Source organism: Neopsephotus bourkii, unplaced genomic scaffold, assembly GCF_033783945.1.
Source record: "Neopsephotus bourkii isolate Nb327-2 ecotype Australia unplaced genomic scaffold, CSIRO-AGI_Nbou_v1 NB_1244, whole genome shotgun sequence".
Classification (NCBI taxonomy): Eukaryota; Metazoa; Chordata; class Aves; order Psittaciformes; family Psittacidae; genus Neopsephotus; species Neopsephotus bourkii.
Genome location: NW_026901729.1, coordinates 178,584 through 322,762, shown reverse-complemented (window position 1 = coordinate 322,762; position 144,179 = coordinate 178,584). Strand labels below are relative to the sequence as shown.

The 144,179-nt window shown below is 42.0% G+C and overlaps 2 protein-coding genes across 14 annotated transcripts; both read left to right on the top strand.

Moving 5' to 3' along the window:
- The first annotated feature begins 28,540 nt into the window (after window positions 1–28,540).
- On the top strand, window positions 28,541–90,928 carry CAST (calpastatin). 13 transcript variants are annotated; one of them, XM_061364624.1, is made up of 29 exons: window positions 28,542–28,658; window positions 33,881–33,946; window positions 43,308–43,379; window positions 59,480–59,539; window positions 64,447–64,497; window positions 64,799–64,855; window positions 65,183–65,287; window positions 66,875–66,970; window positions 67,461–67,562; window positions 72,161–72,241; window positions 72,333–72,386; window positions 72,967–73,059; window positions 73,205–73,300; window positions 74,310–74,405; window positions 75,587–75,670; window positions 77,245–77,292; window positions 78,829–78,933; window positions 79,226–79,327; window positions 80,019–80,120; window positions 81,156–81,239; window positions 82,014–82,061; window positions 82,224–82,319; window positions 82,887–82,985; window positions 84,062–84,163; window positions 85,873–85,965; window positions 86,440–86,493; window positions 86,953–87,042; window positions 88,817–88,890; window positions 89,964–90,129. In XM_061364624.1, the coding sequence occupies exons 1-29, from the start codon at window positions 28,617–28,619 to the stop codon at window positions 90,019–90,021; spliced, it is 2,310 nt and encodes a 769-aa protein (XP_061220608.1). In that variant the 5' UTR covers window positions 28,542–28,616; the 3' UTR covers window positions 90,022–90,129. The 13 variants fall into 13 exon arrangements, with proteins under 13 accessions (XP_061220611.1, XP_061220613.1, XP_061220608.1 ...); XM_061364625.1 differs by having other exon boundaries at window positions 28,543–28,658; window positions 88,822–88,890; window positions 89,964–90,128; XM_061364626.1 differs by lacking the exon at window positions 28,542–28,658 and adding an exon at window positions 28,902–28,987 and having other exon boundaries at window positions 89,964–90,928.
- A 3,028-nt stretch (window positions 90,929–93,956) lies between these two features.
- Window positions 93,957–116,127, top strand: MELK (maternal embryonic leucine zipper kinase). The gene is made up of 17 exons (XM_061364623.1): window positions 93,957–94,354; window positions 94,636–94,721; window positions 95,444–95,560; window positions 96,096–96,239; window positions 97,813–97,881; window positions 99,126–99,218; window positions 100,330–100,428; window positions 104,052–104,120; window positions 104,643–104,741; window positions 105,665–105,751; window positions 107,279–107,407; window positions 109,582–109,728; window positions 110,485–110,701; window positions 112,421–112,514; window positions 112,962–113,130; window positions 114,503–114,606; window positions 115,718–116,127. Exons 1-17 carry the CDS (start codon window positions 94,183–94,185, stop codon window positions 115,893–115,895), a joined length of 2,073 nt encoding a protein of 690 aa, XP_061220607.1. The 5' UTR covers window positions 93,957–94,182; the 3' UTR covers window positions 115,896–116,127.
- Window positions 116,128–144,179: the final 28,052 nt, after the last annotated feature.

Genomic DNA, 144,179 nt, shown 5'->3' with positions numbered 1-144,179 from the left:
TCTTCCCATGTTTCTGGATTATAGTCTTTATTTGCTAAAGATGTCTTAGAGTACAAAGGGGTTGTGCACCTATTGGAGACTACACCCTTCTTTGCCATTTTACATTATTCCTATGACTATAATCTGCTGCATTGTGGGTTTCCAGAATCTTTGGAAAAATGCTTCATCTGTCTGATAAAAAGCAGCAGCTCTCTCTGCCATCATGGCTAATAGATGGAACCTGTACTTTCCTTTTTGTATTATTTGTAAGGAATGGTCTTTTTTTCTAGTAACTTTTTTATTATTTTAATACAAACTACTAAGACTTTTACTACTTATGAGGTCTGATAGCATTAAAGACATTCTAAGAGTGCAATTAAGTTTTTTTCAACTATTTCAAAGCTGTTGTCCCCCCACCAAAAAAAAAAAAAAAAATGCTCAGAGGTCATTTTATTTCTTCCACTGTGCACCCTGGAGAAAAATTAAGAGTAAAAGGCAAGTTATGCTTTAACAAGGAGCATTTTTGCTATATGCACATTTCAAATTAATATCACGTTTTAGAGCAGTACTCATTTTTCTCTGCAGGTTAATTTCACCTTGCTACAAGATTTTATTAGAATATAACTAAATCTCTTCATTTTCTTGATGGACACAAATCCAGTAACACTTAACAAGCGTGAAGTTTTTTGATGAGCAAGAAATGAAATGAGCGAATTGATCTCATTACGTACACCCAGTAACTGACACAGCCAACTCTCTTTCACTGATCACTTCTATCAAAGTATATAACAGAATCAGACATTTTCCCAAAGCTGAATGCAATGAATGCAGATCACACGTCACATGACTTAGGAGGTACACTTAAAGAATTACATTTCTTTTAACTGTGCTCGAACTATGAGTCTGTATCTCCACAGACACATGAACAGGGGCGAGAGAGGTCACAGTCAATGTGGTAAGATGTTTTGTTACTGTGACTGTTCTTTGGGATCCTTGTGTGACCATCTAAATATGTCTGCTATGTGGTCCACCTTTAAGGCTGCTGCCCTCCCTGTCCAACCAGGAACCACTTTATACGAAGCTGATATTATCTTATTAAGGGCTCGGTTTGCCCTTGGTAAGAAGGCATTAGTTTCTCTTTTCCTATGATCTGAATGTAAGGATGTCAGAAGTCTAGCCACCAACTTTTGTCGCTGTTGACGTGTCTTGTATCTTATGCTTTTCAACTGATATGAGGGCAGATGCTCTATTTCAGCCTTTATTAACCAGATTATTCATGGTGCCATGCCTCAAGCATGGGGGCTCAGCAGAAAAGCCTTGTGTTGCAGTTGGCCATGCATGCCTACTAGGTATGTGTGAGAGTGAAGATAGGGGGAATGGGAGCAGGAAAAGTTGACTGCCAGTCCTAGTAAAAAAGGTATAATGAAAGATTTCAGAATGCCTACACTGACATATGCGTTCATTGTCATTAATATTAATATTAATAGAAGGAAAGGAAGGTACATGGTTACCTTCATTAATATTAATGGCAGAGAGGGCTAGGTGGAAATCCTTGCTCGCCTGTAAATATTAATTAGAGCAGGTTTTTAAACTCCCACGAAGATCCCATGTAAAATGCAGACACCAATACGCAGAAGGACACCAATACCATACTCAAACAAACGTAAAGGATAGTAACATTTTATCTTGCTAAGCATGTCTATTGCTTCCCTAGTATTACATCAATAAAATTCCCATTTGCGTGATGTAGAACATTCATTTCCTCATGGGTTGTTGCCAATTATGGGAAAGAACTGATCAATAAAGTAAAATGATGGGATTCATGAATGTTAAAAAGTCATGCATAATTTACAGACCATGTTTAATTCCAGCATGCTGGAAATGAGGCTGTGATAAAACAGCATAACCACCACACACTGTAGATGTTAGGAAAAACAAGTCAAATTACTGTGTTTAGTTAAGGTATAGAAAGTATTGTCCTGATATTTTTGAAGCAATCAGAAGATACCGACATGGGCAAAGATTTATGACTGTGATTATCTTTTTGCTTGCTGACGTAAATTAGCCTTCTGGGAAACCTAAGTTCTTTCTCAATATGCTCTTAATGGTCTGAGTCAGAACTGCGGATGATCTCTCTCCTACAAGGGATTTATAATGAAAAGGGAGGTGAAAGCTTCCGTTGCAAAGGACTATAGAAGCAGGGAGAGAAATATTTCATGGGTGTGAGCTCATCCTCCAGTGTGTCACAGGTGCTACTGCTCAGCAAACACGGCTGTAGCCATGAAAATGAAGTGTTTATTTTTCCAGCTGAAACAGGACGATGATTATTCCAGTCATTGACATTATCTCTGCAAAGAAGGAATTATGCCTCAGATGGGCAGTTCAGAGTTTTCAAGAAAATGAAAGCTGGTTTTATCTGAGATCACCCCTGTATCACCAACGCCATATCAAGGGGGTTGAACGATGGATGTACTCCTGCTATGTACTCCCGCATCTCTTGCTCTGATTAATACCCTTATTATCCCACCTCCACAGCTACTATCTGTCCCTGGTCTCACCTTGCATAGCCCTGCATTCCAGATGATGACTAATGCCAAGGTACCAACTTCAGCAGCCATGACAAAGCCAGGAAAAGAGGGAGCCATAAAGCCTGGGTAGTCCCATACTCTGCACAAGACCAAGAGGTTTCCCAAGAGCTTCTTCATGCTGTAACTAATCCATGTATAATTACGATAAGTACAGCTGCAGCTGTGACTGCACAAATGGGTTTGTAAGGCCATGTGTAAATGCACTGAATAAAGAGGAAAGCCCCTGGAAAGCATTTAGATATGCTCATCTTTTTACCACTGGGACATCTGCTCTCATGACAAACTTCCTGGATAGCTTGCGTAGTATATAGCCTCAGTGTAAAAAGGAATAACAAAAGTGATAATCAGATGCTGAAGCAGGATGATACCTGGGAACATGGGTAATTTGTATATGACCTCGGATGTTGCTGTAATTTTTCTTTATATAAATGGTGCCAGGGTACTTTTGCAAAGTGCTTTTCTGTTTTAAGGTCATAGATGGGCTAGAAAAGACAAATTAACTTCAGATTTTGTGTTTCAGGTTAAAACCAGACAATCTGGCAGACCAAGCCCTCACTCATTAGTGCAAGGGGACTGATTTGAGCTTTGGTGTGAGAGCTCCCCAAAGGTAACCAGTGCCAAGCACCTTCTCTTGTCTTCACAGGTGGCTCTCACAAGCCTTGGTGGAGCTGTGCTTCCTGCACACCAAGCACCCTGTGCACCACTGCTGGCATTTAGAGTGAACAGCCAGCGCGCACGCCATAAATGTTCACACTGATAGAGGTGCTCCTCAATAACAAGTAATTGTCTGTATTTGTAAGTATTGGGCTCTCAGATGAGCTGTCTGCTACTCATATCTTTTCTCCAAGTTCCTTCTGCTTGTTCCCTGCCTTGCAGAGCCTGAACTGCTAGCAGGGGCATGAAGGATCTTGGGTTGCCCACAGACACCGTACTTGCAGCAGTGCCCAAGGGCATGAAGGATCTTGGGTTGCCCACAGGCACTGTACTTGCAGTAGTGCCCAAGGGCAGAGGCATGCATGTGCTCAGGTTGAATTAACCAGTTCTCATTTATGCAATAACTTCATGAGATCTCTTCTGTAGCTTAACATGTTATTGAATCTACTTGCAGTTATTTTCCTGTGAAGAAGCCCTGTTTGGACCAGAAATACATTTGCTTGGACTCTAAATATGCTTTTATGTATATTTAGCAAGTTTTCATTAGGTCCAAGCAGAAAGAACTATGTGTTTTAAAAGCCTGCTCTGCAAGGAATGGTGATAAATTCAGCTCTCTATAATTTTTCATTTGATGAATTATTTATTTTCACTTATTTCTTAGGGGAAAAAATAATGGAAATTTGCTCTCCTCACCACCTACAGAGTGCCTTCAATCAGGGCTCCTCTTCCTCACTTCTTCTGCCTAACCTGCTGCAGAACAAAGCCACAGATCCATCCACCACCTGCCAGATGTTTTCCAGAATTGTCCACCTACCCTTCAAGAGGCTAATAGTGATTCTATCTCTTCCAGGTTACCCCAGCCTTTGTGCAATAAGCACAGTGCGTCCTGTAACGGATCTGGGTCCTGCTATGGTGCTGCCTGGGGCTAGGGCAGAAAATCAGCTCCAAAAATACAAATTCTTAAAATAAAATTTAAAAAATAAAACCCAACATCTTACTGGTTATACTAATTGCTTCTATTCTGGAATAATTTCTTCCTTTTCCTGTCTCATTTGTCCTTATCTGGTATAAATTATGCCTCCTCCTAATCCCCATAAAGCATGTGACAAAACTTTTCAGACTTTGATGGACTCAGAAATGGAGCAATTTTAAACACAGGAGTGGTAATTAACCCATTATTTCAATGAGGCAGGAATCCTTTCACTGTGGTTGGGAGCACAACAATACTCCTGAGTGCAGAATGCAGCTGGATTTACAGGACAGATGGAGGGGTTGGTGCAGAGGTGGGCAGCTGTTGTACAGCTCCTGAGAAGGTCTGGGGAAGAAAGGTGACTCTGACAGCTTGTCTGTGCTGCTGAGGCACAAACCGGGGAAATGAGTGACTCTAAACTAGTTTGATCCCTTACGGCTAGGTTCTCCAAAATGCTGCAGCACTATCTTCATAGACAGAGTGTACAGAAAATAAACCTCCTCATGTGGAAGAGGAACTTTACCAACCTAATTTTCTATAGACATTTTTATGAAATACCAAAAGATGTCTTTCAGCACCATTCCCCAGAGGCAATATAGAGAAAACATCAGCAAAAATGCAGCATTGATTCCTGTTGGGTACTCCTGGTCCCCCTAAAGGCAATGGGATGTGCATTATGGATTTTACAGAACAAGTTTTCTTTGAGGCTTACAACCCAGCCTTAAGCACTGAGCATCCTTCTCACGGCACAAGTGCAATTTGGCTCTACTCTGTAAGACTGTGTAGCTCTGTATGAAGTCTGGAAAGTATGGAAAAGGACACTGATGTTTTTGAGATGTTTGCAGCTTGACAGAAGAGAGAATAGGGCTGGAGAACATGGCTGCTGCTTTGAAAAGATCAGGGGAGATTTGAGGCAACATAACTGTAACAGGAATTGAAGGGATTATGAGATAGAATTACTGGGCAGAAACATTTTCTGCACAAATTGAAATGAACAAACCTTAAAAGAAACTAGGGTAAAAGGTGTATTAGCAGAAGAGCAGCAAAGACAAGAGGCAGTGCTCAAAAGTATCTCAGTGGTCAGAAAGATGATGTTAAAATCCTGCCTCATTAACTTCAGTCAGACCAAGACTCCCTTTTTGAATCAGGCTTACCAAGAAGAAAAACAGGGCTCGGTAAGGCATCCTCAGCATGGAGAAAGTGAATTTCATGATATCTTTATTATTAGGGTTGGATGAAGCCATAGCCAATGGGACTGCTTGGTGCTCATACTCACACCTACATGAAAGGCGGAAGGATCAAAACCTACATAACGGCACACTGGGCTTCTCCAGGTCATTCCATGGTGCAAGTGATCCCCACTGAAGCTTTGTAGCTCTGTCTGCTGATACCAGGACGACCCTTGTCCTTAGAGGCTGACCTCAAGTAGAGCTACTGCAAAATTACTGACCATCCCTGCCTGCTCCTGAAATTCTGCTGATCCATCTGATCTATTTTCATAAGTTTAACACCCAGTAAAAGAGGAGTGAAGCAGATGAAACAGCCTGTTTTAATAAAAAAGCTGTTTGCACATCATCGTGGCTGTATTCAAAGCTGCTGCAGTCTCTGTGAAAAGCCACATCCTTTGACTTGCACATAGCAGAGAAGTTCATCCTAAAACCTCCAGGACAGCCAGCCACTCTAATTAACAGCTCTCCCACCGTCCTGTGGGGAAAGGGCTGGGTCAGAAACTACCGTGGCAGCCTGGCAGCCTGCAGAGAGGCAGCCAGTGCTCTGCTAACAAGCCACAAATGTACCCACTGATTAAAAAAGAATGGTGACTAGAACAGATTTTTCTTGCTCCTGCTTAGTGAAGTGATTGTCTTTCCAGAGATACGTCAGCAGGGAGGTAACAGATTCAATCTTCCAAGATTACATCTTCTATAAAAAAAAAGACTAGTTTAAGGTGTATTTCCAGCAACAGTCCAGAGCATTTCCAAAGATCCAGGGCAGGATAAAGAAAAAAATTTACAGATTATCATCATCCACTCAAATTTGTAGTACTTATTAAGAGTGGAAAGGAAATATAACACAACATCAACTGGGATTGTTCAATAAAATATTTGATGCTGAAAGAGACAAATGTACCATTAACAGTGGGGAGCCCTGATGAAAGAAGTTCAGGATAAAATTTATTCTGCACTACTGTCGCAGTAGGCACAAAATGCAAATCACTTGAAGACCCAGTGGTGAAATTCCTTTACTGTCCAGTTGTGTTGCTTCTGTAAGATGCAGATGATCAATGAAGCTACACAATAAAACCAGCAATGGCTAATAATGCAAACCTGACAAAGAATGAAGGCACAGCGGTTATTTATACAGTCAGTATGAATGTCACATGATTCAGGAAAGCCTCTGTTTCTCAAGGGAAGGCATGATGAGAACTGATACCAGATTTCTCTCCCTGATCTGAACAAAACCTCTCAGAAATTAAGTTTATGCAAGGGAAGACGTTCCCATATACTTCTGCCCTTTTTCTGTCAGAAAGACCTCACATTTCTGCAAATGATAGAAATCAGGCAGCATCATTCAGCTGTAGCTCCAGGACAGAGATAATTCTTGTGGTGCTCTGAGAGATGAAGCTCTACTTCATCCTCATCCAGCAGCAGTAGCTCAAGGCTTTTTCTCAGCAACAGTGCTGGAAAGTAACATGGCTTCTTTTGTGGGGAGGCATACAGCATACTTTTAGGGTTAGGAGGTCTCTGCATTTCCAGATGTAACCCCAACACCTTTGGTCACAGAAGCCATACATACACCTGCTATTTTTAAAGACATGGGTTGTTCAGAGAAGGTGAAAATGCCAGTTTAAGCCTCCTCTAAAAGACAGCCAGTATCCAAAGCAACAGTGGAAACCAGCTGAATCTGACTGAAAGTCCAAGATGTTTTTTTCCTGGACTATTATCATCCTAAAGCAAATTCTATCTGGTGTTTTTAGCCTAATTTCCTAGGCCTAGCAAGCTTTGAATTCTGTGAAACCCTGTTCTGAGGTTTTTTTCCCTAGTTGTGCAAGAAGTACAACAGAGCCAGTGGCAGAAGACCATGTATAGACTGCCCATGCTAGGAATAATGCCTAGCTGATTTCAGCTGCTGTTAGAACTGGTATTAGTTGAAAGTGACACTTCCTTCACAGTTCATAATTTGCTGAGCACTAGAGAAGGCTCTGTTCAGTTTCTCTCCTAACTTCTTTTTGATGTTCAGAAAGACATTTTGGTATCTAAAAGGCTGAGGCCTCTCCAGATGTGTCTTACCTTCAGCATACACGTCCTTTAATACCTAGCATGGCATGGCCTTCTGCTGCAACCTCATTACAAGTCAATAGGAAAGAGTAAGTAGAAGGCACAAATTTATAGAGAATAAGGCACCTTCCATACCCAGCATCATGGAGCAACTTGTTTTATTGGATTTTGCATGGGAACATTTGTCTTAAATTTTAAAATTGCTTTTTCTGTTCCTTAAGAGAGGACACAGTCTTGCTACTATGAACAGAGCCTGTGCTTTATCTAACATGTTGTCTTCTCATTTGTGATACTTAGGTTGTCCCTGCTGACATGCTGACCCTGGGTAGTCACAGACACCAGGAGGAGGACATTCACCTGGACCTGAACCACACTGAAGGAAGCCCATCTGAAGTGGATTTGTAACTATCCTGACCAATGAGGAGATAACAGCCAAACAAAAAAGCTCCTGTACTTCTCCTAGGTTATCACAGAGTGTCACCCTTGCTCCATGTGTTACTCTGCTGGAGTGCAATTGTAAGGAGCTAGAAAGAGGTATGAACCAGTAGTTACCATGTTGGAACTTTACCTTCCTTATCTGGTTTGCTCTCGTTCAGCTGTTATCTTCTCCATCAGAAAATGCAAATACTGGCAAAGAGCTCAGAAGTCCTTTTGTATGTATAACCAACACTTCATTGTCCTCAAAGTATCTGAAGAGCTGCAATAAAAGCCTGTAGCATGTATTGAAGATTAAATATTACAGACTGCAAGAACGGGACAAACATTGCAAATATTGGCATATAACTATGACCCAATACAGCTGCTGTGTTTCTATGGAGTCCAAGTGTCTCAATAGGCAATAACATTGGTGTGTCCGGTACAAAAACAACACAACTAGGATGAAAGAATCAGTGTCATCATTGAACGTAGATTTTTCATGCAAATAGATGCAGATTTAGTTTCAATGTACTGACAAGCAGAATGAGGAGAACTGTGATGGTAGAGTTAAAACTACTCTGGGGAAACAGTGGTACAACCCTGTATTGGTATCACCTAGTATTGACCATATATGTGGCTGTACATCACTGCAACTGCTTCCTCTTTTGTTCACCAAGGAAAAATGCCTAAAAATTATCTCCTTTGAATTATTCTGAACTATTCATAAAAGAAATATTTTCTGAGATTTTGGTTTAAGTGGTAATTCTATTTTTATTTTAAGCACCAATGTTGATGGCATAGTTTTCATACTTACTGAGCTCAAATGCATCGGAGGAAAATGCCAGCTTTCACCTGATTTTTGAACACTGATCTGTGAAATGGACTCAATATATTCTCACTGGAAATATGCTTATGCTTTTCTTCCCATTGCCATTGTATAGCAGTGAGCAGATGCATCTCTTAACAATCATTCGGCTGAAGTAATGCTACAGAAAGTCTAGAAGCAAAAAGGAAATTGCTGGTAAAATATAACAAGGATCAAGCTCATTGATGATGTAAAAAGAAGTTATTTTACACTAAGCAGAAACTAAACTTAATTTGCTGTCATGATATGGTTACAAATGTTTCTATATTACTGCCCAGCTCTGATGACTACAGTCACAGATACATACGGGCATTGAAGAGGCAGATGAAATATTCTTCAGTCAGCTGAGAGAAGTCTTACCATCAGTAGCCCTTGTTATCATGGCAGACATCAACCTACCAGATGACTGCTGGAAATACAGCACAGCAAAAAGGAAACTAAAAGGTTCCTGGGGTGCGTGGAAGATAACTTCCCAACTAAGGCAGTGATGGCCCCCTTGTACTGGGCATCAGTAAGGCTGCACCTTACAACCTGTGTTCAGTTCTCATTTAAATCTAACTAAATCTGGAAATTTGCCCTTTTCCAGAGGTACCATTATATTAGAAACAGGCCTTGGAGTGAAACCGAGGGGCGAGTACTTGAGCACGCACAGAAACGACACCGCTGCAGATGATAACCAATGCAGATTTGAAGCTCCTGCACAGCCTTTTAGCTGGCTTTTGGAAAGCATTGCTCTGCAGGCACAGCATTGTCTCTCTCACCAAAGCAAGAACAGCTCCCAAGGCAGCAATGTGGAGACTTATGGAGCTGCAGCTCCTGATTGTATCAATGTTTTTGGGTAGCAGATGAACTGCGGGAGGTGTGTGGCAGGGTCAGGAGCCGTGCCTTACCCCAGGCTGCTGCTGTGCCGGCTTGGGTTAGGATGTGCCTGTTATTTCAACACATCTCCGCAGGCCTCCACGAGGAAGCTGCCCCCAGTTCCACTCTCAGCCCTAATAAGATGTTGGGAACAAGAGAGCGTGTGAGTTTGCTTTTCTCTTATGTTCTGTTTCCTCTCCTCTCAGGAGGAGAACAGCTTAAGGCAGGGAAAGGGTTTGCCCTGCCCATATAAATAGAGAAACCTACTAGAAATCTTAATTAAAGATTAAGAAATCTTCCTTAAGAAATTTTCACTAAGGAAGATAGTTGCCATAATAAAAAGGTATCTTAGAGGACAACCTGACTACTGCAGAGCATAACAAATGTCTGTAATAACAAACACTAGCAAAAACCCTAGGAGCAAAATCCCAGGCTGTGTGACTTCACCCCTTTTGCACCTTTAAGCTGCTGCTGGAGCAGGATCAAATCTCCTTTTCACTCCAGAATATACATCTTAAGAAGAGATTTTTTGAGAAAGAGAGAATGCTGTGTGGCACAGGGCTGTTTGTGACAGCAGCAGACCTAAATGCTGCTAACACCTCTTCTGAAGAGAACGGACCTGGTCCCTTGATCAGATTTAATGGGGAGTCTTGTCCCATATCTTTGGCTGCATGGCCCAGGTACAGGTGTGGGAGCAGCCCATGAGGGAATGCTCTGTCCCATGAATCATAGGATCAACTAAGCTGGAAAAGACTTATAAGATTATGAAGTCCAACTGTTGCCCCAGCCCTGTCAAGGCCACCACTAAACCATGTCACTAAGGGCCTCGTTTACACAGTTTGTAAACACTTCTAGCGATGATTATTCCACCAACTGCCCTGGGCAGCCTCTTCCAATGCCTGAGCACCCTTTCAATGAGTAATTGCTCTTAATCTCCAGTCTAAACCTCCCCTGATGCAGTTTGAGGCTGTTTCCTCTTGTCCTATTATGTGTTCCTTGTGAGAACAGCCACCTCCTGGCTCCATCCTCCATTCAGCTGTAGAGAGCAGTAAGTTCCCCGCTGACCCTTCTCTTCTCCAGACTAAACCGCCACCCCAGGTCCATCAGCTGTTCCCCATCACCCCTGTGCTCCAGGCCCTTCACCAGCTCCATTGCCCTTCTCTAGACCAGCTCCAGAGCCTCAATGTCTCTCTTGCAGTGAAGGCCCAGAACTGAACACAGGTTTCAAGGTGCAGCCTCACCAGTGCCCAGTACAGGAGGATCATCACTGCCCTGGCCCTGCTGCCACACTGGTACTGATATAGGCCAAGATGCCAGTGGCCTTCTTGGCTGTCTGTGCACAGGCTGGCTTATGTTCAGTATCCTTCGATCAGCACCCCCAGGTCCTTTTCCACCAAGCATCTGATTCTGTGGCATCAATGCATCCCATGAATGGATGCTGTGGCCCACAAAGGGATGCTGTAACTCACTGTGAGTGGGAAGCCACATCCAGAAGCACCAGCTCCAGGGCCTGCCTTCACCTGGCACAGAGTTGTCATGGCTACAAGGTGAGTTGCTCCAGATTTTGAAAAAGGAAAAGATGGACTCTTGTCAGGGCTGCCAGTCTGCAGCCTGCCCTGCCTGCAAGCTGGGGCTGCAGTGATACCTTGTGTGGGACAGACAAGGCAGGAGAAGCTCTGACCCCAGCTCCAAAGCTTTGATGTGGAAGGTGGATTTCTGCATGCAGAGGGAGCCCTAAAAAAAATTATAAATTAAAATCTGACTAATTAATTTCCTCATTCGTCACATGCACTCTTTAGCCTTTCAAAGTTAGTTAAAAATGGAGGTAGAAAGGCAATGGTGGCAAGGGGAGCCCATAGCATCCTCCTCAGAGCAAACACCAGAATTTGTGCTACAAATAGGGGAAAACAGCCCTGTGTCACAAAGCAGCAAAGCGCCTGCTCTGTCCCTATGCTGGGTATCCAAGCCTTGTATGTTGCTGACTCCTCAGTGATGCATACATTTGAGATTGTCATGCTGTATTTTTCTTCCTTCCACTCCCCAACTTTGCTCCTTCACAAGCCCCCCCATCTCACATTGAGCTCTTTTATCTATGGGGTTGATGCATGAGATCCCATTTCCCACCCCCCTGCACAAAGCAACACAAATTGTCCCAGGGCTCCTGGCAGAAATGTCAACACCCACACCCCTCACTGCAGGCAAGGGGCAGAAAGTAGAGGAATATGAAAAGACCTAGATCACAGTAGCAAGGACTAAAACTGTTTGAGGCAAGGGTTTCAAGATTACTGTCCATCAATCAGCAATAAAAAAGAGGTACAACTTCAGGAAACCTTTTCACCTGATAAAGGAAAATGCCATGAAACATTAAAAAGGTTATAATACTATAGCAGCTTTTCAATTATTTTATTTTCTTTTCCTCAATTTTCCTTATCAGTTCCTAACCAGGACCCTGGTTCTCCTAGAACATCCACCTCCTTTCACACTGGAAACAAAGATCTCTATTATGTGCACAAACACTTATTTTCATGCCCCGTTACTGGTCCTTCATGAGTGAGTGAAGAGGATGCTCTGACCTGTCCAGTAGATCTGCTGTCTTTAAACATTCTCTTTGTAAACACTGAGATTCCACCCTGAAAACCTCTCAGTCTTTCTTCAGCAAAGCCAGTGCCTCCCTGAACATTTCTTAAGGACTGAGATGGATTACTTCACATCACACAGGAATAAACCTCAGGTCTGTCGCTGTCTTACTCATACCTGATAGCATGAATTGCTAACAGGCTTATATTTGCATATTAGATTAATCAGATGTTGTCTTCCTGGCCTTGCCTGAAAAACTTTATGACGTGTCAAATTAAAGTCTACACAGATTTGTTTCACGCTTGAGATTTTTTGTAATGTGTGTTTAATTTTCATTTTACTGGAAATTAATTGCCACTGAGTACAGAGCAGGCAGGTGACAGACACACTGAAGCATGTGGAGGGAGGACGCTAAGTGACTCAAACCCCTCATTTCTCACCCAGATCCGCTGTTTCTGCAGGTTGTAAGGCTCACACCAGCTGGGTGGGCAGATGCCAGTATAGACATATTTGTGGCTGAAACCAGATCGGTGCTCAGCAGTACTCATGGGGCACTGCCTATGTCTGAGGAGAGAGGGTTGCTGCAGTTGAGCATCTCCAGCTACATTCTTACCTGTTTGCAGCTCTCTCCATGTGCTCTCCATATCTCTCCATGTAACTGACAGTAACTGACCCAAGGTAGACATTTCCTGCATACAAACAAACAGTAATAATGCCCAAAAGACAAAAGGCAGGAAAACCATGGAGGTCTGACACTAGGCTAAGTCAAGAGGACTTTTTTCTCCTTTTGTTCACAGTTTCTCTACTGTGAATTTCACATCACATAGACAGTCTTTGTTACCACTCCTCTAATGATGAGGTGGGAAAAGTTTTGGGAAAACCAGCCTGCTGCTTTTGACAAAACATTGCAACAAAACACTAATGCTCTGTATCATTCCCTGGTTTGGGCTTGCACTAGTAGACAGTTCAGCTAGCCATCTCTTGACTTGTTTGTTTCTGAAGGTCTTTTGGCCGTACCTTCACTGCAGGACAGCTTGTAGCTACTACTCTGCCCAGAATTCCTTCCTGGGGCGCAGGTCCTGGGCATGGCCAGTTTTCCACCAATCTATTGATCAAGAATGACAGCAAAACTGATTATTGCATGGCAAAGAGCCCTGAGGACTGTAACCCTGGAAGTTCTCCTGGCACACAGAGGGAGGAAGGGCAATGTAGTCAGAAGGTTCCAGTGCTGTTGGTCATGTTGGAAAAATGCTCAAAACAGGCTGCAAGTAGGATCAAAAGGCAATGAAAAAATATTTCCTATTGTCATACTGACCAGGGATTCACACATCTAAAGCATTTTATGATCTGTGTGTAGTTTTAAATGGATTGAAAATAAGCAATTCTTTTCCGAGTTTTAGGCTTTTAGTAATATCTTTACCTTTAAGTATATAGCATAAGCACAAACTCTTAAGAAAAAAACACACTCTGCCATGATGCTCAACTTGACACAAAATGTCAGCTGGTAATAAGCATCAGATATAACCTGTATTTCACAAAGTTTTATGTTCCTTAATTACATGGGGCAGATATTAGCAGATCCCATTACTCAACCACAGTCTGAAGCAGTGATTAGCTTAAAAACTCGATCAAGAGAGCCCCAAGAGTATAATGACACATTTCTAATATGGTAACTGAGAACTGTCAGGTCAGTATGAAAAGGTTTGTCCTGTAACTCAGTGATCCAAATTCACCCTCTTCCCAGAAGCCAGGACTAGCTTTTGATACATCTTAGCTGCCATTCTGAAGGAAATACAGATTATAATGGAAGTCCTCCTGAGCTATTACACAAGAGAGAAAGAACAGAGAACTTCTGTAAACTGCATTGTCTTTGGAGGGCTCTTGTCCTACAGCCATGGAGACAGGCTAGTCTGTGGCCAGCACCTGGCAATGAAGGAGCAGTGCCTGCCCCCAGGAATAAGCTAAATGTTCTGGGTACCACCTGAGCAGAAGCACAGCAAGGGTCCTCTTTTGCCCAAGCCAGAGCTGTCTCACTCCCCAGAACCGTTCTCTCACTCTGAAGTGCACCTGTGCATAAGCGCTTTTTCTTGGCTTGCTTCAGCAAGGGGCTGAAAGCATCAGGTTAGAGTTGAGAGGTGTGTGCACACAGCTGCATGTAGGAATCTCTTGGTCATGGATTAGGTTTTGGCCTTTTGCTCTGCCTCCAAAGGGAGAGGAAAAGAAGAAAAAAAAAAGGAAAAGGAAAAGGAAAAGGAAAAGGAAAAGGAAAAGGAAAAGGAAAAGGAAAAGGAAAAGGAAAAGAAAAAGGAAAAGGAAAATGAAAAAAAAGGGAAAAGGAAAAGAAAAAAAAGGAAAAAAGTAAGAGAGAAAAAAGCAAACTAAAAAAAAAAAAAAACTAAAAAGAAAGGGAAAAGCATACAAACCCCCTGACCTCACAAGATGGCACACATTTCACTGTTTCAAGGGAAAATGAGGAATGAACTAACAGACCTTGCCAAATATCTCTCTTCTGCCAGTTTGTCTCCTGCTTGTAATTAATAGTAAGTGCATAAAAACAAAATAAATGGGCTCTGCATTACTGGCGTTACAGCCGTGTCCTTTCATGTATACTGGGAGAACTGCCTCTCCTCATGCATCAGACTTTAACTGCAGTCAGTTGTGAAGTCGGAACCCTGCAGATAAATATGCTAGCACAAATATCCTGTCCAAGGAGCTTTCAACCTGGAGAACTACCCTCGGGTTTTGGTTCTTCAGATGTTATTCAGGTTGGTTTACCTCCAAGGCACCCTGCAATTCTGATTGATTTATTTTGACAATTCCTAAAGAAGTGAGGTGCCCATGTTGCAATTGGAACGTGTTAATTCTTCTAGGCAGCACAAAAGCACACAAATGCACACACACACTGAAGCACAGTATGTCAGTTCGCACTGCTTCAGCCCGTATCTGTGGTGGTTTTACCTATAGCAAAAACCCTTCACTGGTACAGCACCATGTTCTATGTGTTAAAACTGAACAGAAGAATGTGAAAATAGGATGTGTCTGATGTTTGTTGTTTCTTAAATACTGCCAATCTAGAGGACAGGTAGTTTCCAGATGTATCTCTCCTCCCACACAACCCAAGATCAGCCTAGACACTGACTTAGCAGACTGATTTCCATTTCTATACCCCTTCACAGTCCTACTGTGTCGTGCATTAGGCCCAACATGACAGCAGTACTTCACATCCCGCTGCAGAATGCATGAGCACATCTCTTTGAACATGGCAAGGTCTATTAACTTCTCACAGCAGCACAAAAACTCACTGACACATCACCAGTGGGCTATTCAAATAGATGAAAAAAAAATCTTATTTTCCCCTGCAGTGGTAGGAAGACAAATCCCAGATTTTGTTTACAGAGATTACATGATTTTAGGATTCCTGCCACTCAGTATTCTTGGCCTTCTGTCCTGAAAGTGATATAAATAATGGCACAATCTGTTTCTGAGTGACAGATGAAAATTAATCTAAGAAAGGCAAGAGACCCACTTGGAGCACTGTGTGAAGTTGTGTTGTCCTCAACATAAGAAGGATATGGAGCTGCTGGAACAAGTCAAGAGAAGGCCAAGAGGATGATACAGGGCTGGAGCACCTCCTGTATGAAGACAGGCAGAAGAAGTTGGGTCTCTTCAGCCTGGAGAAGAGGAGGTTGCATGGAGACCTCAAAACAGCCCTCTGATATCTGAAAGGGGGCCTACAAGGATACTGGAGAGTGACTTTTCATCCCTTTGTAGTTACTGAATAAAGGGTGATGGTTTTAAACTTAAAAAGGGGAAGTTCATGTTAGATATAGGGAAGAAGTTCTTTACTGTGAGGGTGGTGAGGCACTGGAACAGGTTGCCCAAGGAAGCAGAAAATGCTCCATCCCTGGCAGTGTCAAGGCCAGGTTGAACAGAGCCTTGGGCAACATGGTCTAGAGTAAGGCATCTCTGTCCATGGCAGGAGGGTTGGAACTTGGTGACCCTAAGGTCCTTTCCAACCCAAACCATTCTGTGATTCTATGATTCTATGAATTTTCATGCTTTCCATCCCTCATGGGATCTGTTTATTTGGCAAAGAAAGGATCAGGTATCTTGAGAAAAAAATAAAGACTGACTTTCTGGTGTAGTCGGCATGTTTGTGGGAAGGGTCTGGCACACAGAGCAGGGAATGTTCACCCCGATTTCCCTGACAGGTCACTTCCGGGAAGGTGCCTCCCACTGCAAGCACCCCGGCAGGCGGCACTGGCAGCCTGGTGATCTCTGCTTTCACTTTCAGCTTCCCATTTATACTGAAATTCTGAGACTAAAGTTTGTGGCTACGTTACTTCCCCAGTTATTATTGCTGGCACCTCTCTGCATGCCTGCGCAACAAGTAATAAAATGAGTTTAGAATGGCTCTATATGGAGAAAACCACACTTTCCCCCACCTTTCCTTATATATCAGCCAGCATATGGAGCCCCTCCAAGGTGTTACGGATGAGGCTCTCTGTGTGTCGCAGGAAAAAAAAGAGCAAGATTTCTGACAATGTGATAGTTTCACTGGGTTTTGTAACAAGTTTTGCTCCTGCCGAGGGGATGAGCAAGCTGTAGGCACACAGGATGAAATGAGCCATGCAAGGAAATGAGTCATGGCCCAAGGTGGGCACAGGGAGTTCCCCAGAGAATAGGCAGCAAAAATCTGGGGCATCCTGAAGAGAAGGAGATATAGGCTAGGTTAAATGTACCATGGGGCAGCAAGAAACCAGCCCTATCATGCAACTAATGTTAGGAGCCATTTTGAGCAGTAGAAAGGGCTGTGTAGGCTTTAGAGCTTAAATTCCTCAGATTCTGTCTTTCTGATACATCTTTCAATATTTCTTGGTACAGGGGTGGGCTTGAGACTCCTGGATGTCATCAGAGTATCAGGAAAAAAAAAAAAAAAAAGCTGAATAATGTTGTGTAACCAAACTTATTAATGATGCTTAGTGGATGCTGTTTTGATGCCTAATGGGAGGGGTTGAAACCAGGGCAACTTCACAGACCACTTCAGAAGGACACAGTGATGGAGGAGAAGCAAGACTGTGTACAGCAAACACTAACCCAGGTATGTGTCACCTTGGAAGAATCTGCACTGCTGAGAGGATATTTCTAAGCATGTGACAGTCCAAAAAGAGGGGAAAACACTGCAGTGAAATTCATCTTTCAAAATCTAGCCAGATCTTCACAGACAACACCAACTGTGAAAGTTGAGGGTATAAAATCTAGTATCTTAGATGGGGATTTCCTGATCATGTGGTGTATCTGATGGCTTTTTGGGTGGTTATCAGAGCCTTGGTACACATGGTGAGGAGATGGAGAGTACAGAGGCAGCACAGCCCACCAGTAGGCAGGAGATGCCCCCAACAGCGTGAGTGCTGTAATTTCTGACTCACCCCAAGTACATTGATGCCCTATGCTCAGAAATTCAGAGCCAATGCAGAATACCTCTTGCAAAGCATTCTGTAAAATATTTCTGGGAAGACAAACAATAAAAACAAGGGAGTACAAGCACACTCACATTGACAGGTCTGCACAGGAGGCCCCAGCTCATCTGCAGGCAGGGTACTATTGAAAAGGAAGTTTCTGGTTTAACAACCCAGCAATGCCACACTTCGGCTCCAAAGCCTGTGAGTCATGCGTTGTGAATCTCTTAAAGATCTGATCTGCAGCCCTGCAGTAAACACTCCAGGGTGCAGAGAGAGGAGACGAGAGCAGCAGGATTGTGGTCAAAGGGAAGATAATCTACTGGAAGCTACACACCTACTCTGGCAAACCCTGGAAACAGGGCATAAACAAACTTCTCACCAGAGACATGCCATTGTCCTGAAAGGGCAGGGCTGGGCTGAGCAGAGGGCAATGCTGCTCTCCATTGCAGACCACTGTCATCATCTGTCCAAGCCCTCCTGTCCTTTGGGACTCCCTTTCCCACTTCCAGCTTTATGGGCTGTGTTTAGTTTTATCTCATGTGTGTCCTGGTCCCCCAGGCACGGGAATTATCTCTACTGGGCAATGCAAAGCATGTCCCATGACTTTAGCTGTAAACCATGTGCTTTGGCAGCAGAGGCAGAGGTTGTGGAGGAAATGTCTGTGCTGGCACCACCGCACAGAAACAGGCACACTGCCAGTTAACTATTTGCTTACCACAAATATCAGCAAGCCGGCAACCTAATGACAGCCAGTTTGGGTGTAATCATCTATTAAAAATCATCCAGTGTCTTCTGAAAACAGTATGCAATGCGGCAGAGCTTTCTAGAGTCTTGTTTAAAAGGATACTGGACTTTGGTGTCCTGATTTGTATGCTTTTTTCCCTTTTTTTTTTTCCCTACATGGGTGATTTTCACACATGCAGGTATATGGACCTGGCTCATGTAAAGTACTGTCACCACGCTCTGCTGTTGTGGTACTGCTGCAGAAATAATGGTTTTTCAGACTTGTTCTAAAACTCACTCAGGGCAGTGGGAAGCCATTACCTGCGGAGAAGTTTGAAGCAGGTTCCTGGCAAGCACAAGTGACCACATTTCCTCCAGTTATGACAAATTCTGAGTGGCAAAGAAGGATTTTCATTTCCCCAGTGCCTGGTGCAGGAGGTAGGCACTCGAACTCATGCGCTGTTCGCAGAAACCTTGCCTCAGTTTTCAGGGTCTTGCGACAGGAAGCATTTAGTTTCTTGCTCAAGGCCAGGTTTTTTGCCACATTTAATAATCTCACATTAATTCTTCAGCTTATTGCTCCACCCCAAAGCTGCTCTGCTGCTGGCCAGGGGCCTCATGAGAGCAGAACAGGCCAGATTTGTCACTGAGCTCACTGGGGTGAGTCACAGCAGAGGTATGAGGGGAGCAGCAGCCATGGGGAGGGTGCGCAACCCACATCCCAGCACAGACACCTGCTGTCCAGCCCCGCTGTCCAGCCCCACTGCCCTGCCCCTTGTCCTGGGAATCAGGAAGTAGGCTGCGAGCCTTGGGTTTTGGAAACGAGGCAGCGGTGTGTTTCTTGTGCTGGGGAAGGGGCAGAGCACAGCACCACCGTGAGCTGGGGTGTCAGGCTGGTTTTGGCAGGACAAGCCTGGGCATGGTGTGGCTATCCTGGGCAGTGTTATCACAAGTCACTTCACACTAAACGAATGCATTTTCTCAAGCAAAGAACCTACCCTCAGCTATTACCACTCTGCTGACCCATGGTGACATGAAATTCTTAAAGTTTTGCAAAGTTTGGGACTGATGTGTATGGAATGTAAGTTCCTGCAGAGCTGCTGTGCATTTGCCATCCAGCCAGATGTGGATGGCATTTGCAAGTCACTGTGTATTTGCAAACACAGTTTCCATCAACCAAGCCTGGGAGGCCCAGGGCAGCCTGTGCTGTATGGCAAAGGGCACCCAGCTATCCACACACAATATTCAAATGGCCGCTGCCCAGAGAGAGCAGAGCATCATCTTGGCTGATGGCTGACTGACTCCACCTTGGAAGAGCAGCAGATTCCTCTGGATAGAAATGACAGATCTGGGGTTTTGTGATGCACAAAACAAAACTCTGTTACCTCTCACACTGATTTGCACATCAGCTGCATTTAAATTGTGCTGGGTTTCTACCAAGCAATTTAACCACAAACCAAATCCCCCCACACTTCTGTACTGATGTGGGGTCCTGAACATGCACAGAAACAGGTCTCGCTGCAATGCAGGGCTGCTCCATCGCACTTCTCAGGACAAATGCACAGCTTATAATAGAAAGAACCACTCTCAATGGAGAGCAGCATGTACTGAGAAGTTGTCCGCAATTTGGCTCCTTTAATGCTGTGCATGTTTTCAGAGAAGCAAGAGCAGGAGCTACCGCAGGCAGGGATGTCCCCAAGCAATGCACCCTCACCCTGTCACTGCTGCTTGGCCACTCAGGTGAATCAGTGCTTTTTATTATTGTGCTATTTTGCAGCTACAATATAGCTCCAATCTGTTGTAAGGAGCACACAATGAAACAAGCAAAAGGTGAGGGTTTTTTCCTTGCTTTGAGTTAAATGTCAAGCCAAGCTGCACTGAGTAATGGGGTCTTACTTCCAAGTGCCCACTTACCTCTGCTTCTGCCCAAGGTTATTTCAGTTTGTTTTCCCTTTTTTAATTATGAAAAATTTATACTGCCTTCAAAATGGCATAGAGCTGTAAAATATTTTCCACATTACCCATGTTTCCCTTCTGCCCAATTTCAGTTTCTTGTTTTCTCACATTTCTAAAACAGGAAAGAGTTTGCTGTGAAGCAGTGTTGCAATTTTCCATTAAACATTTCTGAACCAGCTTGTACTTAAAGACTTCCTCTCCGTTGTTTTGACTGGAAGCTGTGCTTCTTAAAAGGCAAAAAGTATAGTGCTAATCTAAGAAGAGACCTTACTCCTGCAAAAGGCATAAAGTCACCAGTGATTAAAAAGAGCCTGAACTATGCAATTGAGAAAAATTCTGAGCAGGGACATAAGGGCAAAGCAGCAGACTGCTATAATGGATTCAGGGACGCCACGCTGTAAGCAGACCTATGTTTTGAATATGTGGTTATTAATATTAATGCAGCTTTTAACACGTAAGTCTCACCTTCAGACGTGGCACTGGTCAACCAAGTACAGGATGAACCAGATGCTAACAAGGCTGCTAAATGCACAACATTCACCAACTGTGAGGAAGCCCATCTGCAGGTTTTGACAATGCAGTGCTCTCCTAAGGAACATTACTGTCTGCTTTTATCCCCATTTCCTGGTATATTATGCAGTTGTGATCGGCAAAGTATCTGACTATTTTTTCTAACTGTAGAGTGTAATAAATTGTTTACATATATATTTAAAATGTGTATCTGATTTCACAAATGTGTGCACCTGCATATAAATACACCTTGCAGACATAAGAAGGCCATTATGCATGAGCGCATGCTTTGATGGAAACCATAGTTAGGTTTCTCATGGTTGGCAAACTGGGGAGGACAAGCTATATAATAACTTCTTTTCATTGTTCATACAGCCTGTTTTTAAGTTTGATCAGATCAGAAATGCAGTGCGTCTGAAAAGACTGCACATGAACCAAACTCAGGGTGGATGTCTTTATCTGATACAAGTGCCCTGTGTGACCCTTCACATCCCTCAGTCCTCCTGAGCCTCAGTTTACCAGCAGCAAAGACAACAGCCTTCCCCATAAGTGTGAATGAAAGCCTGGGTTCTTTGAACCTGCCATCGCAGGACTGCAGGCTGTAGGAATGACGGATGTATTACAACTCACAAAAGCTGCCAGAGCCCAGAACTGTCATTTCCTTCGCTCTCAACAGGAATTTCTTGTTTGCCAGAGGTTTTTTCATAACCTGTCACAGGTACAGAGGGAAATACTACGGAAGTAAAGCTGTAATTACTGACATCTTGTTTCACAGGCAGCTGCTGAAAGTATACGAGAAGCAGCATCACTGCCCAGACAACACAGCATTGGGGAACAGTTTTCAAATCCTGGCAGGAAGCAAAAAAGGCATTCAGCCTCACCAGCAAAAGATAATTTTGTGCTTTCTAACCACCAGTAGTGTCCAGTAGCATCCCAGCAGCATGCTCCTATAAGGCCCCAAAGAACAGCTGTTTATGGTATTAAGTCATGGGCACCACATTCTGCTTGTGCCACTAGTAGCTACAGTTGATACCAACTACAGGCTTACACTGTGGCTGCCCCTTAGTAAGGCTGAATGGAGATAGGAGGAGGAGGAGGAGGAGGAGGTACTTTTCTCCCTTTCCTCGCCCTAGAGAATCCCCAAAGTTTCTTATCAAAATTCAGTCTTAATATTTTGTTGTGTAAGTTCAGTATTTAACTATAATATAAATATATAATTAAATATAAAAAGATATAATTAAATATATTAAATTATATCTTTAAGTGCTTTTTTAAGTTATTAATCCTTAGTCTTCAGTCACTAGTCTCTTATTTTGTCTGGGAATCATGCGAATGCTGGTTAATCATATGATGAGTTACATCCTCTGTAACAAGACAGACATAGATACATCTAGGTATGCATGAATGTATATACATACTACATAGACAGCAGTTGAGTGTCAGTTTTATTTTTGCTTTCGGATTAGTTATAAACTATACTTTGATCTGTCTTGAGCCTCTTCTGCCCTAATTGTGTGTATATCTGTGTGTGGGTAAGGTAGTGAGAATGAAAAAATGCAAAATATAAAGAGATGTGTTGTCATGTAAAACCTTTTCTTTGTTACCCTAGGAACAAAAGTCACCCTCATAAATGACTTACTGCATCTTTTCAAACCAATGCAATTTTTAGTTTGTTTTCCAGGATGTATTTCAGGAAACCAGAGCTGGTTTTTTAACCCTTCCTCTGTGAAGCCCCTATTAATTCAAAGATTTTCAGGATTAATTTAATCTGAAGGGAAGTTGCCCCGCGAGGACCATTATGCACCCTGATGATAAGGGGTAAGTGCAGCACTGCACTGGAGGGAATGCTACCACTCTCAGGGAAATCATTGTCTTTGTGGAAAACGGAGATAAACTGAGAAAATGTCCAAGAAGTACGCTAAATTTTAATCTCTTGCATGGGTTTTATGCTTTCCAAGATACAGCACTGACACAGCCAAAACATTTTGAAAATTTCTTCATGTTAAACAAGAAACTGTGCTTAAAAGGTATGTGTTTAATTTTATTAGCATGATTTTCTATAGATTTTTAAAATGTATAGTGTTTAAAGACCTTAAGGTTTTAAACCCAGGACAGTTATCCATAAACACATTTTTGTCCCACCTCACACAGAGCTCACCTAAGTTTTCTTTATCTGCAGTTTCTACTCAGAGAGTAATCTAAGCCTTCAGTCTGAGAATCTGAGAGAAATGGCACTACAATTTTCATATGTATAAATCTTTATATATCAGGTTTATAAAAATCAGAAATTTTTAGGACGCACATTCTTGCTGTAATTTCACAATTTAGTTTACACTTGAGAGAATATACCTCATTTCAGGAAAGTTTTTGGCTTTTTTGTAATACCAGCAGACAGAAATGAGCTGCAGGTTGCTCACTCCTACACAGCTGCAATGCTTGACATTCATCGAGGTAATGACTATCTTGTCATGCTGGACTTCCTTTTGGACCCCAATTTGGAGTCATAACCTTGTGCTGTCTGTACCCATAGCCACTCCAAGAATGAAATAGAACTTCTAGCTAAATAAAACCTTTTGTACATATAACCCCAATTCAGTTCCAGTAATTATTAAAAATTTATTTCAAAGGGTTTTTTTGCTTTTCTTTGTTTGTTTGTTTTTTCCTTAAGACTCAGCTCAGTATCTGCACATTTTCAAAATAAAAAGCCCAAAGGAAGACTATGGAATCAGCTCTAATCTTCCCTTGGTTGGTGTCAAAGCTTTGGACTTCCTGCCTGTGGAAAGGAATTTCCATTCAGCAGTGGGATGGAGTCCAGCAGGAAACCTTCAAACAACACCAAACAAACAAGAGGATACACCATTTATAGAATGATAGAATAGTTAGGGTTGGAAAGGACCTTAAGATCATCAAGTTCCAACCCCCCTGCCATGGGCAGGGACACCTCACACTAAACCATGTCACCCAAGGCCTCGTCCAACCTGGCCTGGAACACTGCCAGGGATGGAGCATTCACAGCTTCCTTGGGCAACCCATTCCAGTGCCTCACCACCCTAACAGGAAAGAACTTCTTCCTTATATCCAATCTAAACTTCCCCTGTTTAAGTTTTAACCCATTACCCCTTGTCCTGTCACTACAGTCCCTAATGAAGAGTCCATCCGCAGCATCCCTATAGGCCCCCTTCAGACACTGGAAGGCTGCTATGGGTTCTCCACGCAGCCTTCTCTTCTCCAGGCTGAACAGTCCCAATTTTCTCAGCCTATCTTCATATGGGAAATGCTCCAGTTCCCTGATCATCCTCATGGCCCTTCTCTGGACTTGTTCCAACAGTTCCATGTCCTTTTTATGTTGAGGATACCAGAACTGCACACAATACTCCAAGTGAGGTTATATGATGAAAAAGAACATGTTTACAACATGTACCAAAATACGGGTTCTTATATAAGGAAATAAACCTTTCTTTCCAGTAGCAAGGATTTTCATTATTGCTTATTGAGTTATAGAGCAAAGATTAACCAAACTATTCACTCTTTTCAACATAGAGGGCTTCCATAACTGAAAATTCCAGTTTCCATTTACTGAACACTTTTGAACAAAAGCAGTAGATGAAGAAATTAAATGTAGTTGTTCGTTACTGTTGGTGTGTTGAAACAGGATGGGACTGCATGCATCAAATTAAAAAAAAAAAAAAAAAGAAAAAAGTAAATCCTGATTACTTTAGTCTTGTGAGGAAGAGAACACAATGAAAACTTGTGACAAGTTTCTCAGTAAACCAGAGATTAAAGAAACAACTTGTTTAAATCATTTTTATACTTCGTTTTAGACTTCTTTTTTAACTCTGGATAAAAATCCAGTTACACAAGAAATTTTGGACTTTATTTTGTAAATTTGGTGAATGACTCATAAGCTTGCAGTAGTGCTGTTATGCAAGCTATACTAATAAAATATGTATGCTTGGCAAAAATTTCATCTGATCCTGCCAGAATTTAGAGCACCTTTTTATTCAGAGGCATTTGACGTCAACTGGTGCCCTTTGGAGAGAGAACTATGGTGGGGAAAAATGAGTCTTCTATTCTAGATTCCAATTTTAGACTCCAAATAGCTTCAATTACATGTAAACATGGCCATTAACCATAACTCGAAATGACTATTAAAAGCCTACAAAATATTTTTAAATACGTGTTTGTATTACACATTATCACAGTAAAGAACCAATGTGGCCACCTGCTGTTGCTCAAACCAATATGCATTGAACAGGCCTAAGTCTGGAGTATTCATCCTCTCCTGCATCTGGTCAACCCTCTGCAGAACACGCCTACCAATGCCATGTCAAATCTCTGCAAGCTTTAGCAGGTTTGTTTGGCAACAGATGATCTGAAATAGTTAAGCAGAAAACAGAATGTGTCTTTGAAATTATACACCTGTATGCTACTGAAAGCTGCAAGAAAAACTTGATTTTCCTAATTAAAGATAAGAAGAGTCAGACTGATTGGGATAATTACTAGCAACTCTTCCAAGCAAATACAAAAATCTTTACCCAACTGAGCAAACTGCTGGGGTGGTGTTTAGGCCTGCAGTAGTTGAAGACCTGACTCAGGCACCTGTCAGTTGAGATCACTTTTGTTAAGAGGAATGAGTAGCTGCTTTTCCATTCCCTGGTAAACGTGTGCTGTCCACCTCCATTACATATAAAAGTTATCTAAACTAGTTAAGAATAAATGTATGCAGAAATTGCCAATAAACAATGGTTTCTTAAAGCAGTGGCAAGCTACATGAGCCTTCTAATAGAAACAACAGTGCCAAAGCCCTTCACCCAGAGCCAGATTTCCTTGCAACGCTGGAGCCCAGCCATTTTCCAAATTGCTGCAGACGCACACAGTTGCTGCAGAACTGGAGGCGATGTCCGGGCAGCTCTCCTCCTTCATGCAGCTACCAAGTGCTCAAATCTTATCAATACTCATCTAATTCATCATCTAACTTCCTACTAGGAGAGCTTAGAATTGACAATGTGCATCTGGATCAGCAGAACCCTCAACATTGGCCAAGCATGATACAGACTGACATCACCAAGGATTTCATGTACTACTGCCTCATTACTGTGAACTCCAGTTTCAGCTACTGTCAGCTCCAGTTGCTGGTCATCAGGCACGTAGTAATGAGCACAGTAAAGCTTGCTGGAGGCTTCCTGCAGCACTGTCTTAGCAGGGCGGGCCTGCTGCCTGCAGCTGAGGAATGCAGTAAAATCTGTTAGACCTGTCAGAGTGACTGCAGATAAAAAAGCACACAAGAGCCCTGCGTGAAAGCTGTGCATTAAATACGGCCCTTGCCTTGGTCTCTTCCAGAGCAACTTGCCTAGATGCACATCCTTGTAAGATGGTCACATGTAACTGCTTTACACTTCCACAGACGGACACAATGCAGAGCTCAGGGAAAGGCTGAGTACTGAAAGTTTTAGGCAGGTGACCCATCAAGTGGAATGAAAACCCTAGCCACGTCACAGGCTGGAATACTTCAGAGACTAGCTGCAAATCTGCACGTAGCTAATCACAAGGAAAGGCAGCGACTGCTTTAGGCATATGACACATCTGAAGCATCCTTCATCTCTGGAGATTAAAGCCAATCCCCAAGGCCTCAATGGGTCCACTTGCCTTCTTTCTGTCTGACAGGAGAATGCACAAGCACTGATTGGCTTTACAGACTTTCCACTAAGTGGCTTGCCCTCTTGCCTCTTCCCCACAGGAAGCAGGGAGTAGCTGCTTAGGTGGTGAGCACTCGCTGAAGGCTCAGACACTTCTGCTTCCTTCTGCTGATAGCCTCCTCACCCAAGCTCGTGTGCAGGATGCACTGCTGCTGTTACCTCTTCAGAGTAATACAGCTCATCCAACTGCTTTTCCACCCAACCAACCTAAACTTGGGATTCCCTAGCACAGAACAACCAAAACATCTTTTTATTTTACTTAAACTGAGCATTTATTTTACTTAAACTGAGCATAAACAAGACCTGGGCAGGACAAAACTGATGAACTGTGCCAATTCCTGCATGCGACCTGTGTTTAAGTACCTACAGGCAGCAAGTCATCTATTGCATTTTGAACCTCTTTCACTGGAGGTTGACTTACAATTCATCATTCTTGCCATAATGCTTCAAGAATATTTGCCATGCCACCTCAGTCACATTTCGTTTCTTTAAGCAACGAACTTTTCATTCCAGCTACATATCTGCATGAACAGGAGGCTTGGCCAAACCAGGCTCAGAACTGCACCATTCCTGCTCAGAGAGCATTTTCCAGGTTTTGGTCATGGTGGCTTGGATGTGCTTCACCTTCCTTCCTGAGAAGGACTTGGGGGTGTTGGTTGATGAGGAGCTTCCTATGACCCAGCTTCAGTGCACGCTTAAGCCCAGATCTCCTGTGTGCTGGGCTGCATCCCCAGAGCCTGAGAAGCAGATCAGGGAGGGGATTCTGTCCCTCTGCTATGCCCTGGGGAGACCCTCCCCGCAGTCCTGTGTCCAGCTCTGGGGCAACAACACAAGAGGGATGTGGAGCTGTTGGATGAGTCCAGAGGAGGCCACAGACATACTGTGAGGGCTGGAGCAGCTCTGCTCTGGAGACAGGCTGAGAGAGCTGGGCTGGTTCAGCCTGGAGAAAATACAGATCCTTAAGGGGAGACCTTAGAGCAGCTCCAGTGCCTAAAGGGGCTGCAGGAAACCTGGAGAGGGGCTTTGGACAAGGGCCTGTAGGGACAGGACAAAGGGGGAATGGCTTTAACCTGCCAGAGGGAAGACTCAGATGAGCTCTTAGGCAGAAGTTCTTCCCTGTGAGGGTGCTCAGAGAAGCTGTGGCTGTCCCATGCCTGGCAGTGTTCAAGGCCAGGTTGGACAAGGCTTGGAGCAACCTACTCTAGTGGGAAGTGCCCCTGTCCATGGCAGGGTGTTGAATTGGATGGGCTTTAAGGTCCCTTCTAACACAAACCATTCTATGATACTATGATTCTTTCAGCTCTGACTATGCAGTAGTTTGGAAGTAGTTTGGAAGAGCTGTCACTACACCCCACACAGCTCATTTGTGTACACTTACATGGACAGAGACATCTGCGTCTCTCTCAGATAAACATCAGACCTGGAAAGCCTTTACGTTTAGCAACCCTGGCTATGCTAAATCCCCTAAACATGAACATTACCACCACAGCAACCCACAGGATGTTCAAAACCAAGGGCATGGTTTTGCAGGAAGGTGTGAAGATATTCCCTTCCTTTAGCGTGGGTTCAGGCCGGGGCTCTGGCAGAGGAGCCGGGATGACAGAGCACGCACACACACCCACCGCCCGGCTCCACTTAGGGAGAAGCCGTGGAGGCAGGATCTCTGCCACGAGCTGACTCAGCTCCAGCTGAGGGTCGGGTGTCCATACCCAACGCTCTTCCAATGGTAAAGTCTTTCGCAGCTAAAGAAAAGAATGCCCCTTTCCCCCCTCGCCCACAGACCTCCTCTGCTCAAGAAAAGCCACTTCAGGTTCGGGTTAGCGTTGCCCTGCCCCGGCCCTTCGGAGTCAGGGGCACGCCCGCTGCTTTCTCCCCACCCAAGCCACCGCCGCGAACCTCAGCCCTCTTCCTCCCGCGCCCCCTCCGGTCCCGGCAGGAAGGGGAGGATCCGCCACCGCCCCAGAAAGCTGTGGGACTGGAACCGCCGAGGGCCTAGATCGGTCGCTCCCCTTTGATTCGCCGGCGGACCCTCGCTTCTCTGGGGCTCGGAGCCGCACCGGGGCAGGCGGCAGGGCGTCCCGCCGCTATGTCTCAGCCCGGGACGGGGAGGCAGCCGCCCCCCGCCGCGGTAAGGTGGGGCTCATCCGGCGGGGCGGGTTGCTGTAGCCCCCGGGGCGCTGTGGGGATGGCAGTGGCGAACCCCGCGGGCGCTGCCCGAGCTGCCCCACTGGCTCGGCGTGGCCGCGGGCGCCGCCCTGGTGCCGTGGGGCTCGGCAGTGGGAGGCTGCAGCCGCGGCGGTGCCGCCCTGGGGTGGAGGCGGCTGGTGGGGCGGGGTGCGGCCCACGCCTTGATGAGCCGAGCCGAGCCAAGCCGAGCTGAGCTGGGCCGGGCCGGGCGGCAGGGAGCAGCGAGCAGAGGGCAGCGTCATGGCTTTCGCGCGGTGGTGGTACGCCACGGTAAATGCAGGGGTGCGGTGGGACGGCCGGGGAGCCTGGGCCACCCCCGGGGAAAGAAGGGGGCGGCGGCCCCTGTCTGTCTTTAAGGCTTAGGAAAGGATTTTACGGTAACAGGAGGTACATCAGCGCTGCTTTTCTTTTTTTTTTTTTTTTTTTTTTTTTTTTTCCCCGAAAGCGTTCGTACGGTAGAATTTCAGGTCAGATGAGAACGTGGTGTACTCTGAATGTATTTCCGTCATCCCGCCGCGGATAACTGACACTGAAAAATCAGGGATTTGGCAGTTTCTGACATCTTATGAAGTAAGGCAGAGCTTCCTAGCTGACGAAAACTGCACCCCTCGGTCAAAACTTAGCGATGTGTGGCATAAGGCAGAATTTTTATGGGATTGTTTCTGCTTTGGAAAAACCCCCATAGTGTGTTCTCAGGAGCATATTCTTAACTGCAGGTAGGTAGTGGAGTTGCCAGGAATTGTCGCTTGCTAGATTCTCCCTGAGTGAACCACAGCTGTCTGATAGCTCCACGTGGTTTGGCTGGATTTAGGTCGTTAGTTATTATAAACCTGCAATTACTCTTGAAAGTCTTCTTTATAGTTTATTAGTCATATGTGGAAAGAGTTGGTCTCTCTACAGAGTAGTGAAAGAAAAGTTTGTGTTCTGTTAAAGTTTCATGGAAAGTATGCACTGTGTAAGGTGGGTTTCAGAAAAAACCCATTATGTAAATCCTGAATATATAATCAGGTAAATGGTATCTGTTAGATTTATAACTGTACTTTTAAATTGCTGTAAGTAGCTTGGATAGGTGTTCTGAAATGTTTTTGAGTATCGTGTGTTGTGTCAAGTCAAATCAGTGATAGTGTGGGGGAGGACACCAAGTTACAAGGAGGAATGTTTGGGAATTGCTGCGTTAAGTGATGACATGAATGTTAAAGGCCTCAGTTGTCCTGGGTCACTGAATCCAATGTACAAAAAGATGCTGAGACAGTGTGCTACTATCTGTGATCAGGTAAGGAAACCACTGACCCACATGCTCTGTTGTAAACCCATGGTCACAGTTTTGGCACCAGAATAGCACCTGCAGGCCTTCGTGTGGGACTGCAGCCTGCTCTGGCCCAGTGCACAGGACAGTTTCTGCCTGGGAGACCTTCCTAAAGGATGAGTAAGAAAAGCAGAAAAGGTGAGAGAGAGGAACAGGCACAAAAAAAGATTCACTGGTCTCTCTACCAAGGTTTTTACTGGCTTATGTATTTAAAACAGAACAGGATGGCTGTAATAAGAATCTAGGTTTCACCTTTCCATTCTTTACATTGCTTGATTGTAATTCCCCTGGCACCTCTTCCCATTTGGCAGTCTCCTGAGCAGCATCAACGATCTCTGCTGCATTCTCAGTTTCAACTGAAAACAATAGGTTAGATTCCTCTCTGCATGAAATGATACATTTCCTTTAATATCTGCAGTGCAAAGTTGGTTGACTTAATTTGAGAGACTTGCAAGGCGGCTTCCCTTCTCACCCAGTGACTGAGCATGTTGTCACTGCAGTCCTCTGAGATGCTGCTCAATGGCTTTGAACCAAAAGTTCACTTATGCTTATGGGGCTCCTGGGGCTTAGTAGGAATTTCTTGATGCAAGACCTTTAGTTGAGGTCTGATTTGTGTACGCTTGGGCTGAGAATGTAGTCATGTGTTCAGTTTTTTAGAATTTTGCCCTGTGCTTTTCACCGCAGCCAGTTTCTTTTTAGTTTATGAATGCTCTTTGAATAAGAAGTTAAAGTTGTGTCTATAAAACAATAGTGTCATGACATTTTTGTGCACTGTTGAATAGGATGAATTACTTAGGATAAATGTTCTGGTTCATATACTTCTTTGTATTTTCTGAACATGTGATTATGAGTGGGTTTACGTGTTTCAGTTTTAGTTAGTAAAGGTGGAAAGTATTTTGGGCCAACTTAGCAACTGTAAGGAATTGTTGTTAACTCCTTAGTTGAACTAGAAATGTACCTTCAACTGTATGCCCACTGTCTGTGTGACAGACCTTGAGCTTCTCCTGTCCTCTGCCTTGTTACGGATATATTTCTTTGGCAATGTAAGGAAAGATGAGTGGAAAAAAGAGTGCCCAAAGGAAAAATCAACTCTGTCATCTACTTGAGAATGTAAAAGAGTGATGGGTGCATACTGTCCTGGAAAACCTGAGCTTGCCTAGTCTCTTGCTAAGCAGATTGATTGATTTGCTTTTATTACTATTTTTTTTTTTTCAGTCGAAGGTTCAAAGCTTGGAAATACAGAGCAGAAAAGAGCTGCTGAGAGGCATTTTTGAAACAGGGTCTCTTTTTGTCAGCATCAGCTGTTCAGGGAACCAGCGTGGTCTTCTCAGAAGGTGTATTAGGAAATTGCATTCCCAGGTTACCTCCTCAGGATGGCAGACTTTAAAGTGAGGTAATATTTTCATAGGCTGTTTTATTATCCAAATTCAGAGAGTATCAGTGCTGAATGTACACACAGTGCGTGACTCCAACTTATTAGATAGTTGGTCGGGCCATATGTGATGAACAGTATTTGGCCTTTAAGTCACAGCCGCATTGTTGTAGGCATTACTTGGCACAGCCTTCTACAGGGAAGACAGCATGCATTTAATCTCTCTCTCACTTGAATTTAGGGGTAGTAAAGTTGTGGCCATTGTCCTGGTCCATCCCTTTTCCTCTCTGGCCAGTGAAGCTGCGCTGGGGTCCTGGGACATGGCTTTGATACCCTGGTTGAGGGAATGCTGCTAGCCCCCTTGTACTGCCCTCTGCAGGCAGCATGGACGGCTGTGCCTAGCTGTCAAGTTGACGATGGGAAAGTGGACGCTGAGGCAGGCAAACACAGAAGTCTTGGCGCCTAAGAGGGCACACTCCGAGCTCTGTCTGTGACTCGCTGGGACACAGTGTTATCTTCCTCTTTGTAGTCTTGAGACTGGAGGCCCTGTTGATGCTGTGGTCCTGTCTGGTATGGGTTTTCTTGGTGTGCAGACAAGGAGATGGATTAGGGAGAAAGAATAACACCAGATTTGGCCCTGGTAAAAGCCTCTGTAGGCACACTCTGTAGGAGGTAAGCAAGACTCCTGCATTCTATGAGTTGTTTTAGCAAAAGAAAAAAAAAATCTAAGCTTTAAATGGTGTTGCTGCTTTTAAAGCTATGCCCAAAGTTGAAGAAGCAAATTAATAAAAGCAATAAGATATGTGCAGAAAGGCATGCTTGTTTTAGTAGCTGAATCTAGGTAGCACTTTGTGGCAAGGGTATCTGTTTAGGAAGAGAGCTGGTCCACACAACAAAGTTTTGCTGGGCAGGAGCTGTGGCTCCTGAGTGTGTAGCAGTGATGGCTCTGGACTTACCACTTTGTAAGCGAGAACACACTTATTGTCTTTGCTTTCAGAGGTATGTATGTGGTGTGTGCTTTTATTGTATCAGTAAAAAGTGCAGATAATGGGGCTAATTGTGTCTATACTGAAAGTGCTATTACAGGACACTGAGTCACTTCATCTCTTATATTAAACAACAACCTACAAGGATTGTTCTTCCTCTGAAGAGGCACAATTGGAATATGAGAATAGTATTTTCAGTTTTTAAACTTGTCAAGCATCTTACTCATGCCCAAACTAATTTTAAAAACTTGAATTTTTAGAGGTTGTCTAAAACAATTTTTGAAAATGTTGTCGTAGACCAAAATAGTGGAAACAGATTAGACACATGCTAGTTTTTTTTTTAGCCTGTCTTGTTTGTTCAGCTATAGTATTTTCCTAGCGTGTCTGCTGATGTGCTTGAACATGTTCCTGTTGAAGATAGTGCAGTCATACATGGATCATTACTTTCTACCTGTAGCCATGTAAAGAAAAATCTGTACAAACTCATTACATTAGTGGGTTAGCAGACTTTACCTCCTGCTGCTCAGTTGTTGAAACGGAAGGGAATAAATGAGTCTCAAATAATGTCCTCTGTTTACTTAACAAAACAAACTGGACATGAATCCTCATTCCCAGATGTCTCAGTTGCTTTTGAAAGTTAACACTAGCTATTAGATAACAGCGACTTTTGTATTCATGGTAAAATGTTTTGGTTTTTACTATTCTAAAGATTAAACAATTTGCATTTGAAAAAGGTTTTCTGAGGGGCCATATTCACCACTCACCAGAGATGCAGAGAGTAAAACATGTGCTGGATGCCAGTGTGCATGCTGAACAAACTCTGTCCTTCTGTACACTGCTGCACTTGGGCAGCAGATGGGATTGCACATAAGGTTGGATGAAAGCAGAGGTTTAAAGTCCTGGAGGGGATGCAAGATGAAGGAGGTTTGGGAGATATAGAAGAACTGTATTTCCTAATGTGTACCTGTGCCTACACTGCTACAGCATGTAGTTCTTGCATATCAGCAGCAAAATTCTGGAGCTAATAGTAACAGCTTTCTTCCAGCTAAAGAAGACCGGGCATAATGAGCATCCTAATATGTCCAAGCAGGTGTTGGAGTGCTCATGATAGCGTATATCATGTTGGTCTCTCTCAAAGATGTTCAGTTTCTGCTGAGGCTGGTGGGACTGACAGTGTTTCTAAATCCAGTATTGAAGAGTGCTGTGCTGGTGAGGAATGAGTGATACGCTTAATATCTTCCAGAACTTGTCACAGGAGCAGTCATGTTACATTTACTGCCCTGGCATGACTTTATGACTGTAATTTTGCTTGAAGATATCCAGCAGGTCATTTAGAAACCCTGTCCATTAGTGAGAAGGAAAACTTACGGTGTTCTCTTCTGTCGTATTGTGGTAGGTGAAAGGCATCATACATGCACTAAGATGTTTGGGGATTTCTCTACATAGAAGGTATACTGTAAGATCTTAATAACTATGCATTTATTTTCTCTGTTTAACAGCATGGTGACAACAAGGCAAGTGGAGCTTCTTCCAAATCAGGAGAGAAAGAAGCAGGTGTAGCAGAGGTAAATTCAAGTATTTGAACATGCTAAGAATCATTGGTAGTGAATTTCCCCTCATACAGGTTTTTGTGTTTTGACAGCAAAGTGGTAGTTTTCAGGTAATTAACTGGTGACTGTAGTCACTCATTCCTTCCAGGAATGTATAGTTCTGTCTTGTGCTGCTGAGCAGCCTGCTGAAAATATTTTTTTGTTCTGTTGATCCTTTCACAAATACTTCACATTTGTATTGATGGGAATGATCTTGGTAGGTATGTCTGTTCTGCAGTGCAGGTACACTGTGGGATGCATCTCATGATCCCAGTTTTTCAGTTGTCCAGAAGTAGGGATGAAGCAAGTGCACTGTGACGCTTTCCACCTTATCTGTGTCCTGGCTTTTCTTCCAAAGATACAAATCCAAATTCATATGTAGATGTTGCACAGATGTCTGTGCCATTTCCTGACATGCTTGTAAATATGTAGGCCATGTTGTATTTTAGAAAATATATTTATTTGTCCTGCCTCCTCAGGAACTGGTTCAAGAGTCCCTGCTGGGTTATAACACTGGGTTTATAGAAGCAATTTTACAGTCAGAAGCAATATGGGTTGCAGGCAGTGTTAGGAACAGTACTTGGAAAGGTCAGCTGTCTCCCTCTTAGCCACTGGGAGGTAGGTCCTTGTGTGCTAGTGAGTCAGGCTGGTATTACAAAGAGGAGGTGTCCAAATCAAATGTGAATCCTGGTACTGATAATTAGTTCCCCAAGGATCTCTTCTGTTGCAAGCAGGAGCAGACCTTCCCTGAGGAAGGCTAACATTAGATACGGAAAGGGAAGAATTTGTACCTATGCCTGTTACTAATTGTCTACATGTTGGCTTCAAATGTCAGTCACTGACACAGTGAAGCTAGAAACAGGCGTGCCTGGTACTGTATGCACAGCAGAAGCTGTGTGGAAAAGTAACTTTGTTTAAGCTGTGGTGCCTTTAACTGCAGTGGAAATCAAGGCCAGTGAATGCTTTTACTGCCATCCTCTGAAGTGGATGATTAAAGCAATTACCTTTCTTTCCTGTCCAAATACCAAGGAAGGCTTGTCCAGCCTGGGAACATGTTCCTCCGTTCCTCTCTGGACAGTTTTAATTACTGCTTAAATAGCATTGTTCTTTTATGCGTGCTAAGTTTAATGCCAAATTCTTGGAAGGCTGGGAGTTGAAGCCCATAGTTTGGGTTGTGTAGTTACTGCTTCTGACCTTTCACTGGGAACACTATTTCTACCTAGAAAAAGAAGGCTTTGCTTTTTGAGTCCTTGGAATCCTGTATTTGTGCTTCCTCTTGTGAATTTATTTTTGTATTTGACTTGTTCCTCATTCACTTTACAATGCTTAAAAGGGAAAGTAGATCAAATCGCTTTTCCTTAGGCCCACAGAACAGCTTCAGGTCCATCTGGGTTCACATCCACCTCCAAAGGACTCTGATTTTTTTTTTTTAAGCAGTTGAGATAGCAATTAAAATCTTTGTACAGCTTTCCTAAGAGTCTTCAATGTCATATCTGTCTAAAAGTCAGAAGTTACACCTGCTTTTTGAAGCAGAAATTTATGATATATCTGTAGATACCTGTACACAACCCTGTCTAGCATATTGAGTTTGTTCACCTCCCTACAAGAAAAGGTTTGGTAATGCATTATAAAAATGACAAAGAAACGTGAAGGTCTTTGAAGAATTCATATTCATATTGAAGGGAAAACTGTGAAAGCCTGTATACTCATTGTGTAGCTAAAAATAACAATAAATGACTTTGTTCCTCTGATTCTTTGGGTATATACTGAGTGGGAGATGCTAATTAGCTGCATCATCAAGGAGAGCTCAAAATGAGTAAGGCGTAGAATGGACTTCTAAAGCCTTTAATTCTTTGAGACTTAAAAGTAGATTGAAAAAACCCAGCAGGCTTACCATAAATGAAAACCTGCTTGGTAAGACATGTACTTGGACAGAGGTGTGGAGGAGATTTAATGGTTCCATTACATTTTTCCATTTCTAGCATCATAATATGATAAAATAAAATAATGCTTTAAAAGAGTTAGGAGTTACCAGTGTGAAGGTAATCTGTTTAATAACACCATAATTTTGGAATTACATAAAATCATAGTGGGGATTTACTTTTTGTTTCCAGTAGCTTATTGCTTGACTATCACACAGTCCTTTCATCCTTAGATCTTCCAGTGTTGTACAAAGGAGACTGGACATATTACCTGAATGAGTCAGATAAAATGTGAGGAATGGGAGGTGCTGAAGCATAGAGCTGGATTTGACTCATTTAAGGTCATCCAACTGCTCAGTAGGACAGAAAAGAAATCAGGTCACCAAGTACCAGGCTGGTCCACCCAGTGTGTAATAAACGGCATCCTCTAAGCTCAGAGGCAGTGAGCCTTTCCATCCAAATCATGGAACAGGCCTCCCTTTCTGCATGGTACTGGTAACACGGCTGGCAGCTGCAGTTTGTGTTTACTCCTCACTTGAAAATGCAGCTTCTAAAATCCACTCTGTTCTACTACACTGGAGGGTGTTGCACAGCTAGAGCGTACTGACTGGCTGGAAGAGACAGGCAGCAGGTGAGTTCAGTAGCAGTTTCCAGCAACCTCTGTTCTGCTGAATGGCTGCACAGCCTGGAAAGTAAAGGATGCACACAGTCCTTAACTGCCGCTCTTCCCAAGGGTCCAGCTCTCACCTCTTCTGCTCAATGGCTGGAAACGTGAAGTTTAATGTAGTATTAGGGTTCCAACTCTTCCTTCTAGAATACTAAATTTAGTCTGTTTAATTTCTGATAACAAAATTAAGATGTGGCCTTAAGTTTAATATACTCTTTTTACTTTAACCCTGATCCTTCAGAGTAGCCTGTGGCAGTTACCTGGAAGCCCTTTGGTTGCATTAATACTCAGTGCATTGCATCTAGAACAAGAGAGAAGGGTTTCAGAAGGGCTAGGACTGTGATAATCCTGCTTCATAGGGCCATGTTGCTCTTGGAAAGATTGATCTTCATTACCTGTTAGCAAAGGAAAGACACTCATACTGCCTTGCCTCGTTTCACTGGTGCTACTCAAGCACGTCTAGACAGACTGGGGGATCTACTTGCCATGGGAATGGTCAGCTTTAGGTTGAAATACACATAATCTGTTAGTCCAATGATGAGCAACTGAATGTGTATGTATACCTGGTGTCTTGTAGATAGAAGCGAAAGATTTGCTGGAGGGACAAAGTTGGAAACTGCAGGTGTGCTAGAATATGTAATCAAAAGAAGGTACACACTTCTTTATCAGCGTAGTTGACCATGAAAGTGTGTGTGTGTTATGATTGTATTAGTCATTGCTCAAGGACAAAGGTTCCAGTCACAAGGATATAATGTCTTGGTTGTCAGAACCTTACATTTGTTGAATTCACATTCTAAGAAGAATAGGAGACTTCTTGATCTAAATCAGCTTTAAAGACACCTTTTAATTCCTTGTGGATGTGTGTCTGGTAGATGTTAGCAGAAAAAACTGTTGTTGGAATTGGTGGGTTGCTCAGGCACTTGAAGTTGCTGCATGTTTGCAGCTGGGATGCACCTGAGTCCAGTATAAGTAAGTGATGTGCTGCTGTTTTTGCATATCGGCCTGTTTTCTCACTGTGTTTTGACACTGTGGTTCTGAGTCAACATGTTTGCAGTATGCTATTGCAAAGTATATGGAATAGGAAATTTCCTTTTCCTTCCCTGGAAAGACCTATCCTCTTTTTACTGTCATAGAGGGAAAAACTGAGGAGAGCTTCTATATCAGTCTAAAAAACTAGCCTGTGAATTGTTGGCATCTGAACATAAAAATGTGGTATTAAAAGGAAGACAGACTCATATATTCTAGGAATTTGAAGCCCGAGCTTAGAGTGGGGCCATGTTTTACCAGCTATGGTATGTAACAAGACCCTCCTTAATGCATCCTGCCATTTTGGTTCATGGTTTACAGCAGTGTAGACAAAATACATATTGCTAGCTGATCTCATTATTCTTAACAGGAAATATATTCTTTAGTTTGAAAAGATGATGGTGGTAATTGGCACTGAAGCATCACTGCCCTTTTGGAGCTGATTCTTTGCTCTGACCTCAGGATTTCTGGGATAGTTTTTAATCCTGATGCTTGTCATGCAGGATTCAGTTACTCAGAGTCCAGGGGCATAACAGGGAGTAACGACTGCATGAGTGATAAAAATCTGTTGGAGTGCCCAGTACTAGTCTGGGTTATGGAAGTGCATAAATAACTTTGACTGGGGCATTTGTGAGGCTTCTTTGCATTTTGGTACCATATTATTTATTTCAAACTGCATTGGTTGGGTTTTTATCCACCGCAGGAGCACCTGGTGGCTGCAGGGGAGTGTCATCCTCAGTGGAAAAGTGGAGGGTTTCTGATCAGTACAGAACCAGCTTCTTTGCCCATCTTACTTTCCTGGTTTATTCTTCTTTGGCTAAGATTCAAAATGTAGTTGTCAAAAGCATTTCTAGGACAAGACACTGCACGGTCTTTCCTCATGTGATTTTCTTTTTTTTTTTTCTTCTTTTTTTTTAATTTAAAACAACTATACGCATTCTCTTTGCAGTATTATAACACTTGAATATTACAGTCCAAAATGAATAATTCTAGACATCAGTCTAAATACATGTCTTCCCTCAGAAAATCTACATATCAAGGAGATACATGTTTTGTCTCCCCTTTATTAAATGTGGGGAATTAATGTTTCACTCTGAAACAAAGTTTTGGCTTTTTGTTTTGAAGCCATTGCTAACAATGAAGAGTAAGTTATTAAGTACCTGTTTGCCAGAGCTTTCATTCCTTCATGCACAATTCTGTGCAGGCTCTTGAGTCTCCTAAAGAAGCAAAGCTTTGATAATTCATTAGCCTATTATTATCAAGTTGCGAAGTGAGATGTGAGTACAGCTGCAAGGTGCTTCTACAGCTGATTGTGTCTGAGACTGTCACAGGAAAAAAAACTTTTCCACTTCTAGGAAGGGGAAAAGATGGGAACAGCTCTAATGGATTTGTTGATAAAGGATGTCAGAGCTGGTTTGCCTGGAGGGGGCATTGTGGGGAGGATGCTGGGAAGCACATAAAACCATTATTTCAATAAGTGTTAAAGAAGGATGAACCTAGCAGCATGATATGGTGATTTTTTTTCTGCTTTTACAAATGCATTAAGGGGTAAATACCAAAGAAGTTACTGTTGAAAGATAACCCTGGGAACTGAAATGTATTACTCAGCCTGCTGTGATCAGTATTCAGCAAAGCATACTGATTTGCTGTGGTGGCTTAACTTTCCATGTAGCTTATCTATAGGTAGGCTTTTTCTACTCCAGAGAATTTATTTGCTTCTTTTTCTTCTGTCTCTCCTACCTGTGTATCTTTATTGCTGTTCCACTTACCATGAAACAGAAAAATGTATACATTAACAATTTTTCCTTCATACTGTGTAATTGGTTAACAGAAGTTCATGCTCAGGGCAAGGATTTATTTCACTCTATTAGGTTTTTTCCTAGCTCATGGTTGGAGGGGTATGTGGGAAAAGAGGCTAGACTTGTGTATTGGTTTTCTGTGGCAAGGTTTTGGTAGAAGAGGGGCTACAGGGGTGGCTTCTGTGAGAAGATGCCAAAAGCTTCCCCATGTCTTATGGACCCAATGCAGCCAGCCCCAGGACAGACCCGCTGCTGGCCAAGGCTGAGCCCGTAAGTAATAGTGGTAGCATCTCTGAGATAACATATTTGCAAAGATGGAAAAACCGTGTGTGCAGCTGCAGCCAGAGAGAGGAGTGAGAATACATGAGAGCAGCGGCTCTGCAGACCCCAGGGTCAGTGAGGAAGAAGGGAGGACATGCTCCAGATGCCAGAGCAGAGATTGATTCCCCTGCAGCCTGCGGTGCAGACCGTGGTGAGGCAGGCTGTGCCTTGCAGTCCATGGTGGAGCAGATATCCATCTGCAACCTAGGGGGTCCCAGTGCCAGAGCAGGGGAAGGCTTGAAGGAGACTGGGTCGCTGTGGGAAACGCATGCTGGAGCAGGCTTCTGGCAGGACCTGTGGCCCTATGGAGACAGGAGCCCACAGTGGAGCAGGTTTGCTGGCAGGACCTCTGACCTGGTGGGGGACCCACACTGGAGCCATCTCTGTTCCTGAAGGGCTGTGCCCTGTAGGGGACCCTCCCTGGAACAGTTTGTGATCCCCTAAGGAGACATAGCAGCAGAGGCTGCAAGTGGCAAACGGACCACAATCCCCTTTCCCCATCTCCCTGTGCTGCTGCAGGGGGAGGAGGTAGTGAATTCAGGAGTGAAATTGAGCCCTGGAAGAAGGGAGGGGTGGAGAGAAGGTTTTGTATGATTTGGTTTTATTCGTTATTGACTTACTCTGGTTTGATTAGTAATAAAAGAAGCCAACTAATTAAATTAAACTGATTTCCCCAAGTCAAGTCTATTTTGCCCATGACAGTAATTAGTGAATGATCTCCCTACCCTCACCTTTACCCACAACCCTTTTGTTGTATTTTCTCTCCCCTGTCCAGCTGAGGAGGGCAGTGACAGAGCAGCTGGGTGGGCACAAAGCATCCAGCCACTCTCAGGCTGCCACACCTTGTGCCTAAAATTTTTGAGTTTGTTGGTAGGCGTTATAAAAACCCCCTCTTCAAAACAGTAATTTATTTGTGGATTTTCAGAGCATCATAGTTACGTTAGAAATACTTCCGTACCAAAGGTAAGCTCTGAATACCATGACCATGAGGTCCTGAACCAAAGGTTGAGCCTGAGGTGGAAGCTGGGAGCTGTAATAATGAAAGTATATCCGGTATACTGATTGTTCTTCTGAGGTCTGCTCTTTTTTGACTTTTTTTTTTTCCTTTTGTTTTTGAAAATGGGGGTAGCACTTAAAATTTTCTGTTCCTTCAACAACTTAATAGCTATTTAAAAGCTGAAGCATTTATGTCTAATACTTTCTACTGAGTCTTTAATGCACTACATCAGTAAAACCCAAGGTGTTCTGCATCTCCGTTCTGTCTCTAGAAAATTGCAATGCATCACACCTCCATCACCTGCCTTCAGGAGCATTGCCACCTAGGGCCGGAGGACTGCTGGCTTCTGAAGAGCATTAATAATGTTCATTGTAATGAGGGTTGAAGGGTGTGTGGAAGGAGAGTGTCTGCTGTTTTAGGGGTATCTGGTCAAAGGAGCTGTGAGGAGAAAATAGCAAGACGAACCTGACTACTTGGTCATGTAAATAAGATGAGGGAGGCTGCAGTAAGAACAAACCTGACTACTTGGGCATGAAGATATTTATCTCCTCAGCTGGAAGCGTAAGGAAGGGAAGGGACAGAAGTGCCGAGTTACCAAACCTGAGCAATTAGTGTCAGTGGAGGCAATAACCAAAAATGACCCTGGGCAGTGGCAGCAGTCGTGGGCTCTGGGGAGGCTGCAGCAGAGCTGGACTTTGCAGCTGATGAGGCAGGCAGGCCGGTGGGGGTCTGGTGTGCTGGTGGGGTTCGTGGGATGGTACCAGCTGATAAGAGGACATGGAGGGGTCACAGCCTGGTGCCTGGTGCCAGCTGCAGGGTGGGAGGCGAGTGTCTGTGTCCTCCCCAGGGCAGGGGTGTGTGTGGTGTGCATGTGAACACCAGCAAACCTGCAGGTGGACCAGTGGTGAGCAGGAGACCCCAGTCTGGGCAGGGGTGTCAGGTGGGCAGAGGGTCTGTGCTGAGTTTGGGGTGCTGGTGGGATGAGGGTGTGTTTACTGTGTGTTTGCAGCAAGCACTAAGGTAGCATCAAACGGCTGGGGTATGGGCAGGGGTGCCAAGGTGGCAGAATGGCTGTGACGGTGACCACGCTTATAAGCCTGGAGGGTGCTAAGTGTGTGATTGCACTGGTGACCTCCTGCCTCTGGAGACCCAGAGGAGGGGACGTGGCTGTGGGTGCTGGTGTGTTGTGGTGAGCTGGGTGTGTGGGTGCTGCTGGACAGCAGTGCAGCTGCCTGTGCCAGTGCCCTGCCTGCTCATCTGTCTCTGGGATATGTGCTTAGTTTTGTTCCTGGATGAACTTGGAACCCCACCAATCAGCCTGGTGTTGGGCTGGGCCTCAGAAGCTATGCAGGTCTGTACTGGGTAGTACTGGCCTGTACTGGGCAGCACTGTGGGTCAGGCAGGAGTGCCTGGAGTGGAGTGTCTGGTGGGGCAGTCACACTCCCAACATCCTAACTGGAAAAATGACTATTATACTTGTTTTTTGAAACAAGCTGTGAAGTCTTATTTGGATGTCACTGTTTCCAGTGTTGCCAGTGTGAAGTGTGAGATCCTTGATGTAAATACCCCACTTTTTGTCAGTCTGGGCCACATTTTTGTGATGTTAATCTTGCATAAGGGTGGCCCACTGCCCCAGGCTCTGGCTGGAGGGTGACTGTTAAATGTGCAGTTTGTTTATCTGAGATGCTGTCCTGGTTTTGGAGCTAAATCTGAAAGAGAGCAAGAGGTGGAATTAATGAAAGAGGTCTTTAATGACAGGCTCTCAGTCTGTTACAGTACCTAGCATCCCATCAGTTGAAAACTGGTGTTTCTGAGTTTGCATATGGGGTTTGTTATTGAATCTCTGGTCATTCTGCAGACTTCCCTGCCTGCAGAGGATAATGTAAGTCTGTACTCTTTAGTTGTGTTGTGAATTTTCAGCTTCAGCTTACCAGAGAAAATGAATAGGTCTTACCCATCTGGTGCCTCCAAGAATCTGAAAAAGCTTTTTGCTGCATTCATTACCAATCTCTTATTTATCCAGACGTAGTGAGATGTGATTTCAGCAGTTGCTGAATTTTTGCAGTGGTACCTGATGGTGCTGGTTGGTAATGGCATTGAATTGGTCAAAAATGGGAGGTTGTCATGGCTTTTTTGTTTCAGTTGAAAGAATATTTATTGACTAGAAAACCCATTATTCTGCCTTTGTCTTTATATCTTTACTTCCTGAGGTATAATGTTAACTTCTACGTGGTGGTTCAAGTTAAGTCTGTACAGCAATAGCTTACCAACCTTATTTTCATTGATGCTTTTCATTAAAGTATATATGGTTACTGTTGCTTTAACTGTTAATTAAAATGGAGTCACTCTGCTGCAGGAAATGGCACAGATTTAAGTGCAAGATAACAGCCTTTTCTGGGTTAAGCAAAACTGAAATGAATTTGTGTTAAAGTTACATAGAAGTTATTTCTGGATGACTTGCCTTGTGTAAAATGTTCTAATGAACAGTTATTTTAGTGTACCTTTTTATGTACTGTTTTGTTTGTTTGCAGTTCTGCTTGGCTTTTCTCCTTCATCACCATTTCTGACCTTTGTTATGTCTTTTTTTCTTTTTTTTTTCTTTTAGAAGAAACCAGCAAGTGCTAGTGTTAGCGAACCCCTCAAAACACAGACAATTGAAGCATCTTCTGCTGTTAAGGTAATGCATGCCTACAGGAATTGTCTCTTTTAGAAGTGAAAAGGATATGATATGATTTTATCCCCTGCAATGAGACAGAAAATGATTGGTTTGCCAGCATTCAGCAGCACTACAATGCTCCTTATGTAGTGAATTGAAATTAAAGAGGAGTGCAGGTCAGGAAAATGCCAGCATTGACTTTTGGAAGAAATAGACATGGTTACATTGTCTCCTTTCACATATTCTTCGTTAGTCTCCTTGTTATTTTTTAAAATCCTGGTGCCATTGGTATCAGTGGCAAAGTTCATTTGGTTTACAGGGCTATCTGTGGTTCAGTATTGTTTGGATGTTTGGATTCTGTACTCAGCGGACCTGATGACATTGAAGCAGTGAGAACTGTGTCTGCTTTCATAGCTCCTGGAACAATTCAGTCAGTCAGGAAGTTACCATCCAAGGTATTAAAAGATGACTTGCATAGGAGTGCAGTTCATGCTTCCTGAAGAGAAGCAGGGATCGCATTAAGTGTGCTGATGTCTTACAGAGTATTGAAGTTTGAAATAGGGTGCTGAAAGTACGCTTTTTCATGGTGGTTACATGTAAACTAATGGCTGTAGTTGATAGTCACTGTTTTGTGTAAATTTGTCATGGGTAAGTGGAATGCACCTCCCTCAAGAGTCAGAGAGAAGTAGCCGTATGTTTTATTGAGGTAAAATAATAATTTGACAGTTTAACAAGTTTGATGGAATTTAACGAAGTTTAACAGTGCTTTGACACAATTCAGTAAGTTTGATGGCAAGTTTCACTTTATTAATTACTGCATGGAAGAAACGCAGAAAAGAAGGTTGTGTTAGAATCAAGTTAGAATTATTCACACGGAGACCAGAGACATATAAAGAGGGCCCCTCCGGTGGGCCATGAGTGGACTTCCTTTCTTTCTGAACTCCTTTTGGACCCTCTCTGAAGCTGGGTCCAAACTTAGTCTCAGACTTGAACAATGGTTAATGTCTAATGAAATTATCCATTTAATGTTTATAATAATCGTGATTAATTATATGGAGTAGTAATGTTTCAAAGCATTAATTCAGCGTGCTATCCGTTACCAGGGATCTCTCATGGGTAAGGAATCTCTCTGTCTTGGGTAAGGAAGGATCTCTTAGTCTCAGGTAAGGAATTTCTAACCTAGAGAGTTGCTCTACTCTCAACTCCTGCTCAAGGAGATAGTTGCTCAAGGGGAGAGTGATTTGGCACACAGTCCAGTGCAATTCACACTACACCGACACTGATAGTACTTACAGACTGATGTAGTTGGCTGCTAGTTGGTAGTTTAGACAAGACAGATGTCTTCATCTGTCTTGCTCTGGTATCTTGTTCTTTGGTTATCTTGCATTTTCGGATTTCAAGACCACTCTCAAAATATTTTTTAAGACACTTTCAACTCCTTTGTATGTGTGCAAAGGGTTTTCCATAGTGCTGGTTCCCCGCAGGACATGAGGCCATCTCCTTAGCCTGACAGCAAAGTGTCACTTGAATGTGCCACAGTATTCCATATCTGGAGATGCACCATCATTTAAAAGATCCTATCAGCAGGAAGTGTTTCTGCTTTTGAATGGGATTTTTATTATTTTCTTAATTAATGCTTTTGTAAAACAATTCTCTTGCAGATGTCTTTATGCCACCTAAGTGATTATTTTTTCTAGTCAAAGAAGTAGGACACAAGGATATATAAATCCTGTTGTCCCCTTCTTTCAATGCATTTGTCTATTCCTGAAGACAGCCCAACGTTTTTCTTGCTTTTCTGTCTGTTCCTTACAGTTTGACAGGGCCTGTCTCCTGCTAGTTAGTTGTATATGTTCTTTCTATTATAAGCATATCATTTACATTAAGTATGCAAGGCACGATTTCCTGTGATGCTGTTAAGCATCATGAAAAAAATGTGACGTATTGTAATTGCCAGGAATTGTTTTATATTAGGTTATAGCACCTTAGATTGTGCGTTTTATTCAGTACTTGGTGTTTCTCCAGTACTATGAAAATACTGACCTTGTGGTCTTGAAGTTGACTCTTAATAGCTATTTCAAGTTTAACCTTTTTAGTTTCTACTTGACCATGAATAGTTTCCTTCATTTACACTAAACCTTCTCTTAATTAAATCTTCTAAATTTAACAATCTCCCACAATCCTTGTTGCTTGTGAGCAGCATCTTTCAGCACTGCCAAGGTGCACACACTAGGAGATCATTGCTACCATTATTAGCAGGCAGCAGTGAGGAATTAAAGCTGAACTAACCTCCTTCCTCTGCAGAAGGTACCCTACCAGTGGCTGTGTTTTCATTACAATGTTTTAAATTGGTTTTGCCAGTTACATAGCCAACAGGAAGGCAAATTCTAGCTCAGTGTTCACATATAGCTATAAATAGGCACTAATATTTGCACTCAGCCAGATCCAGTGATCTTTCTTGGATCTTTGTGTTCTATATGGTAATTCTGTTGATACCAAATGACGTTTTGCTGCTTTTTATGTAGTAGATTTTTAGCATTGCTCTTAATGAGTAATTATTTTCTTTTTGTTGCTGGCTGCTATAGCTTAGTGAAGTGAGAATTTTTGTTCATACTACTTTCGTGGACAATTTATTGAAGCAGTGCTGGAAGAATTCAACAACAGTGGAAATTTAGTGAGAATTATTTTTATTTCTGACTTGACTGATCTTGAATATTTTCAGAGAAAGCTTCTTGATGTTAATAATTTAAGAAATTTAAGGTTAGTTGCTTTCAGCTGGCATCAAAATTAACACTGTTTTAAAGGGAGATTCAGTCTGCTTTCTTCTGCAACAAACAAACAGGAAAATGACAAGAAAAAAAAGAATGATTATTGAATGTCTTTGAGTGAATACCTGCAGTTTATGCAGTAGGTATTGTATGCAGTGGGAATTTTGTCATAGATTTATCTAGATTATCAATCAAAAGTGATGCCTACTGTCAGTCTGTTTGAGGGGAATTTTTTTTTTTCCTGCTACATACCTTATTTAACTGTCACTAAATTTTTATCCTAAGGTCTTTTCCACCCTATTTTATAATTCTATGATTCTATGATTTTGTGACCTTTGCAGTCACCTTATTGTGAAGGAAAGAATTTTTGAGTAGAAATCATGTGAAGTCACGTTACTTATTGGGAGCATCCACAGAAATGATTAAATTTATTTATGTGTTACCAGTTATAGTATGAAGGTTGAAGAGGCTATCTCTAAATCTTGAGGTTACTCAGGAAGATATTTAAATGGTCTGAGAACTTCCGCTTCATGTTCTTCTTAGAGCAGATGTATATCGTGGTGCACAGATCCTCAATTTATAGGTGTTTTGCAGCAAGACAATGGCAATCTATGAGGCTGTTCCTGCAAGCTGCCTTCAGGACTGTTGCCAGCACATAGCCCTGCACATGAAAATCACAAGAACCGTGTCCATGTGGAGAACAGTGCTGGTCATCTTGGTAGCAGTGTCACATTAAGGGGTCTTTACATCAGTAAGGGGCTTACCGCCAAAAAGGGAGAAGATCTTACCCCTTCACTCGTAAGTTTGATGGGTTTGTTACCATCCCAGGAAAGGGGAGATCCTTGCATCAGATCTGCCTGTCAGAGCCCTCAGCAGGTGCTCAACGAGACAGCACAATGTATCAGAGAGTGATTTGGCCATCCTATTCAGAATTCATGGGAACAGATTCACCCATTGAGTTAAAAATTTAAGTCAATTTTTAAAGCCAATTTTAAGTCAATTTCATGTCAATTTTAAGTCTCAAAATAGATCTCAGCTGAGAATTTCTATTATATAACTCAGTGATAGCTTAAAGTTCAAAGATTGCTGTTGCTAATATAATACGGTAACTGCAAGAGCAAGTGTGAAAGTAGCATACATAAAGCCAGCTAAAAACTGATCATTAAATGCACATAAAGTACAGCTCGTAACCCTCTGGTGTTCTCCGGGGGGAGAAGACAGGTTCAGCCCTTCAGTTGATCCCAGCAGTCATGATGGAGTCTTCCCTAATTTTCTCTCCTCAGTTTTTCATATTTATATGATTTAATTCAAACTAGTAACTCCCCATAACCCCACCATTTACCAGTTGGTCAAGTGACTAGCATAACGTTACATAATGGATTGTCTTGCTACACATGCTTAGGGAAGGGCCTACTAACCTGCGCAGGGGTCTTCTGAGCTGTGGGTGTGATTTTTACTGTTAAAATGAGATTATAAAGAGGATAGTTCCCCAAAAGGACACCCTAATCATGTTTTGCTGACTCTTGCAGACAGGTTGGATGGGGCTTTGAGCAGCTTGGTCTAGTGGAAGGGAGGCAGGGAGATTGGAACTAGATAACCTTTTAAGGTCCCTTCCAACCCAAACCATCCTGTGGTTCTGTGACTCAGATAGATGTCCAGGTGCAGACCTCAAGGAAAAGTCTTTCCTGATTAGAGGTTTGTTAGTCTTGTTTTTCTTGGTCTGCCTACACAAGGCCAAAGCCTCTTCAGTTGTCAGTTCTCATCATACATCAGTGTTGATTTCTCAGGCTTCCTGATAATTTAGGAGGTCCTTGTATGCGTTCAGGTTTTACATAATATTACAAGTTTCATTTTTTTAACTCTATGTTTATGGAGCTTTAAGTAAATCCCCATTGAGCTTGAGTGGCTCTAGTAATACATATTTTGTTAATGGTTGGTTTGAAATACTCTCTACAATAAAAATATAGCTTCCTTCATCATTTGTGAGGTGATTTATGTACAGTACCTGGTGCCTTCATGTTCCCCTTCCTGCAGGGATTGTAAGAGTGCCTGGCCATGATGTGTTGGCTCCACTCCACCCTCTGCTCAGTTTATAAATGCCGAGACCATATGCCAACATCTCAGGATTGCTTGGGGTGCTGTCATAGGGTGGATTCCGTATGTATCAGCTGCATTCCGTCCTGGAAGTAGCTGTTACATTTTACCCTAAAATTTCCTTGATGTTATAACATAACTTTGAGGATTGGGGTGGAGGGTGTCTCTAATTTCCCCCATTAGTCCACACAGGGGCATGCCAAAAATATACTAAAATGTTAAAAACTTGAAGCTGCAGGAGTACAGTTCTCCTGCATGGAAGAGCTGGTTTTGTGTAACATCATAGCATGATGACCCAAGGTCATCTTGTTTAAAAAGCAGGGCTATGAAAGAAGCCAGTGGTCTGGAGACCACTGCAAAAGTTGCAACTTGTAAAGCTGTGTGGCAGTCAAAATAATACATAAAATACTTGGTACTTCACTCAAAAATGGGATATTTTTCTCATATCTTGTTTTCCCCTTTCTACTTCCCTTTCTAGGGCTGACTTCTGTTCTTACTCCCTTGAGATAAAGGGAGGCATAGAGGCTACTAAGAAAAAAATGGTTGAAAGGTTTGTTGGGGGGGGTCTTTAAAAAAAGAAAAACAACCTCACAACCTATAAAAGCCCCTCCAATACAACAGGTGTCGAGAATTGGATTCTTTAGAAAAAAATACAATTAAAAAATAAAGAGCAGGCACTATTGGTACCTCAAGAAGTGCCTTTAGCTGTAAAATCCATATGAACTATTTTGTTATTCTTAATAATGGTCTTAATTAGTAAAGTTTCAGCAGCCTTAATGGGCTCAACCATGTCAATTTCTTCAGATTAATAACATTTATATACTCTGGGAGTCTGGATAATCAGTCCAGATTTAGAGAAGGGGTGTGCCATAAACTTCTGAAAGAAACATCAGTCTGTTGAAGGAGAGGAAATGAGTAGGTTCCTTCCCTTGGCACCAGTGCTGCTGACTCCAGAGGTGGAAGACAAATACTGTTTGTTGAAAGCCGAAAGTAATGCCATCCCTGAGTTGTGCCGTCCTGGCAGGCATTTCATCCCTGCTTTTCGGTATGGCTCCCGGTGTCATCTGTCCGCTTAATGGCAGGCGTGTGCAGGGGGGAAACCTCATCAAACCACGTGCAGACGCGCCCTCTGAAAGCGATGGGTTTGCGCATTGTGGCTCCATGCCAGATGCAGCAAGGCACGGCGGGGCAGAGGGCAGAACATCTCTGCGTTGGCACTTCCGTGGCGCTGTCGGGGCCTGAAGCTGCTGTCCCGGGCTCCCTCCGCTGGCGCGGGCGGTGTGTGACAGAGGCGGGGCGGCCGTGCTGCTGGGAGGGGAGCGCTGTTGGCAACCGGCTCGCCGAGGGCTTGGCGGGCACCTACGGAAAACCAAAACCAGAGCCCGCTGCGGCTGGCGTGAGAAGCAGCCGTGTCCTGACATTCCTGCTGGAAGCAGGAAGCACATAAGTACTAAGTAAGTTAGCGATTCGTACTGGCTTTGCTTTCCTGCTGCCTCTGCTTTAGGCTGATTTACGTTTATTTTGCAGTTCTCCTTTTTTTTTTTTTTTTTTCTTTCCCTCTTCCGGGAATTTTGTGGGCTGAAGTAACACAGCGTCAGCCCCTGCTGACTTCCAGGGCTTCCAGCAGGATCGTGTCATCAGGAGCACTCTGGAACTGGCTGTGCATAGTGAATAGACTTTTAAGGGATTTTAACGTCCTGGAAAGAGTAATTTTAGACGTTGTGTGAGACTCCATGTTTTACACATTACACTGTAAGTGGTTTACATATTTTTGAAGAAGAAAGGGATGAAGAAGAACAGTTTTAAAGCAGTATCTAAGTTATTCTGTGTATTTTTTGTTTGGGGTTTGGTTTTGTTTGTAATTTCTTTTGGTTTTGGTTTTATTTTTACTTGCTTCAAACAAGAACAACCCACGCTCTTGCTTGAAAAACCCTTGTAATTTTTTGGCACACAAATGCAAGAGCTTGGTAAGCCTATGGCACATAGAAAATACTACATAGTCAGGGTGTGGGGATCTGTATGAGCAACTTGGTGGCTGAGTTGTGCTTAGGTATCAACTTACTGGCAAAAAGAGAGTATTATACTTGATACCTAAAAAATGCTAAAATATCAGACACAACCAACATCTGGGAAAATACTACTTTTCAATAAATTGTATGTTGTTGCTCTTTCTTTAATAGTAGAAATTAGATTATTATTATAATAATGGTTATGCCACTGTTTTATTATTGCTACTAGTATACTAACTCCTGTTTGGAGAAAGTGAAGATAGTGTGTTGAGTAACACAGCACTCTTGACTATTGTAGACAACCCTGCTGAGTTCTTGATCTCTTTTTTTTGACAGCTAGTTTTCTCCACGCTGTATTTTTCTTCATTGATATAAACCATGCTGGGTAGTAATTTCTTCTATGTAAGGCATTTTCTTTTCTAGACTAATGTATTTCTTATGGTCAGGCTCTGTTTTTGTTTGCCTTTGTTTTGTTTTGTTTGTTTGTTTTAATTGGAGTGGTTAGGTATGTGAGGTATGTAGACCTTGCAGAAAATTCTCTTCCCGATCTTGGAGTTTCAGGGACGAGTTCCTTAGCCAGTATTTCTCACAGCTGTAGTGTTGGTGCTTTGCTCCTTAAGCGGACACTCACAGTTTGAAACCCAGGCGAAGTTGTGTTGCCCTGAAGGTGGTAGCTTTTGGAGTACTGGGAATGGGGACAGAGGAGAAACTTCTGTCTCTGGAAAGTAAAGGAACTGCTTTTTCAGTAAGTTGGTCTCCAGCATGTTCATTCTTACCAGTTTTGCTTTCTGCTTTCCTGAGGGAGGAGAACCTGCTCTAACAAAAGCTTGGGACCTTGTCCAAAGTCTCTCCTGCCAAAGAAAGAACCTTGTAGGGAGGCCAGTGGCCTTGTGAGCTCCTCAGGAACTCCTTTAAGGCTCAGAAACCTGAGTTCTGAGCCTTAAGGAACTGATATTTCCTGGTTCTGGAAGAAGTCACCTCTGTGCCTGCCTTTATGCCTTGCTTAGTGCTTGAACCAACCGACTAGAAAACTAACATTTTTGATCCCCAGGAAGGGAGCTTTTGTGCGGGAGGACAAGGCCTCACGGAGGTGGAGATTCTGATTTTTTTAGCTGAACAGTAACGTGTCTCTTCCTCCAGAGTACGCAAGGGGCCCTTCTGAAGCAATTTCAGGAGAACCTGAGTTAAGAGGCAGTGCTGAAGCAGGAAGTGCCCCAATCTGGTTCTTTTAAAATATATAGTAATAGGAAAGCAGTGTTGTGTTTTTCTAAAATGATCTAAAGAAAATTAGCAACACCCCTCCCAGGTAATGCAGTATTACCCTTAGATTATATTTCAACAGCAAAGTTCTATGAAGATTCCTTGTCTTGACAGTTTTTGTTTATCACCCTATGTTATTTTATGTCCCCTTTGGTAGCCAGTGTATTGTGACAATGCGTGTATCAGTTTACATGGCTTTGTGAGTAACGTTTTACTTCTGCATCCTGGGACAGAGGAATACTGTTTCTATTGCAGAGAATCGCTCTGTGACTGCCAGCCACCCATTTTGAGTATTGCCTCATTTAGTTATTACAGTGAAAATAACCAAGGTTATAACCTTGGAGATCTCCAGTATTAAGTCTTCTTTTAGAGAACAATCTTAGTAACTTCCTGTTTAAAGAATACCCGTTTTGTTTGTAATTCCCCATTACTATTCCAGGTCTGTTGAGAAGGGCTTTTTATGCTATCCCTCTTCGCATGCTGTCCCTGGGTGTTCTGCAGACCAACTGACACAAATCCTAGCTGAGCTCAGCAGCAGTGTGTGGCATGTGGCTGGCATCTGATTGTGTGTGTTCCTGGTGTTTTCTTATCAGCTCACAGTTTGCTGCTGCCGATAGCTTTGGAACGTTTTGCTGTTTAAAACAACATGCAGAAATTGAAGCAGTTAGCTGTAATAATTGCAGCTAAATACTAACCTTCTGCAGAATGTAGAATTGAAAAGAAGATTTTTGAGCTACCTACAAAAGAGGAGAGCTCTGCTACAGCTACGAGCAGCTTGTACATTTCTGTAACGCTCTGTGGCACAGAGTGGGAACCTGTAAAGAGTGGTGCTGCTTCTAATATTTGAATATGACTGAATGAAAGTGAAATTTCAGTATGTGCCAGCTTGTAGAATTTATTGTGATGGAAACAGGAAGTTTCCAGAAGTAGGTAATCAAAGAGCACATTCTAAGAAGAAATAAGAGTGGGGAGTTTTAAACAAATTATTGCTATCAGAACTCTTTTCATGATACTTATGTATGTGCAGTGAGGAGATTTCCCTGCTCAAAAGTACAGCTTTTCTGAGTATTTCTCCATGCATAGCTGAGGGAAATTTCAGATTAGACAACCCATTCTGTGATCAAGTGGAAATACTGAGATCATTCTTCATCAAGATGTCAGTAAAATGAACATCTTTGATAATGAAAAGTAAGTCTGAAAATAAAACACTTTTTTCTTGCCTGGTGCTTCAGTTAAAAAGCTTTTCCAGTGAAACGAAGCCTCTGTTTGATGCTGGAGAGGTATAATCTGCGTGTAAAACCAGAGCGAGTTTGTGGTTTTCCTTTTCACTCCATTTAAAAGAGTGAAGGAGTGTTTTTCCTGTGATACTGAAGTGGTGGTTTGTTTGCATACGGGAAGAATCTGAAGGCAACGGATTAATTCTGTTACCCTGCTCGGTATTTACTGTCTTTCTTTCCAGATCACTTGTAGTAAATATGGAAGAACATGAGTAATCGTGGAAGGACGTGAAATAGAAATTGTCATTAAGTAAGGGTAGCTATGCTACATACTGAAGTCTAAGTAATTCCTTCTGGCTACAAGTTGAGCTGCCAAGTATGTAAAGGTTCTTGATGTTTAGGTACTGTGCATACCCTCTGACCAAATATCAAATTCTTTTCTTCTGCTTCCGAATGAAGTAAACAGTCAAACAAAAAAAACTGTGAAAGTATTAGACACAGTAAGAGATGTCAAGAAGATGCTGTGGGCTAGTTCTAGACTTTTCTGTGCATCCCTAACTTTCAGCATTTAAGTAAGAATAAAGTGAGGTGTTGGAAGTTCAAGAAACAAATCAAATGGTACAAAAATGATTTAAAATCAGTTGTTATTCATAGCCTGCAGGGTTTTTTTGTGGTTTGTTTTTTTTTTTTTTTTTCTTGTTTGTTTTGTTTTGGTTTTTTTTTTTAGTTTTTTATTATTCAGGCATAAAGCTGTTCGAGAGTCGTAATTGTGACTTAATAGTTATTAAAATAATGACAAACGTACCAGTATTATGCTTTGGACTTCGACATAGATTGCTGAAATCCAGAAACCTAAAACCAGACATCTGATCTAGGGGTGGCTGGGCAGATCACTTTGTTTCTAGGTAGTATGAAGTTTCTTAGCTCTAAGGGGTGTCACTTTATCTCTAAAATTTCCTTACTTGTGATCTCTGTCAAGTTGTAGAAATTTAATCTGTAATAATACTAACAGTTTTTATATGTTTGTTTTTGGTTTTTTTTTGCCCAGGGAAGTTGTGAATGCTCCACCGCTGCTGGTGTTGAAGGCCAGGTTGGACGAGGCCTTGGGTGATACGGTTTAGAGCGAGGTGTCCCTGCCCATGGCAGGGGGGTTGGAACTTGATGATCTTAAGGTCCTTTCCAACCTTAGCTATTCTGTAATTCTATGATTCTCTGTTTTCAGGTTATAGTCACACCAGCTGAATATGAATGTTTTTAACACAGGAAGCATCCCTAGGGATAGGGATTTTGGTGGTGGTGGTTTCAGTTTGTTTTTTGGTTGTGTTTTGTGGGATTTTTTGGTTTTGTTTGTTTTGGTTTGGTTTGGTTTTGGTTTGGGCTTTTTTAAGATGGAGATTTAAAAGCATGTACACTGAAGAACTGAACCACAAAAGCATGAATTCAACAAACTGCCTATTCAAGTGGATCTGCATGCTTACGTACTAAATCCTCTTTTATTTGCTTTGCTTTATGGCAGCCAGTGCAAAGCTGGGGGACTTTGCTGGGTTAAGGCAGTAATGAGCTCAGTGGCATCAAAGTAACAACATTAGCAAAGAATTTTAGGCTGAATTAGAATTGAGCTACAGAAGAAGTAAATGACCTCCAAGATTCCTCCCCTCCCTGGTAGATAAGACAGGCTTGCGGATAGTCACATGTGGAAAAGTAATTAATTAAAAATTACAATGTAAATTGCTCAGAAAATAAATGATGGTGGTTGCTTCTACAGTGAAACTCATCAAAACAGGACAACATAGTGGCATATATAATAGGAATGTTTAAAGTAAGTTCAGATATATTTTGAAGACTGCATGTCACTTTGCTTGCTGTGTAACAAAGAGCATTGTGAGGGGCTTGAATGGCTTCTTGGTGCCATACCTGCAAGTGTTGAGGAGCTGGATTATCTCTAAGATTCTTTGCAACCCAAACCATTGTATGATTCTATGATTCTATGATCCCTGGCCTGCCTTCTGCCTGCAGACTGCGTTTGTGTGTCTGGGTAAGTGAGGGTTGCACAGCCATTACCACATGCCATCAAAGTGAGAGGTTTAACCCATAACAGCTCAAGTGGTATTTTACACTTCATTGAAATAATCCATTATTTTTCACAGAAGTTCTCCAAAGAGCATTTGTTGTCCATGTATTACAAACACTGTTAATTAAAGCTTAGTACCAGAACCATTAATATAAAGAAGCAACCATTTGTAGTCAGGTAGATCAGGTTTTGCCTTGCATTGCACAGCTGTATTGAAGTAACTCTGTAAGTTGGTAATACTGAAATAGTAAAGTTGACATTAGTCTAAGAAACAGCCCCAGTTTCCTCAGATGTAATGTGTGTAAGCCCAGAAGGGTACTTGGGTGGCTCTTCAGTACTCTGTCCATAGAGAAAGTATGTATATAAGCTGGCCCAAAGGCTGCCAGGGCTGCAAGCCGCTGCTTCATCTGTATGGCTTCTGCTATGGAGCAATTCATCTCCCAGAAAGGAAGATCTTGAAGCTCTCACTTGAGAGATTCTTGTTGTAGAATAAGCCATTATCTTGTTTTCCCATTTTCTTGGGTCCTTAACTGGAGGAAGACACATCAGGTGCTAACTTGCTTTTCCTCTCGCTAAGTTCCTCATATATACTTTATCTTTTTTTTTTTTTCCATAAACATATCCTCAGATCTTTCTTTATTCATCTGTATTGCAGTGTGACAGCCAAAACTGTCCTAGCACTTGACCTAGAGAACCTCAAGCCAAAAGGGATTGAAAGTTATTCCCATATTTTACATTTATATTTATGTTGTCATGGTAACAGATTTCTATCTCAGATTCCTCTTTTCGTGGTTTTATTTTGCAAGAGTATGCCAGCCTGTAGCACTGTAACCACAGGTAAACACCTTCCCCATTTCTTTCAAGAAAATGTCACCTCAGGTACTATGAGACGTTGCAGTGACAACACGTCCTAGGTCTGTTTGCTGAGCTTATTTCCGTGTTTGTGTGTATTAAGTGTTGCACTGTCTTTATGTGCCTTGTTCTTTACCAGTCTTTTGATTCTTGTTTATTCTCACGTTGTCAGCTAAGTATTTCTGTGTTGGGTGCTTGGTATGTTTTTCCAGCATCTCTCCTGTTTTTGAAGGTGGCCAATTGGTGCACTGGGCTCCTTTCTAAAGGTGAGCACTGACCTTCCTCAGTCTTATGAATCATTTTCATGAATTTGCCAAATCAATAGTTTTAGTCGCTGATAGCTTTCACCAGGTTGTATATGGGGTGGTCTCCATGACGAGTGCTCTCATGGATTTCTTCACTTGCGTTTTTCTGAAGGGCGTTTGCATCCAATTCTCTGCACAGTTAAAACTACTTTCTTGTGATGTTTGTCACTTTTACTTTCTTTTTTTTTCTCAGTACATGCAGTGAGGCTAGATAACCAGGTTTTGGTCAGCTTTTTTGGTTTTGTTATTTTACTAACCCACTTCTTGGCTTTTGTCACTGTTCCCTTTCAACAGTATCATGTCAACTGCCCTGCTAATTTGACAAATGAGTTTCTAAAGGTATTCCTTCTCTTATGAAATTAGATCCAAGTTTTTTCATCAGCCCTTCCTGGTAAGCCATCCTTTGACTCATTGCCAAGAGCATCTGAGGTCTACGGGTCAGTTCCTCCTGTACTTGCCTGTCCATGCCTCTCCTGCCTGCCAAGCGGGTTGGTAAAAGCACAGGCTGTGACCCTGCAGTGGGTAATTAAGTTACCAGGCTCTGCTTAATCAGTGTTAGCCCATAACCTCATCTTTGTCTTTTGAACCCCTGTTGTGGTGGTCTTGTGCTTTTGGTGGGCTCCTCTGCAGGTGGTCATGCTCCTTGCCCATGAATCCCTGTGGTCCTGTGTGCTTTGCTGGCCCAGGCTCAGCAGGGGTTTGCACCTCCATGGTGAGAACTGTGCATCAGGCATTTATTATGCCTGTTGCTAGGCATACATCTGTGTGTTGCTTCCCCCCTTCTGCAGTCCGACTGTGACTCAGTTGACAGCTGGCATAGCTGGCCATAGTAACAGCCCTCAGAAGAGGAAAACCACAACAACAACGACAAGCTGTCCACAGTCAGGCTGATGTTGACTGGCTGTGCATTGACTGCCAAATGAGGGGGGGGTTGGACCTTGTAGCTTTCTGCGTTGTCAGTCTGCCAGATGCGGTGTGCTTGGAGACACACACTCTAAGAGCCCTTGAATATTGTGGAATTCAGGGAGAAAGTGACAAGTAGGGCATGTAATACCCCTGAGGAAGCCCACAGACCAGCATGGCACAGCACTGCCTGTCTGTAGGAGGGTGCCCTCTGCTACTCGCCACCCTTCCCATTCCCCCCCCCCAGCTCACCAGAGCAGGATTTTGTTTCCCCAGATGAGCCCTGAGTCTTTAGAGGGAGGATGGTGTGGCATTCTCCATAGTTCTGAGCAGCAGCTATACATTACACACTTGTCTGTCCCCAAACTATTCATCTTCCTCCATGAGCATTTAAACTCATCTAGCTGCTGCTAGTTGCTCTAGTCCAGCTGGATTATCTGGGAGGTTTTCACTAGTCTGTAGGTCATAGTGGTGCTGCTGTGCTGGAACTTGGGAGTGAACTTTTTAGTGTGTTGCAGGAAAATGGCTTGGCAGGGAGGGCTAAATGCAGAATGGCTCAGGTAAATATGTTTTTGTTAAATGGACAGGGATTGGGGTGACTGATAAGAAGATGTAGAAGACATACCTACTTGTTAGTCACGTAGAAGAAATTTGGATTAATTCCATGGAGAAGAAGGAAAAGGAAAAACTATTAAAGAGCCAATTAAGAAAATATGGTGTTGCTTACAGATTACCCAATGGTAATATGCAGAATCATAGACTTGTAGAATAGTTAGGGTTGGAAAGGACCTTAAGATCACCAAGTTCCTACGCCCCTGCCATGGGCAGGGACACCTCGCTCTAAACCATGTCACCCAAGGCTCATGTCCAGCCCAGCCTCCAACACCGTCAGGGGTGGAGCATTCACAACTTCCTTGGGCAACCCGTTCCAGTGCCTCACCACCCTAACAGGAGAGAATTTCCTCCTTATATCCAATCTAAACTTCCCCTGTTTAAGTTTTAACCCATTACCCCTTGTGCTACCACTACAGTCCCCAATGAAGAGTCCATCCCCAGCATCCCTATAGGCCCCGTTCAGATGCTGGAAGGCTGCTATGAGGTCTCCACGCAGCCTTCTCTTCTCCAGGCTGAACAGCCCCAACTTTCTCAGCCTGTCTTCATACAGGAGGTGCTCCAGTTCCCTGACCATCCTTGTGGTCCTCCTCTGGACTTGTTCCAACAGATCCATGTCCTTTTTATGTTGAGGCCAGCAGAACTGCACACAACACTCCAAGTGAGGTCTCATGAGAGCACAGTAGAAGGGCAGAGTCACCTCCTTCAACCTGCTGGTCATGCTCCTTTTGATGCAGCCCAAGATAAGATTGGCTTCCTGTGCTGTGAGTGCACACTGAAGCAGGCTCATGTGAAGTTTCTCATGGACAAACACCCACCAATATATAAAAATGTCCTTAAAAAAATTGTTCTTGTCCTGATGTAGGAGGCATTATACATTCCTGTGCACATCTCCACCCATACATCTATTACATAGTCTGTACACACATACATACGTGGAGGCAGGTATTACTTGCTTACATTTCTGTAGTATGACACTCCTGTCTACCATATTTAGTCAAACCTCTTACTAAGATGTGCAAGATACCACATATGTCAGTGGGGAGAGCACACTGCCATCATCACCATCATAATGTACCTTTTAAATCCTGTACAACTTTTGTATTACTGTTGAGAAATGCTTGTACTATGAAAAGTTACGGAAATGAGAAGATTTTCCTTGTGGGAGTAAAAAGTCACCCTAGGTATGGACTCGTGAAATGGCTTCTGAGTTTATTCAGATTGTGTGTTTTCATATCGCAAGTGGTATAATAAACATTAAAAAATCTAGAAAAATCAGTAACTTGTACTGTTTGTTTAAATGTAAACTCTGAATGTGCTGTGATTGAGATGGCAAATAGAGCTTTGAGCAGAGGAGCGTGAGGCAGGAACAGAGGGGTAGTATTACATCTGTATAAAGTATTGATGAAACAATTGGAATATTAATTGCTGGGCTTTACAGTTTGGTACAGTCATAGCAGAATTAAAACAGGCTGTTCTCAGATTAATATCACCAAAGCTAGAAAAACGGACCATTTCATTTGCAGCTTTTCCAACAGGGTTGCATGATAGGTAGGAACACCGCTGTGTATGTTATGTACAGGTAAATTATTCCTTTTTAACTCAACATACTTGAGTTTGCTAATGTAGTGTTAAGTATTTTATGTAACAAACTAGTAAATCCAAAAGTACCGTTTTGTACAAAAGAAAAGAAAAAAAGAAATATGGACAGCTCTTCCACAGCCAGTATGCGTGCTTCAGTATGAGACCAGGAATTGAGTTCGTTTTGGTATTTCACACTGAATTTGTTTTCAGCACAAGTTAAGAGAAAAAACAGTTGTGAGGTCTACGGGCATCATGCTGTCAAAATCCTACATACGTTTATTGTAGAAATACAGGCAAGACAGAAGATATAAAATGATAGGTCTGATTTTTCAGTAATCTTTTTTTTAACTTCTAGCTGGCTATCTAATGATTTCAGGTTGTCTGTGCTTGCTCAATAGAAGTATGTATAACAAAAGTGAAATTAATTTGTTTGTATTTTTCCCTTTTAGAAGCAGTCCCCTGCTGTGGATGCCTCAAAACCCCAAACCATGAAGCCATCTGAAACAAAGGTATGAATTCCTGAGAAATTTGTGCTTGCAGTTAAGCAAAGCTATATAAAGAAATGGAATTCATTTTGTAACACTTTGTTACTGAGTAACTTTACTTCATATGTCTGATCTGAATCTTATTTTTCTCTTTAATAAATATCTAAAAATGCCATACAAAGCACTCAGAGGATTTTGTAACAGCAGTAAAACAAACAAAAAAAATCATCAAAATTTCTAATTTTGGTCAGTCGCATTTTGTGACATGTATAGAGCTCCCCCCAGTGTAATTACAGTTATTTACCTAATGGAAATTCTCATATTCAAAGAATTCAGGACAAGCTTCAGCTTTTAATGTACGTACAGCTGCATCTTCTTGTTGATTTATTATCTTTGACTGTCTGACAGCTTCTCTGCGTTTGTCATTTACGCTTGTTCTGTCTTGCCTTATGACTGGAATTTTTTTTAGTGCCGAACCTGTGTCATCAGTCAGGTACTTAACTTGTTAGACAAGAACTGTAATCCTCCCTTATGCCTCTGTTGCCTAACAGAATGTATGAATATTGTTTAAACAAACAATTAATGAATCTCTCCCTCTGTCATTTTCCATAATAGTAACAGTGAAAACAGCAAAAGTCTTGAATACCAAACTAGGCCAGCCAGGACTTGTGCAGCACCTTGTGTACATGCAAGTGAAGGAACATGTAGAATAGTGAGGTTGGAGGTCCTCTAGTCCTGGCAGAGCCACTCTGTAGGTAAAACAGACACCTCACAGCATTGCCAGGTGAGCTTGGAAAACATGCAAGTGCGCAGGTTAACATCTCTGGGTAGCCAGGACTAATGTTTTGCTACCTTCATGATGGTGATGTTTTTCTTTTTATGAAATGGGAAATTCCCTTGCCCCATCACTGACAGTGTTCAAGGCCAGGTTGTATGGGACTTGTATGGTCCAGTGGAAGGTGTCCCTACCTGTGGCGGAAGGTCAGAACTAGGTGATCTATAAGGGCCCTTCCAACCCAAACCAGTGTGTGATTCTGTGATTTGCTGCAACTTTTATCTGTTTCCTTTTGCCCTTTTAGTGTTCATCTGTGAAGACAGCCTAGCTCCATCTTTTCTGTGCTTAAGTTAGCCATTTTGTTCCCCTCAACCTTTTAAAACCCTTTTCCTCTGTGAACACATGTAAGACACAAACTGGTAGCAGTGAGCTGTATGACAATTAAACCTTGTCCATTACTGCACAATCATCATTACTTATAAATGAAAGTACTGCAGATCTCTGGGTTCATGTTCCTGTCTGAGAGTAAACTCATTCGTATCATGTTTGTTACTGATGCTGTTTTCCGAGTCAGCCCTCTAAAAATTCTTTCTTTACTTGAAATTTGAAATAACACTCAGAAGAATGTGGTAGATTTCTAATCAGATTTTTAAAACTTGTGTTTGCAAGATGAGACAAAAATAGTGGCAGAGTCATACTCCAGTGCTGTGAGACTGGTAAACACAAATCCCTTTGAAACCATGTCGTGCATTTGCATGTGTAAGACAATTAATGTTTTCTTTTAATGTCTGTTGCATTATTAATGTCTTCCTCCTGCTGGATGAAGCAAGTCACCTGCATTCTGACAGTACTTTGAAAAGAAATGTGTTTGCTGAGTCACTTTCATTTCTAGTCCAGAATTTCTTGCAAATTACCAAATCTTTCCTGATTGATTGATTGATTGATTGATCTAACTACCTCATTTGTCTTTCCTAGAGTCTCACTGGTGTGTTAGTACTCTTAGACATGCTCAGAACCTGTCTTTAGCTTCCAGTTCTCTGTATTTGAATCCTTTGCCTCAGATTAATTCTCAGTATCATGCGCCTCTGAGAAAACTGTGAGTTACTGCAGCAGAGGAAGGAATGTGGAACTTCTTGTTCTGTAGGTGAAGCTTCAGGGGTTAGGTGGGAAGGTTGGAGGACTAGGGTGGAGAGCAGGCACCCTGTGGCTTTCACTGGAGGAGTGGAGGGAGCTGGGTACTGCCACCAACAAAACCAAATCCCACCCAGCTTTCTTTTCTTTGCATGTGGTTGTGCCACTGCACCGTAACCTAGGTAACTAGTTAAAAAATCCTGGTTTCCTTTCCCAGGCTATTTTTCAGTTTCCTGAGTCAGTTTAAAATGTGGCCTTTCAGGTACTGGTGCAGTGCAGGTGGAAGCAGGCAGTAAAACGGGAAGGGGAACATCTGTTTCTCCACAGGAGATCAGTGTATACTCAGTGTAAACTGACCTGTGGCTTCAGGCTGTGACTGCTCAGAGCTGACTCTATTTAAAGGATGACTGAATTGTTGCCTTTGAATATATATAGTCTCATACTAAAATTGTGGGTTTGACTTGCCTGGTAGTAATTTTTTCTTTCTTTATTCAATTTTAATTCTGTTATTGCTAAAAGTGTACCTGAAGTGTGTGTGAGTATGTATGTGTTCATGACCATGCGTGTGGGTCTGTATATTCTTCAGCATTGTCACAGATAAATTTATCGTACGAGCAGTTCTGCACAGTTTGAAAGAGATAAAAGTCTAATGAATAGTGCATACCCTGAAAAAAACCCCTTTATATATGCTCTTTAGTATAATAATATTTACAATATTTAAAAAAAAAAGAAAAAGCATGCAGTTGCTAATAACTGGTTTGGCAGGCTGAGAATCTGAATTTATGTTCTATACAGCTGTTGTCATGTATTGACAGAAATGCAAGTAAATATATTTTATCGTCCTGCAGAAAAAGGGTGTTTACTCCTCTTCTGAAAAGCACAAAAGGAAAACCTGAATTTGTGCTCTAGCAGCAGGGTACGTAAAATCCTGAGCAGGCAACAGTCATCCCAAAACCAAGACCTGTGGTTGCCAAGTGTGCAGTAGCCAGTTCTCACACACAGAGTCAAAGTATTTGTTTATTCCAAGTTTGCTCCAAAACGGGTGCTACGTAGTATTCCACTGAGCTAGCTCATCACCCCATAAAATTCACATTTTTATACAATTTAGCTCAGGTTAGTAACCCCATGTAACCCTCCCACCATTTAATGACTTGTCAGTTAATTTACATAAGATGACATCATTTGTTTTTGAACTACTGCTCAGGGAGGGGTCTTCTCACCTGTCAGGAGTCTTTTGAGTTGTGGGAGTGATTTTTAGTTAAGAGATGGGATTATAATGAGGATAGTTCACCGAAAGAACATGCTAATCATGTTATGCTGATACATTAGAGACATACGTTGATAGCGTCCATGTGTTTTCAGGATGTACCAGTCTTCACTAATAGTTTTTACTGATCAGAGGTTTGTTAGTCCTGTTTTGCTCAGTTCTGTTTTTCTCATTCCACCTACACAAGGCCAGTGCGTCTTCCCTGGCTGGCAATTATCTTCATTAGGGTTTTTCCCAGGTCATCCTGACCTTTTAAGAGGCCCCTGTATCTGTCCAGGCTTTTCCATAGTGACACAGGTTCCAGTTTGTAACTATGTCTATATAAATGTTCCTTTTAAAAAAAACCCACAAGCTATATGCTACAACAGTCCCACGGCAGGAAAAGTCAAACTATGTTTCTTGAACCTCAAGCTTGTACGTCTATTACGTTTTTCTGCAGCCTTGCAGCTGAAGGATGTCTTAGGTCTCATTGACTCTTTGCTTTAAATGCTACATAAACATGACCAACCTTTTTTAGCTTAAAATCTGAAAATCTAGGATTACCTTTTCAATATAGGATTATTTACAGGTACACAAATGGTGGATGTATGTGTTTGAGTTAACCATATGGTAGTCATGTAATGAGGATGTACAAGTGGGGGAGCATATACAGCATGGTTGAATCATCCTATATGTGTTTTTTAATCAAGTCAAACATTAAGAGAAAATCCAAAGCAGGGAATCTTGATAGGTTAAGTGATTTTTTTTTTAATATTAATTTTTTCTCCACTTTGGATTTTGGAAACTTTTTGTCCTCCTTCTTTGTCAATATTTTCCATGTTGTGACTGACTTGTGGTGGTGATGTGATGTACAGCCTTGAGATCTTTGTGAAGCTTATGGCCAGGCATCTGTGTTTCTATGCGCATTCAGGATTTCCCAACCAAGTGTCTGTGGTTCATTGTGGGGGTGTGAATACTTGCATAACACATGGTAAACAAATGTGGCAAATGTGGTTAGCTAGAAAAGAGAAGCTGAAGTATAGCAATGTTAATTGATATTTGGCAGCTGAAATGAGAGCATTACAACAATGAAGAAATCTATAATTACTGCCTAATAGTTGGTTTTTTTTTTCTTTTGGTTGTTCACTGATTTTTAATAGGCTACTGGGGGAAAAAACACGATTATTTATCTCTTAGTATCTTTTAAATGTGCTCAGTGTATTAGTAGAATAGAGGGGATACGGAAGAATTCTGGCTGGCTGGCTCCTGTGTTAATCGTAGCACTGCTGAAGAAGCAAGAGGAGGGAAAAAAGGAAAAATACAGTGAGGAGGCTAGCATTTCAATTTTTCCTTCTTATCAAATACAACTTCTTGAATTTTTCAGTGTTCTTATTTCTGCTAGTAAAAATCTGTTGGTTACTGTACTTTGACATGAGGTGAATCACAGGAACCAATTTTGTATCATGGCTGCAGAAAATTTGCAAGTATAAATCAAACTGTTCATTCTATTTGTTTGACGCATTATTTCCTTCTCTTTTCTATCCTTTGTATGAGGAGTGTGTGTATACACACAAATGTTTGCACACATTTGACCTTGGGTCACTGGAGTGGAGGTCTGTGTCAGAATGTTGTAAACTGTTAGATCGGGGCACTGTATATTAGTTACATAGCATAAGTGCTCACAAGCATGAACCTGATATTCTTATGTTTATAAGCCCACTCCTTAGAAATAACTAAGTATATTAATCTCCATTTGAATATATGTTACTTATATTTCAGCCTGCACCAACAACTGTAACAGAGTCTGGGAAAAACATGCAGTCAACCAAGGTAAATACTTACCTTTCACCTTTGGCAAGTGTTGAACTTTGGACTAGACTAACTTTGAAGAAAGAGGCTAAACTCTTTGCCACTGCTGTGCCACATGAAACTGCCATGTGATTAGTAACATTCTAATGTTCCTGTGTGCACAAGAGCAAGGAGCAAACAGGTGTGGAAACACAGCACCTCAGGATGTGTTCTGTTAACCACCTTTAATGTGTCTTGTGCTTATTTGAACTAGTGTAGATCACAATACAAAACACTGAATGGTGGTAAGGGTAAATTACCTAATTTTTTTATTTTATGACAGCCAACAGACTCTCAAAATAAACAGCTGTCTGAAGAGAGGCAAAAGGACCCCAATGGTGTAAGTTGTACAGGTTTTCTCTAGTATTTTTTTTCAACCCCCACTCCCCCCCACCCAAAAAAAAAAAGGCTGCAGTGATATTTCCCTCCCTCCCTTCCTCCTTGTCTCCTTCCTTGCCTTCCTCCCTTTCTCCCTTCTTTCCCTCCTTTCTTTCCTTCCACCTTTTCTTCCTCCCTTCCTTCCTCTCTTCGTCCCTTCCTCCTTTCTTCCCTCCTACCCTCCCTCCCTAAAAAAACCCCACAAAAACCATGAAAAAACAAAACTACACCAAAAAACAAATCCATCCCATAAGCGTTTTTTATCTAATAATAGTTTGTCTCTACACAGGCAAAAAGCCAAACTTCCACTTCTCTGACGACAAATAATGGAGAAAAGGTAACTACAGCTCAAGCTGGCCAGCCTCCACAAGCAATCTCCATAGAGACAGCAAAGGTATGGTAGAAGTAGCAAATAAAATTTTTATTGTTTATGTTATTATAAGGAGTTAAAAATTCATTTCAAGATGGATTCTTATGCTGAATATTGCAAGTGAGACTACACTCCCAAAATTCACAATGTAGAAAAGTTAAGAGCTGTCTCGTGATTAAAGGTGGCTATGACAAACCTCCTTGTGCTGCTTTAAATTTTGGGACTTAGAAAGTTCACATTTTACCCATTAAGTAACTTAAACACCATGCTGAATATACCACTTCCAGCTAACCCGTAACAGCATTAGAGGATGAGCATTGGCTGCAGATTGAGCAACCCAGCCACGTGGTATGGGTAGTTTGCACTGTTTTTTTGGTGATCCTTATGTGTGTCCACCTTTTGCTGTCCTCTTCATACGTCGATTTTTCCAACACTTGCCTGTTAGCCAAGCAAGTGATGCTAACAACCCTCACAAGTATAGGTCTGTTCCCATGTGTTACGTGTTTGGGGCTCCTCTGCCGTTCAGGCAAGCTTTTTTGCACGTTCCTTGCAGCTACGTGGTTATAAATGGTACTTCACCAGTCTTTTCCCTTGCCCTTTCATGGCAGAAGGTGAATAGAAGGGACTGTCTGGTCAGTCAAGCTTTGTTTATATGAGCAGTGCCATCATAGAGCTCGTTTGTCTATGGGCTTCCAGGCATATATGTAGCAGCAGTGTTGGCTCTATACGTAGTAGGTCACCAGGTTGTGGATTTGCAGTGAGGTAGCCCATAAACCATGCCTACAAGAAAGAGAAAGGTTGGGGAAAAGGTTGGGGAAAAACTTGGGGTGCAGTCACTTTCAGAGGGGCAAGTGGAGAAAAATCTTAAGTAAAAGTGTGTGGTTGAGTCAGGATCTAGATCTTTTGGTCTTCTGGTCTGCACATGTCTGGGTGATAAGGCAAATGTAACATGAAGGACTCCTGCAGTTCTGTTGTTAACCCACTTTCTTGCAGTAAATGAGAAAGTCTTCATTTTGTGTTGGCGTTGTGCCTGCACCTAACTCACTGTAGCAGTTTTCACCCTTCCTGTTTGAACAGTATTTGCTGCTAGTGTTTATGGTATATTGAGAACTATGAGGTATAAGTGAAAGCTTTCAGAAGAGACTTGGAAGGAGCCTTGTAGTCTTTCTGCACTGGAGATTTCTTTTACTGGTAAAGTAAAACAAAGAGGTAAAGTATTTAAAATGGCATGCTTCCTTTCTCACATCAAAACCACTCTGGAAACAGAGAATGCCTCTGTAGTATTGCAGGTAGATGGTAGCTTGCTCTGCCCCAGTATCTGGACACTGGGCAGGTTCATTAGCCTGTTGCTGAGTCCAAAAGAATACATGCAGCCTCGGAGCTGGATGTTTTAGGCTGGGCTCAGTATCACACAGTGTGCAGCTACTCAACTTCCAGACCACTGAGCTAGTAGGTAGAACCAGCTTCTTATTTGAAGTGTAGATGAAGAGGGCAAATAGATACGTATGCCTGTGTAGAAGATCTCTGATTTACTTTTTGTCTCTTGCATTTTTAACATAGGGCAGTATAATGAAGCTGTCTCTTTTTTTTTTTTTTTTCTTAATTTTCCAGCCCAAGTCTGAGAAAATGACCACAGAGGCTCCTGCAGCCAGTGCAGGTGCAGCTGGTGCAAGTGTAGTTCGTGTGGCTGATAAGTCAAGCAGCAAGGTTGGTAAACAGAGTCCGATAAGTGCTTCCATGTAAAAATGACTTGGAGGGTATTTCTCTCTCTGAAACACTTCTGTTTCAGGAAAAAAAGTCAGTAACTGCTAAAGTACTGCCGCGTAATAGTTACGTATGGTAGTGAAGGACTATCTGAAAGAATAGGTAATAAACTAGTGGTATGTCATTTATGCTTTGTCAAATAGGGCTTGTTTAGTATCAATTTTACCACAGCTAGCATAAACTTAATTACTCTTTATCTCAGTTATGTTTGTATATCCCTACATCTGAGGTGGTACGTGACTACAAATGAGTCTGTTACTGACACTTAGGGAAGAAGTGGAAGAACATTTCTCACTGAAAACTTTGGCAAGTGCAGGAAGCTTTTAGTCTTGTTTCCAGGAGTTTTCTACAGATTCACCAAATGATTCAGATTTTTTTTTTGTACAGCATAGTAACTTCTAGAATGGTTTGCTTTTTTTTTTTTTTTTTTTAGCCTGGAATGGATGAGTCAGCACTAGATAGCCTAATAGACACCCTGGGTGGACCTGAAGAAGATGTGCCTACTAGTCCTGTTTACACTGGCCCAGAAGTTACGGTATTTTGCATTTTTAATTTTTATTTTTTAGAAGTTTAATCTCTAAAATATGTCTGTAGTTGCTTACTGCTACATTGATACAGTATTTGTTGCTTAGATCTGCTAAGGGGTGAAGTAGAGTTTGCACAGTTGCATCTTAGTGCTGTTTTCAGTAAAACCAATGATACAGTTATGAGTGTATCTCAGTAGAAAACAGGGTCAGTAAAGACAGTTGTTGCTTTTTTAACTGAATTCCAGGCATGGCCTCCAATGAATCTACAAAAGGCAGTGATGGAGACATAAGGGAGCATTAAGCAATCTAGGAGATTTCATTTCTGCTTGAGAAAGAGTAATATCTTGAGAATTTGGGGAAGGAAGCATACTTTTCTGAGTTAGTTTAGGAAAGTAACATATAGTCTACAAGATGTCAGGGTAGCTGAGGGGAAGCAGGAATGCTTGCTCCCTGCCCAAACTGTGCAGAGTCCTCAAGCTTCCCCTGTAGCTCATGGAGGAAAGAAGGAGGTTGTTAACTCTCAAAGCTGGGAATTGGTGACAAAAAAAAAAAAAAAAAAAAAAGGAGGAAAAGGACAATTAAAAGCAAGGCACTTCCTCCTAAACCTGTTGCCCCCACACAGAACTGCTTTGCTCCTGCAGGGAGCTCATAAGGAAACACACTTGCGCCAGAAACAACCTGCTGATGCACTAGTAAAGAAAATCTCTACTGGTGCTGCCAGGAAAAAGCGACAGGTCGTAGTAGTAGGGGATTCTACTTTGAAAGGGACAGAAGCACTCGTCTGTCGGCCTGACCCGGTCTCAAGGGAGGTGTGTTGCCTACCAGAGGCATGGGATCAGGGATGCGGCAGAGAGGCTGCCTGCTCTAGTAAGCCCCATGGACTATTACCCACTTCTGGTGACACATGTGAGTGCTAGGGGTATAGATAGTAGTAGCCTGGGAACATAAAGAAGGACTACAGAGCCCTGGGAGAGGTGGTTAAGGGCTCTGGAGCTCAGATTGTCTTCTCATCTATTCTCCAGGGTACAGGGGAGGACCTAAAAAAAGCTAGGAGGATTAGCCAGGTTAATAAATGGTTAAAATGGTGGTGTCATAGTCAGGGTTTGGGTGTCTTGAGCATGGGACCCAAATTTGTACGCCAGGTCTAGCGGGGGCTGGTGGAGCTGGTCTGATAAAGAAGGGGAAGAGCAGTTTTGGTAGGAGGCTTGCCAGACTGGTCAAGGAGGCTTTAAACTAGATGTGTTGGGGGAGGGGGACATCATTCCATCTCAACACTCCCAGTCAGTTGCCAGCACCTATAATAAATGCTTGGAGCAATGCAGAGATATTCCGGCTGCTTGGGCCAATGGGCCGGCTTCATTTGGAGCTCAGCTCAGATGCCTCTATACAAATGCCTGTAGCATGGGGAACAAACAAGAGGAATTAGAGATGTGTGCTCGTCTACGGGGGTATGATATAATAGGCATCACAGAAACATGGTGGGATGGCTCCTGTGACTGGAGTGTTGAAATGGAAGGTTACAGACTCTTTAGAAAAGACAGGCCTGGCAGGCGTGGAGGGGGAGTTGCCCTTTATGTTAGGGATAGGCTGGAGAGTATGGAACTCCATCCAGGGATAGGTGAGCAGTTAACAGAGAGCTTGTGGGTCAGGGTTAAAGGGAAAACGGCGATGGGAGGCATTACAGTGGGGATATGTTACAGACCACCTGATCAAGAGGAATCTGCGGATGAAGCACTCTATAGGCAGATAGGAACAGCCTCACGCTCACAGGCCCTCGTTCTCATGGGTGACTTCAACCACCCTGACATCTGTTGGAATGACAGTACGGCCCGGCACAAGCAATCCAGGAGGTTCCTCTATTGTGTGGAAGACAACTTCCTTCTGCAAGTAATAGAGGAACCGACAAGGAGAGGTGCCATGCTTGACCTCATGCTCACCAACTGGGGAGGACTCATTGGAAATGTGGCACTGCAGGACAGCCTTGGATGCAGCGACCACGAGATGGTTGAATTTGAGATCCTTAGGACAGTGAGAAGAGTGTGCAGCAAGCTCACTGCCATAGACTTCAAGAGAGCAGACTTTGGCCTCCTCAGGAGCCTGCTTAGTAAGGTTCCATGGGATATAGCCCTAGAGGGCAGGGGGCTCAAGACTCTTGGTTGGTCTTCAAGGATCACCTGCTACAAGCTCAGGAGCTTTGCATCCCAACTAGAAGGAAATGCATCAGGAGGGCCAGGAGACCTCCTTGGATGGATAAGGAGCTGCTGAGGAAAATTCAAATGAAAAAAAGAGTTTTGTAGGAAGTGGAAGCAAGGACAGGCGGCCTGGGAAGAGTACAGGGATATTGTCTGGGAAGCTAGGGACCAGGTTAGGAAAGCTAAGGCCCAGTTAGAATTAAACTTGGCTAGGGATATTAAGGACAACAGGAAGGGATTCTACAGGTACATAGCAAATAAAAAACAGACTAGGGAGGACGTACGCCCCCTCAGGAAGCTCTCAGGTGAACTAGCTACACAGGATTTGGAGAAGGCTGAGGTTCTGAATGACTTCTTTGCCTCGGTCTTCACTGGCAAAGGCTCTGACTGCACCACCCAAGTCTTGGAAGGCAGACGCAGGGACTGTGAGAATGAAGACCTTGGGCACACTGTAGGAGAGGAACTGGTTCGAGACCGTCTTAAAAACCTGAACATACAGAAGTCCATGGGTCCTGATGAAATCCATCCATGGGTCCTGAAGGAGCTGGCAAATGAAGTTGCTAAGCCACTGGCCATCATATTTGAAAAATCATGGCAGTCAGGTGAAGTTCCTGACGACTGGAAAAAAGGGAAATATAACCCCCATTTTCAAGAAGGGGAAAATGGATGACCCGGGGAATTACAGACCAGTCAGTCTCACCTCTGTGCCTGGCAAAATCTTGGAGCAGATTCTCCTGGAAGGCATGCTAAGGCACATGAAAATCAACAAGGTGCTTGGTGACAGCCAGCATGGCTTCACTAAGGGCAAATCCTGCCTGACCAATTTGGTGGCCTTCTATGATGGGGCTACTACAGAAGTGATGGACAGGGGTAGAGCAGTTGATGTCATCTACCTGGATTTGTGTAAAGCGTTCAACACTGTCCCACACGACATCCTTGTCTCTAAATTGGAGAGACATCAATTTGATGAATGGACCACTAGCTGGATAAAGAACTGGCTGGATGGCTGCACACAAAGAGTTGTGGTCAATGGCTCAGTGTCCAGCTGGAGACCAGTAACGAGTGGTGTCCCTCAGGGATCGGTGTTGGGACAGATCTTGTTCAACATCTTTGTTGGTGACATGGACAGTGGGATTGAGTGCGCCCTCAGCAAGTTTGCTGATGACACCAAGCCATGTGGTTCGGTTGATAAGCTGGAGGGAAGGAATGCCATCCAGAGGGACCTTGACACGCTTGTGAGGTGGGCTGATGCCAACCTCATGAAGTTTAACCATGCCAAGTGCAAGGTCCTACACCTGGGTCAGAGCAATCCCAGGCACAGCTACAGGTTGGGCAGAGAAGAGATTCAGAGCAGCTCTGAAGAGAAGGACCTGGGGGTGTTGGTCGATGAGAAAATGAACATGAGCCGGCTTCAGTGTGCACTTGCAGCCCAGAAAGCCAACTGTATCCTAGGCTGCATCAAAAGGAGCGTGACCAGCAGGTCAAAGGAGGTGATCCTGCCCCCTCTACCCTGCTCTGGTGAGACATCACTTGGAGTATTGTGTCCAGTTCTGGTGTCCTCAACATAAAAAGGACATGGAACTGTTGGAACAAGTCCAGAGGAGGGCCATGAGAATCATCAGGGAACTGGAGCACCTCCCACATGAAGATAGGCTGAGAAAGTTGGGGCTGTTCAGCCTGGAGAAGAGAAGGCTGCGTGGAGACCCCATAGCAGCCTTCCAGTATCTGAAGGGGGCCTATAGGGATGCTGGGGATGGACTCTTCGTTAGGGACTGTAGTGATAGGACAAGGGGTAATGGGTTAAAACTTAAACAGGGGAAGTTTAGATTGGATATAAGGAAGAAGTTCTTTACGCTAAGGGTGGTGAGGCACTGGAATAGGTTGCCCAAGGAGGCTGTGAATGCTTCATCCCTGGCAGTGTTCAAAGCCAGGTTGGATGAGGCCTTGGGTGATATGGTTTAGAGCGAGGTGTCCCTGCCCATGGCAGGGGGTTGGAACTTTATGATCTTAAGGTCCTTTCCAACCCTAACTATTCTATGATTCTATAAGAAGAATGAAGATTAAAAGCAGTACTCAGCTGTGATGAAAATTTTGGAGTTTATCAATATTTAGAATTCAGTTTATGTACAGCAATACATTCTATGGCTGGAGACACTGAAATGGCTTATATTAATACAGAAGAAATCTGGAGAGGCAAAGTTTTGCTAGGTGGTGTGCACTGTTGCAGCTAGTCGAGATGCCACATGAATGACACTAGTTCTGAAAGACACTATAGTGACAGTCCAGGATTGTCCTGTGACCTAGCCAGCTCTTGTGTTTTCTTTACAGAATTATCACTGTAGATAGTTCTACATTAGAAATGTATTTCAATAAAGAAGAGTACAAAGACATTAAGGTGTGCATTCTTTTCATAGGAAGATATATCTTCAAGATACTTGGAAGAACTGGGTAAACGAGAAGGTAGTCTCCCTCCAGAGTATGTTAAATTGTTGAAGGTTAGTGAGTTAAAAAAAGCATATTCTTCGTGTGTGTTTTATATTGTAAGTTTTTGCTTACCATTTACTACAAAATTAATTCTCGTTCTAGAGCAAAGGGGGTGGCAAAGATGGATTCCCACCAAAAGCAGATGAACGAGAGGAAGTAAGTTACCTTTAAAAAAAAAATAAAAATTGCAAGGTGAAAATAACCCAATAATCATTTGATTCCTAAGAAAATTTAAGTGTTGCCTGTCTTCCAAAAATCCCAGCAAGTGGGAGAGGTCTGTGGGGTGCCATATAATGTAGATGCTGCTAGAACTTGTCACAGAAATTAGACTTTGGTACAGATGATTTTAATAAAGAAGCAAGAATTTTCACAACACTTGAAGCTGAAACAAATCAGATAAGTGGTCATAGAGATCCTAGCAATAATAATAACAAAAGGAAGAAATAGTAGCCGTGCATATGTCTTTAGCAAAGACAACTTGTATTTCTGTACTTCACAAGAGAATTCTGTAAGCCAGCTTAATTTTACTGTTTTATAAGTTTAACATAAAAAAAAAAGCTTATCTGAAAAATGAATCTACCATTGAGGGGAAATACAATTTTTCTGTAATGCCATCGTCTTGTTATGAGGTCATTGTGTGAATAAGCATGGAGTGCACTCAGATTTTAAACCAGGTTTGACACTACTGATATTTGAAATTTAATAATCATAACCTAATCTGCAATTTCTCGCTCAGAAACCAATGACGGACGATGAGCTTGCAGAGGCCTTGTCATCAGACTTTGCCTGTAGTACTGCTTCTGCTGAAGAAAAGACAAGACTGACAGAGGTATTGATATTTTTCTTGCAATTGGTTGCCTTTACTGCAATGAAACATTGCCATTGGTATCTTAGTAGTTCACTTTAAAATTATCTTGACTATTTTCTCGTTTTGATTTTTTTAAAATTTGCCTGTAATTTTGTATCTCTCATAGAAACCAAGTAAGGAAGAAGAAATTGTACAAGCACAAGCAGTAAGTTCAGTAAAGACCTCGGTTCCTCCTAAGGAGAAGAAAACAAAATCAAAAGAGGTATACATAGTCATTCATGGAGTAGCTGACTTCTAATTAAAAAATACAAGCATGTATTGTGTTTTATGTTTGCCTGATCTTGGAAAGATGTAAAGGGGGCTAACAAAAAATTTGAAGAGGGGCTTTTGACAAGTCCCTGCAGGGACAGGACAAGGGGGAACGGCTTTAGCCTGATAGTGGGGAGCTTGAGATGAGATCTTACAAAGAAGTTTTTCCCTGTGAAGGTAGTGAGGCCCTGGCACAGGGTGCCCAGAGAAGCTGTGGCTGCCCCATCCCTGACAGCGTTCAAGGCCAGGTTGGATGGGGCTTGGAGCAACCTGGTCTAGTGGAAGGTGTCCCTTCCCACGGCAGGGTGTTGGAACTGGATGAGCTTTAAGGTCCCTTCTAACCCAGACCATTCTATGATCCTATGATCATCCTGATTTTCAGCTGTAAATCCTGTTTATCATAGGAATTATAGGAATAATAGGAATTGTCATTGCTCAGATTCTGCTCTACCTCAGTGGGTCAGATTACTTTGTTTTCTGCATTATTCTGCAGAATAACAGTGGTTCTTCTGGCTGTGAGCAAGAGTAGAAAAATGTATGTGTTTTCTTAGCTATGTGAGGTGTGTTTAAAACTTGTATCTGATGTAGTTTTCTCATGTTTCAAAAACCTTTCTTGTTTCCTCTGTAGAGAGCAATATGATGTTATACATTCTGGGTTTACCATGTCAAAGCATTTCACAATTACATGATATTGTGCTCCCTCCCCTCTGCCCCTCCCCCCCTTTTTTTTTCCTTTTCCTCTCTCCTTAAGAGGAGATACATATTGATTGGACTGTGTTAATCTTACCACATGATTTGCATTGTCCTCCAATGTGATGTTAAGGAAATCAGGTAAAACCAAACAGAAATGACCAGTCTGGTACTGGCTGTTTGCTTCACGTACAGCGTAAAAGATGTATGAGGTAAAATCTTTGTCAATTTAAATTAGTAATTGAATGATTTATGAATTTTCTTAAATGCAGAAAATTAAAGATGATGCAATGGAAGTTCTTCTTGGTACTCTTGGTGGACCTGAACCTGAACCTGAAGATCATACCCCTGTTGTAGAGGTGGCAGAGGTATAGTCTTACTCACTTTTACAGCAGTTTTCAGGCTTTCCCGTGGAATCACATGACTTCTTTGTTAGATACTGTACAAATGTGTAAAATAGACTTTCATATCAGGGGCCTAAGGAATGTCTGACTCTTACATGATTAAGAAGATTAAGAAGTGAAGAAATCCTGAGTGGATACAAGAAAAAAAAATACAGTAAGGTGGTTTGGAAAATTTTTAATTTGACTGTATTTCATTTGAATTTTCATTTGAATTCATTTGCATTTCATTTGACTGTACAAGCTTACATACATACACCTTTCACTCTGTTAGTTATAGTTCTGTTTTTTTTCTCAAGCATTGGGTACAATTTATAGCAAGCTTTTGTTTTGCATATGTTTATAATTTCATTTTTAATTGACATTTCAGGTGTTTAGTGCCTGTGCTTCTTTATCTATCAGACCCCATTATTTTCTGATTTGGGTTTTGCCTTTCACTCTGACTTCTAAGAGTTTTGTTTTTCTTCAACAGTTAGATTTTAACAGTAGTCCTGTGTTTGCATGTTAAACTTGGACTTTTTACTTTAATTTTGCAAACTCTGCTATAACTCTTATCACTAGCATTTGTTTTCCCTTGTATTCACTTACAGCTCAGAGCAAACAAATGACAGGGAAATAGCAGAGAATAATTTGTTGCTGAGAAAAAATGCCACAGCTAAAATTTTTACAAAAAAGAGCATATAGTAGTGCAGGTTAATTCAGCCTGCGCCTTCAGATTACATAGTGGATGCATTAATTCTGGAAGTATATCCAGAAAATTAAAGGCTGGGTTTCCGTAACAGTGATGGAAAAAAATACAGAATTATGGCATCTATAATCAAAGTGATGAAATCCAAGAAAACCTGAGGGTTTTGTACACACAGAAATTCTCGAAGTATGTGCCACAAAGTTATGGCTCTGAGTAGTTTTTTTAGAATTTAAAATAGTACAGCTGTGTTCACATATGGCATTGATTCTTAGACTAAGGTTATTTTACCACATAAATTTGATAGGAATAAATTTAGGAATTTTAATATCTTACTATATGGAATAATTTTATCTGATACCAATTCTTCTTCAAACAATAGGCTGATGAATCTTGATACTGAAGTTGAGTCTGCTTTGGAGTTTTTATTTTAATTTCTGTGATTTTTTTTTTTCTTTTTAAGGCTAAAGCTAAGGAGAAAAAGGTAAAAAAGGCTGGAGAACTTGATGATACAATACCTCCAGAATACAGGTTAACACCAAAGTTGGTAAGCTTTTTGTATCTTCATTGCTTTGTAAATAGGGCACGTGTCTGACACTTTTGTCTCATAGAGGGAAAGAGTATGGGAAAAAGAAGCAAAACTAGTATTTAATCAGCAGCTTTTTCCTGTTGGTGATTTCTGTATCTCTAGTTTCCTTCCCTTTGTGGGCATGAGTGGGTTTTTCAGGCATCTGAGCAAAGATCTTATCTTCCCCAATCACATACTCTTTCTCCGAGAGTGGTGTTACTTGTTTCTGATACTAAAACTCAATATGGTAAAATCCATCTCTATACAGAAATGCTGGTAGGTATCACTTTGTAATGCAACCTTGAAACAGTGTTGTAAAATGGTATGAAAATTAAAACTAATTTTTTCAGAATGTCACTTCCAAGTGATGGAGATTTTTCTCAAGTTGAAAAAAAAACAGCTATAGAACTGAGATGTGTTTTCCATAAAGTTCTGAATTGGAAGTTTTTGCAACAGTTTAACCAATGTTACCAAGGTTGCTATATAAAATGGTCTTGCTAGAGCTGGGTGTTAACATTCTGTTGTGAAAGGAGCAGTTTTAGCTGTTTTTAGAGATTTCAAGTCTGCCTGACTACAGACCTGGGATTTAACCCCCTATTTGTTAAGTGCAAAAGATAAACTTTTGCACTCAAAGCTTCTTAGAGTGATGAATTCTTGATAGTTTACTAGGGAATTAATTTCTGCTGTATGTTGATACAGACAGGAATTAACTCTTTCTGGTCTCTTGGCCTATTTGTGTTGTGCTGACATCATATTTGCTTTTTTTATCCATTTAGCTGGCTATATAAGAATTTGCCCTGTTTAGAGGATTTCCTGTAATTATGTTACTGATTTCATCTCATGTTTGTCATAGTAACATAGAATCATACATTGGTTTGGGTTGGAAAGAACCTTAAGATCATCTAGTTCCAACCTCCCTGCCATGGGCAGGGTCAGCTCACACTAGACCAGGTCACCCAAGGCTCTGTCCAACCTGACCTTGAACACTGACAGGGATGGGGCATTTATCACTTCTCTGGGCAACCCATTCCAGTGCCTCACCACCCTCACAGTCAAGAACTTCTTCCTTTTACCTAATACAGACTTCCCTGTTCAAGTTTAACCCATCACCCCTTGTGCTATTGCTGCAGTCCTTGATTAAGAGTCCCTCTCCAGCATCCTTGTAGGCCCCCTTCAAATACTGGAAGGCTGCTCTGAAGGCTCCACGCAGCCTTCTCCAGGCTGAACAGCCCCAACTTTCTAAGCCTGTCTTCATACGGGAGGTGCTGCAGCCACCTTATCACCCTCAAGGCCCTCTTCTGGACTTGCTTCAGCAGCTCCATGTCCCTCTTATGTTGAGAACACCAGAACTCCATGCAGTACTTCAAGTGGGGTCTCACAAGAGCAGAGCAGAGTGTCAGGATCACCTCCTTCATCCTGCTGGTCACATTCCTTTTGATGCATTTTGATGCATTCTTTTGATAATTTACTTTGTGTTACTTTGCTGGTGATTATGGAGTATGGAACTTCTTAAAACAATGGAAAAATGTCAATTATACTTACTTTACTTCTAGGATAAAGATGGAAAACCAGTATTGCCAAAGCCTGAAGAAAAACCTAAGGTTAGAAAACTGACAATGCTGAGAGAGTGTGAATAGATACCCTGTTTTCTCCTTCTCTATTGTCATTTCTCTCTCTGCCATTATGTAAGTCTCTTGGTCTGCTTGTGTGTTTACTGCCTTCCACAAAACCTGCTGATCTGAAGTGTCAAGTGAAAGTTGGATTTCTTGAAATTCACTGGCTGCAAATGAAGAGCTAACAGTAAGAAAAAAGTTTAGAGATAACTGACACGAGAGAATTACAGAAATGACTGCTGACGCAAATAAAAGCTGTGTGGGGTGTTAGTTTAAGGTATTCTGTAGAAGTCTATTGGAGTTGTTGAAGGACAGAAAGAGGCAAGGCAGGAAAATCTTTTGTTTTCTTGACAGTTCCCTTTCATTAGTCATCACATATAAAGGAGCATGACTAGAAAGAGGGAAAAAGCCACTGTGAACATTTTCCTAATAGTGAAGAACAACTTGAACTTTGCAAAAAGTATCCATTGTGGCTTAGGAAGTGTAAGATAGAAGGAAAAGATTGGAAGTTACAAAGTTTTTTTTAAATTTAAAATGCACAAGAAGAAAGCAGAGATTGGGAAAAGCAGAGGAACTGTGCACTGAAGAAACTGAGGGCTTCACTTTGTGAATACTACGAGTTGATGAGAGCTGCCAAATTGGATAAGTACAGGAAACCCCTGTTCTTCTGAAATGAGTCAGGACCAATCTCAGCAAGGGTGACACCATGCCTTTTAGGGGGAATGTGAATTCATTTATCTTATTCAAGCTTGAAATAGAGAGGAACGCAAAGGCAGCGGTGAAAATATATCTAGAAATTTGTGTGTTGGGTCTTAGACATGGAATTGTCTGTAGTGGGTGTTGTGCGAGAGCTGCCCAGAAGGAACACCTGCCAATCATGTCATAGGAAAAAAAAGGGAGAACAGTTCTGAGGGGGCCAGGCACTGGTGTTTAGGAGACAAGTATTCCTGTTTCACAGGGAGCACAAAAGAGAAGGACACAAAAAGCAGAAAAGCTCCAGAAGAGGAACTTCACATGAGTTAAAGGAGTTGGTTCATGGCTTGACTAAAGTCCAGTACAAAACCAAAGCAGAAGATGAACTCAGAATCATGAAGTCTTATACCAGAAGAATTAAGTGGTTGGTAGGAGAATAAGCATTTCTGGGCTCTTTCATCTTTATCATTCAGAGACACAAATATAATTCAGTAGGCGTTCTGTAAGTTGTTCTGTTAAATATCTATTTCTCTAGCTAAGAGGTTCCTTTTTCCTTTCAGTAGCCCTGTAAACAGTATCGAACATCATGTTCTTTACATTGTACTGACTTTTGATAACAGAGCAACTGACTCATTCTGAAAAGCTATTTTCTTTCTTTATGCACCACAAAACTCACGTTGTTTTGTTGCACATAAATGTAAAAGATTATTTTGGTGTTGACTACAAAAGTTTTTCTGCTTTCTAAGTACTTGAAATAAAATTCTTGGAAAGATAAATTAAAACCAGGCAGTGAGTCACCTCTACCACATGGGTTTTGTTTTTTTTTTGCAGCCTTTGAGTGAATCTGATCTTGTTGATGAATTTTCGAAAGACTTTGCGTGCCCTGCCCGGCCTGCAGTACAGTCCAAACCATCACATCCCAGCAGCGTGTCCAAAGTACGTCTTTCTATTCACTGAAGATGCTGACAGTGATAGTTTTGCTAAGAGTGGATGATGTTACTATTCTTCCATTAAAAATACTTTATCCTGGTTTTTGTCCCGTCCCCAAACCCCCAATTGCATGGAGGATTGGCAGTTAGGCCTTAACTGAGGGGTTTCTGCCTTTAAATCTAGACTTTTCTTTCTTGGTCTGTACTGTATTAAAAATAAAGAGGGGGGGGCACTTAACAGGCACCTTTTGGGTTTCTGAGCGTAATCAGTAAAATGTAGTGTAATTGTTCTGTTTCAGACGCCTTCAGATCCTGTGGCTGCAAAAGCTACCGAGGATGAAGCAGTCCCTTGCGCCACAGCTTGCACTCTGCAGTCTTCAGCTGCAACAGCTGTGTCTTCAGTGAGTAGTCTTAGCTGGAAATGAAGCAAAATTCAGTGCTTCATTTATGCAATCGTATAGCATGTTTTCAAGATGCTTGTTTCAGTATTTCATATTAATCCTCCTTAGAGGTAAGCCACAAAGGCAGCGTGCTTTCAAACAAAAACAAACAAAAAAATAAAAGTCAGACAAACTGAATGGGGAAGATCAGTGACCTTCTAAACAGAGGAAGTCAAGCTGACAGTTCTTGTGGTCTACTCTAGCACTTACTGCTGTAAAAGGGATGTTGCTTGTGAACTTAATAGGTACTTGCAGGAAAAGACAGTTTCTACAAAACAATAACAGTTGTCCTGCTGAAGGAAGATGACATTAAAGGCTGACATTCTTGCACTTGTTTGCAGCATATATATGATTTTATTAAAAAAAAACCCAAAACAAACAACCTCCCTGTGGAACATTTTAGCTGTGATTTAAGTCTTTGGAAAGGAGGCGCCTGTTTACAGAGTAACCTCTGACAAAGTTTCCTTATGCCTTGAACCCAGCAGATCCCAAATATGTGAAAACAATTAGGGAAAAAAAAGCATTACTGTTTTTTGGTTTACTTCTCAGTTTTCACCTTAAGGAATGTGTGGCTTGTATGTGAACAGGTTTATTCAGCTGCAGGTGAACTGCAAGCTAAGACTTATTTTTTACTGTAACGATACCCCAACAGGTTGGTCAAGTGGCAGATGAAGCACTGGAAGCCTTATCCAGTACCCTAGGAAAGATGGAGTCTGATCCAGAGGAAAAGAAGCCTGCTGTGGACAAAATTAAGGTAGAGAAACAATGAGACCTCAAAAAATAGACTGTTGATGTAATTATCTTCAGTGTTACTGTATTTCCTCAGGCTAGAAACAATTTAGAGGTAATACTTTAACTTTTTCTTTTTAAAAAAAAAAACCAAAACGTACCTGTGAAACCTGCTGTGTTCTGCTTAAGAAGTACTAGTAGGCTTTCAGTACAGGGAGTATTATTTTCTAGATAATTTTGCCTATTACAACAGTTCCCTCAGCTTCTGAAAATTGCATTTGTTTAGTGTCTTACTGTTGAACCAAAGCAGAATTAACATGTACATCAGAGGTAGCGACCTTCTTTCAAAAGGTACCAAATTCATGATAAGTTGTTTAAATTACAAATGATACATAAACCTGTTTTTTGCCACTTACCTTGTTATTTTAACAGGGAGCCTTAAGCAACACACTCAAGTATGTGTATTCTGAGTTAATGCTGTTCATAGTCGCAGTCTGAATACCCCTATTAGCCACCCCAAACCATGGGCCAGGTGGTATTGACTGGAGCCAAAACTAGGAAGTACGGCATTGTGAGTGGGCTGGAACTCCATCAAATAGAAGTTCCCAAAGTTGACTTTACTACCTTTTTCTAGTTGCCATCTTCCAACATAACTTGTAAGAAGATAGTGCTTTTTAGAGTTGACTACAGATTTCTCTGTTCAGCTTTCCTTTGTACACAGCCCAGACAGCTGTTGAGAGGATTTCAGAAGAAGTCAAAAGTTAAGACTCGGGTATAAATCTATTTTAGATTGGTCTATGATTGTCTATTTACTTAACTCTGTTGATCTTAATTGAAATAGGTAGAGGTACTTCTGATATACACAAGAGGAAACAGGCAGAGAATTAAAGGCTTTCTCAACAGGCTTTCTTCTAATTTTAAGAGGTTTTTATCTGGTAGTTGGACTAGAAAGATTGATTTGAATCAGGAGACCAAAGACCTCAAAAGCTTGCTCATCTGCATTTCTGTTGGAATGTAGTTATTTGGTTTTATTAATATTACGTTGATTTTGCCTTCACAGGAGAAAACCAAAGAGGAGCAACACAAAAAACTGGGTGAAGATGAAGAAACAATTCCTCCAGAGTACAGATTAACAGAAGCAAAAGTAGTTTATTTAATGTGCTGTCTTGCTCTTACTTTCCTTTTGTTCCTAAGAATACATAGATGAAACTGAAACTCCATTTCATTTTTATATGTTGGTGTTTAGTTCAGCCATTTTTTTTTAGCATATAAAAATTCCAGTTTGTAGTTTCTGAATATCTGACATCTGTCATTAGATGCCTAAATAGGCACAGAAGTGGTTTGGATGTAGGTACCTAAACATGAATAATTAAGGCTGAGATTAGTTCGCTGAAATTTTTCATTAGCTTTCTGTATTCTAGTACTTAGTAAATTGTGGTTGCTCAAAGCTGTTAAAAAATGCTTCAAGGTGGTATGCTTGCAGACATCACCACATGACTCGTTTGACATAAATGGGTAATTTAGGTGTACCCAAGATTTGCACAACATCTGCCACAGCTGCCATTGTGAAAAGATAACAGCCTTTCTGAAATCTGTGTGCAGGATGATTGTTACCAATGTTGATAGAGGCTGGTATTTTATTTATTACTTGTGCTATTTCTGTGGAAATTGAAACAGTAAGTAGGGAAGCTCAGAATCCCACACTGAATCACTTTCCAGCACTCAGATATTTTTAATTTACAGCACCTGGATTTATTAAATGACACTTTGAGTAACAGCAACAGATGGAACAGATTGCTTAGTTAGATCGTTTTCTTGTGTAATACTCTCTGTTTGCTGAGTGCTTTCAGAGTACTTGTATTGAAAGTCATTTAAAAATCACTTGGTATAATAATACAAGGGGATTTTTATTTTGTAGGATGAAGAAGGAAAACCACTCTTACCAAAACCAGAAGAAAAGTCCCAGGTAAAAAAAAAGTGAATATTCAGTGTTTCATTCATTAATTACTTACCCAAATGTCAGTAAGGTTTCCCAGTTTTCAGTTTAAAAATGGAGGTAGACTGTGTTAACTGCTCACTTTTTAGTAGATGAAAATGCTTACAAGCCTCTTTTTGTTCTTAATGTTAGCCTATGAGTGAAAACGATCTTTTAGAGGGTTTGTCAGAAGGATTTTCCTATTCTCCATCTCCATCTGCTCCACTACCTACACAAACTGTAATAAAGGTGAGTATACTTGATTTCTGAAAATTTGTTTATTTTCAGATTGCTTCAACAATCTTGATATTTTATGTTTTCCTCAAAGTTCATGTAAACTTTCTCTAATCAAATTCAGTGACTAAAATTTAAAATATTTTTGCAACAAATTAATAGGAAAGCAGTATTTTAATAATGAGGGAAAAAAGCAGGTAAGTTAGTTGTCATCTTTTAATAGCTGCTAGCATAAGTAATGCTTTGCAGTTGAGAATTTTAAAAGTGTTACTTGGGAATATAGATGGGCTTGGTGAAGTCTTAGCTCCTCTGAAGGTATATTAAACTTGCCTCTGACTTAAGCTATGGTAAGGTTTAACCCAGTAGTTGGGAGGGAAGATGGAACATGAACAAACTGAGATGCAAAACAGTTGTGCAGTGCTTCACAGAAAAAAGTTTCAATCTGAAATAAGTAGAGCTTTGAAAAAAAAAAAAAAGTCCTAGAAATAAAGAGGACAGGTATTGCATTTTAGAGGTGTGGAATTTAATGTATGTTTTTATTTTAAACCTCTCTGTTAGTAATGATGATCTGTCTTGTTTCAGAAAACCAAGAAGGTAAAAAATTCTGCAGATTCTTCCAACATTGTCTCTGCTGCTACAGTTTCTTCAGTGCACTCAGCAGCTCCTCTAGCTTCTACCTCCGTAAGCAACCTTTTCTGTAAATCCTATTCTGAAATTCAGAACTGACTAATGAAGAGAGATGGGAGCATGATCTGAACAGTTTTATTGATACAGGCTATTGCACAGTTAAACAGTTTGTTGCTAATAATGGCAAATGGGAGGAAAGTAAATGTCCCCCTGGGGATGGGGGGGTGGATGGGAGGGAAAGTATGAATTTCTGGACAAAGTTACGGAGCACATCAGAGGATGTCTGCATTTCCTTTCTATGTGTCAGTGCAGGTAGTTACCTATGCGCAAGTGGTTTCATTTTGAGGCTTGGGCCCTTAGCAGAACACCTTTTTTTTTCCTGGTTAGGTAAGGAACATTATGAGAACATTTAAAATAATAATAGTGTAGCCATCACCATAGTGGCGAAGTCATTTGTTAAACTTATAAGAGGAGTTCAAGATGAAAGAAGGGACAGGCAGCACCAGCACCTTCTTTTAATACCAGAACTTCCCTTCTTTGCTTTTAGCTGTCGTATTGCCTGGATCATTTTTTAACCCATTTTGATCTGTGCAGTTGTGCACTAACTAGTGTTTCCTGCCTAATTTGAGAGGGGACTAAAGCTCCTTCTGCCTGGGTTATTATTGGTTTTAAGGGCTTTTTTTTCTAACCATTTTTTTGAATAAAGCTGGTGTGAATTAGCAAAAGACGATATATATTGTGAAGAAGATAAAAATGTTAATGAATTTTAATTCAGATTGACACTTCTTTAACAGCTAATCTGCAGTGATAATTATGTTTGCAAAATTAATGGCATTTGCCAAAACCCAGTGTTTTCATACAACTGTTCTCATTAAATCATTTAGGCCTATGTGTAACAAAAGAAAGTCATTAAAATAAATTCCATAACCCCTTCCTGAAATTATGTTCTCTGTAGGTCTAAATATTCTGTAAATGTTTTCCCCAGTACTGCTCTACACTGTAATTACAAAAGGAGAGCTGTCATTTTTCACTGAAGTTGACAGTTCATTAGTCAGTACTTGTATTAGTTTGGTGAATTGAATTATTTTTACAGCAGATTTGCGTTCATGAATATGTTTATACTTTGTTAGGGAGAGAAAGAGATGGATGAAGCCTTGGATCTCCTGTCTGATTCCCTGGGGCAGAGGGAACCTGACCCTGATGAGAACAAATCGGTTGTGGACAAAGTAAAGGTAACAAAAGACATTCTGAAACTTGTGCAATCTGGTGGGGAAACTAAACAACTGAAAAAAAAACCCTAACAAAAGCAAAAACCCAAACAAACAAATATGTGAAACTTACCTTATTTGTTGGATGTTTTGGGTTTTTTTAATATATTTTTTTAGTACTGCAATATGTCTTACACATTTATAGGAGCATATGACATGTCATTTTAGATACAGAAGTAAGATTCTTACTCAAAAAAACAACATACTTTTATGTTGTCCTAAATGGAGGCATGTCAGCCACTGTTGAGCCAACTGGATTACTTGTGTGTTTTGTGACAAATGTTGAATTAGATAAATATATACATTAGCCACTTAGGGGTGAGTGTTGAAATATTACAGGAAATTTGCAGTAATTTGATTTCAGTGCCTTTTATTGTTATTCTAATTATTTTTCAGGTGTCTTCTCTGGTTTCTGTTCAAAAAAATTAATTTTGTAGCCTTCTTTTTGTCAAAATTGGACTTGTATAACCCCACAAAAAACAAGTTCAACAGACATCTTCATTTAATCAGTCCCCTTTTTTAACTTGCTTGTTTCTGCTTGCTTTGTCTTCATTCAGTCTTTCTTCATATAATTGTATAAAGATCTTGCTTGTAGTAAGGAAATCAGGCACATTTCTGCATAATAGTAAATTGTAAACTGAAATAATTAAGAAAAAGGATGCTATTGGGAAAAAAAAAAACCACCATAAGATGCTCATTGATAAATTCAGTCCAGAATCTAGGAGGAGATAAATCTCAGACAGGTTCCTGTGCAAAGGTTATTGGCTGCCTTGGGAATAGGCAATAGGCAGCCTGGGCAGTCTCTTGCCATAGCAGAGGAGTGAATGCTTGATGTGTGGTATCTCAGCAGCTGCTGTCTTTCAGTGGAGCTGTAGGAACCTAGCTTTCTTCATGTGTTGTTCCTTATAAAAGGCATGGAAAATGCCTATGTTCAGAAAATAAATTAAAAAAATAATTAAAATGTCTTCATTAACAAATACAAAAGTACTCTTCAACAATGTGCTTAAAAACCTACTTGTATGCAAACCAGGTGTTTTGCTAAGTACGTTTCTGGTATGTTTGTCAGAAATCTGTGCAGCTTAAATTGAAAAATAAATGTAGCAAAAGGAACGCTTCCCTCCTTGATGGAGTCTCCAGAGCTTGTGCTGCTCTGGCTTCGAGTTGTGTTGGATTTGAAACTGAGCCTGGCTTTGAAGTTTGATGAGAAGTGTAGGCCACTCTTGATCAGTTTGGGTGTGAGATGGATACATACCCTGGGTTCTGCTGAAGGTACTGGGATGCATTCACGGGTAAGACATTGCAGGAACTTTGGCTTTGTTTTAAAGATACAGTGCATGGATGAGATTTGACACAGAAGTATGGAATGACCTCTTTTAGCCATATTGTCGAAAAGCAAAACTGAAAACTGACATGACTTCTTTGTTTATTTTGGCATGCTGTTCTTTATGTGTGTCTAACTAAATCGGTACATTTCCTGAGAGCTAGTAATTTTAAAATTTTCAGGCATGAAACACAGATCATAGGGAAATAAATATATAGGGTTTTTTTCTGATAGTTTAAAAATTTTAAATTTAAAAAAGGTTCTGTCCCAAGTTTATTTGAGTACTCTTGACTACTGTTTGCTAATATTTCTAACATAAGTATTCAGTTGTTAAAAGCTTAAATGCTTTCAGGAAAAAGCTAAATCTGAACACAGAGACAAACTTGGAGAAAGAGATGATACTATCCCACCTGATTATCAAGAACTTCTGGAGTCAGGTGAGCAGGTAAGGAAAAGTTAGTTTTGTTAACTTTGTTAGTTTGGACTTGCAACACCATAAATTTGTGTGTATGAGCCAGTCTGTCCTTGTTGGTTTTATAAGAACAGGGAAGCTGAGGAAGTGTGTACTATATTTTCGTATTTGTGTTAAATATGTAAATACCCTACAGATAGAGTATCTCTGTATATCCTTGCATGCATTTAATTAAAAAAAAAAAAACAAGAAAAAGTAGGTTTTGATCAGTAGGTTTTGGATCAGAAAATTGTTTTTCCAGTAGACTACATAGAAAGATGATATTGTAAATGTAGTAACAGACCATGAAAAGATACCACGAACTGTCTTTGAGTACATAGCACAAGAAACAAAGAAATCGACTTTCTTTGTGATCTGTAAACTCCCAATGTCATACATCAGTATACGTGTATCTTAAACCTGATCTAAGCAGTTCAAAGTGAGGATGCAATCTTTCTTCTTCCCAAGGGTAAACCAATAAAGCCAACAGCAAAGGGCAGTGTGAAACACAAAGAACCAGAGGTAACATTTATGGTATTTTTGTTTTGTGTTTGTTGCATGCTGTGTCCTCTGACCTGTTTTCCAAAGTACTGTCATTGTAGGCTCAAGGCATGATTCACTGCATGTTCTCATAAATGCTGTTGAATGGAGTAAGTAATAGTAACTTCGTGGATAGTAAAACTTTTGTGAAGATTAACTGTTCACAATAATTACAGTTTTTATATGCAACTAATGATGTGAATGTTCAGGTCCACTATTGAAAGAAACTGTGTCTTGGAAACCTCAAATAAACATGTCTGTCCTAACATATGTGTAGAGCCCAGGTATAGTTTGGTTTTGGTTTTCTTTTTTTTTGTTGTTGTTGTTATTTTGGGGTTTTTTTTAGAAAAGTGTAATTAAAGTAGACATAAATCCCTGAAACATAAGTTGACTGTGAGAAGTATTGCATATTGTGTGACTTCAGAATTGAAATTATTGCAGAAGCGAATAGATGACTCTGCAGCTATCGACGCCCTATCAGGTGACTTTGATACTAGTGCAAGGGCTCCTGCCACACCACAGCACTCAAAGGTAGGACATTTTCTCTAGTAACTTGGAAAATAAACAGTTTTTCACTACTCTATGAAAGTTTCTCACTTTTTGCAGTAGCTCAGTTTAGGTTTTGAGCTGGCCTCTTTGGAAGATGCTGTCCAAAGTGGTTGTCTTACTACTATGATGGAAGTTTCATGCATCTTGCTGTACTAAATGTTTGGAAAAAGGAAGATTTTCTGATACATAGTTTCCCCATGACCTGACCATGTGCACCTGAGCCCAGAACTGCCCCGTGTGCTGGGCTGCATCCCCAGAGCATGAGAAGCAGGTCGAGGGAGGGGATTCATCCCCTCTGCTGCGCTCTGGAGAGACCCCCCCTGCAGTCCTGTGTCCAGCTCTGGGGCAACAATGCAAGAGGGACATGGAGCTGTTGGAGCAAGTCTGGAGGAGGCCAGAGAGATGCTGCAAGGGCTGGAGCAGCTCTGCTCTGGAGTCAGGCTGAGAGAGCTGGGCTTGTTCAGCCTGAAGAAGAGAAGGCTCCTTAAGGGGAGACCTTAGAGCAGCTCCAGTGCCTAAAGGGGCTACAGGAAACATGGAAAGGGGCTTTGGACAAGGGCCTGTAGGGACAGGACAAGGGGGAATGGCTTTAACCTGACAGAGGGAAGATGGAGATTAAATCTTAGGCAGAAGTTTTTCCCTGTGAGGGTGCTGAGGCCCTGGCACAGGTTGCCCAGAGAAGCTGTGGCTGCCCCATCCCTGGCAGTGTTCAAGGCCAGGTTGGATGGGGCTTGGAGCAACCTGGTCTAGTGGAAGGTGTCCCTGCCTGTGGCACAGGTTTAGAACTGGATGAGCTTTAAGGTGCCTTCCAACCCAACCCAGTCTGTGGTTCTGTGATGTGATGTGTTTTGTCCTATGCCCTGATCTCTCACCTGCAGACAGAGGGAGTGATACACATGGTTTTAAACCATGCATACTTTTTGTACTTAGCTGAGTAAAGCACCTGCTGTTGTTTCTCGTGCTACTGCCTTCTGCCAGCCTATCCCTGCCTGCTTCCTGCAAGGAGAAATGGAAAAAAAATAGCTTGGGGTTACAAGATCTTTGATCTTTGGCCAAACCAGTATATTAGCAGTCAAAAATTAAATCCCTTGGATAGTCACAGGTATGGAAGCATAACCAGTTTCCAGGTGAACTTTTACATTAATTCCTTTAAGCGTATACTACAAGGCACCCAGTTACCAAGAGTGAATTAGAAGTTTGTCCATACTTAAAATGTTGATTATGATTATCTGTGCTTTTATGATGTGTTTGTTCCTCTCCCGGGGGGTCAAAAAGCAGCAGCTTGCAAACTGAAGTTAACATCAGATGCAGTTCCTGGGAGGAAATACCTGCATTTCCAAATAGCTGTTCTGGCCTCTGCAGTACTTCCCCAGGTGCTTACCTTGACACCAAATCCTCAGATGGCTTAAGACAAACTGTTGGTGTTTAAAGTGCTGTTTTGTTTGGTTATAAACTTCTGAATCTGCTAAATTGCTGCTGCAACATTATTGCTTTGTAGTAAATACAAAATATGCCTGTATACCAGTTTTTTTTATCTCAGTATGCTTTCTGGTGCCCTCATCTCCCCAGTATTAAATGAAGCTCCAGATTCCACCTTGCCATGGACTAGTGGCAGTAATTACATGCATGCATCCTGTGTTGAGCTCTCTCCCACCCTAACAGCTGCATTTAAAAAAATGTGTTATGGCAGATGTTGAAGTAGGTGCCATCAATTCTCTATTCTATTTGTAACTGTAATTAATTTTTTTCTTTGGAGTGTAGGACAAAAGTGGAAAGGAAACCACTAAGCCAACCCCGAAGGCTAAAGGAAAACCCAAAGACCCTAAAACGGTAGAAACATATGTATTACATTATGGAAAATCATGGTTATCATACACTATAAATATGAAACGTGGGCAACTGGATTTTGGATTCGTGTTACATGACTGTTACTCTGGGGAGAATTTTACATGGATAGGTTGAACTTAATCCATTTTTGGAAGCATATACATAGGAGAAAAGCACCTTTCTGTTACAAGGAAAATGTTCAATAAAAGGGGGCTAAAATATGTTTCTTTCAGAGAGAGTATGGTATTCTACAGGGGTCTCAGTGCATGCTCCACAAACTCTTCATTCCCATATTTGCTGATACTAAAGTCACACTTCATGTGCCTGCAGCTGCCTTAGGACCCACATCTCTTCTCTTTTAAATAGCAGCAGTCTAAAAGCGATTAGGGTATACATCTTCAACCACATGTCTGTTTCTTGCATTATTAGTATTTGTTGTGGGAAAAAAAGAATAAAGCACTATCTTTATTTAAAAAGAAGTATGCAGAATGAATCTGGTGGGAAAAGGAAGGCAGTTGATTATATACATATTAAAAAAAAAAAAGTTAGCTTGGCCTTTGTCATCCAGAAATACAGAAAATAGATTTTTCCCATCACATTCTCTCACAGGATACATGCAGGTAGGTGCCTGAATCAGATGGTGATACCTGCTCAGGAAATCTTACGTTTCACATTTCAAGTAATGGCATTTTTCTCTCTTATTAAATTGTCATACATGCATACAGAAATGCTTTTCAATTTTTTATGTTGAACAGGGTGGTGGTGGGGGGTGTCTTTAACTCCTTCTCAGAAGGATGTATTTTTTAATATTCTGAGTTGTGACTGGATCACTAGCATGGGTAAAAGGATGTTCAGAAGTAGAATATGAAGAGGGCATATCTGAAAGATAAAAGTGTGGAAAAATTAAAATATATAGACACAACAGAAGTTACAAATACAGTTACTAAACTTTCTGCATTTTAAATGCAGATCATACTCATGTCTGAACCATGCCTTCTGAAAAGTATCTGTCACTGTTTTATTTCAGAAATGTAGTATGCAGTTTCTTACTATGTTATGCTTCTCTTGCTCTTCAGGCAAAGGGACAGTCCTCCAGCAGCAAATCTGAGAAGCAGAAAACAAGCTAAACGTTGACATTAAAGCTAATGTTAACGTTATTGGGTAAGATTTCTCCCTCTCTCTTCTCTTTAACTATCACAAAGACAACTCATGCTAGTGTTACTGAAGCCAAGTTTTGCTCACAGCATTTTACTAAACCTAGACATGGTTAGAGACACTGTTAGACACACACTTGCAGTGACTTTGAAGCTCAGTGTTCCTGGGCAGAAAAAGCCTTGCTTTTTCCTCACACCCTATGTCCGTCCTTATACATAGGTGCGTTCCTTTAGGTTTCTGCAGCTGAGGATTCCAAGGCATGACATTGTGCTTCCACCATAAGATCTTTTTAGACTACTGAAGAACAAGCACATCTCAGCTGCTTGTTTTTATCTTTAGGACAGTGACTATTGTCAGTACTTCTGCACTCAGTTAATTTCAGAATAACAGGCAGAGCAGGTGCAAAAATCCCCACAGATAAACTAGCAGGTAGAGCAGGTTTCAGTGCTCTGCTCTCAGCTTTCCTGGCCCAAGTACAGCCTCCTTCTATGAACACATTCCACCTGATGCCACTTACTTCTTTGTACTTATCTTGATCACACCTGTAATGTAAGAGAAAGTAATTGGAGTCTTTCATCATCACTGTTAGTTCATGGGGGCATTCACTTAACTACTCTTCAGTGTTGGATACATGTGCTTCAGGCTGGGCGGTTTCCTGGGGCATGGAGGGGAGAGGCTGAAGCACATCCTGGGCCTGATCCATCTACCTACCACCTGCCAGCCAGGAGTGTCCCAGGTCTAGCACCCTGAAGAACCTGAGGGGAGCCACTTTTCTTGGCCTGCAGAGGAGGTCCTGGCTCTCCTGGGAGGAGGAGTGACTCTGTGTGGCAAAATCCTGTGTGGAGATTTGGCAACCAACCTCAAATGAGCAAGACAAAGATGCATCATTATTGCATTAATAACATACCTCACTGCAGTATCACTTTCAAACAATACCAAATGCCTTGTGATATTAAGTCTTCCTAGATCTCTTTCTGTCTGGAGACTTGTTTCTGATAATTCATCCCAGATTTATTTTGTGAAGTTTTTCTCAAAGAAGATGAGCACTCTTAACTTTTTTTCCTCTTTCTTTCCCCCAGGGTCTTGGTGCATCACAGAAAACACCTTCTTTCTCTTGGTGGATAATAATTCCTGAAGAACAAAAGCTCATGCAAAAAACATATGGTTACGCTGGGTGGTCTTTGTATGGTGAAACTTGCTGGTCTTTTTCCATATTTTTTCCCAGTAGTGGACTAAGTTGCATTAGGTTTGGGGTTTTTGGTTTGGTTTTTTTTTCCACTCTAGCCATTAATTTTATTACACTCATATACTTAGACTTTTTTGTAATTTTCTTCAGTTTTCAGAGGGAAAGGATGCTTTATATTTGCAAGAAATACTATATTTTATAATAGCAATGCCAAAGAAAAATACTGCAGACTTTTGCACATAATCTCCACATAGTGCCTGTAAATCTCAGAAGAATTTGTACGTGCTAGCATTTTTAACATTGCAGTGAGTGCATTAAGTATTCTGGAATATATTAAGCTTTAGCTATCCTCAGCCTGGCTGTGCATTCTTTCTGCAAGCCAGTTCCTGGTAGACTGTAAGTAAGGTGTGGTAGCTAAAGACTGAAAAATTGAGGATTAACTGCTTCATCAAGCACATGTAGTAATAAGAGAGGTATTTTGGATGCTGCCTTAATTGTAGTTAAAAAGGAGAAAAACACACCAGATACAGATTTTAAGTTTCTACTTCCAGTGGTATCTGTACTGTTATTTTATAATTTCAGGAGTCTCCTGGACTGAACAAATACAAATCCTAGTGTAACAATGCCACTATTACCATCACAGCAAAGGAAATATAAAAAGGTACACAAGCATTAGCAGAGATTAAAGAGAAGTTCAGGTCAACAGGCGCACTCCTTTCTATTTTGATTTGCACTGTTTCTAGTCCTCACCTCTGTTCCTCAGGCTCCAGCAGGGAATGCAGGGCAGTTGTTTGTGCTTCAAGGAGCATCGTGTTCACCTGCTCTGCAATGAACAGGCACAAGTAAGTGCCTTTTGCAAGTCTGTTGCAGACCGGGCTCTCCCACAGAGGTGGCCACCTGCCTCCATGTGGTTTATTCTGTCTTCATGAGTGTACTGCTTGTCAGTGTGCTTGCAAAGGAAGGACATGCCAACGTTCAATACCAAAATCTGACTCTGGTATCTAACACTGAAGACAGAGACAGCCTGGAGATTTAAATTGGGGATATTTAGACTTCTGACTGTACTTCACAGTCTGTACTAAGAACCTGTGTTACACTAATAAAGTTTTTAAGAATGCATTACAATATTTATTTTTCATTTACATTTATTACTGCTGATACTTGAATGGCTGTTGTAAGACAGAAGAAACCCTAGAATTAATTAAAACCCACAAAGTAAATTAAACCTGAATATAATGTGTTTAGAAAAACCCTTGCAAAATACTTGTTTGTCATGGTTCATGAGGGCACTCACAATCTGATCGAGTCCCAGCTACCGCTTTTCCCCCTTTCCTTTGGTTTTCACAGTTGTATTGCAGTTAACAGGCCAGATTTGACTTCTGGATTCCCACATCATTTTTTTTCATTAGGGAGAAAATTGAACCCTATCCTCAGAAATGTAAATCTCTTTATTTGGGAAAGACAGTCTGCCTGAGAAGGTTGCAAAGCAGGTGATATGCGGGTAGACTCTGCAACTCGTTAAAGTTGTAAAGTAGGTATGCTTTTATTCAGCGCTGAGGCACACGGGGGATAGCTCCTCCAAAGGCATGTGCACCTCAGCATTGTTCTCCTTCATATTTATTCTCTAAACTATTACATATTTATGAGGTTACCTAACACGCCTGTACATATTCATGACCTATCCCCGCTTCATATTATCACAGAATCACAGAATCCCAAGGGTTGGAAGGGACCTCAAGGGATCATCTGGTCCAACCCCCCTGCAAGAGCAGGGTAACCTAGAGTACATCACACAGGAACTTGTCCAGGTGGGCCTTGAATATCTCCAATGTGAGAGACTCCACAACCCCCCTGGGCAGCCTGTTCCAGTGCTCTGTCACTCTCACAGTAAAGAAGTTCTTCCTGATGTTAACGTGGAACCTTCTATGCTCCAGTTTACACCCATGAGGTCCTTGCTTGCTAGTGTCTCCTGGTAGTCATAGGCGGGGTCTCAAGATGGAGTAAACGAGTCTTCCCTGAACTTCCCATCTCTAGTTGTTGTGCGTGTTCCCTGGTGATTTGGTCACTGTCCAAACCGTAAAGCTGATTTCAGTCGGTTTAGGGGTCCAGAGAACAGGAGTTACTGTTCCTTCCTTAGTGCTCCCACTCTCTTCCGGCAAGCACGGTGAGTGTTGAGCACGTATTTGTTGAGTAAGCACGAGTAAGCGGTAACATTGCTAAGCAAGCGGCTTATCCCTAACCCCCCTCTGTGCATCGGTTAACCCTTTTTACAGAAATAATATGTTCCACCAGCCGCTATATACTGAAGTGAACAGTCCCACTGGAGCCGCAGGCGCGGCCGCCGCGGCAGGTACCTTGTGCGTGGCGATACTCCGTACGGCGCAGCCCCCTCGCCCGTCGCCATCGGCCGTAGGGTTCACAGCGGTAGCGGGGTCTTTCTCATCTCTAGGGCCCGGCGCGGCCCAAGTGGAAGTCATCCCGCCGGCCACCAGGTGGCAGGATAGATACTTCCACCTTGGAGGCACCCGCTCCGCTCTCCCGGCTCCGCCTGTTCCGGTGAGGCGCTGCGCGGTGATTGGCCCCTCGGCCCCGGAAGTAGGCTCTGCGGTGGGAGATTTGAACGGTAACGGTCGCACCGGGAGGTGGCTGTTCAGGCTGTGAGTGTTGTTCCCTTTGCCCGCGCCATGCAGCCGCCGGTTATCACGGGGTGGCTCTCGCCGTTCCCTGGCGGTAGGGCTCCGCGGAGGCCTGGGGCGCGTCCGGCGCCTCTCGCCGGGCAGCCCGGGCGTGCTAGGCCCTGGCCGCGGGCGCGGGGCAGCATCAGGAATGTTCCTGCCACCGCTGCTAGGCGTTGGTGAGGAGTCCCTGGAAGATGGCGGTCTTGTGCCCTTAGCCTGCGGTGTTCGGACTTCGTTGCCTAGGGGTGTTATTGCTAGGCGTGTAGGCTGCGGCGAATGTGCTTTCTGTGTGTGAATACGCTCCGAGTGGAAAATCATGACCGCTGTCCACGCTTCCTCCTTGCAGGTGCTGAGGAGGAGTGCAAGATCCCCGTACCTCTCAGAATGCCTGTCGGTGACCGTGAGGAGATTTTCAAGTACTATGAGTTACATGAAACAATTGGAACAGGTAGGCTCAGTCTTTTAATACAAACAGATGCGTGTGGTCTAACTGCTTCAGTATTTACCTGAGTGTAGATCAGCTGTTACTGCAGAATCTATAGGTCATGTTTCAAGGGTGTGCTTTGGGGAACAGAACTCTGAAAATAGAAAGTGTAGTAGTGATTCCCTTCTTCAGGTGAACACACTGCATGTTGTGCCTGCTACATACTCCAGTGTAGCTCTGAGATTGCTGACAAGAACGCGTGTCATCATGCTAAGCTTTGAATTTGTCTCTTTTTGGAATTTTAGGTGGATTTGCAAAGGTAAAACTTGGACGCCATCTTCTCACTGGTGAAAAAGTTGCAATAAAAATCATGGACAAACTTGCTCTAGGGGTAAGCCAAAAGATACTTAAAAGTTCATAGCATCTTGGAAATGGCCTCAAGCTGCACCAGGGGAGGTTTAGATTGGATATTAGGGAAAAAAATCTTCCTCAAAAGGATTGTCAAGCATTGGAACAGGCTGCCCAGGGTGGATTCACCGTCCCTGGACATATTAAAGACGTACTAAAAAGATGTTGAGGTGTGGCACTTTTGGACATGGTTGAATGGTGGCCTTGGCAGTGCTGGGTTAGTGGCTGGACTCGATTAGCTTAAAGGTCTTTTCCAGTCTAAATGATTCTGTGATCTTCTGCTGTTCTGCTGCAGTTCTCAAGAACACAGTGACATGTTGAATTGACACCTGCTTGTTCTGATGGGTTGTTCCATTGGTGGGATGCTACAGCCTTTAAAGAATTGTAACAAAAGACCACAAATCTTGTGCTGCCGTATGAAGGGGGCAAGGTTCTCCAGCTGTAAAACTGAGGAAGTTAAACATTACAGTAACTGAAAGAGAATGCTGATGAGAGTACTAGGTATTTTGCATCTACTCCTCTGGGTTACGCTGATCCATGTGCCAGAACTGTAGGAGGGTAACAGCAGGGCTGGTGCTGGCCTGAATTTGATTTGTATGCTGTCCTATCCATGCTGTGAAACTCTGTGTGGCGCAGTGCTTACTGTGATGTGCTCATCTGTCAAAGTAGTTGGCAAGTTCGTAATTTGCTGTTGTGGTCTCATAGGATGACTTGCCTCGTGTTAAAACAGAAATTGATGCCATGAAGAACTTAAGTCACCAGCATATTTGCCAGCTGTATCATGTGATAGAGACATCCAATAAGATATTCATGGTCTTGGAGGTAAGAAAGGGTGTTTCTGCAACAGCAAAGGTTCCTGGGTTTTGCTGTCACGGTAAATGGTAACAGAGCCCAAATGAAACAACTCTTAAGAAATTACAGCAGTGATGAGCATGTTGAAGGTGGTTCAGTTTGGAAATAAAGCTGGTAATATCTGCTATGTTTTATCTTGTAAAAGTTGCCCTTCACTGTTTATGGGAATGACTTTAGTTACTATTAATCAATAATTAAATATAACTAATAACTACCTTGTGCTTCTGTTCTTTTAAAATAGCATCAGTGGTACATATGGGTCCCCAGAACACCTTTGTGGTTATTGGCTCCTGGGCAATTTGTACTGTTGTATCCATTGCAACACATCAGGCAGGAGTCTGCTTGTTTGGTCTGCCCTAGCACTGACCTAGTGTATTTGGCGGCGGCTGCTGCTGTGATGAAGCAAAGGGAATGGAAGAGTGTCCTATAGTGCTGCCCAGGGCTGTCGGGCTCGTTTAGGTTTCATTACTGTGTTCTAAAGGTGCTTTTTCCTGTCTTCATGCAGTACTGTCCTGGAGGCGAGCTGTTTGACTACATCATTTCTAAAGACCACCTTTCAGAAGAGGAAGCTCGTGTGTTTTTTCGGCAGATTGTGTCAGCGATTGCTTATGTTCATAGTCAGGGATATGCCCACCGGGATCTCAAACCAGTAAGCCTTTTATATAAGTCATAGTGAACACCAACATTAATTTTTTCTTTAGGAGCTGGAGTCAGTTAGGCCTTCTCCATTCTCCTGCTTTCTTCTGAAAGAGCATTATTTCTACTCACTACTACATGCCTCAGCTAGGCTGGGTGTGGTTATGTCTGAGGAAGGAGCTTCCTTTCAAAGAGAGGCAGAACAACACGTTCCAGCTGGGAGTGAAGCAAAAAATCTGACTTGGAATGTTGCTTTGGCTGTTTTGTTTTCTGCTTTATTCCAGCTTCTAGCTGGAGAGAGTCTTTGTGGTGCCACTCTGTTGTGCAAAGTGTTCTGTTCTCGTGCCCAAAGGCAAAGGGACACCAGTAGTTGAAACAAGTGATGTGTAGACACAAGGTGTAGGGGGTGATGCATGCTACTGGACCTGTCCTGTGACATTGCTGTCGTTGCAGAGTTGAAGCATTGTTTTACGGTGTGGAAGTCCATTTCCCCTTCAAGGGGTTCAGCAGTTGCAGTTTTAGAGACCTTGGCATCTCTGAGAAAAAACAATTCTTAGTGCACAAGCATTTTCCTTGACACCTTGTGAAATATTTGCCTCCAAAGCCTTGTATGTACCTTTTTGTAGGAGATGGCCTACTCACAGGATCATGTGGTATTCACAGGATCATGGTGGGAACTGGCTTCTAGAGGATTCTACGTGAACCTTGTGCTCAAAGCAGCATCAGACCAAGCTTCTTGGGGCTTAGTCCAGTCACGTCTTCCTGGCATGAGATAATGCTGTCTCTCTGGGCAACCTGTTCATCTCTTTGCTGTCCTTATGAGGAGAAAGGCTTTTCCTTGTTTCCAGTCTGAATGTCTCTTGATGCTTCTTGTCTGTCATTATCCCACCATGCACTGCTGTGAAGAAACTGGCTCTGTCTACATGTTCTCCTGTAGGTAGTAAAAGGCTGCTGTGAGGTTTGCACTGAAGCTTTCTCCTCTACAGGCTGAACGAATGTCTTTCCCTCAGCCTTCTCTCATTGAGCAAGTGCTACAGCCCCCTGAGCAGGCTGATGGCCACCTGTCATTCTTACTTCAGTTTAATGTCTTTACTGTGCTGGGGCAGAAACTAGATGCAGTATTCTAGCGATGCGGAACAGAGGACTAGAGTAACCTGTCCAAATCTACTAGCTGTGGTCCTCTTAATACAGTTTGTGATATTGCTGGCTGCACTTCTGCCAGAGCAGACTGCTGCCTGATGTTCAGCTTGCTGGCTGTCAATGTTCTCTCTGTTCCCAGGCCCTTCTCAGCGATACAAACTATTGTTGCCCATTTGGAACATGGGATATATTTGTTAGCAACCAACCACAATCTCCAGAGGAGAGCTTTAGGTAAATTCAAAACGCGGGAGAGCAGCCTGGTCTAGTGGGAGGTGCCTCTGCCCATCGCAGCGTGGTTGGAGCTGGATGATCTTAAGGTTCTTTCCAACCTGAACATTCTATGAAATTCTAGCTGCTAATGACAGGAAGAAATAAGATGAAAGAAAATGTGGTTTCTTGGTTACTTGGATTATAGAAGCATTCATTATTACTTTCTCATTTACCAGGAAAATCTGCTGATTGATGAGGAACATAATTTGAAGCTGATAGACTTTGGACTTTGTGCAAAGCCAAAGGTAAGAGTATCAATTGTTTTCACAGAGTAGGGCTAAATCAACTACTGCACACATGTAAAAACACATGTTTGATTTCAGAGTGCAATGTGGAGACTTGCCAGAAGGCCCTAAATTCAAGCTGCCAACCTAGCTGTCATCCAACTTTTTTTGCAAAAAGATTTGCATATATGTGTAGGTGTGGATCAAATTAAGTAGTTTATTCCAGTTACAATTACAAATCCTCTGCTTCCATATGCTTGTACTGAGTTGTTTTCTCAGTTTAAAATTGGTTTCTAGGACCTTCTTCTATTTGTCAGCATAATGTGTGATGTGAGTCCTGTTAAGAAACAATTTAATAGGAAGAAAGTCTTACTGATCCAAATACAGTCGCTTGTCCTCAATGTGGATTTACTTGACTCAGTTTAGAACATTCTGCAGGCAATCATTACCATCATCTTAGTGGTATAATGTCATCTCATTTTGTTGGAAAAGCACCTAGGGGTGCTGATTGATAGCTGCTGAACACGAGCCAGCTTGTGCCCAGGCAGCCAAGGAGGCCACTGGCATCACAGCCTGTATGAGAAATAGTGTGGCCAGCAGTGGCAAGGCAGCCATTGTTTCTGTTGAATTCTGTGATTAGTTCTGGGCCCGTCACTACAAAAGACACACTGAGATGCTGGAATGGGTCCAGAGAAGAGAAGCAAAGCTGGTGTGGAGAACAAGTCTTATGAGGAGCAGTTGAGGGAACTGGGGGGTTTAGTCTGGAGAAGAGAAGGCTTGGAGGGACCTTATCACTCTCTACAACTACCTGAAAGGTGACTGGAGCCGGGAGGCAGGGATCAATCTCTTCTGTCAAGTAACAAGTGACAGGACAAAGACAAAGCCCAGGAAAAGAAATAACAAGTATTTGGTGTTTTTTCATCATGTTACTGCATTAAATATTGTTATAAATAACCATCTAGCCTCATGAGCATGGGTCACTTTTTCTCAGATTTAATCTCTTTTCAATGACAAAGGGAAGTATTCTTATGAGAAAAGGAGCTACAGAAAAGACTGCTAGGGTAATAGATGATTGAACAGCTTGGGATCTGAATGTTTATAGATATTCATGCTCTTAGATGGTTTTGGTCTAGTGAACCACACCAAAGCGAAATACAATGTGAATGTAGATGCACGGCCTCAGGCCTCTAATAAGTTGTTGCTAGAAAACTTAAGCTTTGTTAAAGCCAGTCCTTCTGTGTGATTGATTTCCTATGTTACTCTAGGGTGGCCTTGATTACCATCTGAACACATGCTGTGGAAGCCCTGCTTATGCAGCACCAGAGCTGATTCAGGGCAAAGCATATATTGGATCAGAGGTATGTAGCACAGTTCTAGGTAAGTTGTTCCCCACTTCTCCCACCATGTATTTAAACGTGGTGAAGTTCAGATATGCTCACTTGATTTTTTCTGTTGAATGCCACTGGAAAACCTCAGTAGTTCTCAGAAGCTGTGTTACTAACCACAGTGGTCACAGCTTGGAATAGCACATGGTGCTCTTCGCCTCAGATCATGTAGCTGGCTAGCTTGTCTCTGACTAATCCTTCACTATCTCTATTTGTTGCTCTGTATTTTAGTGACCTACAAAACAGTAACTTAAACTCCTTATACTGCACATCCTTTCAAGTAGCAATCAGTTTGTTAATTATCCAACTCCTGTCACAAATTTGTGCAGTCTGGGTGTCTTGTATGCTTTATCAGGCCTGTCTTTAGCTGGAAATTTGTGCATGAAACCTTGCTTTCTTTGTACTGCACAGTGTAGTAAAATTTGAGAGAAGAAAAAAGGTGGAGTTTATCCAGCTTTGATTCCATGTCTGGAACATTAGGACCTGCTGCTTGCCTTTGTTAATGCATACAAAATACTGTAATTGCAGTCCCCCTCAAACTTCCTAAATGCTGTGCTGTTGAATGGAGTTAAGTCTTTGCACTGATGTACTTGTGCTCCTGCTTTCTGTTTTTTTGTTTTGTTCTCCATGAAGTCCAGTGCTTTTCAAAACACCTTTTTGTTTATGGGCTAAATGGGCATTGCGATATAAGGTCCTTGTCGTGTTCATACAAAGAAGCAGTGCGGCCTTAAAGTTGATTGTAACATTGTTGACAGCTGTAATCAGTAATGTTACTGTATGAAATTCCTTGTGATGAGTTTGATTTCATTTTTGCCAGCAAAATCCTTGAAGATTGAAGGTAATGCAGCAATTTGATGACCTAGGAAGAGGATATTGGTTTTACTATTGCTCCAGCTTGAGTGAATTGAAAATGGAATTTGGGTTGCATGCTTTCACTTGCAATGTAAGAGTTCTGTCCAGAATTAAGGAGCCTATTTTTCATGACTTGTATGTGGACTTTACCAAAGAGGGATGATTATTACCTGTCTCTAAGTCATTTTAGATAGGTCAGGTTCATGAACATCCAGTAATTCTGTTTTTTTAGGCAGATATTTGGAGTATGGGAGTACTGCTGTATGCTCTGCTCTGTGGCTGTCTCCCTTTTGATGATGACAATGTCATGGCTCTCTACAGGAAGATAATGGTATGTACTGATGGTGCTAGAATACACTAAAACCAGACATTTCTAAGCATTATGAGAGGCCTTTGCTTTTTTGATGGCAGGACCTATTGAGCTGTGTCTAGAGCAAAAGGCATATCTACTGAATTATGTTACACTTCGCTACTTTTCCTATCAGTATTTTGTGGGTTTGTTTCCATCATTTACTGATGAGTGTTTGCAGTATTCTTGGTGCTGTAAAATGGTAGGAAATTGAGTTTCAGGAGCAACATTTTCTTGCTGGTGAGTGGCATTTTTTTTACATAAGCCTTTATGTGGCTTCTCCTGTATTGCATTGGATAGAATTGCAAATACATCATTTGATTCACCCAAAATAATAATGTCAATTATTCTCATGTCTTGGAAAAGTGGGATTTTGCACCTGCTGTTTTGCTTTCCTCCTCCAAAGTGAGGAGGAAATGTAACACACCGTAATCATTAAAAAAAGATAATAAATAGTAAGTAATATAATTTAGTAGTTGGTTCTGTTTCCCTGTAAGCTCCTCTTGATGCAGCTAAGCAGCTGCTCTTCCACATCATATGTGCATTTCTACCAAGCACTTTTAAGCTGCCATAAAATTTATGTTGATAAAGCTGCCAGTAAAGTAAGTGGAGTGAGGAGCAGCAGTGTTGGTTAAGGGTTTTGGCTTCCTCTACTTCTTTGTCCTTCTCTTGCCCAGTGTCCTGTGTCTAAAAAACAAACAAAAAGAACACCCCCCCCCCCCCAAAAAAAAAAAGAAACAAAAACCAAACCAAAAAAAAGAAAACCCAAAACCAGACCCTCCAAAAAACTCAAGAGTGTTCAAGTACTACTCTGGTAGGAGGCAGCTGATAGTTGATCTACACAGGGAGTGTTTCTGGGGTGTGTGGCTGTCAGAGCCCTTTAAAATATAGGATTAGTTCAGCACACAGTATGACTTGTTTGTCTGGAATTGGAGAATGGACGTGGGTACCTTGATAGGAGATCTGTAGGAAGCTCAGGTTAAGCTGTTATAAGGAACTTTTTTTTAAAAAAAACAACCAAACAAAAAACCAACCAAACAAAAAAAACCCAAACAAAAAACAATGGCTAACTGATGCAAAGAGATCGTGTAAAGGTGATGATATTTAGGTAAGTCACCACTAAAATTATACAGATTTTCTACTTGCATGATCAAAGAATATCTTGAGTTGGAAGGGACTCATGAGGATCATTGATTCCAACTCCCTTCTCACAGTACTACCTGAAACTAAACCATAATGTCTTAGTGTTGTCCAGCTAATGTTAGCAACACTTGCAGTTTCTCAGTAAAATCACTGTTTAGGGTAAAATCACCTAGATTGTCAGACTTTAGCTACCTTATCTGCTTGTGGTGTTAATTGTGTTGTAGGCCGATAAGGTTAGTATACAATGTAGAGTTGTCCATCTATAATCATACTTCTGTAGAATGATAAATCCTTTATGCTGGTCATCACACCAAGGTGTACAATATAACTGGCAAACTAGTCAATAGTTGAAGCGTGAACAGAGAGCTTAGATGTGGAATGGAGATTTTAAGATCATCACAGATGGTTTTTGCATACCTACAGTTGTCTAACACGCACAGGATCTGGGTGCTGAATTGTTTGGACTTACAGGAAGTTGGCCAGTGAAAACTTTTTAATTGAACTGAGATGACCAAGTTATAAAAGTTAGTCTTGGTGCAGTCAAAAAACAATAATGTCACATGTGTGTTAAGATGTAGGCTTGCAATCTCTGCTCTGAATTTGTTTTAATTTTATGTGACTGCAAACTGAAAATTTCTTGAAATGAGGATCACAGCATCTCAGACTGGTTTGTGTTGGAAGGGACCTTAAAGACCATCTATGTCAACCCCCTTGGCACGTGCAGGGACACATTCCACTAGACAAGGTTGCTCCATGCCCTGTGCAGCCTGGCCTTGAGCACTGCTGTCGATGGCGCAGCCACAGCTTCTCTGGGCATCTTCAAAGGGATGAGGGGTCTCAGCACCCTCAAAGGGAAGAACTTTTCCTAATAACTAATGTAAATCTTCCCCCTTGTCAGTTTAAAGCCATTTCTCCTTATTCTATCCCTACCTGCATTTTTCAAAAGCCTTTGTCCAGCTTTCTTGTTGGCCCTTTAGGTGCTGGAAGCTGCTTTAAGGTCTCCCTGGAGCCTTATCTTTTTCAGACTGAACAAGCCCAGCTCCCTCAACCTGTTTCCAGAGCAGAGCTGTGCCAGCCCTCTGATCATACTAAACACTATGGTGGAATATAATGTCACACATTATAGATAATAAAATCTATTGCAATGTCAAGTCAGAACTGTTGTTCCAAGTCAATGTAATATGCTGCTTGAAGCTAATTAGGGTTGTATGATTTACTTACAATGTTTCTTTCCCTGGAATGTTCCACATCTCTTCATTTGGGAACACTTGAATAAATGCTTTTACTTTTTGAATGAAAAATCAAACATGTGACAGATTAACACACACACACACCACCCCACCCCCCCCCTTTTTATTTCTGGTGTGATCTTGTGCTTCTGGTAGCTTTTGCAAGCCATTTATCTTCTAGCATTGCCATCAGTCAAGCAGATGCTACTTTTGTTTTTCTATGTCTCATGTTTTGTAGCAATGTATTAAAAACAAAATGCAGATTGCATGTGTTACTTGACTTGACTTGGTTTCAGAGTAAAACTGCATTGTGAAACAGCCTACAAACTATTTTAAATAGCTCATTAGTACAGTCTGTGAATAAGTAACTCAAATTTTTTAACCTGTGATGTTAAAGCAAGACATATTCTACTTAGAAATACATGTTGTGTATATACCAGCTGGTTTGTTATTGAGGCATTTATTTGTAGAAGGAAAACTGCCATGAGAAATTGATGATTATGATTATTATAAAGAATAGCTTATTTACTGTTTTCTATTCTTTTCTCCATTTTCATTGAGAAGCAAATTCTCCTTGGTGTATTTGGTTTGGTTTTTATCTACTGTTGTTGTATCTTGATTCTGAAAGCCATTGTCAATTTTCTTCTAATCAAGCATTACCCACACACACACTAAATAATTAGATTGAAAGAAACTTACCTGCTAGATCTGTAACTTTGTTCTTCTTTGCAGTTTGAGTAGTTATCAAAACTCTAGCATGAGATATAACCTGTTTAAAAAGAAAATAATAGCTAAATGATGAGTATAGTTTGGTTTTTAGTGTCTGAAAAGTAATGATTTCAATAAATATTCACATTTCAAAGTGCTTGTATTAGTCATTCAGGCTCCAGCATGCTTGCACTGCTAACACTTCAATATCAACTTGATTTGATGAAACAATTCAATATATAAATAGTAGATTAGCTGCAAAAGTGGACTGAAATTGAAATGTCACACAAGCTGAGTGGGTGAAAACTGCACTCAATACTTAAAACATAGGATTTTCTGTACTAATGCCGTGGGGTTTTAAGACCACCATTACATTTATTCAAGTCATTTGTAAAGCTAAATTTGCATGTGCCTGCTATTTTTACTTTTTGACCAAATACAGATGTTGCTGTCATCCAAATAAGTTAGCAGTTTCTTTTGAGCTAGCTGTTAAGGGTTCATTCTAAACTCTCTTCTTTTCTGCAGAGAGGAAAATACAGCATTCCAAAATGGCTCTCTCCTAGCAGTACACTACTGCTTAACCAAATGCTGCAGGTAAAGATATCGCTTCTGTTCAGTAAGTCTATAAAGTATGACTGCATAGGTCAAAACTTTACATTGATGAAATACTTAAAAAATACTCAGTTTTAAACAAGATGCTTAATCTCACAAATTTTTGAGGGAAATATAAATATTGTCTTCTGCTGAAAATTTTGGAATGGTTTGATACAGAAACAATTATGCAATGTTGAACCAAGTCTTCAAGCAGCCTGGATTTGGTTGTTCTTAACTGTGCTATGTATAGCATTTGAATAGCATTTCTTTTTCAGTAATGAAACTAGACATACTGGATATGCATTTGGGCTACATCTAAACAATCTAGCCAATGCTAAACATTCCTGGAACATATTGTAACCTACACTTACAATAACAGCTTTTCACAGCTCATATATTTGTCCTTCCTTTTGGTGGAGCTATGAAGCTCAAATTGAGCTTCTAACCACCCTAAGATTCCATGTAGAAAACAGTTTCTTAAGTTGGTCTCCATGTATCAGCTTGATTTTTATCGCCCACTAGGTGGACCCAAAGAAGCGGATTACAGTTAAACATCTGTTAAGTCACCCTTGGCTCATGCAAGGTTATTCTGATGCTGTTCAGTGGCAAAGTAAATACCTAGTAAGTACACTTGTCAGATGAATACTGAAGTATTTAATGTAACCTTTACTGGCTTACTACCTTCCTTACATTATGGAGGTGTGAAGACATTTCTCTGAAGATGAACTTTTGAGATGGCCATGGTTCTTTTCTGATTCTTCTTGCTGTCAAAATGTTATTACTTTCTTTTAAGCTGATGCTTAATTTGCAAAATAACTGACTTCTCAGCAAAATACGAAGTATTTCCATGTACTAATGCCAACCTGATTCTCCTGGCTGCTTGGTCAATAATTTAAGGTGCAAAATGCAAATGTTCTGAAAATCATGTTAGGTATGGTTATGGTTTATCTTGTATCTAGTCCTCACTAAAAACTGCTATTTTGAATAACATGTTAATCCTTTCTCTCTATTGCTCGTTTTACTCTATGAGAGAGTACGGTAGTATGTGGGGAAAACCCCAAACAAATAAAAAAACAAACAGTCTAGCTGTCAGTAATACTGAGAAGTTTACACATTTTCAGCCAGTGCTTTACCTTGGCCACTGGATGCCACTGTTTCTCTAGGTAAAGACCAGCTTTACTGTGTGAGCATCTCAGTTCTAACTGGCTGTAGAAAAGATGTGCATGTCTGATAGCTTTGGATACGTATGGAGAGATGAAAGTGTAGCTTCTAGTAAAAATTTCATCTACTGTCAGGCTTTCTTATTTGAATTCACAACCTCTCACAAAGGAGGGGCCAGACTGTGATGTTGTTGAATTTGTATGACATTTTCACTCTGTTCCCTACAATATTTCGCTCTGATGCTAATTATTTAAAATACAAGATCTAAAATCATGGTTGATTATTGACTCAACCCACTGGATTTCATGACAGTGTCACAGTAAGATACGGATAATGAGATAACTTGAATGTCTCATGCTTCAGTATCTGTTATTTTCTTGCAGCTGGGACATCTTGATGAAGATTGCATTACAGAGCTTTCTGTGTTTCATAAACAGAGCAGGGAGAGCATTTTGAAATTAATATCAGAGGTAAGAAGTACACATCAGTATTTTGCAGTAATGAAACTCAATTATATAGTAAATAAGCTTACTGTATTATCAGACTAATGCCCATTTATTGTCAACTATTATATTTTTAATACTAGATTTAAGGACCCCCTACAGAACTCCAGAATCTGTATGTAACTTGTAAATACATTGCTAAGTTTCAAATTTGTGTTTTGTTTTTTTTTTTCCTGTTCCTCCTTCCATTGTGCTCCTGATGTTTCTTGAACCTTACTGTTATTTTCCCATCATGATAAAATCATTCTAAATCTCTTAAAACCAAAATAGTATTACAGTATCATAGAATGATTTTGGTTGGAAGGGACCTTGAAACTCATCCAGTTCCAATTCCCTACCAGGGGCAGGGACACCTTCCTCTAGAGCAGCTTGATCCAAGCCCTGTCCAACCTGGCCTTGAACACTGCCAGGGACAGGGCAGGCACAACTAGACAGAAATTTAAACAACAGATGCCATCTGCTGGGTTAACTGTTTGCTTTGACATGGTTCAATAAGGAAGAGGTAAGATAAAAATGAGAGCATCACCCGGACAGACTATATACATTTTTTGGAGTTACTCTTCACAGTTTTTAAAAATATGAATATGTTTAGTAATTTTTGAATACAAATGACAAAAGTTGAACCGAATTTCTGGAAGAATTGCACAAATATTAGCAATGACATTGCAGCCTGTAGAAGATACTTAAACATGATGTATACTCCAGTTTTAACTTGAATCTGAGAATTCTTCCTTGAAATTGATTTTTTTTTTTTTTTCCTTCATGGTAGCAGTGAAAGTTCTCTTTCTAGAAACTGTTACTTTATCATGTTAACTGTTGTAGAAACAGTTTAAAATGTAGAACAAACTTTTAAATCGTGTGATACTTAAGAAGTATTTGTAGAGTTAATGCTTCTTGTTTCTTCAGTTGTAGGAAATAATCTGAGCAATCTGCCTACACAGGGAAAAGTCCTTCCAAATAGTTTTGTGGTGTTTGCATGGTCCTTTACTGGAGGACTTCTAATCTCTTATAAGTAATTGAAACTAATTGTACTGTGCTGCAAACCAGTCTGGCATTGTACCCGTGTTGTGAGTAGACTGTTGCTGAAAAACATGCAATTTTTTGTTCTGCTAGTGGGGCAAGAGTGGAGGGAGGAACAAAAGCTTCCAAAAAATGGAGACTCTGGTTGAAGTATTGGATGAACTGTATTAATAGTTTTGCTATTCACTTGTGTAGACAGACTGTGGTCCCAGCATTAGTTTTCACCCCAGTGCCTGTGCTACAGACTAAGTGGCGAAGGTCAACGGCCATAGACTGCTTCTTGATCTTGAACACATAATGTGAATCAACTGAAATCTGAAATTACACATAGGTGATAAAACATTAGGGATGCACATCAGGTAGAAAAAGTTGCAACACACAAATTTTTGAAGGCTAACCTTGGTTTATACTTAGTGTTTCCCAAGAGGAAATGGAAATAGTCTTTATTCCATTATTTTATTTTTCCTCTCCCAGTGGAAATATGACCAAATGTCAGCAACATATCTCTTGCTTCAATCAAAGAAGGCTCGTGGCAAGCATATTTCCTTAAGAGTTCCACATCTGATGGGGCATGCAAGTAGAACACAATTGGCAGACCTCAAGGTAAGTTTTTTAACTCAGTGGGACAAAATACTGATTAAAATGCTCTGCATTAACAAAATCCTGCCTGAGAAAACAGACTGGTGACCTAAACATCAGTAAGCAAGCATGTGTGAAAACAGCCAAAGTCTTGGTCATTAAACAGTTCAGTCTCCTCATTAAAATGTTTATAACTCTGGGCTGCTTCTGTGAATTGACATTACTGGAATTCTACCTGGGAGGACAATGGTGCACTATGAGTACCCCACAGAATCTCCTCTTGGTTACTCATGAAAATGGACTAAAATTGCCCATTGCCTGGCCTGTGTGATCATTCCAGATTTTCCTTTATGATGTCTAACTTCTTACTGCACTATTTCACATTTGTCTAAATAATTTTGTACCTTGCTAGCTGCATTTAGCATGGTTTAGTAAGGAAAGTCTTCTGAAACATCGTAGAATCATAGACTAGTTTGGGTTGAAAGGGACCTTCAAAGGTCATAAAGTCCAGTGTCCTGGCATGTCAGGACATGGACATGGACAGCCTACACTGAGATGACATGGACACTACATAAGGTGATGGTTAAAGCGGAGGGACCTTTTCCTTCCTCATCTGCTCAGAATACAATCCCAGAAAGGACTCTGTTTATCTCATGGTGATTTCCGTTCCTGTGGTTTTGTAGCAAAGTGCAAATAGGGCACTTCAGAACTTGTCTGAAGTTGCTAAATTGATTGCAATATCATATTCAATGTGCAGCTATATGTGATGTTGGTGATACTCGTCTGTTTGACAAACTCAAAGCATCCAGTAAATTGGCAGACTTTGTATTAGCCATTTTCCCTTGAACTGTAGGCGTCTGTGTAAAATTGTTAGCTAGCTATCTGGATGTGCTGTTCTCTGCATAGAGGCAAGCACTCAGAATGAATACTTACGTAGCTGATTCAATGGCATGTAAATAATTTCAGTTCATTTGTACAACTGCTTTGAAACACAGATGACAATTTTAGGATTACCAGCGCTGCGTAACAGATCACAAATCATAACTGTTGCTGAATGTGTAATGGATTAGTCTTCTACCCTCAAATGATTTTAAGGTAGAGTTTCTCTAGGTTTAGCAGTGCTGATGTTGTAAAGTTACGTCATCTCTAGTGGTGTCCTAGGTAAACTGAGCTGGCTAATGCCAGATTTCTAGTTTAGTATATGCATTATGCCTTCCCAGCTGATTGTGAAAATAATGTCTTATAGAAGGCAACAATCCGTTGTCTTTCTAAAGCACTGGGGACATATTTAGTTTACCTGCATGTAGGTACGAGTGAATGTCAACTGAATTTGAAGTACCCAACTAACAAAGTTCTCTAGCAAGAGCTAGTCTAATGAAAACAACCAAGCAAAAGGGAATCTTTAACTTAAGACAGTTTCTGAATTGGGAGGCACAAGCTTGTAAATAATACTGTCTTATTTCAAGCAATTTGATGGAGAAAGGTATTCCAGAAAATTCACCGTTGACATGAATTTCATCTGAAACATGGTAGGCAAGGAATTCTATTCAGGCATTCATGTTGTAATGAAACACGATTTCAGGTACAATATTGGGCTGTTAGCTTCTTGGCTGTGATACAAATCTTGACTGTGTGTGATGTTGGCCATGAGGGTTAGCAGTCTTGTCTGAAGTAACGAATCCTGTGATTTAATAAATTACTTTTTTTTTTTTTTTCATGTCTAGCAATGAGATGAGGGTTTGTGGGTGCTAGTTCAAATACTGTTGCAGATTCTAGAATTGCATATTTTGGATGTAATGTATTTACCTTTATCCAGCGCCCTCTCAGACTTTACTGCACTCTTTTATTGGATACTTGCCAGCTTATTATTTGGCTTCCAGTGAAAAGAGCTTGTGATTCAAGTCTTGAAATCAAAGGCAGGGTTTTTTTGCTAGTTCTCTTGACACAGGTCATGACAGATGAGTTGATAATAATGGTGCTTTGAGAATAATTTCACATCTGCTTTTGACACAAATGACAAATCCACAATGACAATATGAAAGTCATATTATAAAACTTGACTTGTATTAACTCAACTTCCATTAGCTTTTTACCATTTTTAAGTTTCTAATTATAAGATTTATATTTTAATGACACTTTTCTGATGAAATCTTACTTACAATCATGCAGTGGCATCTTAACTAAATCTTTCTTTTCAGTCTGAAAACACTACGATATATGAAGATACTCCAAACTGCAGTGAACTGCCATATGCATTTGGATCTGTGGAATTTTCTGATGCACCTTTGCTGTTTGAAGAGTCTCCGTTTGAAGAATTTATTCTAAATACTCACAGAAAAAAGCAGGTGTTTGAAGAATAAGTACTAGTTCCTTAAAAAAAAAAAACTCTTAATCAAAAAAATCTTACTGTCAATGTACATAAAGCTTGCTATGTAGTTAAATGTTTGGTGGACCCTGGCCAAGGGGAGTTACAGAGTGAAGGAATGTTTTAAGTACGTAATTGAACACAAATTGTGACTTCTCTAGCTGTAGGTCATGATTCATTTGATGAAAACTTGAGCTTTGACATTTGATTTGCATAAAAATTGCACTTCAGGAAAGAATAAATGAGGCAATGAAGATTTTAAATGGATGGGAAAACAATAAGGTACAGCAGAAAAGATCTCAGAGCTAAGCTAGAGTTGTACAAGTTTTTGAAAAAGTTCAATCTGTCTGTATTGGACAGGAAAATTCGATGAAGCAATTGGAATTATACAATTAAACTAAATGAAAATTCTTAGCTGTGTTCAGATGAGTTGGTAAGGAATAGTCTTAGATACGCAAGCTAAAGAATTTAGAAGAGCAGATAAACAAATGGCAAATTACTAATAAACATCTCAAGTTACTGAGATAATAAGAAGTATTGAAGAGTTTGTATCAATTTTTCTAAGTAGGCAAACACTGTATGGTATTTTCTAAGTAGGCAAACACTGTATGGTATGGTATTTTATTATATAATTAAACTGCTTCGGTTTTAGAATTGCCTTGTCTGTTACTTTTCTGAATGTGTTTGGAATACAGCAAAGAATATCTTTGGGTTTTTTTCGTTGTCTCTCTTGTAGCATTCAAGACATGATGCTCAGCTGGATGGTACAGAATTCACACTGTCAACTCCAGTGACAAGGAAAATGGCATCTAAGAAGCATGAAAAAAAAGAGGGTGTTGATACAGCGTCACCTTGTATTGAGAGCAAATTTGCACTTCCTGTTCCAAACACTCCTTTTGCAAAGCATCAGATTGAGGCACAAACTGTACCCTTTCAAGCACCTGCGTTCAAAGGTACACTGCATTTAACTAATGAAAACTTAGAACATACATGATGCTTAGGAATTACTGTAAATTCAGATATGAGCACAATGCTTGTTTCTGGAAGACTTAACTTTTCTTCCTGTATTCACTAGCCTGGTTGTTCTAGTAACTCTGGTAAGGTGCTGCAAGAGGTTTAACCATACATCAGGGCATGTTACTTGTATGTTAATTACAGAAGTCATTTTTGCTTAGTGTCACACATGCCTTTTGGCATGTTCTGACGTGGAGCCAAGTTCCATGTTCTTGAAATTCCATCTGGTTCCACTTTTCTGTGAAGGCTGAGAACACAAGTTCCTTAACAATCTTTTTCTTTGTTATTACCTTGAGTGAAAATAAAGGTATACTTTTAGCCAAGTATGCTTTTATTGGTACTTCTAAGAGAAATCTAACTTGCATTTCTCATGGTATCATTTCAGCATTTTCACAGTAACGAGTCCTATGTGCCAGTGAAAATACTTATATATGTAACAACGTTAACAACTATGTAGATCTTACAGTAATGTGATGCACAACGAATTTGTCTGAATTGTCAGCTTTTCTGAGTTACCAGAAACCTCGTCCTCAGCCTGACTGGTCCATTCTTATGAAAAATTATGGCTCCTGTATGTACAGTGCCATTCTGTTCAACATAAAAGTTTTGGTGTTGATACTGTAAATGCGAACTGTCCTTCAAATCCCAAGGACTCCTTATAATAGGAGACTCTTCTGTTCTAGATGCTAAGGAATGTTGTTAAGAAAGTCTTTGCAGGCTGATTCAAGTTACAAGGGATCTTGGATGTAGTGCTGTTCAATGACATCCTTTGTAAAGGCTTTAAGGAAGTTCACTAAAACGCCAAGTTACTTATGACCTTGATTTTTTTTATCTTTTTTTCTTTCCTCCCCTTAAGATTGTATGTGGTAACTTATGAAGTTTGACTTCATGGTGAGTTTAGAAAGCAAAAGTAGGTATTCTTTCTGAAGTGGGAAATGCAGAAACACTGTTTCAGCTCATTTTAGTGAGATATTTCTGAGGATTAAACAATTAAAAGCTAATTCTTTGTTTCATTGAAAGATCTTTGAGTCAAGACAGATAGTATTAATACTAGTAGCAAGTATCCATTGGAACTTGGATCAGCATTGTCTGGGGCCAGGTGCAATTCTGTAGAGATCCGAAATTCTGAATGCTGAAGTTGGGTTTAATTGTAAAAACTCACTTGCTCACTGTTGCACTTGGTGTTTGCTTCTGCACATTCAAAACCATGCTCTGGAGATCTCTGTCAATGTAGAAGAACTTTTTAGGCCATTATGTAGTGTGCATTACTAAACGTGGCTATATGAACTTAAACTCTTCATATAAGGAAAATGGCTTGCTAAAGAATGCAACAATTGGACATAGTAATTTGCTGAGTTTTTATTTTGGTTCCAGTGGCATTTCCAAATTTCTAATATTGAACTAAATTGTTCACTCTAAGCCTTGACTTGTAGAGCCCTGGGGAAAACAGTTGCAGTTTTACTTGTAAAACTTGTAAAGTAGGAGTAGTGTTATGATGATATTAAACACTTATTTTATCATTCCGAAGATAACAGACCTGAGTTAGGAGAAAAGGCTGGTTTTAGAAATAAAGTATTAATTACAAAAAATCCTTTCTGAAGAAAAGAAAATCCTTTATGCAAAAACATACCTGCTTTGGCTTGGATGCTTTCTTCCAGAGAATCAGTTCACTGCAGTCACCCCAGCTGAGAAAACCAGAAACCTGACAAACACAAATGAATTGAGAGCAGCTGAGGTGCTTCCCAAAAAAAGGTGAATGTCTGGTTATATGTGTGCACTTCTGATTTAGAAGAGGACTACCTTAATCCATGTACTGCCTAGGAAGCATTGTTACAACAGTAAGCTGTTATTTCCATTGTCTTGGTATAACGCTTCCTAAAACCTTTTTCTACATTTGGTAGAAAACACTGACAGCAGAGAAAAGTTTTAAGACTTTGGTAGTCAGTTATCTGCAGAATATATTCCTGTCTTCATAGTGTTAAGTTCCTTCTTACTCCAGTTCCCCAGAAAGCTACAGTTCCAGTATACATCGCTGGGTTTAGATCTCAACTGCCTTTCAAACAAAAATTCTCATAATACACTGCCCTTGCTTTAGTTTTCTTCATTCTGTCAATTCTGGAATAATTTAGTGACGTATCTGAAGTAACTGATGTCTAAAATACTGACAAAGAATAACTGATTAATTCATTCATGTAACAGGTGTCATTCTGTGGAATTAGATATGGACCTAACTCATGTGGGTAGCAGCCAAAAGAAGAGAAAAACCAAAATATTTGGAAGTCTTGAAAGAGGCCTAGATAAAGTGATCACAATGCTTACGCCAAGCAAAAAGAAACGATCCACTAGAGATCACCCAAGGAAACTTAAGGTACGCTGCTGGAAATGTGATTGAAAACATCAAATACCTTTAGAAATGGTCTGTAAGTGAAGTGAAAACTTCTGTGATGTCACTTGCCTGCATTCTACAGTAAAGTGCATTTGCTGTTAAGCATTGGTGTGATACTAGTGTGCTGAACAGAATTGTATACATCACAAACAGCAACTAACATACTTCACAACTTAAGGAGGAATTTATACTTGAATCTGTAGATGACATGTTTGAAAAACATGATTAACATGAAAGAAGTAGGACTGTTACTGAGGTATAAACAGTTCCATAAAAATGTGATGTATTCTTTCAGCTTACTGCCTCTTCAAGCTGCAGCTCTTAAGACACCTGATGTACAGTAAGAGCTCTCTGTCAGTAGAAGGACCATTTTGTGTTTTGCAACCTGTGTAGATGGAATTCAGCTACTGTGTTGCAGTTGGCAGCTTTTCCAAGAGGCGCTTGTCAGAGCAAGTGTCACTCTCACAAGTTCAGGATGTGTGTTGGGCTACAAACCTGACCAGCTCTCTGTCTCTAAAAGTTTTTATCCTTCCACACCAGTTTGCTTTGTCCATGGTATGTGCAAAATTACTGATGCGTGTCTAGGGACACTGGAGTATAGCAGGGAAAGTTAGAACTTTATTTCACAGTGTTACAGCAGTTAATGGCAGGCAGTTACTCATGTTTTAGGCTGAATGAGAACTGTAAGAACCACTCTTTTAAACTGACTTTGCATCTTCAACCTGTGTTCATTTCTCAAGCTATTTTATGATTGTTTTCTTTCAGCTGCTTCTGAGACTTCAGAAGCTGGATAGAGCATTTGTCATATTATAGTTGGCATGCACTTTCATTACATATGGGTGCCTGAAAGTTGTTCAAGAAGTCACTTACCAGCCATGTACATTATTAGGTACATGTGTTAGGTGCGATACGTTTGAGTTGTGAGTTACCATTTTTCTTTAAACATTGTGGTGGTTTGATCCTAGAAAAGCTGCATAGTGCCATGCCTGTTCTTTGATACCAGGACCACTCAGCTTCAGTGAGGAAGGACACTGCAGGTGATCTCAGGGCTGTGGCATGTGCTGTAAGTACAGCCATCTGGCTGTCTTCATTAGCCCACTCCAGAAACCACCTCTGGTTATGTACAAGACTTCTGACAGCCACCCTGGCCTATCACTGCTGCTTTGGATTTTATGATGTTTTCTGGTTGGGGTGTGCTTTGATATTAATTGTTTAGCAGTTGTTCAGTGCTCCTGTTGTTACCACAATGGGTTCATTATAATAATATTGGGTTAGCTGTGGTTAGCTGTTCTGAAGCTTTCTTTATGAAAACCTTTCATAAGTTTTGTTTTTTTTTTTTTCTTTTTACTTTTAGGCACACTACAATGTTACCTCCACTCAGCTACTGAATCCAGACCATCTCTTGAATGAAATAATTGCTGTTCTTTCAAAGAAGCATGTGGAATATGTTCAGAAGGGGTAAGTGTAAAGTATGATGACTTCAACTAGTATTTATCTAAATATTTAGACAAATCCTTGATAAAGCAAAGTATTTAAACTTACTTTCTCAGCCCTGCATACAGTAATTTTATCAAAAGTGTACAAAGCACTAAATGAATGTGTTCAATAAAACTTGTCCACCCACTGCAAAGGAAGGTTAAGTGAGTTCTAATAGAGTTCTTTGATAGATAAAAACTGAGAATAGTGAGGAAGTTCTTGGAGGCTGATGTGAATTTGATCTCTTTTGTGAAACTGTGTAGGGTACAGTCACATGACCAAATCAGGCAGTTTTGAGAGATAATGTGGGCACCTTTTAACCCTCATTCTTGGCAGTTAAGACATCATTTTTTATCCAGGAGATCGGTATATTTTAAAAGCTGCACAGAATTCACGCACCTTTGTGTGGTTTGTTTTAATTTGTAGGGTTTTTATTTTAATTTGTAGGATTGCCTAATTAGACTAAGGTACTGAGAGTAGGATTGATTCCTACTTGGAATCCTACTTTGGACCAAAGCTTAATGCCTGGTTCCTGATTTTCCCAGTGCATGAAAAGAATGTGCTTAATAACATGCATTTTCTAAAGATCTCCAATATTTAAATTATAGTCATTGTAGAACATCAGATAACACTTCAACCTCTGATGCCTTTCCAAGCTCTGCATCTGGAAGGGTACTGAAGCACCTTCTCCCATTGTCATGATTTAAACTTCCCATTCAGTTTCCCACTTTTCACACTAGCTGAGCTGTAACCAGCCTCTCTGCAGCAATGTTTCTGCACAGGAGAGTGGTCTTGTCCAGGAAAAACAATAGGGAGTGTCACCATCCTTCCAGCTCTGCACTCTGAGAATGGGGGTCTGTGGCTAGTGGTGGTCCTAGGGACATTGGTGCCACATGCTGGTGCTTGGGCATAATGATAGTGTTCTAGGACTACAGTATTCAAAGCTCTCAGTTCACTAAATTCTGGGTTGTTTCCCTATAGTCTGAATAGCAATAACACGATTTCTGTAAAGTGCTTTTATTAATTCAAAATTGTGTTACAAAAGAAACATTAAATATTTCAATGATTATTTTGTTTCCTTTGTTTTGCACAGTTATACCCTCAAATGTCAAACACGGTCGCATGTTGGCAAAGTATCTATGGAGTTTGTGTTAGAAGTGTGTCAGCTCAGCAGACCTGAAGTAGTGGGTATCCGGAGACAGCGGCTTAAAGGGGATGTCTGGGTCTACAAGAGACTGATGGAAGACATCTTGTCCAGCTGCCAAGTATGACTGCCTGATGCGTGTGCTGGGAAAGCAGCAGTTTTGGACTGAGGCTTGAATCATAATGACAGGTGTGTCCAGAAAAGTAATTCTTTGTCACATTCACAGCTGTATTTTAAAAATCTGCTACCTTTCTTGGGTTTTTAACCACCCCTATTTGTACATTATGCCTTCTGTATATTCAAGTTTGTAACAAATGTTCTGCAGCTGCAATTCTTTGAAATAAAATTCTGTAAGCTGTCCCCTTGTGTATTTTTCACGTATGTGAGTTAAAAAGTATTGGTATTTGTATGCAGAACCTTATTTTGATATGTATTTAGCTATCAAGTACATGTGCTACAGAAATAGTCATTTGCATAATTCTTTTCTTGTCTCTGCTTAAGTAGGATTTATTGAGATCATTAACTAAGTCACAGCTGTGATTCCCAGAGTTACACTATATGCTCAGTGTTATACAAAATAGGACTGTCTTCAATAAATGTGAAGTCAAGAGTGCTAGGATTTAAACTGATCCCATATAAAACATTACCGTATTCCATTACTACGCCTTGGTGATACTTAACAAGCATATCTACTGTCTGATGCTCTTCCGCTAAGTGATCATCAGATTATCATGTTCAGAACAATAGCACCTTTAACCCACTTGTGAATGGACAAGGCATTTGTAACCCTCACTATCCACAAGGAATTCAGAGTGACACCTTTAACTGTACCAGGTGCAGAATGTGTCAGAAATAATGAAGTGTGCAGAACTAGTAAGTACAGACAGGGCTTGTTTGGGGTTTTAGGGTGTCAACTTAGAAAGACCCTAACCCAAATCCAAGCACTTGTGTTGTCTGTCACATAGCAGTGTTCATGCCTTTATCCTTGCTGGGGTAAATCCAAGCAGCAGCAGGGGGAAGATGTATGTTGAAGCCTTCCTCTGTGCAACGATGCCCACTACTATCCAGACAAGGTGGCAATGCGTATTTCTCATTAAGGCAACAGTAGCATATGCTGTATGTGAATGCCATGTTATTGCCTCTTAAATAGAGCTTGTTTGAGCCTTACAGGGACAGACAAGAGAGATGGCTGCTAATAAAAGTTCCACTTACTATCCACAACCCTCCATTCAGGATCTGTTTATTAAAGGACTTACTAACCAAGGTCGAAGTGTCCCATCATTTTCTTTCAGTGCCAAGTTGTTCCTTTGCTGCTGTTTAGCCAAGGAAAGGAATAGGGACATTTTTATCAAAGTTCAAGAAGAGGTAGAAATGTTTTCATGGGCACATGGAAGGAGGGAGCTGCTGCTCCTTGAAGCACTTCAAGAACCTTTTAGATGCAAAAGGGTGAAATAAGAGGGATAACATGAACAAGAGCATACAATGAAGCAAACTCAAGCACCAGGTGCTAAGAGGGAACGTAATGAGAATCAGACCTGGTCAGTTATATTAATAAGGGTGTGTGGGATGTGGTAGTGTTCACTTTGGGAATGTTATTTGATTAGGGACCTTGTCAAATGGGATGCTAAGGAAAAGGGGGAAGTCAGAACTAAAAGATAAAGGGATACCCATCTGACGGACAGGAAGATAGCAAAGAAATCTGGTCAGTGGCAGCAGCAGGCAGGAAGGCTTCAGCAGATCTGACTTTGCAGCTGCTGAGGCTGGCAGCCTCATGGGGGTCGGGTGCTGGTGGGATCAGTGGGATGGTACGAGTTGATGGGAGGACATGGAGGGGTCACAGCCTGGTGCCAGCTGCAGGGCGGGAGGCAAGTGTCTGTGTCCTCCCCAGGGCAAGGGTGTGTGGGGTGTGCATGTGATCACCAGCAAACCTGCAGGTGAACCAGTGCTGAGCAGGAGACCCCAGTCTGGGCAGGGGTGTCAGGTGGGCAGAGGGTCCGTGCTGAGCACCGAGGGGGACCCACAGTAGCATCAAATGGCTGGGGTGCGGGCAGGGGTGCCAAGGTGGCAAAATTGCCCTGATGGTGCTGGGGGACCCATGTGGGAGGAGGCAGCCACATTCTTGGCATCCCTTAACTGCCAATAAAGGAATGTAAATGGTGATGCCCATACAGTGCACATCTTACAAGTGGTATATGACTGGCACAGGAATTAAGGGTTTGTGTTGATAAAAGCATACCTAACTTACTGTTCTAAAAAATTAGTGCTCAAAGCTTCATATCAGTGCTTAAATACTTTCTGTACCTGACTCTTCCTGCTGCAATATAAGACTCTAGTTTAGATTTTGGATGTTGAAATTTGAGTCTGCTAAATATCAGTTGGAAAGCAGTTAAGATAGCCAGCAGTGCTGCCGAGGGCTATAGCTGATATGTATCTGGGCACTGCAGTGTTGTGTGAGCTCTGGTTTTTGCTTGCTTGCTTGCTGTTTGAATACAAACTTTTCCCAATGAATTTGGCTTTTGCCTGCAACTTGACCTGAATTGAAACAAGGGTAGAAGATGGTAGGGCTGATTGAATGAGACATATTGATAACAGTCTATCTAATGAATAACACAATAGGTGTTTTAGATCACCAACCACAACTGCAAAGCCCAAGAACCAAAAAATTGAAACATTCACTTGCTTTCACATTCCTTGATTCAAGGAATTTTAATTTCAGGAATGAGTACAGAAGTACTCTGAAGTACCTGAACTGCCACTGTTTAGAAGCCCACTCTGTGTAACTGTTTCCTCTCTATGGAGACAAGACTAACGTTATGAAAGGACAAACAGTAATTAAGATGTCTTGTTCCTTCCTTCTTTTTAAGCTAAGAACAACTGGGAGATAATTGATTCAAGTTGTCTTACAAGCTCTGATGTGTGAAATAAGGTTCCTCCTCATAGGATACCATTCTGACTTTTTTTGCTAATATTCCTTGCTGTGAGTGAATGACGTTTGGTGATCAGAATCAGAGAACAGGCAAGAAGCAAGACTCGTTCGTGCTTTTTTTGAACCAAACTGGTGCTACACTATCAATAGGCATTTTTACTGAGATTGATGGAAATCCATTCCAGCTGATCTCAGGTGGACCTCAGAGGAGGCAAAACCAAGGGCTGACAAATAAAGGACCTGTGTGGATATCAAGGGGCATGAGTCGTGTGCCAAGCCTGGGGAAGCCTCTGCAGAGAGGAACACAGGACTGGAAGGCTTGTCTTGCTTCCCTGAGTTCAGGTTACACCTCCTGCAGGCAGCCAGGTATAAAGTTATGCATATGTGTCACTCTTGAAGTCAACTGGTATGCTACACCTCGAAGGCTGTCCTGACTTTGCTCTCTTGTCTAGGAACCTCTTTTAGAGTCTAAATTTATCTTCTTTGTTGTCCTGGTTTCAGATGGGACAGAGTTAATTCTCTCCCTATCCAAGGGATATTCCAGACCCTATAGCATTATACTCAGCATGTAAAGTTGGGGAAGGAGGAGGAAGAAGGGGACATTTGGAGTGATGGCACTGCTACAAATGATGCAGCCCTGCTGTCCAGGTGGCAGAAAGCTGCCTGACCATGGGAAGTGGTGAATGGACTCCTTGTTTCGTTTTGCTTGCATGCACAGTTTTTGCTTTATGTATTGAACTGCCTTTATCTCACAAAACAAGTTTTCTCACTCTTCTGATGCTTTTCCCCATAACTCTGAGAAGAGTCAATGAGCAGCTGGGTGGGTCTTAGTGGCCAGGCAATTGTACATGAACATGCTCTTGGCATTACCACTAAGTTTAAGCCTTACCTCTCCACAATGCTACCACTTGTGCAAGTATATGAGTAACCATTATTTACCTAAGTGTGTTCTGTGACATTGAAGCTCTTGGGGCATCCTCTTAGCTCTCATTTCATCATCCTCATGTTGAGTACTTACCTGGCTGACCTTGATTTATCTTTCTTTGAAAATGTGTGGTCAGATGATCCCTGGTCTTGTAAGACCGTATATGGATTCCATGTAATAGCAACACTTTGTCCTCTTTCTACCAGAACTAGTGCTTCTACTACTTTGTCCTATGATAGCTACATCCCTTCCACTGCACATGTTCTCAGTTCCTCCCTTCTGTTCCTGTGTTCATCTCTAACTCAGTGCTATCAGCAAATTTTTATAACACCTACAATTTGTGTCCAGGCCATGAATAAGGATACTCAACAAGAGCAGTCCCAGACCAATGCTTGAAAACCAACTAGAATCTCTCCCCTCTTCAGCAGATTAACTTTAATCTCTTTGACTCTTTTATCTTTGTAATTCATGGAGTATTCCCTATCCTTCCCAGTGTAATTGTATTTCCTATCTGCTGCAGTATGAAACACCCTTCTGAAATGCAGATTAGTTCTGCCCTGTATTGTTTAGAAAACCAGTCCCCAAAGAATGACTGGACTAGTTTTGATATTTAACAAAACTATGGTGCGTGTTGGTTTTGTTTTGAGGAACAGCAGCAGTGAGCACTTCCTGCTTTATCCCTGCAGCCCATCTGTTCACATTTAAATTATTTTTCCATTCAAAGTGTGATTTAAAAGTACTTTTTAAAGCCCCTGATTTAGATTTATAACGTGGAAGATATTTTTCACACCAAATCACCTTCTCATCACTTTTCTTCTCTATTTAGAACTTGTTCAGTGGATGGTTTCGTGGAGGAGCAGGCAGGTAGATGGATCGTGTGTGAGGGTAGTAATAAGAAATTGACAGAAACTGTAACTCTCTTGTGTTAAGACTAAAACAGATATATGTTATATGAGCAGACAAAAATTAAATTAAATTTTGAGGAGAAGGAAAAATCAAAATATATTTACATATTTAAGCCAAGCTAGTTATTGAGACTATAGAGTGAGAGTTGGTATAGACATGATACAAGGAAAAACCACACAGACTTGCTTTTGAAACTGTGGGTTGAGGCTATTAGTGTAATTGTCTACCCAGTATTTTAGTTAATTAAAGTCAGTATATTAACTAAGGAAATTACTGTTCTGACATCTGTAATTTATTAAAATAGTGAAGAGTTCAAAAAACAAGCAGGAATGTCATTTGGAAAGCTTAGAAAATATCTAAATGCCATCAGCTTTTGTTGGGAGAAACAAAACAAGATTCTAGTTGCTTCATTATAGCGCATTTGCTAGTAGCCACCAGTCCCTAAACCTTTAAGTTCTGAGTGCTTGAGAGCTCTAATAGTAAACTGCCTTCTAAAACACTGTGCATTATGCTGTCCTGTCCCCAGCGCCCACTTAACACCTAGGAGACATTTTCCACAACCTCAGAATACCTCCACACATGCTCAGATGGGATTTACCACCCATCCCACGTAGCACACCACAGCCTCGTGTAGGTGTAGGTATTCCATGGGACTGCACGGTGCTTGCTTGTGATCCACAACAAACTGCTAATAATGCTACAAGGAGATACACCTCACCAACCCATCTTGAGCAGCCCAGCTGCAGAGTCCTTGTGTTGCTCTGAAATACAGGTGTGGTGCTGCTGAGCGCAGCAGGCAAAACACATTGTTCTGTTCTTTATTAAACCTGCCTTTCTCTTCCAGCTCAGCAGCTTGCGCTCCAGATCTCAGCTACCCTCTGATTTGCAAAGGCCATCCATGTGCACATGAAAGCTGATTTGACTTGGGGTAACTGCTTTAGGCTGGGGGTTGGCAGCAGCTATGGAAGAAGCACCCCAGGCCTTGAGGAGTACATGGACATGACATTGCTCACTTCCACTCCATTTGGCAGTCACCAATATTCAGGTCACCAGCGAAACCCCCTTAGCTCTTCCAACCGAGTTCCACAGGTGTGGGGGAACTCTGTTTCCGTAACATTTGGAGACATTTGGCTGTTTCGAACCACTTTCTGACATCAGGAGGTTGTAGTGAAGTAGGTGTCAGTCTCTTTTCCCAAGTTACAAGCGATAGGACAAGAGGAAATGGCCTCAAGCTGTGCCAGGGGAGGTTTAGACTGAATGTTAGGAACAGTTTCTTCCCTGAGAGGGTAGTCAGGCATTGGAACAGGCTGCCCAGGGCAGTGGTGAAATCATCATAGAATCATAGAATAGTTAGGGTTGGAAAGGACCTTAAGATCATCAAGTTCCAACCCCCCTGCCATGGGCAGGGACACCTCACACTAAACCATATTATCACCCAAGGCTCTGCCCAACCTGGCCTTGAACATCATCTCTGGAAGTGTTCACAAACCATACAGACGAGGGCCTTAGTGACATGGTTGGCCTTGGCAATGCTGAGGTAAAGGTTGGGCTTGATGATCCTAAAGGTCTTTTCAAACCCAGCTGATTCTATGATTCTATGATTCTACGCTTGTGTTTTATTTGGTTGGATGTTCCTGTTTAAGAAGACTTGAATAAAGCTTGTACAGTTCAATAACACTGCCATAGTTTGTGAACAATGTACAAGTAATGTATGTATGTACAGCATAATTTACACAGGGGTTTGTCAAGGCAAAAAAAAAGTTTATCAGGCAGACATTTATTTATTTTTGTCAGTAAGACCTGGCAAAATCATGTAGACTCAGACACCCTGTGAATTTTTTTTGTTTTAACATGAGAGCTGGGCTTTGTTAGAGAAAATAGAATAATCTTCTGTCATTTGTGTTTTTATAATATTAGGGGGTTTTGGCAGAGAATTTATTCAGTTTCCAATATTTAGTTATTTTTGTGCTACTAACCAGCTTTTCTATATTCGGTAGAGAAAGCTCCATTAAAACTCTTAATGTGACACCACATATTTTTAGTAGACTAGAAAATAGTTACAGTTTTAATTTAAATTGAAATGACTGTGTAATGGCTGGACAAATCATTCTCAGATCCCTAGAGCTCTTAATTGTAATTCTCCATTGTTTCTATGCATAGATTTTCTTTTCAAGTGCTCATTCTGAAATGCTTACTAATTTTTTTAATGTTCTGTACTCATTTAGTATTTTTTAATGGCTAACAACTTCATGATTAAACTTTAATGTTAAAAATAAATGGTGGAAACAATGAGCCTATTCAAGTGTTGGGAAAATAAAGTGTGTTTATATTTTGAGATGAAGTTAATTCAAGGAGCTTCCTTTTTGCAGAAGGAAAGGAAAAAAAAGTCTTACTGAGAGTAGCAGGCAGATTTCATTGTAATTCCATAGCAGGGGAGCAATAATTGTGCTCTAACAAGCAACTCTTCTTTAGGCCTTCCTATTGCCTTGAGCCATTGTGACATAAAATATATCTTTGCTCAGTAAGGCCCCAAAAGAAATCAAGTAGTTTGTCTCTTGCACCACCCATGCTCTAATTTTATTTCAGCTGCCCCCCTGAGCTATAGGCTGGGCAAAGACAGGATGGAGCAGCCCTGAAGAGAAGGACTTGGGGATGCTGGTTGTCAGGAAGCTCCCCACGACCCAGCTTCAGTGCATGCTTGAGTCCAGAATCCCCTCGTGTGCTGGGCTGCATCCCCATAGCATGAGCAGCAGGCTGAGGGAGGGAATTCTCCCCCTCTGCTGTGCTCTGGGGAGACACCCCCCACCCCCCCCCCCCCCCCCCCCCGCAGTCCTGTGTCCAACTCTGGGGCATCAACACAAGAGGGACGTGGAGCTGTTGGAGTGAGTCCACAGGAGGACACGGAGATGCTGCGAGGGCTGGAGCAGCTCTGCTCTGGAGACAGGCTGAGAGAGCCGGGCTGGGTCACTTCAGGAACTATTTTTTACCAGTAGCAAGTTTTCCTTCTACACACATCCTGCCCCACACTCTTGAGACCCTTCTCACCCGCATGACCTTCTTCCTCCTCTCTCCCTGCTCCACCAGTTCTCTCTTTCTTCCAGAAGTCTTTGATGTTCTCAGTCTGTGGCAGCTCTGAGCTCCTTTGCCTTCTATCCAAATCCCCCCCACAAAGCAGGTTGTGGCCTTCCTTCCCCAGGTGCTCTTTACATCCCACATCCCTTCTGGGTACTCTTTTGCTCCTCATGGATTTCAGTTTCCTGGACTCCCCTTCTCCCTCACCCACACCTCTGGTCCAGGCTTGAGTCCTCTGAAGTAATTGCCACCTTTCCTGAAGACAATACAAAGAGATAATGGCCAACCTTTCTAGGGCAAAAAATCACAGCATTATTTGGCAGTAGGAAGAGAAATAGATGTTTCAGACTGTTGGCTTTAACAGCAAGATGAGTTTTAACCTTCAGACATCACAGTTCCAGACAAGAGCTATAACTCATAAGAAGCTGCTAAAAGAAAGCCAAATACCCAAGATTCCCTACAGGATACAATTTACATTCCACACTGCTGATGCTGGGCAGTATTACAGCTTTATTTTGTGAAACGCGTCACCATGCTCACAAAATCATTTGTGAATAGTGCTGTCTATCCCAGGGCATGACACAGCTTGCTCACGTGCATGGGAGATGAATGCCAGTGGAACTGGTGAGCTGACGTACAGCAGCAGGTTTGGGACCTCAGGGACTGGGATCTTTCGCTAGTGGTGTTAGGCCTTTCCTTGGAGTGCAGGAGCTGGGTGTCCCTGCAAAGGTCTGGCCAGATGTTGAATGCCTCTGTTTGGGCTCAAAGAATGTGCCTGCCAGCACCAGGCAGGGAGCTCACAGGGCTTGGGAAACACCAGGAAAGTTCTGATGTTTCATGAGCTTGAAAATGAGTATAGGAGCAAGCACAGGGACCGGTATGAATAAGTAAAGGTGCCAGCACAGCAGAAGGAAAAGCAATGTCTCACCTCAGGGGGAGAGCTGATCAAGAGCTACTGTGGCAAATGGTGCCACCAAGTGTGAAAAACAGATTTCCATTTGCAATTTCATATTCACCATCAAAACCGGCTTTCTTGAAAACCTGTCGCTGTCTGGGAAGTAGTGGAAAATATCCATTCTTGCTCCAGTATTCATTTGCACAACTTCACAGGCCAGCTGGGAAAATGCAGCCGAGTTGCCGCATGTCTTGGCCTTCAGTGCCAGCAAAGGGAGATTTAAATATGCTAAAGCAAAGCTCCCAAATGAGGAACAGCGAAGTGGTTTCCTGCTGTTGGTAGCAGCATCCTCATTTTGAAAAGTGGAAATCTGCAGTCAGATTTTCCAGACTCTGTCAATATCAGCTGTGCAGTGTTACTTTGCAGCCTCCTAATGCAAATGTTCAGGGTAATACAGGCTTTCTTTTAATTAAAAACTCAACAGTTAGAAACTCATCCGTTTTTAATTAATTATGTAGTAATAGATTTTCAGTTTTGTTTAATTTGTGTGATAAAAAGGAGGTTTAACATTAGGATCTGGTCTGCTTGGATAAAATCCTATTCAGTACACACCTACTTAATAAAACTGGAAAGCAAAAACAACCCCAGCAATGCAACAACACTATGCACACATACTCAGTTTTAGAGAAAAAGGCCCATGAGAGGTGACTGCTGGGTATTTATGGAAAGGAAAGGGAAGCCATACTACAAAAGGGCCTGATGGGGTGCTGGCACTGGGTCAGATGAGCAGCATCAGATGAAGAGCCCTGAAGGGCAGCCACTGCAGCAGTGAGGCACATGGTCTAATGGGGAATGTTGGACCCAGGGGTGGCAGCAGAGATGTTCTTCTGGGGGCTTGTGCTAGAAGAAGAGGGTTTTGGAGGCTTCCTCTTTGAGGTGGGGCTGACAGGCATCTTAGGAAAGGTGGGGGGAGAAGGGGGTGCCCTGCAGCTGGAAGCAGGCCCCTGCCTTTCTTCTTTCTGGTGCTGTGCATGACCCTCTGCTAGAGCGGAGCTGCTGAGGGTCCCCAGGGCTGCTACTGTGGGCAACTGGGCTGCTGACTGTCCCCAGGGCTGGCAATAAGAGGTGCTGCTGCCCTGGGGGCAGAGTTGGCAGTAGTGACACTTGAGGACAGCACTACATGAGTGGTCCTCAGGGCTGCGGCTCAGTTCAAATTGCATGTTCAAATTGTGAGGGGTCTCCAGCCTGTGAACTGGGAGACTGGGGAAAAGCCTGCACATGACCTCAAGGTTATGAGTAGTTCTTTTCAGCATCCCCAGCCCCAAAACGCTTGGCTCCCAAACCTGTGAGCCCGTGGCCACTCCCAGCCATACCAATGCATGGGCTGCCAGCAGCAGAGCTGACAAGCGTTAGTGCAAGATGCCAGGTGGGTGGTTATTAATGTTGAGTTTGGACCTGTCCATGCTAATCATAGGGTTGGTGACAGCAGCAGGGGACGGTGCCTGCAAACTGGTCACTTGGATTCTGGTGGGATGGGGGTGACCAAGCAACGTGAGCAGATTTGCAGCTCACTGGGCTCCTCTGGTGCCAGCGCTCACTCCTTGGCAAGGGTTTTCCCTGTGCCATGCTGCAGAGCACAGCTGTCCTCGCAGAGGCAGGAGCAGCTGATCCGAGACCAGCTTTGTCTGCTTGTCTCCCTTCCCCATAAAACCCTAACCAGGAGCACATCATTCTGGGTGAAAGCAGAACACGTTTTTTCCTGACTTTGTTTTCAGGGTCAGGAGAGATGTTTTTTCAAGCTAAAGCAAAATGCATATCTTGACTTCAAGGCTGATTCAGTAGCAGGGGGAAAGAAGTCATTTCAGTCCACCTGCAGAAGCTGATTTTAAAAACACACACAAGTTAAACCACACCAATATTTTAAAGAAACTCCCTCTGCAACAGAGCAACTGCATCAGCTTCAGGGAGAGCTGCAACCTCCCTCTTGGAGATACTTCTGTGACACCTTTGGAGCCAGTGTGCCACAGGCTGCTAGGGATGGTGCCTTGGTTGTGCAGGTTGCTTGCAAGTCCTGCATCCCCCTGTGTGTGGCTTTTTCCAGTGTGCTGTGACTCTGCAGTTATAGCCCGGTTTTAAGCTGTACAGTCAGCTATACTCAGCTTTTCTTCTGAGTTTATTTTGTTTTTTTTCCCTATCCCTGTAAGTTTCCTGCAACCAATTTATAATAAACTGGAGGATCAGTGGGGTACTCAGCCCCCTTCTCTTGTTTCTAAGCTGAAAATTCACTGAAAATGAGGTGTCTGAGATTCGTGAGCTGTAAGTCATTACTTAGTGTGAGAATATTCAGGTAAAATCTTAATAAAGTGATTGCTGTCTTGCTATACTCATCCCTGGATGTCCTATACTGGTCACACCAGTGACACGAATGGAACTGAATGGCTGCCTTTATTTTTTTAATTTGCTGAGAGAGGTTGTTCTGACATGCACATGGTTTCACTTAGCAAAGGTCTTTCTTACTAATTTCTGATAAAAAGACAAACTCAAAAGCTTTTACAACTCCCTGACAACAGTGGCCAGTGAGTTTTTGGTGTGTCAGATGGAATTGAATAAACTTGATAGCAAGGGTTGTGTAAGGTAAATTAATTCAATTGATTAAGAAGGGCTCAGGTGGTGATGCGCAGGTCATGCTGATCTCTCAGTTGCTGCTGACATGCCAAGGTTTATTAAAATGATAGAGTTACGAAATGAGAAGATCCTCCTTACTATGCACAGAACAGAAAGAAAGAAAAAAAAAAAAGTTAATCAACAAATCATAATCATATAAATGAGCACAAGCTCATCCTGAAAAGCAATTACTTTTTCTGGGCAATTTCATTCACAATGGTAGTTTGTGTTCTTGAATCATGTCTCTAGCAGAAACACAATTAACGCCAAGATGGCCTTATTATACCTTATCGAATGTAAATAAAATTTAAAAGATCCCTTGCAAATACATCCTGTTTGGTGATTTTCATGTATTAATACATTTTATATTAATTTAATCATAGAACAAATCTTTAAGGAGATGCCAGCGGCACCATAGGTAGTGTGTCTCCAGAAGGTTGAGGGAGGTAAGCCTTCCTTTCTGCTCAGCCTGATGAGACATGTCCGGAGTTTTGTGTCCAGTTCAGGGCCTCCCAGAGTTACAGAGGTGATGAAGGGACTGGAGCATCTCTCCTATGAGAATATGTTGAGAGAACCAGGACTATTCCACCTGGAGAAGTGAAGACTCAGGCAGACTTTGCCCATGTGTATAAACATGTGATGGAAGGCGTGAAGATGAGGGAGCCAGGCTCTTTTCAGTGGTACCAGTGACAAGGCCACAGGCAATGGGCACATGAGGAAACACAGGAGGTTCCTCCTGAACATCAGCAAACACTTTTTCACACTGAGGGTGACAGAGCAGTGGTCCAGGGAGGTTGTGGAGTCTCCATCCTTTAAGATGTCCAAAACCCTACTGGTCCTAGTCACCAGCTCTGGGTGACCCTGCTTGTGCAGGCAGTCGAACTGGACAGTCTCCAGGAGTCCCTTCCAGCCTCCAGTGTTCTGAGATCCTGTCCTGGATTTTCATGGAAAGAGCAACTTACTTAAAGGAACTTAAACTTTTTTCTACAAGAAGGTGATGACACATCTGGGATTTCTTATGCAATAGAAAAACCTTGACTCAGACAGGAACAGAACAGCTTGTGGGTGACTGAGACTGCTGATCAAAAGCATATCCATACAGCACTTGGTAGCTGTAAGAAAGCAATGCTTTTTCTCCCAAAACAAATTATTACCAAGTATCATGAAGAACTTTTAAATCTGGGACAGACACCAGGATTTGCTCCATGTTTTGGACATCCGCATATTTGTGCTGGACTGTTGACACGTGTTGACACGTATTATCATTCTAGCCCTTATTTGGAAGCTGTTAAAACATTTTCAGTGAGGTCTAGATGGGAATTTGTTTCTATCCCCTGGGTAAACTTCTTAAAGCAAGATTGTCCATTTCTGTCACAATGCCATGAGGGCATTCATTTTTCTGTCCTCATTCTGCTGCAATGCAAAGGCGTGTTTGTTATTTCAGTAAGATGTAGTGGGACTGGATAGTGAATGTGTATTAAAAGGTGGGTTTTTCCCTAAAAATGTTTTTTATGTTCCTGGAGAATAAATTATTGGTCTGCTCTGACATGGATAATCCTGTGTCAGGATTCAGTCAGCATCATCACCACATGCAGCTACTAAAATCTGTAAAAAAAAAAAACCAGACTAAAAAGACCTCATAAAGAGGTTTCAGTTCAGGATGGCACCCTACAGCAATAAAGGACATACAGTCAGCATCAATGTATGGCTGTATCCATATATAAAGAAATCTGTACTTCTTACCTGGTCAGCAATTCCCATGGAAGTAAAAACAATTTAAGATCGTTTAAGCTAGATTTGGAAGACTGTATAGTTGTTGTCAGCTTGTGATACATGCAGAAGGGACGGGCTGGTCAATCAGAGTCAAAGGGTTAAACCTTGCATTCCTGACAGCACCAGGGTGGATTTTCTTAGATGTGGCCAGAGATTAAATGAATTCAGTTCTAATGGAATTGGAAGAGTGAAAAAAAGCCCACATCAAACAAGCCTGAACTGTACAATGTTACGGAGAGAGATGTCCTTGGCTTTTAAAACTGTTCTAGAAGGGGGATATAATTATCTGGTAAAACCTATTGGTTATCATTTTCTATTAGTTCTGTAGGACACTTCCATTATGGAAGGTCACTTTTCTCCAGCTACTATATTGCATTTTGTACAACAAAGTACTCATAAGATGTGACATTTGGTGTTCTGCTAAGTAAATTACAATTCTTGTCCTGTGAAAGCAGCTAAAAATAGGCAAGAGAGAGCAGACTGTTACCTTGCAGCATATGCCATCTTTAAATGCAGGCAAACACTTTATGGGGGTGGGAGTGTGAATACTCATGTGTATGGCCAGAGCATTCTGACTTGCTGATGTGTGTTTTTATCTCATGAGGGGGCCATAGCTCTTTGTTTAATAAATACCTCTTTCTGCACCTTGTAACAGCTTTGTCTGCCTACCTCTTGCACAAGAATTGGCTGGATGGCCACACACAGAGAGTTGTCATCAACGTTTGCTGATGGTACTAAGCTGCGTGGTTCAGTTGATACACTGGAGGGAAAGAATGGGATCCAGAGGGACCTTGACATGCTTGAAAGGTGACCAGTGCTAACCTCGTGAAGTTCAACGAAGAGAAGTGATAGATCCTGCACCTGGGTTGAGGCAATCTCAAGCACACCTACAGGTTGGATGGAGAAGTGATTTAAGAGCAGCCTTGTGTTGGTCAATGAGAAACTGAACAGGAACTGGCTTCAGGGACTGTAGCGATAGGACAAAGGGGAATGGGTTTAAACTTAAGCAGGAGAAGTTCAGGTTAGACGTAAGGAAGAAGTGCATTACTATGAGGGTGGTGAGGCACTGGAATGGCACCCCTGGCAGTGTTCAAGGCCAGGTTGTACAGAGCCTTGGGCAACATGGTCCAGTGTGAGGTGTTCCTACACATGGCAGGGGGGTTGGAACTAGATAGTCCTAAGGTCCTTTCCAACCTGAACCATTCTGTGATTCTATGATTCTATAAGAATGAGATATGGAGTGATCAGTCCTGTTTTAATTTTTCCTGTCTTATACAAGGAAAGCTCTTTTAGTTTTATTTTGATGGAGTCTGGCATTTGGTTGAACAGTATCTTACATTAGGAAGTAATTTCTTAAAATAGCTGTGATTACCAAATCAATGGTATGCCCACATCATGAATGGCTTGAAGGCAAACACTGTGATGTGACCTGCCTCCATTTCATGCTCAATATCCACGTGATGTTGTACAGGTCCAGAGCTAAGTTCTTCGCTACAATCCCACTTTGCAGAACTGGGGATATGCCAGGAGCTTCCAACTTTTTGACTCTTCCCTTCAGGAGAAACACTTCAGATATTTTTTCCTAATAAACAGGCAATTGAAGGACTTTGCCTGACACTCCTATCTCCTTGCCTAGAAAGAGCATGATAAGCAAAATGAAGAAATGGCAACTTTCTTGCAAGCCTAAATGGAATATTTCCAAGGCAGGGCTTGTAGATCTCCCATCATCTTTGAAGAGCTGGCTGCTCTTGCCTTAGGTCCTCCCTGTTTGTGTTGTCCATCCCAGTTTTGGGGCCTGGATCTGCTTTGCAGCGGTGCCATTTGGGAGCCCTTGAACAACATCACATGCAGCACACAAGAGGTACTAATTTCTGACTTATTACAGATGAATAAAAACTTGCATTAATAGTTAAAAGTAGAGTATTAAAGCTGCGCTTTACACAGGGGTGATTGATGGCTTCCATTACACTCCATTAGATATTTTATTTTTGTTAAATGAAGAGCAGCCAAGTTTGTCAAGTATTTTTAGTTCCCTCTGGTCTTACTGGCTCTATCTATTCTCAGGGACATCCTGTAAATGGCCACATATGGCTTTGTGTCTGTAGGAGTGATGACCGTACAGCTGGCTTTCATTGCCCACCAATTTACCGGAGCCCCCTTTATTGTGAGGCTGACAGCACCAGGGAGCTTTGTAGAACTAACAAAATATATCTATTTTCTAATTGTCTATTTATCACCTTCCAGGGATTGGTGGGCCTCTCATCTGAAAGCAAAGGGGGGATGGCCTTGAACAATGATCCTTGTCAGGGCAGTTGCTCACTTTAAATTAGGGTCTCATTGCTAAATAACTAATTTAGTCCTGCTATCAGACTGAAAAAGTGGGTATTCAGTGCAAAGTGCCAACTGGGGAATTGATTATGTCTCCTCTTAGTGTGCATGATAAAAGCTCCAGACCTGCAGGCAGTAGGTATCTCCCCGGAGGCCGGCAGCTTCCTGCCATGGAGGGTCCATGCTGGATGACCGGTCAGGAGCTCTGATGGTGGCCTGACCCCAGGAGCCTCTGCACACGCCGCAGATACTTGGGACCCCCACACAGCCCAGGAGCCACGTCCCGCTCCTTGCAGAGGATGGTGGAAGAAGAGAGGGTGGCTACTGCTGCTGCCAGCCTGGAGACAGACCAGGAGGGAGGCAGGCAATAGATGTGGCCAGGGAACTGGGACACAGAGAGGCTTCAGGGAATGGAGGCTGTTTGTGGTGATTCAGATTTTGTCCTCCAGAAACAATTCTGCACCGCCTCTGTCTGCTCTGAGACCTCTTCTCCCATCAGCATTCCTGGAGAACAACCTCAGCAACTCTCATTAACAGCAAAATCTCTCCCATGTGCCCAGACTGCCCTTTCCCATCAGCTTCAGTCCCAGCAGTGAGCTGTGGCTAGACCAGGATTTGTCACCATAGATGAACAGAGCACACAGTCAGGTCTAAGCAGCGAGGAGCCTTTTTCCCAGCTGTTGCAGAGGTCTGGGCTTGCTCTAAAGCTGTATAGAGGTTGCTGAAGTGACTTCTAAGAGCTTCCCTGTAGGCAACTTATCCCTGCCTGTGACAGAGGGACAGGGAATGCAGGCAGAGAGGGCAGCATGCACTGCCAGTTCCAGGGGGTTTTAGCCAGTGGCAAGTGCATTAGAAATTTTTGTTGTATGAAACAAGAACAGCATAGGCTACTGATTATCAAAATAAAGTTAACAAAAGGAGAATGCACATAGTGTCTGCACTGGAAAACACACACATAAAAATATTAAAATGCAAATATTTATATAAATGTATGTTTATGTATTTGATATTCTAGTAGCATACATATTTATAAACCATAAATATTTATGTTAAATAACCACTACCTTGTTAGGGGTCTTGTAATTTTCTCTCCTATGCTTTTTTTCACATGAAGCCTGAGATTAAACTAGGTGATGCTGCAAGAAACCACTGGACTTTGCAGACAGTGGAAGTGAGAAAGGTTGTTCTGCACCAGCCAGAAGCTAAATTAACAAGGCAAAACCAGGTGGACCTCATGGAGAGTGCAAGGGTGGCAGGGGGGGTCTCCCCTCCGGGGAAAGAGTCTAAAAGGGAGTTGCAGCGTGCCAGAGCCTTTTGGGCCAAAATGACCAATTTAGGGTGTAAAATCAGCAAAATGGGCATCAGCATGGAAAGAGTAAACGAAGATAAGTGATTGTTTAAGAATAAGGAAGAAAGGTTGTACAAGGCAGAGCGGAACATACACTTGATGGTGACCTGCTGAGCATCCAGGTGTGGCGCAGACTGTGGCAGTAGAGCCAGTGGTCTCCTGTGCCTGACCAGCCCCAAGGGCAGGAGGTGAGCCCTGAGCATCCTGCAGGAAGAGGGAGGAGGGAGGAGAACAGGGCAAGGCCAACCCGACAGGCACGAGGTCTGCAGGTACTCATCTGTATGTATCACTGACAGCTTTGACAGGACAGATTTCCAATGTTTTCTCCCTGGAAAAAAACTGCTAACACATGCACTGAGAAAGACATGGGAGACACCTTCTCCATTCCCAAGGTATATTGTAAAGAAAATACATCAGCTTTATTCCAGCGACGGTTTAAGTTTCAGGATAGGTGAGGAAATGAAAGGGGATGAGATCGAATCCTGATCAGCATTATAGCAAGGGAAGAAACATTTGTGCATATTCTTTTTCACATATAAGTCTCATTAGCTATCTGCTTAGCACTGCAGTCTTAGCACTGACCTGCTTACATAACTTCAATGCTAAAGACTGGAAGCTGCAGTCTGACATTAAGTACCCCAACCTGTTTCCAGTGCTCACCAGAAGATCCAGCACATCCAGGAGGCTCCCTTCCTCTCCAAGCCTTTCCCTCTCCTCTCCCCTGCCCTGCTACAGGATTATCAACTGCAGAGAGAAAAAAAGACTTTGCTGTAATAGCTGAACACAGAAGGTTTTCACTTTGTTCTTTCTCTGCAGCACCTGGACATACTTGGTTCTCCAGAAGAGGGCCCCTCGGACATAAGCAGGCCAGCACAAGTATACACTGAACTATTTGACAAGGGGCAATGGGTTCAAACTTAATCAGGGGAGGTTGTTAGATATAATGAGAAAATTCTTTACTGTGAGGGTGGTGAAGCACCGGAACAGGCTGCCAAAGGAAGTGGTGAATGCTCCTCCCTTGGCAGTGTTCAAGGCCAGCCTGGACAGGGCCTTGGGTGACACGCTCTAGCGTGAGATGTCCCTGCCCGTGGTGGTGGTGGGGGGTTGGAATTTGATGATCTTAAGGTCCTCTCCAACCTAAACCACTCTATGATTCTATGATTTGGAACACAAGCCTTTTCATTCTCAGTGTGTCTTATACTGATGCTGGCTCTCCCCTGCCTCTGGTCCAAAGCCAAGAAAAGCAATGGGCAGAGGCAGAGATTTACTTGCTCCATGTCTCAGGTTCACTTGATAATACTCAGGTTTCCTTTTAATGCTGGACTTTATTACTCCAGGGAGGGAAATGGTCTGAAATTAAGCCACCTTTTCCTTCCTGCTCCAATGAGCTAAAGAGTGATGGACGGCACTGTAGTAAGTCTGTCCGTGCATCCTCTGCGTGCTGGCCTTGTGCTGCATGACCCCCATCACGTCCCCGACAGCAGCTATGGTAACTGAGCAGAGCCATCAACAGCAAATGACAGCATCATCTCCTCAGGTGGCTTGGACAGGATAAGTGTGAAGGAGCATTTTTCTTCTTTGAAGCCTGAGTCACGCAGGGCACCCAGCACTCAGCCATGGCCTCTACCATTCATGTCCTGACTTCGGTCGCTACATGCTCCTCTTTAAAAATACCAGAGATGCTGGTGGTTTTGAAGGAAGCTGCTACTTTTGCAAAAATTAATGCCCACTTTCAGCAAACCCAGCAACCCGGCACAATGACAAACTTCTTCCCTGGGGCCTGCACACAGCAGCACCGGAAGATGGAAACTCCTCTCCCCTTCTTCTAAAATACTGGCCTTAGAAGTAAATTTTGCAAAGCTCCTTCTGTGAAAGGTTCTGTTTCTTTCAGGATCCAGGCCATGCAAGGTCAGGTTAGCAGAATACGGAGCGTAACTTTCCTGTCTGAAATAGGTCCCCATCCCAGGCCAGTGGAGTCTCAGCATTATGGAGGGACAGCAAGGCACCAAGTCCCCATGAGCGCAAGGTGTGGAGCTGCTGCTGTTGTATTGGAGCTGCAGCCATGAAATCAGGAAGGGATCATGCAAGCCCCATGCACAGTGCTGCTATCAAAGGCGCATGCGGTTATCACTCACCAGGACACACCACAGGACACATGGTCTGGGCAGCCTGCTGTGACAACACATGGCAAAGGCAGTGGTTCCCTATCAGCCACCCAACTCTCACTGTGCTCAGCAGCACAGAGTGCCCGTGCCACTGCTGCTCATAACAAGGGAAGAACAGGATGTGAACATTGCTGTGCCCCTGTGCCCATCCTGCCCAGGCTGTTCATAAAGTGCACCCCTAGTAATAAGGCACCGGATGCTACTGCGGAGGTCTTCATGAAAGAAAAAATGCAGTTCTGCTTGCATGTGCTGCTCAGATTGCTGTCAAGTAGCTGCTGTGTGCTCAGCTGTGAAACAGTTCATTTTCAGTCTTTCAGGAATGCTGTTTCCATCTCAAGCTTTTATGTACTTAGTAATTAAAACCAATACCAGAGTTATATCTGGTACCCATTAAAAACTAGTTAAGTGACTTGTGCTGATGGCACAACATGTTTGTGGAGGCATTTGCACATATTCAGATCAGCCTGGGTGTAACAGGCCAGTGGAGCTGCCTGCGCAAGCCAGAGCCAGAGCAGCCAGGGAATGTTCCCATACCTGGCTGTGCATTAGCAGATGGATTGCTTTTTCTGTGGGGCATCCAAAATGCTCAACAGTCTTTCTACACCCTTCACATTGAAATGCTGTGCAATTTATTTCCCCTATAGTGAGGCCTTTGAAACACAGCCCCAAGAATACTTCCCATCAGCGCCTGCCTCTCCAGCATGCTATCAGATACCACCTCCGAGGGTGTAGCAGGAAACCTACTGCCAAAAAAATACCAAAACAAAAAATGAAAAAACCCAACCAAAAAAATCCCCTGTGCTTTTTCCAGCCTTCCTCTCACCTGACCAGGCCTGTATATCCACATACTCTGATCTGACATTGGGTTTGCACTAAGATATCCTTTACTCCTACCAACCCACAGGGTGTTGGGAAAAGAAGCAGGGAGTCTGTGGGTGATCAGACAGTGATCTGGGGAGCAGCTTTTCAGCTTCCTGGATGCAGAGTCCCAGCTGTCCTCACCCCTGTGAGTAGCTGAGTCAAAGCTTCATATAAGGCACCAGCTTTTTCCCTATAAGTTACCATTCATCAGCATGCATTTTTATTGGTTAATCACTATACACATACATTAAGCAAACACTCCAGTTCCAGACTCCAACAGCCTCATACTCTGTTCAGGTGCTGTGTTTGGGAATTTCCTTCTCTCCTTTGTCCAGATCAGAAGGCATGGTGACTGTCTTGTATAGGCTGGCGTCTCAGTTTGTCCATCACCGCCTGAGTTACCCTCTCAAGACGCTTCAGCCACAGCATGGGATGCATGCTGCTGGCATCACCTGCCTGCAACCACAGCTGTGAGCATCCCTCTGTGGGTTCAGCTGTCACATGCTGTTCAGGGTTGTTTTGCACAAGGCATTGGGTAGGAGTGCACATGGGGAATGTGTGTGTGTGCACCCAACAGACCAGCCTTGTGTAAAGTACTGGGCAGTGCCTGGGCTGAGGCTGAAGGTCTTTCTCATGCTGAAGCACTTCGGAGGTGCCATGGCATTAGCAGCTTGCCTGCACCCTGAAGTCAGCATCCCACTGGTACGTAGCCTGCACACTGCCACAAAGGGTGCCAAGCGGGAAAAGGGGACTCCAGCCACCCCAGTGCTGAGCAGGCTGAGGATGAACCCAGAAAAGAAGGCAGAGCACAGGGGGCATGGGGAATGAAAGATCAGCCCTGACTGTTCCGTGCCCACTCTGGAGACACCAGTGCAACAAAAGCCATGAAACAAGCTGCACAAGGGTTCTCTCTGCAACCTGTTGGAGAGCACCCTCCTATTGTACTTCTGGTGCCTCCCTGAGGTCTCTGAGTGCTCAAATGAAGAAGATGCCAAGGACCCCACACAGGTTCCTTTCCGTTACTCCCAATTCTGCTTCTCTGACCCAAAACTTTCCATCAAAACGTCATAGAATAGCTCTCCTCTTGCAGTGTCTTGGTTCTTCCTGCCCAATATAAGCTTCACCTGAGTCTTCAGATCTTTAAGTATGACATGTCTGCATACACAATGGATCACTTGCCTCCCTGCTGAAATCATGGCCAGGCAGTTGCCCACCATTCAAGTGGCTGCAAATATTACTCCTCAGGTACAGGACTTTGCACTTCCCCTTGTTGAACTTCATGATTTTTGAGTGCCCATTTCTCCAGCCTGTTGAGGTTCCTCTTGGTGGCAGCATGACCCTCTGCCAAATCAGCCGCTCCTCCCAGTTTTGTGTCATCTGCAAACTTGCTGAGGATACGCTTTGCCCCCTCATCCAAATCACTAATGAAGATGTTAACCAGGAGTGGTCCCAGTGTTGGCCCCTGAGTAGACTGTTACTTAACGGACTCCAAGTAGATTCTGTGCCATTGATTACCATCCTTTGGACCTGGCCTGTCAGCCAGTTTTCAACCCACACACTGCTCAGCCAGCTCATGCTTCAAAAGTTTGCCTTAGACGAAAGGCAAACTTTTGACACTTCTTATTGGAAACAGTGTCAAAGCCCTTACTGAAGTCCAGGTAGACAGTAGCCACTCTTCCCCATTTATCTACCAAGCCAATCAGTTCTTCTCCCCTTGGTGAAGCCATGCTGACTACTCCTGATGAGGCTTTTTGCCTGTCATGTCCAGTGTTCCAAGGTTAGTTGCTCCATCACTTTCCCAGGGGTCAGCCCTTGGTTCCCTGGGTCATCCTTCTTGAAGACAGGAGTGATGTTTTCACTCCTCTAGTCTCCACAGCAATGTTCCCGATCTCCGTGATTGACAAAAGATTATAGAGAGTGGCCTTGCAATGACATCTGCCAGCTCCCTCCACACCAGCACAAATCAACATTTGACTTACGTACGTTCAATCTGCTTAAGTATTCCCTGTCTGTACCCTGACCAGGTTTCTAGGACCTGGAGTTCCTGAAGACTGGTCTTGCTAGTAAAGGCTGAGGCAAAGAAGGCATTCAGTACCTCAGCGTTTTCCATGTCTGTGTAACCAGGTGTCCCATATCACTGAGCAATGGGTCCACATTTTCCCAAGTCTGCCTTTTGTCTCCTATGTACTTATAGAAGCCCTTCTCGTTGTCTTTGACATCCCTGGCCAGATTCAGCTCTATCTGAGATGGGCTGCAACATGCAAGAGAACCTGAACTTTAAATTCAGACTGAGCTATGCACAGTGAGCAGAGATGATTTGAACCCAACTGCAAGGAGGCTGAGTTTAGTATGTATGCTCCTCCCAGCTGAACTGATGAAAACTTGAAATAATGCAGTGACAGACAGTCCTTGGCTTTTGGATTTCTGCTTTAAGTATCTGAAGTATTTGGAGAAGATTATAAAGTGATATGCAAAAAAAAAATCATATATTTGTTGTTTTCTCTTGGCATTCCAGAACTTCTAAAACCCAACAGCATGGACACTTTCTGGGACTTCTTTCTGTCACTGTAGTAAACCAAGAGAAAGTGAGTTTTCATTCATAGAATCATAGAATGGTTAGGGTTGGAAAGGACCTTAAGATCATCAAGTTCCAACCCCCCTGCCATGGACAGGGACACCTCGCTCTAAACCATATCACCCGAGGCCTCGTCCAACCTGGGCTTGAGCACTGCCAGGGATGGAGCATTCACAACCTCCTTGGTCAACCTGTTAGGCATTCATTAACTTTAAACAACAAAGGAAATTGGGTTTTATGGAATGTTGATGTGGAGGTTGAGTCAAAAGCTGCAGCAGCTTAACAACCTGGAAGATTTTCCATGCTGCATTCAGCCCTTCTCAGGCTGCTTCTCTTTAGCTCTCCAAAACCAAGTCTGAAAAAAGAATTAAAATGCCAGTTTACTTACACATCTTCTGTACAGATATTATAGATGCCACAACTGCTGTCTTCCTATTCATTCAGGCAGTGTCCTTTACAAGCTGATTACAAATAGATGTATTAAAGCAGAAGCCTACCCTGCAAGCAGAGCAATGCAAATTCTGGCATGGTTGAATGGTGAAGCCTTAGTGAAGGCAGGGCCCGTAGCAGGTTTGGGAAATAGGTTGGGTTCCTGCAGCATGGAAAGCTCTCTGGCAATATGCGTATCAGAGGAGCATAAATGGCAGAGCTGTTCTGATGACCGAGAGCCCAGGTATGATAGTTACCCTTTTGTTTAATCCTTTCAGCAAAGGCATTGCATGTGTCTTCAGCAGCAGAGCCATGGTAGAGCGGCTGTAATATAGCATCATGTGTTCTTTCCTCAGGCTCATGCCTTAACGTGACAGGCTGGGAGATGAGCATGGGTTCTTCCATTCTGTTTGCTGGTGGGGATGCCTGTCTTCCAAAAGCAGGGCCTGTTTTTTCATTTGAATATGTAATAGCTACCTCCATCTGAGTGACAGTCACCTCCTGTGGCTCTCTGGGACAACACAACAACAGCAGAGCTTCAATTTCAATAGACTCCAAGTAGTTTTCTCAGAGTGAAGCCTTAAAAACTCCCCAAGGATAGATCATCAAGCAGAATGGTCCCTGGTGCCAGATTTATTAGCAAGCAGGATGGGGAGGTTGATGAGCCCACACAGCTGATCAGACATGCTGTCAGCCAGGACTCCTAATCCAATCAGTTACCTGTCGGTGGGGGCTGGACTGCAGCATGGATGCTCTGAAGCTGTACGTACTGAGCACCCTGGGAGGATTTATGCATGTGAAAGGCTGGGGCACACCAGGTACACCGAGGGGCGAGAGCTACCTTCAGGGACAGGGCACGCAGCCCCAGGGTGTCTCAAGGCAAAGGAACTCCCTGTGTCCCTCCAGCGGCAATTGTAATAGCTGCTGTGTGCTTGCTGTGCACCTTGATATCACCTGCTTTCCCCAGAGCCCCACAGCCCCTGAGTATCGACAACCGGCCCTTCCGCCAGCTCCTTGGCTGGCTTCCTCCAGTGGGCAGGACAGGCAGAACCAGGGGAGCAAACCAGGACCCATTTTGAGCAGCAGAGAGGAAAGGGGTCAGGCTTTGAACAGAAAGAGGTGACCCCAGCCACTCTAAGAGGAAATAGAATCATTAAACCAAAGAAATTAAACCATGCTGATTCCATACTTTTCCTTCTTATGTGATGAACGTCTCTGTCACAAACTTGTTTTATCCTTTTATGTTTTCACAGTATCCACCTGAGACCGAGCAGGAAATAGCTGCAAATAAGTGCCTGTGCAAAGGGAGGAGGCTGGACAAAGACCGACATGGGGTTGCAGAAATCACTGTTTCCAGCCCTGCTGCAAGCTAGGGGAAATCTGAACAAGGCACTTCTGTTACACCCTGAAAAGTAGGAACTGTGTTGCTCTCTTGCCCTCTTTGTCTATTAAGTATTCAAATAGAGACATTTATTAGCTATGACTGGGTATACAGGACATCAGGTATGCAATTTTACTGTATCAAGTAGATAAATCTGGGGTACAAATTATGTAGAATAGAAACATCTGCCTAGAAAATATTACATAATTCAGAAAAAAATAAAACCACTTTCGCTGAAATAAAACCAAAATGTTCCTTAAAATAAATCCAAAACCTGCATCACTTTATACAATTTCTGCTCAATAATCACAAACAGAATGTACAAATTTGTTATCTTCCTGAATAGATCAGAAGCCCAGTATGTGCAAATAATGAGTAATTAAATAGCTATTTCATTTTGGAATGACCATTTCCAGTGTTTTGCTTCCTGGTCCTTTAAAGAAAAACACAAGTGGTTCTTGATAATATGTGTATGTGCATGATTCCTACAAAGTTAAACAGGATTAATGACTCTTTTCTCTCTATTTGCTAGAGAACCTGCCAGGAACAAACTATGGTATTGCTCTTTCTCCTTCTAGTGGCCAATTCCATCTTTTGATCAAGGAGAAAATTTTTATCATGACTGGATTAATATTTCTGTTTACACCAAAAAGATTTTTCTGTTTGAACTATTCTTGAAAGCAGCATCACTTCATTTTTTTAAAGGTTTATGATGTGATGCACATGCCAACTACAAGAACATGGTTTGCCTGCAATTTACATCTGAAGTTTATACAGAACCTTGTCACAGTTGCTGCAACAACAGAAAGCAACTTCTTGGAGTACGTTCCTGACCTGATCTCCTGTGCTCACAAGAAGACTGAATCTTGTGCTAGTACTGTGTGGTTGTTCAAGTAATACATTTGACCAAGGTAGCAATATAAATCTCAGAAAGCAGTAATGTGCATCGGATTAATAGGACTTCCAACTAAATGAAGTGTGAACAACAAACTCTCCAGCACAGTACAGGCAGACTGATGGAAAGTTCAAATAATATTAAATGAAAATTCAATTCTGAAGGATTTGAGCGATATCTAGAAACTGTGATTCACAGTAGAAGCCCAGGAGTACTCTTTTTACAATTCTGAGATTTAGGGAGCATGGATCTGCATAGTGTAAGCCAGACAGTACTGCCTTGCTTCTGCTCCCTCAGATACCATTTGCTGTTCGTGCCTACCTCTTGCAGAAAGGGATTGGATAAGTGACCCTGCAGTGTCTGCAGACTTTGCAAGACTTCACTCCTCTCACATTTGTGTACATTACAGTTAGCTGTGTTCTGTTGGGATTGTAGAGTGGTGCAGGTGGTGCTTGTGGGGTTGTATAGGATGTGCCACCCAGACCTACATGGGCCTCATTTCCCATGCACCCCAGAGTGGTGGTGGTGTGCTCTGCAGTCTGGTGCATGGTGCAGAGCACCCTGCTGTGGTGTAGGGATGCTGAGCTCCCTGTGTGTGAGGCTGTGTCTGTGCTGAAGCTCTGCACCACCTCGCACTGGAGCAACTGTGTGCACACCTAAACTCTAAACACCTCATACATACTAGTTAGTACTTTCCTGTCACACATGTTGCTCCTCTGCTCTAATTATGGAGCTGATGTTTCAAGACAATTAAGGGAACATTACTTTGCTGTGCAGAGGTGAGGATGCTTGTAGGCTCATAGATACTTTTTATGACACAGATGCGTCTTTTACCTTGTGCATTAATTTCTCATCAGCTTGTAAAAATCTTCCCCAAATGGAAGGGGTGGAAAGATGACCAAGAAAACTGCCCAAGAAACACTTCTTTTCACTTCAGCTATCATTCTCCATTTACTTTTGTGGGTTTGTGTCATTTCGTAAATTGGGAGCATCAACCACCTAATTAATCAGAAATGCCTTCACTAACCCAAGCCAAAGAGAACAAAACGCATTTTTACATTCTACCTGGTTTTGGTATTGGTTTTGGGTTTTTTTGCTTGTTTGTTTGTTTGTTTTTTGGTGGGGGGGAAGGGTGTCATTTATTTAGTACAATTCAACTTTAGGCATCTAAGATTCAGGTAAAATGCTAGGCTTTTAAGAAATAAAAACCTCCACAAAAGAAAATGTAGCTCTCAAGCTTTATGAGCAGTGAAGCAAAATATCATGAAACATAATGCTCAGCAAGACATAGACCCACTTTATCTCTGTCCTCTGGCTTGAACCAGCCTGTGCTTTTGTTCAAAACCAGTAATTTTAGCCTGAATTCTGCTGCATTTGATATCAGGTTTGACACCTCCATGAACTTACTAAGGGAGAAATTCATACGACGTGAGAATGATCAAAACACATGGTCAGGCTTTCTCTTGCACCCACAGCAAAGCCCCACTGACAGGCTCTATTCCAGATTTTCCTACTGGGTTTCTGCCAAAAGGCAGCTCTAGGTTCATCATAAATGTAGGGTGACTTGCCTGGCAGTATACCCTGCTCACAGGTGCCACACGAATAGCAGCAGCTCAAGCTGGTTGCCTTTGGAGAGGGACCCAGAACAAGGAAATCCTTGGGTTTTCATACTCTGACATTCCAGGCTTCCAACCACTCATCCAGTGGTGAATTCTGGTGCAACAGTCTGCTTGTCCATCTCTGAGTTCTTTCTTTAGTGCCGCAAAATTCCTACTTAACTTTCCCTCTTGATGTTCCTTGCTGAAGGATGCAGCTCCTTCATCTTCCAGTATGCACTGGTTTCAAGGTCTTAACTTACATAACTAAGCAAAGGCTTTAAATGAAGTTCAGCTTTATCTAGGTAGGAGCTAGCTGCTTGGTTAGCCTAAGGCTCCAGCAGTTTCAGCTTCCCATGCTCAGCCACTATTTATGTTAAGCAAAACCACCCAGTCAAAAAAGCTCAGTTAAAGGAGCTCAGCTAACTCAACTCACAACATTCCTTTCCCTCCTCTTCCGTACTCTTTTTCCTCCTCCTTGCCTTGTGTTTACTCCTTTCACCAGCCCCTTGTGGAGAAAACCAATACTTTCAGGAGCCTTGTGGCAAGCATCCCACTGCATGGCATGAGCTGTGCCACTACCCTCCTAGGGAGGAACTTACCCATCCATGCTGCCAGAACCCCACATATGAAGACCTAGTGCTGGTCTGGAGGACTTGGAGAGACCTTTATTAGCAGTGCCAGTCTGTGTGCAGCCCAAGACCTGTGTTTTGTGTAGAAGAACACAAAATTAGTTTTACTCCAGTAATTAATTTTTCATTGGTTATATCATGTAGTACATATAAAGTACAACTCATTTCTTACTGTCTACCTGCATTTGACAATCGTATTACAGAACTTCAGTTTTGTTTAAGAGGAGTTCAGGGAAAAAAAAAAATAAGGAGAAATGAAAATACTATGCATTTTTCCATTAGTTGAGAAGACACAAACTAAGAGATCCAGATATATTTAGCCTTACAATGCCCTGAAGTGGTTCAGCTACCTTGAGAGTAAAAGAAGGCAATTAAATAAATGTCACTTAGTCACAGTGCAGTGTTGGTAAAAAGCAGTGTTCTGTTCTGTTTTTCTGTTTGTTCTGTTGTTCTTTTCTTTTCTAGTCTGGTCTGGTCTGGTCTAGCCTAGTCTATGATATTCTGTTCTGGTACATTCATTTTAGTGAAATCAACATTTTAAAATTAGAAATTAATTACTGAAACAAGTAGATATCTTGCTCTTACTGTAATACTTTACAGCTGCTCAAGCTTTAATTGTTCTCAGTCCTCACATTTCCCTCTCATTTCTGAGTGGGAATAACCTGAATAAGGCTGAATGAATCACAGGGTGAAAACCTCTGAGCCTTCTTTTCTAAACATGTGTGTGTTTGCTTGACTTTTGCGTTGTGCCATTGTGGATCCCACAGCACAGTGCTCACCCACTGACCCCTGCCGAGCTGTGGGCAGTGAAGACTTGAGCAGCTGGATGGTTCTCTGCATACGGATGATTCCCAAACTCAGAATACAAGGAGGGAATGGGATGAATATGGCAGTAGGAGAGGATTGCATGTATGGCCTCTGGTCCTGGCGTCTTCATGCGGAAGTGTCCCACTACAGCTGTATGCCAGTGTGGCAGAGAGGGTCCTGGTCTAAGCAATTTGTGGAAAGAAGCAGACATGGTTACAGGTAAGGAGACAATGT

Excerpts from the sequence above, each read along its gene's own strand:
- MELK (XM_061364623.1), top strand. The coding sequence starts at position 94,183 with ATGTGCTTTCTGTGTGTGAATACGCTCCGAGTGGAAAATCATGACCGC. Across the intron at positions 104,121-104,642 it reads TGCTTAACCAAATGCTGCAG|GTGGACCCAAAGAAGCGGAT; the intron begins GTAAAGATATCG and ends ATCGCCCACTAG. Across the intron at positions 105,752-107,278 it reads TTTTGAAATTAATATCAGAG|TGGAAATATGACCAAATGTC; the intron begins GTAAGAAGTACA and ends TTCCTCTCCCAG.
- CAST (XM_061364624.1), top strand. The coding sequence starts at position 28,617 with ATGTCTCAGCCCGGGACGGGGAGGCAGCCGCCCCCCGCCGCG. Across the intron at positions 33,947-43,307 it reads AAGAAGCAGGTGTAGCAGAG|AAGAAACCAGCAAGTGCTAG; the intron begins GTAAATTCAAGT and ends TTTTTCTTTTAG. Across the intron at positions 65,288-66,874 it reads TCTCCATAGAGACAGCAAAG|CCCAAGTCTGAGAAAATGAC; the intron begins GTATGGTAGAAG and ends TTAATTTTCCAG.